At 40.3% G+C, this 144179-nt stretch overlaps 1 protein-coding gene and 1 long non-coding RNA gene across 23 annotated transcripts; one reads left to right on the top strand and one right to left on the bottom strand.

Annotated features, from left to right (window-relative positions):
• Positions 1 to 55256: 55256 nt before the first annotated feature.
• Positions 55257 to 142253, bottom strand: EYA1 (EYA transcriptional coactivator and phosphatase 1). 22 transcript variants are annotated; one of them, XM_083517270.1, is made up of 20 exons: positions 139921 to 141170; positions 139779 to 139817; positions 134571 to 134620; positions 132962 to 133089; positions 131592 to 131654; positions 113755 to 113832; positions 112013 to 112082; positions 111572 to 111714; positions 107738 to 107875; positions 101464 to 101546; positions 100891 to 101077; positions 99425 to 99564; positions 98751 to 98834; positions 92544 to 92633; positions 70392 to 70450; positions 70041 to 70201; positions 69749 to 69863; positions 68289 to 68410; positions 66168 to 66268; positions 55257 to 58435 (listed from the first exon to the last, which is right to left on the bottom strand). In XM_083517270.1, exons 4-20 carry the CDS (start codon positions 133083 to 133085, stop codon positions 58355 to 58357), a joined length of 1839 nt encoding a protein of 612 aa, XP_083373396.1. In that variant the 5' UTR covers positions 133086 to 133089; positions 134571 to 134620; positions 139779 to 139817; positions 139921 to 141170; the 3' UTR covers positions 55257 to 58354. The 22 variants fall into 22 exon arrangements, with proteins under 22 accessions (XP_083373396.1, XP_083373413.1, XP_083373394.1 ...); XM_083517287.1 differs by having other exon boundaries at positions 99425 to 99567; positions 139921 to 141168; XM_083517268.1 differs by lacking the exons at positions 139779 to 139817; positions 139921 to 141170 and adding an exon at positions 142060 to 142078 and having other exon boundaries at positions 99425 to 99567.
• Positions 140535 to 143902, top strand: LOC310713446. The gene is made up of 3 exons (XR_014529255.1): positions 140535 to 140670; positions 142678 to 142732; positions 143825 to 143902. It is a non-coding gene; the product is annotated as an uncharacterized lncRNA (long non-coding RNA).
• Positions 143903 to 144179: the final 277 nt, after the last annotated feature.

Raw genomic sequence — 144179 nt, 5'->3', positions numbered from 1 at the left:
TTCATTTTCTGAGCAAGCTTTTAGATAGAAAACATTTCCTAAGTGGCCCATTACAAGCTGCTCTCCCCCCACACATACTCCCAGACGGAAGGGCAGAGTGCACCTTCAAGGCTTGGATTTTTATGATGTGTTAACTTGGCATTTGCCAAATGTGACTTACTGTTACACTGTGTCTCTAATACGAGTCCATCCTGGAACTCAAGTACTGCTGATGTTTATCACAGCTATATAGGGCATTTTAATTCTCCTCCCCTCTATTCCATCTCAGCCCAATTAAACAAGAACAAGACGTTGTTTTCTTTCAGTCTCTCGTATGCCTTATCTGGATTTGTGCAAAGCTTAAATGGACATCTCCCCTCCACCTGGCATACCCTTATAACTCTTTTGGTTTAACTGGCTTATGACAGAAATTCTGAATCTTCTGATTTCTCAGACCCAAGCTAAAGGACAGAGGGGGTAAGGGTAGAGAATGAGTCTACCGGAAAACATACCTTGTGGCTAACTCTTTAATTCTGAACCACACGCCAGGAACATATGATGAAGCTTATTCCCAAGTGGAAAATCATATGTGATCAGCCAGCAGAATCTAGGTTGATAAGAAGACAGAAGAATGTGAAGGACCAGGGTTGCTAGGCAAGTATTTCCCAAGGAAAGGAATTTAGGCAGTATGATCCCAGCCACTGGCATTTGGAAGGAACTCCCACTGGTTTGAATAGGACTTCCTCTCAAATAAGTGCAACGGGATTGGAATCCTAAGCCTGCAGTTATTTCCTTAAAGCAAGCCAGTGCTTTAAAACTGACCAGTTTCAGCAAAATCCATGGTACCTGCTTGGAGTGAAGCTCTTATGCATAAGGAGTGAATTAGCCATACTAGGCCTTGCCTTACATGCACGGACACTACAGTGGTACCTTGGTTGATGAACTTAATCCATTCCGTGAGTCCGTTCGACTCCTGGAACCATTTGAAAACCAAGGCACAGCTTCTGATTTGCTGCAGGAGCTTCCTGTACTCAATCGGAAGCCGCGGAAGCAGCATCGGACGTTCGGCTTCTGAAAAACTCACTTCTGGGTTTGTGGTGTTCAGGAGCTGATTTGTTCAGGAGCCAAGTCATTCGACAACCAAGGTACTACTGTACTTGATTTTTTGGCATTTGAGGAATATCAAAGTGTGAACTTCACTCTACTGATGCCAAGCCATGTGCCTCATTCCAAGTCTCATCTAACACCTTGCAAAACAGGAAAATTGTAGAGGTCCCTTTGTTCATCTTGTAATGGCTGGGCACCCAGTTAACCCAATAAGTCTGTCAGGCTGATGTTGCCCAGTAATGATGCCCTGTCCAGCCTATTTGGGACTTTAGGCTACCTCCAGTGCAGCAAACCAACCCCCTCCCCACAAGCATTGCAATAGGGCTCGGGATTCAGGTGGAAAATATGGATAGTAACTTTAGTAGGGTCAAAGGACCTGTTTCCAGGCTACGGTTACATCTGCAACCTCATTCTTTTGCCACCTAAATACAACATTGTTTCCCATCTTCTGAAAAGTTATGTTCAGCAGCCCAGACATGGTGGTGAAAAACATCTTCCTGAGCATAGTTATTTCCTCAGAAAGATACAACTGCTGTTCTGGCGCACAATTTCAGACAGAGGCAAAAAGAACTTTGGATGCAAGACATGACATATAGATTTGAATTTCATTTGATGTTATTCTTAGTGAAACTTTCTGAGGGCACGCGCATTAATAATAATACATGTAAGTGCTCCAGGCTGAAGCTAATATATGACACTTGGGCAAAAGCCAGGAAGTCTGTGAATACCATATTTGAACGGCAGTGTGTGGGCGGAAGGATGGAATTGCAACATATGGAACCCCATCAGAAAAGAAAACTGTTCCAAGTCAGGAACCTAAACCCAATGTTAACATCTGAAGATTTAGTTATGTGGTTATTTGATGCATGTTAATGAATACAGGATCTGATCCTTGGTCTGTTCCATTCTTTCATACCCACCCTCACCCTCCTAATGGCAGTGGTGGAGCTGGGGAGATTGTATTTACAGAATGCCTTTTGAATGCAGCTAGAGGATTGCTTGCAATGCATACAATTTCAAGGCCAGAGGACAGTTTTCCTAGGGTGCATATATTTATCTTGTTGTGTCTTTGCACAAGCACCATCCATGACCTTTCATGCTCAGATACCTTAATACTTTCAGAAGAGCAGCACTCAACATATGGTACCCAAACCCTTTTGTATATAATAATGTGTAGCCCTGGTACAATAGTAATGCATATTTATTACTATATAATAATCTATATCATATATTCCCAGGTCCAACTATATCCTGATGACCTAGAATCTAGCCCACAAAAGCCTATGCCACAGCCAGTGTTTTCAAGATACCACATAAACTTTTTTGGGAGGCTGTAATCTTGTGGTTTTGCAACAAAAGTTGTCAACAAATGCAAACTCTATACACATTGTTGTGAGAATGTGTACACAGATCCATATATTAGTGAGTAGTTTAACAATCAATCCCTCTTTTCTGAGAATTCTGGGAATGGTAGATCTGTGAGGGGAATAGGTAAAGGTAAAGGGACCCCTGACTGCTAGGTCCAGTCGTGGACGACTCTGGGGTTGTGGAGCACATCTTGCTTTACTGGCCAAGGGAGCTGGCGTACAGCTTCCAGGTCATGTGGCCAGTGTGAGTAAGCCACTTCTAGCAAACCAGAGCAGTGCATGGAAATGCCGTTTACCTTCCCACCGGAGTGGTACCTATTTATCTACAGTTATTTCGAACTGCTAGGTTGGCAGGAGCAGGGGCCGAGCAATGGGAGCTCACCCCATCGCAGGGATTCGAACCGCCGACCTTCTGATCAGCAAGCCCTAGGCTCTGTGGTTTAACCCACAGTGCCACCCATGTATCTCTTAGCACCCTTAACAAACTACTGTTCCAAATATTCTTTTGAGGAAGCTATGACTCTTTAAAGTAGCATGATACTGCTTTAAATGTACCGTATATTGCATTTCTGACATTGACAGATTAGTCAATCTCTCCTTTTCCCCTATCAAGTCCAAAATTTTCTTTTTCTTTAAGAATTTGTCTAGGCATAAGACACTGGAGTTAAGAGCAGCACATTTTATCTGCCACCACCACAACTGAGATATTTCAGGAATTACCTTAGACACCACCAAGGCCTGTCAGATTTTGAATTATGATGGCAAGCTCAAATCAAAAGGATGAGGATTTGGCACATATGGTATATTTATTGTCTCTTGGCAGTATCAGGTTCAGTACTCTTTCAGACTGCTTTTAGTGCGCTTTAAGGTGAAAAATTGGGTGTGTGGATGTCAGCTAATTACTGTATGTAAATATGTTGCCCGAAACATCAGGATCACAAAGGTGACAACAGTAAATGCCTGGAAAAAAGCACACAGAGAGAGATCCTGTTGTTTAAAGAGGATTAAAGGACCCATTTATTGAATCGGATGGATTTCTTCCAAGCCTCTGTGTGTGCAGAAAGGCATGCAATGCGTGAATAATTCATCTAGAAATTCTATAGTGAAGTTGTATCAGTTTCCACAGTAAAACCTGGGCAGCAAAGTAGAGAAAATACATCAACATCTGTGACAGGCCCTATGAAGAGACAGTTACAAAGCCTTTCGGGCACCAGGAGCAAAGCAAAATATAATAAATTCACCAAGTGTCAAATTTGTGTCGGCTGAATAATGACGCCATATGGCTGGGTTGCTGTGTCACTGTAGGCCCCCTCTGTTCAAAAAAAGAAAATAAAGCAAAAAGCTATCTGAACTCTGTTCTCCCCCCCAATAAAGCAAACAGAAGCCCACCTTTCTAACTCCACAATCTTCTTAACCATAATTATAGCAGATACACAATGCCTTCTATGACCGGTGATGGAATGAACAGTGGACAGAAAGTAAGAGAAACTCTCCATGACATGTAGTTGTCGTTTCTGGAAACTAATTTAATACGTCTGATTCCATTTAGTGCATATCTGAAGTGCAAATGCAAACAGATCAAAAACAGGCTTGACTGTTGTGACTTCCTTTCAGGGACTCTGGGAACTGTAGTTGATTTTTTAATGAAGGTCGTCAGCCATCTTTAGTAGAGATTCCTGTTTCCTTCACAGATCTCCATTTCCCTAGGTCTCTTGATTAGAGGCCATGACAGACAAATAGGTTTGCAACGTATTCTACATGCAAACTGGAGACAGGCCTTCAGTGATGGGAGATATCAGAGTTTCACCATAGTGTAAAAACTTATGGTCAAATAAATAAATAGCTAAGTATGAGCCAGCTCCATGGCTGCTCTAGTTATCAAGGGAGGGATTGTATTGTGCTGTGATTGCCCTTTTTGGGGCTGGGGAGGAATCTCCATGGTTTCAGCTCAACTTGGATTGGCTTTGATAAGCTTTTGCCTCTGAATGTGGCATTTGGCTCTGCTTGTTCACTTGAGCTACTTGCTCTATGAATTTTATTCTTTCATTGTGGCATGCTCTGGTTTCGCCCGTATGGTTCAACCTGGGTTTGTATATATATATATTATGCACATGGATAGGCCTCCCTAGGTGGTGTTTGCCTGGGCAATCCTCTGCACATTTACCCAGAAATATATTTTAATGGGGCTTACTTGGAGGTAAGTGGGTATAGGATTGCAGCAGCAATTCCATGAGCCTCACTGAAGTTCTCAAACACATTTATTAAGTGCACTCTTGGAGACAGAGGTAGGAATGCTTGAGGAATCTGTTCTTTGCATCTTCTAAGTGACCCCATCTGCACCTCCCAGACTTTACTGTACACATTGCCATGCGGTTATAGATAGATAGATTCTCAGATGAACGTGGAAATGCAATGCAATGGACTTATGAATGGACACATGCAAAGCTTGCACAGACCAGAAATAGTCTGATCTATCCATCCCTCAATGTAAGCCACATAACGTGCAAATATTATGTGTTGACATGGTACTAAAGATATCCTTAATCCTTTCTTGAGCTGTTTTTGTATGTGTGTGCATGAATTCTGCTAATACAGCAGAAAGTATCACAGCAGTAGTAAATGAAATAGGAATTTCTACAGAACAAATGAACAGTTATTAGATTATTTTTGGTTTACGAAAAAATTGCTTTGCGTTATTATTTATTGTTTATCATAATTTTTAAAAGGAAGAGATGAATAAATAGTTAATGCATTTTTAAAATGTCCTGATTGGTGCAGAATAGAGATGGAGGTAGAATGCAGTTAAAATGGATTTATACCCAGAATTCACTGTATTGAGTTTTACCTACATGGGACTGCCTTCTACATCAAGCACCTACTTTTGTCTGAGCTGTGTACAGTGTCAGCATTTATTTTTAAAAAGAAGTCAAACTACATGCAAAATTATATGAAAAAATAAAAATAATAATTACTATTATTTATTAATTTATATACTGCTTAATTGCCCAGGTAACTTCTAAGACTTATGAAGCCCTGTTTGATACTATATTTCTGCAACTTTATTTTATTTTATTAGTATTAATATGTAAGTATATTTGTATGTATTGTTACAAAAGTTGGGTGTCACCCCACTCTCTGCCAAGCAGTAGCAATATTCCAGGGGGTTCCAGGCACTCACCCAGAGTTTGTGCTGCTTTGGAGAATTTGAGACATGGCGGAGGCTGTTGTAGCTTTGAGAAATATGATTTATTCACATATCTACACCTTCAGTCTGCATGGAGAGGGTCCAGATCTTATAGCACAGTCATCTCAAGAGGGGCTTGTTCTCCACAGCAGTGCAGCACTGACGTCAAAGGCATCTGTCCCAGCTGGTCTTCAGCCAGCCTGCCCAAGATGGATCTCTCTCTTTGTTCCCCCTTCTCCTTCCCAGCACACCTTGCTAAAGACACTCACTTCCTGTCACCAGTTATCCTGGCCACTTTCCAAATCCCCAGTATCTGTTCACACCTCGGCTGGGGGGGGGGGGAGAGTTCTTTCGCATTGTCAGTGGCCCTCAAAGGACCTGTATGGTTCTCAATGGCTTTAGCTTGGCCAGGTCATTTTGCATAGGCATAGAATTCCTCTGCAGCTTGTATTTCTCCCTTCACATCCCAAATAAATGAAATCCTACCATTTATTAATTTCTAGGGTTTAGGGCACCCCCCCAAACTTATAACAGTAAGTTTCTGTTTTGTTTATATAGTGGTTACTTTATGAAACCTGGAGTGCATACAATAATGTGTATATGACATAGTGGAACAGGATTTTTAAAAGAGCTTCTCCTTCAAGGATTGAGCTATAAATGAGGGGCATTTAAGTGCAGATAAGTTTTCAGAAAAAATACCAGCTCTAGTGCAGAAGCAATAAAAGAGTCCTCCTGCCTTTGTGGCAAAAAGCAAACAGTGAAAATAAAGAGGTGATTTTTGTGGGGTACATGGTGAAGAGATAAACAGGAAAGCAGTCATTCTGACTTTATGATCTAGGGAGACTAGCTATGGCACTGGTGAAGTTAAAAGGTACAAACAACAGAAATGGAAACATGAAATAGCACAAGTGTTCTACACCTCTTAGGTTATACTACCATAGGCATCTACTTGTCATCAGATCTTTTATGTACTAATGACAGGTCCATCCATAAAAAACCAGGAGAAAACTGAAACCGCAGCTTTGAAACCGGTCGGAAATGGAAGAGATATAAATGTTTCTGCAAGATGTCAAACTCAGACTTAAAAGGAGCTGGAAGATAGAATGTTATGGCATACGGCATGCTAAGGCAGAAGCAAGGAGGAGAGAAATCAGGGAAGGGACCTGATCTGTACCAATTTTTAAAAGTTAATGATGGGTGAAATCCAACTGCACCCAGCACTGCAGCTGTGAAGCTTCAGTCACTCATTCTTTTCAGTGGGCTGGGCCTTATGACAACATGGAATTTAAAAGCAGGGGAGAATGGTTGTTTTTAAAATGTGGGGAGAAATTTTTGGTACTAGACCTAACAGCAAATTGCCATTAGTTGAAAAGGGAAGCAGAAGTTTCCAGTCTCCTCCTGGCAGCAGCACCAGAGGAGATGAGGAGAATGGGAAGCTCGTGATCCTAAGGCTCATTCACATAATACTAAATCATAGTATTCAGTCTGGACGCAGCCATAGTTTCCAACTCATAACAGTTCCCCTTTATTTCATATTAGTCTGATGTCACCTAAGTACTGCTTCCAGTTCCAGGCACTTTGATTTAAGAAGGAGTTAGGCACACTAATGGGCTCAAGTGAGGGCAATGGAGATGGCCAGGAATATGAAAATCAAATATTACAATGAAGAGTTGAAGTTATGTTTAGGCTGCAGAAAAGGAGGGGAACATAGTGGTTTTCAACTACCTAAAGGGCTGTCACATAGAAAAGGACAAAACTTATGTTTTTTACTACCTCCAAGAGGTGGATTAGATCTAATGGGCTTAAACTACGGGAGGGTAGATTTCAGCTGAACACCACAAGAAATTTGTGATTGTAAGAGCAGTTCGGCATTGGAACCAGTTACACCTGGGAGTGAGTGGGCCCTTCCCTGCTATAAATCTTGAAGCAGAAGTTGGACAGCCATCTGTTGGGGATGCATAAGCGCTGAGCAGAGGACTGGACCCAACGGCCCAGAAGGCTCCCTCTATCTCTACAATTTTTTGGATTTGTCTTAATGTTGTTTCATGACCATGCTATAGCAGTGCTCTTCTGAGGTGCCTAAGAAGTGCCTGTATGTAGCTCTGGTTACAGATCCTTGTATACAGAAAGTAGATGTCTCTTGGTCTCCAGCCACAAACCTGCCAAATGGATGTTTGATGAGAAGTGAGGATTTTCTTTTTTTTAAGCTCACCGACGTAGGTGATGAGCATTGACCATGCCAACCATCTTTGGGGAGTGTGTGCATAGCCCCAATCCAGCCATGGTCACCATTGGTGCAGCACCAAACTGCTTCCATTCACAGATTGACCCTCTTGGGGAAGGACATGGATCACAGAACTGGAAGGAAACTCAAAGGTCCTCTAGTCTGAAATTCTACTGATACAGGAAAGCCACTTTTGCAACATCTCTGATAGGTGCCATCCTGTCCCAGCTTAAATACCATTAACAAAGGAGAATCCACCATTTTCTAAGGCAGTTTCTTCTACTGGCAAAATTTTTTTACCATCAGACTATTGTTCCTTACTGGGCTTGGTCCCCTCAGTATGAGACTATATGTCAACAACATGCTAAATTTTGGGGTTCTGCTGTAATGTTCTCTCAGCCTTCACATGGTTTATAGTTTCTTAAAGGGCATTTTCTAGAACCTGCTTAAAACAACACCATTCTACCCACTTATCAATTCATTCATTGCTTCCTTGTCCTATTGTTGCAGAAGTGAGGGAGTATAAGAAAACATCAGCCGCAAACTTCTTCCTGCTCTCTTCTCCTTGAGATTAAGGCATCAAAAGAGCAACGAGCTCCATTTCAAGGGGAAAGGTCACTTTCACAGATTTGTCTGCCCGTAAATCTCACACTATTTCTATCATTCCCTGGAGAACTAAGTATTCTCCTTTCAAGCAGACTTTCATAATCTATTTGCAGTGTTTTAGCATTTGGAATAGATGGGGTATAGGGACTAACTGCTGCTTTCGCTACAATTGCAGATTTCAGGAATTACAATTCTGGGCAATTGCTGTATCTCAGAGATCCTGTGCCTCAACACTCTACCGGTGGTGGTTTGTGCCGATTGGGGGTGGTAGTGCAAAAGGCAGGAAGACCACCAGTAGGTGGAGACTGAGCCAATGACAGACAAAGCCAACTAATGCTAGTCTCCTCCTCTCTGCTAAGTTCTCCAAGGGACAACAATGAGACTAATGAGATGGAAACGGGCAGTCTGTGCCAGCCCTTGAACTGGTTGCAGGTAAGAAGGCAGGCAGGTGAGGGCTGACTGAGCGCAGACTGTGGTTTGAGGGATGTGTGTGTCAGTGTCCCATCTGCACCAATAGACCAGACTCACTTCACTATGTACTGTTATTCCATAGGTTCTTAGGGCTTTCTAATAAGAAACTTTGCTTCCATTTCACCACTCTTAATTATATATTTTATTAAAAGTTCAAATCATGCTTTCCAATTTGGGTATTTATATCTCCTCACACAATTTAATTTAGAGCAACCCTATCTGTCACCCCCCCCCCAGATATTGTTGGACCACAACACCCATCACCTCTGACCCTTGGCCAAGCAGCCTGGGGCTGGTGAGGGTTGGAGACCAACAATGTCTGGCAGTGCCAAGCTGGGTAAGTCTTGCTCAGGGCCCTGTTTTATCAGCTGAGTAGCCCAGAGGATGGTCTAAAGGCACAGGAAGCAGTAATCTGGGTGAATCTCAGCAAGCCTGGATCTGGTCTACTGCCTGGAGGGGAAACCACCCAGGGATCTCTCATATGCTGCCTTGAGTTGTGTGATAGATGGGATATAGAATGTAATGAATAAATAATAGTTCTCTGTATCCTTAAAAAACAACAGCAGCTGTAATGAAGAAGCATAGTGGCTATTCCACCCATGTCTGGAAGCCAAACACTAGGTTTAGGTGTGTGTGTGTTGTGACATTTTGTTAATAGGACAAGGTTCTCAGTGCTTTCTTTTGCCCACCCCTATCTCTATTGCCTCTCTCTCTCTGTGTGTGTGTGTATTGTGAAAGAAAATGAGAGATTAACTGCATAAAGCAGAAATGGATGATGCAATAGTATTTAATTAATTTTGCTAATTTTCTGCATCGCTATAAATGAAATCTAATTAGGCTGCAAGCTGGTCAAAGAAAGGATCTGTCTTTTGTTTATGTTGCTTCACATAGAGACACTGCTTTTATTATTATGTTTCTATCCTAAAAGGCACTGTGAAATACAATAAATATTGGTAAAGCAACCTGTCTCTTTGTTTTATGTCTCCACACAAGCCACCTTTTCTTCCCTTCATGGCCCCTCTTATGCTTATTTAAACAAGGGGGGTAAATTTAATACAATGCTATTTTATTTTTTAAAGCAACTTTGGCTTCCATCTCAAGCACATCAATTAAAAAGCCCATGTAATCACAAGGAACTACTCATGAGAAAGTGCAGCTAGCACCACAGGCTTTAATGTTATTCGCTGTCACCTTGCCAAGGTAAATTATATATCCTCTTAGCAGCCTTTCATCTCCCATCATAAATCAATCCCACCAGCACTATGATTATTTTTTGTTGCTCTTCTCTGAACTACCTCCAGTTTATCAATACTTTTCTGGTAATGACTTGCCCAGAATTTAGCACCATATTGCAGGTGTAATCAGTTCGCAACTACATCTAAAGACTGGATAAAGTAGCGAGCGTGACTCTTGCATCCCAATGAAATATTGTACTTTCTGTGTTCTCACTGGACTTCCCAATAGCAGATAGCATGCCAAACCTTTCCCAGGGAAAGTTGAGTCCCATTAGAATAAAAATGAATTGCTGCTGCACAGGTGGGGGAGAGATGATTTGCACTGTATTCATGTATCACATCTTCATAGACTTGCAAGGTCTCAAAAGCTGTCTAGCTCAAGGCTGTCTGTGCCTGCTTTCTAAAGATAAGCCCATGCAACCCATATCACTCTGCAGAAAAGAAGAGTAGGCAATGACTGAAGCAAGAGATTCAAGCCACACCTTTTCAAGAGAGGACCAAGAACACAATAGTCAAACATCTCACCGATCAAAATCTCAAGTCATTTTAAGATAAGGTGAAAAGTCTCCATGAACTCAATTATGGCGGTCTCTCTGAGCATCAGGATTCTATCTAATGAGTCATCCCCCCCAAAATTCATGCTCTGAGTTCGAAGGAAAATGAGGCTCACTTCAGTCATGTTATTGGCTTGAACTGTGCATCCCTAAGGATATTTACATAGGAAGCGAGTCCCATGGAGATCAGTTTCTGGACTCATTCCAAGATGGACTCATTCCTGAGGATTACACCACCAACAAAATCCATGTCCGAGGGACTTAAACATGCCTAGCTAGCTTTCTCTGAATGCACCTCCGACTCTAATATTGCCCAGCTAAGGATGATTATTTATGAGGAAATGAAATGTTAGCTGATCAAAATCAATTAGTAAATTGCACAGAACTCAGTGAAAAAGAAATCTCCCCTCCCCTCCCTGCCCGATATTGTTATCCTTCTGGGTAACTCTGTCTTCAACTGTTGACTGCTGTCTCCAAGAAATCCAGGTAGCTTTAAAAGGATCTGTTTAATTACTTGTTTCTTTCTGTGCCTTTTATAGTCTAACATAAGCCTTCAGACTTTGATGAAGAGCTGCCCTCTGATTTACCCATAGCAATAACAGCAAACCTGTGCAGACCGGAAAGCTGCCCGAGGCATCAAACCTGCAGCCTCAGAAACCACTAACAAGGCTCCTTCTCCCCAATACGTCTCTTTTCACCTTGCAAAACATTTCAACTCCTGCCAGCGACACAGAAAGAAGATGAGCTACCTCAAGCTCTTGGCTACCATGGCTGGCCCCGAAGTCATGAGTCCATTGTCTCTCTGTTCTTTTGAAGCCTGGGAAAGTACATATCAAAGTATTCTAAGTGCCAGAACTTCACACCCGTAGACACTGCTGCTGTCACAGAGAATGCAGACAAGTGGAAAGATGTCTGGTGCTTAAAATCGCACCATCCCTTGAGCTCTTCTTGGGACTTGAAAGGTAGTTTGTATGAAGGTAATGATTACAACCCCCCTTCCTTAAAAAAAAAAGAAAAGGAAAAAGGATGGAAGGGGTGGGGGAAGGTGACTAACCTCTTTGACTCTTTGTCTATAGTCTCTTTCAGTTTGGGGACCAGCAACCTCAGGTAACTCACATGTGACAGTTTATTGTAAATACAGGAAGCACAGGAGACTTGTTCTGTGAATGGTTTTTATTTCCTTTCCAGTGCAGTATTGTTCCCTACACAAAACATTATGTGGCCGAAGAGTGACAGGTCTGAGAGTTTGGCCTTAAATCGCACTTCTGCTTAGAGACATATTCCTGGAACAGACTCTGGGAATATTCTAGTGTAGCTTGTTTGTTTTAGAAATGAACTCAAGGGGGCTTCATCAGCACAGACGGAATCTTATCTAAAGGCTGAAAACCAACACTTGGGAACAAACCCCATTGAAATCGTTGGGACTCACTTCTTAGCTAACACGTGCCTGTGAGCAGTGCAGCTCAAAGTGTAGGGAAGGGTCAGGGTTCAGTGGCAGAGCCCATGCTTTGTCTGCAAAAAGTCAGGGCTGGGCGAGACTCCAGTCTGAGACTCCAGAGAGCTGTTGCCAGTCAGTGAATGCAAGGTTGAATGAGATGGACCAGTGGCTGTCTTCTCAAGAGAACTGTGGGGGTCTGACGTGACGTCCTGACATTGAGCAATGTCATGAGGAGCCAGGGGCAGAGCCAAATGCCTGTTGAAATTTGAGGGGGCCCAAACCCCTAAAAATACATGGGGGGAGGGAAGTGCCTCTGCCCCCAGGAGCCGGCACTTATGGTATATGGTAGCTTCCAATGCTACTCATTGAAACTCTGATCCTAAACAGGTTAACTTGGAAGTATATAGTCAATCCTGAGCAACCCACAACCATTGGATGGGAAGGATATGATGGTAGAGCATCTGCTTTGCATGCAGAAGGTCCCATGTTTGGTCCCCACCATCTACAGGTAGGGCTGGGAATGTCCCCTACCTGGAACCCCCGAAAGCCACTGCCAGTCAGTGCAGATAACTGAGATATATGGGCCAATTGTCTGACTCAGTATAAGGCAGCATACTGTGAACCCAAAGAGCCGCTCCTGCCGTAGCCTCCATAGCCTGAGGGGGTTGCTCTGCCCTCTTCCTCAGATTTCAAGAATGCCATTTTGGAGCCCACAACAGAGCCGAAGTTCAAATAGCTCTGCTGGAGTCAATGCTTGAAATATTGGGCAGGGCTCCCTAACTATGTGCACTCCAGATTGTGTCTGCAGCATCAACTGAGCCTCTTCTGTTTGGATCCTCATCTCCAGCTAGGAACATCGTCTGGCATACTTTGGAGCTCTCCGAGGTCCTACTTGAATTCCTGCTCTGCAATTCTGGCTCCACCGATGAACTCTTTGTGAATCAGGATACTTCCTACAGAACAAATTGTGCACTGCTGGTCAAATGTAAACTCTCATTGAACCAGCCTACAAATGTGTTGTGCCAATGAATAAATTGCATACTTCTGAATCGGCTGACAAACCCCCATACCAACATCACCCACAAGCCATGATATTACAAAGATGCTGTTGGAATGGTGTTTTGGCATTAGAAAGACACTGGTTTCAAGGCCCAGGGCTGGGGGGGGGGGGCAAATTTGCATTGTATTCCTTGCATACTTGCTTTTCTTAAGTCTACATCAGCTTGCAAATATATGTACTGGATAATTTCCACTGAGAATTGTAATAGGGTATTTGTAAAAAGGCTGTCATTTTAACGCAAGTCCTCTAAGTCCCAACAGTACAAAAAAAAAAAAATTCCTCCCCACTCCTATTTTTTTTTTTAATGAGTGTGAACCAGTTTGTTTTTTTGTCTTTTAAAAACCCATCCTGCTCTTCAATCTAAATATACCCTTAGTTTCATGCTACCAACTTCTTAACTAGGCAACCTGGACAAGTAATCAGTATTTCTTGATGATGAAATACTGCACTCTTGCTTTTTCACCCAGCTGCATGCTCAGACAGTCCTATTCAGGATGAAAAAGTCATCATTAAAAGTACACAATTCATTCTCATCCTGTCATAGAGATTGGGATGATAGAGCTTTTTAGATGAAAGGCTGATATACATGGCCATCATGTTTCTGATGGCTCAGTTGTTTTCTTCTGACCTCATTGACTCACTGCTTATTTGTTTGCAACAAGGAAAACCTGCAACTCTGAAAATTCTGCATTATATTCAACAGTAACCTAGAAAGTCTTTCCCTTTTTCTTTTCACAACAGCTGTAATGGTTTTGCTATCTTGGCTAACCGCAGAATCTGTATTCTGTAGCAGGCGAACGCTGCACAAAATTGCATGTGGCTGTGAGCAGCTCAGGAGCTTGCCAATCTGATGCCATCCCCGTTTTTATTCTCCAATGGAAATTCCCTCCTCGCTGACTCCGTGCCAGAGTTCGGTCCCCCCTTTTTTCGAAAGAGCTCATATTTCTCCAGCTTCAGTTTCTAATTGGCACTCTTTGGTTTATCACAGGCCATCTGTGGAAGTAGCAGTTCATGCTGTAGAGTGGGGCAGGATAGGTTTTGGCATGCATCAAAGTTATCAGCAAGGCATAACAGAGAAACTGAAAGGAGGAAGGGAGGCAGCACAGTTTCTGGAAAAGGTAGCAGCAGCCTGACTAAGTCAAAAGCTATTAGTTTAAACTTTTGCATCACAGCTGAGCTGAAACAATAAACACTTCTCATTTGGATCTACTTTTTCCTAGCTGGGAGAAGCAGCTGAAAAGTGAAAGTGCCTAAAGTCAAACAGTGACACTCAGCAGAGTTAGTCTGTAGCACCTGATAGCACCTGTTTTACAGGGCCAAATTAAGATCTTCAGGGGCCCTGAGCACAGAAAATACTATAGTGCCCCCCATATGTATTTTTTAATAAAAAAACCCCAAACCATAAAATAAAATTGTATTTTTCAAAATGACACAAAACTTACATGTATGCTTAGATGTACTTGCAGGTATGACAGGGCCTGAATTCCTTGCATTATTTTGATCTTTGTTAGTAGGGCACCCCCTCATTTAGGTGGGAATAAGTAGTAAAAAGAGAGCAGGGGAAAATGGGGGAAGAGTGTGTAGTGCAAAAAGTCCTGATTTCCCCCATGATTACTACTAGGATGTTGTTTTTTTTTTTGAAATATCAAATGTCATTCCCCTTCAAAAAAAAAAAATCTATCTTTTTTCTGGTGCCGCTGCTTTGCCTCCCCCAAAATAAGTGCTGGATTCTCTTGTAACTATGGTTATTGTAATATTGATTAATTGAATTTAATATGTGCATTGTGTTGCAATATTTATGGAATTTTTATGATACATGCGTACTTTAATGTATCTTGGCTCATTTTGTATATGATTTGCATTTTGACACATCTACATTTCTGAACTGAATCTTCCTTGGAGATATTACACTTTCATCCTACGCTTCTTTCCAGTGCCTCAGAGTCACTTACTTGGGTTCCCTCCCTTCAGGGCAATGTCCTGGCTGAGATCTGCCTAACTTTAACAGTGTATTAACACTATGTGCCATAAACTTACTGTCTTAACCCAAGTCTGCCCATGTTGCAACAAGTCAAAGATAAGAGCACCGGCAGTTAGCTATTGTTATGATTTTGCATGTTGTCCTGCTTAAGATATTACCTCATGAAAGCAGTTTGCCATTGTGGTTTGGCTCCCTGGAGGCCATTAATTCACTTCACAACAAAGCATGTATTTCAGCAAGGCATGTCCTGAATTCCTACCATCTAGAGTTGCAGGTCCTCTTTACTCATGTCTGTTACAGAGCCCTTAACCACACTCAACTCTGTATGAATTATGAATCCATCAATTAGTCCCAAACCACTTAGTCACATTCTTGAGGTCCAGCTTTAAAGCTCATCTTTTTTAGTGTGCCTGATCTTGGAATTCCTCTTATCTTTCTTCACCAGCAGCTTAATTCCTGTTGCAGCTGGCCTACGCCTAGAATTCAATGTGTATTTCATAGGCCTCGTTACAAGCTGGTGCAGACCTATACCATCCATGTGACTAATCCAGCACATAACAAGAGAGAAACCCAGTGTGATGTAAGAACACCAACTAACAGGGCTTTTTGGCAAGAGGTGGAGAGGGTGATAGGGTCACAGCTCTCTTTTTTTGTCCCATCTTAAGGTCCATCAAAGCCTCCAAGTTCCTGCAAAGCATATCTCTGACATTGCTTGTTGACAAGTGGTTCATATTTGTCCTACTCGCTTCCTACTTCACGTAGGATACTGTGGTACCTAGGATGGTAAACCTCTGCTTGTGCCACAATGGTTAGGATTTATGGTCGGATCAGGGTGCACATTGAACAAGAAAAGTCATGCAACTTCCATGCACTCAGAATGCTGTGTTACAGGTAAGCATTCATCTACTCATTAAGAAAACTGGGCTTAATTTGTTTGGTTTTCTACCATGTAATTTTATTCCTGAAGGAAATGAACAGATAAAACCAAGAACATACAACTTTAAACACCACAGTTTTAAATAATTCCATCAGTTTGGATCACAGTCATCAAAATACGTTCCTCCTAACTATGCATTCTTGAAGGAGGGACCTTTTTGGTGGTGATGCCCCAGCTCTGTAATACTTTCCTAAAGGATTATTGGTCTGGCATAAAGACTTTTTTCTGCGGCAGTTTAAGATGGATTTGTTTGCTCAGGGTTTTAAAATTTGCTGGATTGTGTTAGTTGGTTGAATAGTTTTTGGTTTACTATTTCTCCATGTTTGATTTTTAGAAATTGTTTTAATATTGTCTTGATATTTGATTGTTTGTGTACTCTGAAACCTATGTTTTGGATGGATGTGCCATTTAGACATTTTCAACACAAAATACATAAGTATGCAGGTTCACCGTCAACTCACTGTACCCTACTTTCTGAGGTTTCATATTACTTTAGCTGACTGCAGGCCAGCACTACAGATCTAGATGATAGAAGCATCTCACAATCACTGGAGAGGGACCATACCTCAGTATTCTTTGAATATATATTTTTTGAATATATTCTTTGAATATAGAAGGCCAGAGGTTCATTCCCTGGCATCGTCAAGCGGAGCTAGAAATGTCCCCTGACACGGTCAGCCAGTGTAGAAAATACTCAGCTAGATGAACTAGTGATCTGACAGCTTCCTATGTCCCACTACTACTTCACGGGGCGGCCATGAGAATGGGCTCAAAGGCTATGAAAATATGCAGTGTGATATTTATTCTGCATATTGTCGTGTACACCTCTGATAAGCACAGTTCCTCAAGAATGGGGAGAGTCAATAGCTTGGTAGCAGGATATATGTTTGGCAAGACCTCAGGTTGCCGTCAAGATCCCAGGTTCAATCTCTGACATGCCAAAATATGGCTGGGAATTATTCCTCTCTAAAATCCCAAGAGCTGTTGCCAGTCAGTGCAGGCAATACTGAAGTATATAGTGTGGCTCTCTGTAACACACTTTCCTACATTCCTAGGTTAGAGAGCATTCTTTGGGCCAAAGAACAGCAATCTCAGGATGCAAGGCTGGGAAAGAACCTTGACCCTGAAAAGGATAAGCAGTAACAGGCTACAAAGGCCACCATATACTTCCATGCTTCATTTCCCCCCTTAAGACAATTGTTATAATGTGTTTTACACATTAGGGGACAATGACTACAAGCCTTATTTGTAATCACATCAAAATCCAATGTGGTGTTCACTAGTAAAACATGCATCGGATTGCAGGGTTGAAATACCTCCATGTATTTAAGCCTTGGCTGTATTTCTGAGCATTGAAAGCACTAAAGCAGACATGGATTTACATGACTGCATCTGTGTAAATTGTGGCTCTGGATCACATATGATCTTCCACCCACTGGAGAGGGAAACACAATCCATTCCGTTAGGCTCGTTAAAGGTGGCTGGATGCAGCAATTCAACAGTACTTGCTTGTGTAATGGTTACATGCAGGAAAAACGAGGTGTTAAGCTGGGAAAGCTAATGTGCCTTAGCCTTACCATCTGGAAATGGGTTGGAATGGACACTGGTTTTGATTCAAAGGGAAGGAAATGGTAGCCTGTCGGAATGACGTTGCTCCACAATATCATTATCCCACCTCCTCTCACCTCAGCTCAGGAGATGTCACGAATAAAATGCTGTAACCGTCTTACACATGTACAGGCCGAATCCGAAATCCAGCACAAATGCAGCTTGAAAGTACATAGCTTCCAACCACTTCAAAAGGAGAAGCAGTGAAGGGAGGGTGGAGGTGGAGAAGGGGGTGGTGGTCCAAGTTAGGGAATTGTTTGAGTTGCTTGATTTAATAGCTCTCAGTGATTGAGCTATAACAAAACCACTTTATCCCTGAGACAACTGAAATCATGAAGTAAACTCTGGAAACAAACCAAGGATTTTTGTGGGGAACTCATGTGGTCCCACAGAGCTCAAGGACTTGTAGGAAATGTCTTTGAAATCAAAGTTTATGAATCACTAGTGCCTATAAAAATTGCCTGCAGATGTTCTAAAGTGCCCCTCTGCTTATGGTTGCCAAAAAGGTAAACCAAGGGTGGAATACAGTAGATGTAAAATGAAGACCTGTAAGAGTGATCAGTTTCGTGAATGCAGTGCAGAAAAATGGTTTCATTACTTTCCCCTTTTGGGTTCTTGTTTTATATAATGAATATACAACAGTATATGCTCTGTTCAAATTACTGTGTGCTCTTCAGTGCAATGTAGGGGCCATGTTCTGGCCTAATCTACCAGAGGCTGTTCCACAGAAATGCCTCTGTTTATTCTTCTTCTTAATTTATTTATACCCTGCCTTTCTTCCTGACAGGGACTCTTGGCAGCTATTACCCTTTATCCCATAACTGGTGGCAGCACTTGGGAGACTAGAAGCTGTGATGGTTTCCCTTGCCAAGACAGATCTGCAGGTGCTGATGATTTCTTCAGTAATGTTGACCTCCAGATTTGAACTCCAGAACTCATGATCTTATTGTGCATAAGTTCAAATAATCATTTTGACGGCCATTGATTCCCAGCTAGTGGAGTTTGTTTCAACAACTGTGAAACCGACTGCAATATCACTGTGACTGAATTGTCCTCCTTCTAACAATGCGAGTTGGAGTCATCAATTTTCCTGTATTAATTTACACCTCAGGACTCACCATCCCTAGGTGCTCTGGAAACTCTCCCACAGCACCCACAAGACTCTGTGCTCCCTTTTATTCAATGCTGCTGTTTTGAGAAGTACAAAATTGTTTGTATCAAATCTTGGTATATTTACTTGTGGAAAGCCCTCCCTACGATTTCTTGCAATTCCATGGGTATCAGTCAATGATAGAATAGGACAGGAGGGAATAATGTAGGGTTAGCTACCCTGAGCCACAAGGGGCAAGCTATAAGTTGAAACTCCACACATTTTATTTATTTATTATACTAAAACTTCTAGCCTGCCTTATTTTTCGAAGAAACTCAAAGCACCTAACTGATTAAAGAACAATACATTTTTATCCTGCTCTTCAGCCTCAAGGGTTCACAGAATGCCCCCCAAATCCTAAGGTTAAATAAAGAATAAATCCATCAACATACTAAATAATTATAATTATAATATGCTAGATGCCTACAATACACAAAATAATCACAAAGCAGCAGAACAGTTAAGACAACTATTAAGAGCAGAGACAGGTAAGGTTTAAAACCATTTGTTATATAGTATCTAAAAATGGAGGGCATTTTTAGACATTTTAGTCTTCACCTGATACTGAAAGGACAGCTTTTTCAGCACCAGCCAAGGTGTCCTAGGATCCTTTGTGAGGAAAGATGGGAAAGAAATTTAAAAAATGAATAGATAAATTCCAAAGGCAGGCCACCATCACTAAAAAAAGCCCTGTATTGGCAGGGCAACCCATAGAAGCAAACCCTCCAACATTTCTCCAATGAAAATAGGGATGTCCCATTCCATAATGATAATTTTACGATTTATACCCCACACATCATACTACTGGATTGCCCCAGCCACTCTGGGCAGCTTCCAACACATATAAAAACACAATAAAACATTAAACATTTAAAAAACTTCCCAAACAGGATTGCCTTAAGACAGCTCAGGGGTCAGGTAACTCCATACCCTCCAACATTTCTCCAATGAAAATAGGGACGTCCTAAGGAAAAGCGGGACATTCTGGGATCAAATCAGAAACCCAGATGGCTTCTCTAAATAAAGGATGACCCTGGAAAATAGAGACACGTTGAGTGTATGTAGAAGGATCTGTGAGAAAGATCTAAACACTCAAGTAGTTTCATGCAGGATCAAGCAACACTTGAGGTACATGATCTTTCTTTAAATGTGAAAATCTGGTGCAATCTGAACTATGCTTGGAAGCAGATATACATATATACACAATGATACAGAAGGGGTTAAAATTAGAAAGATCTAGTAGCTTTAAAGAGAAAGAAGAAGGAGCCTCTTGAGGAACCACTGTAAATGAAAATAATTTTGTTCACAAAACTGTGTTTTATGCAGATGCCACATTTGAATAACAAGCTCTTCCACATTGGCATCACATCAGGAGTTCAGAGGACTTCACTGAATTTACTTCCAAAATAATTAACATAACAAAGAGGGTCTTAATCATTTTCTGCGTATGGCAAGAAAAATACAGATGAGAGGCAAACTTGTCCTTTGTACTAACATTGGACAAATGGCTGCATACATCTGAAAGTAAAATCTGGCTGGGAAATAATTTACTGCGTTTAAGTGAGTGATGAAACAGCATGATGTAAAGTCTTAACCAAATTGATTAGGCATGTGCACATGACGCTCGAGATATGCAGTGAGGTGCTTAGGAATCTGGATCAGTTGGTGTATTAAAAAAACATGGTGCAAGTTACTAACCACTCCCTGGAGCATCCATATCAAAGGCAAGGCTTTAACTGTCATTTTCACGTAGGCAACTGGATGTTGTGCAGCCAAGCAAGACCAGGGTGGGGATGGGAGCAGGGGAAGAGCAAATGAAACATATTCTGGGTTCCATTATTTTTAGGAGGTGCAAGCGTGGCAATCATTTGCTATTTGTAAGAAGCATTTTTATTTGAGGCAGTTGCAGTGTTGGGCAAAGGCCATGCTTTGCGTGCACAAGTTCCCAGGTCCAAACCCCAGCACCTGCAGATAGCACGGGGAATGTTCCTCGTCCCTGGAGACCCTGGAGAGATGCTGCCTGCCATTGTAGACAGTACTGAGCTGGATGGACCAATGGACTGGACACAGTGTAAGGCAGCTTCCTGTTTTCCTAGGAACAGGAGGCAGGGATAACACAGCTAATCTTGCACTGCTTTGTTTTCTGGTACAAAGGTCCCATTTGACAAAACTTGAAATCTTCCCATGGCTGCAGGTTATATTGCCCAGCTACTGACTCTACCATCAGTCTGCAACTCTGCAACTACCGTATTTTTTGCACCAGACCACAAGACGCACCTAGTTTTTGGAGGAGGAAAACAAGAAAAAAAATATTCTGAATCCCAGAAGCCAGAACAGCAAGAGGGATCACTGCACAGCGAAAGCAGAGATCCCTCTTGCTGTTCTGGTTTCTGGGATAGCTGCGCAGCCTGCATTCGCTCCATAAGAAGCACACACATTTCCCCTTACTTTTTAGGAGGGAAAAAGTGAGTCTTATAGAGCAAAAAATATGGTATCCCATCGATAATCATTTCATTCTTAGCTTAAACTTCAGAGGCTTCCTCCAAAGTATCTTGGGAATTGTAATGTGGGCGAAAGGACTGAGAATTCTCCGCGAAGAGATTAATAACTCTTCTCAAAAACTGCAATACCCAGGGTGAGCAAATGGCTGCTAACAGGTATGATTCTGTAGTGAAGATACATCATGCAAATTGATTCAGACTTTATTTTTTAAACCGGGCAGGGGGGTGAGGGGTAGAGAGAAGTGCCTAAATTCAAAATCAGTTATGAACAGCATATGCATTCTTAAATGTGTAGGTTTTCCTGCAATCAACATGGAGCTGGCAGTCAGGAAAGTGCCATGCCCTGTTTCCTTCTCTGCTGTGATAGAACCCAACCATTTAAATGTGCAGGTGCCATTCACTATTGAAGGTCTTGCTTACAACTAATCCATAAATGCGGCAGCTAGACTGGTGACTGGGAGTGGCCGCTGAGACCATATAACACCAGTCCTGAAAGACCTTCATTGGCTCCCAGTACATTTCCGAGCACAATTCAAAGTGTTGGTGCTGACCTTTAAAGCCCTAAATGGCCTCAGCCCTGTATACCTGAAGGAGTGTCTCCATCCCCATTGTTCTGCCTGGACACTGAGGTCTAGCTCTGAGGGCCTTCTGGCAGTTCCCTCATTGTGAGAAGTGAGGTTACAGGGAACCAGGCAGAGGGCCTTCTTGGTGGTGGCGCCTGCCCTGTGGAACACCCTCCCATCAGATGTCAAGAAAATAAACAACTACCTGACTTTTAGAAAACATCTGAAGGCAGCTCTGTTTAGGGAAGAGCCAGTGTGGTGTAGTGGTTAAGAGTCTCGTAATCTGGTGAACCAGGTTCGCGTCTCTGCTCCTCCACATGCAGCTGCTGGGTGACCTTGGGCTAGTCACACTTCTCTGAAGTCTCTCAGCCCCACTCACCTCACAGAGTGTTTGTTGTGGGGGAGGAAGGGAAAGGAGATTGTTAGCCGCTTTGAGACTCCTTTGGGTAGTGATAAAGCGGGATATCAAATCCAAACTCTTCTTCTTAAATGTTTGATTATTTATCATGTTTTTAATATTCTATTGGGAGCTGCCCAGAGTGGCTGGGGAAACCCAGCCAGATGGGCAGGCTATAAATAACAACAACAACAACAATAATATCGTTTAAACAGGAGCACATTGGGTGCCTGACTTTAAAAAAGTAAAGTGTGAGTTCTTCAGCTGCGATAAGCAAATATCAGAAGAGCTCATGAGATGCCACTCTGTAGTTTGGGCCATAGAATTGCCAGAACCACCAGAGCTATTTCTTTGTAGGTGGTTCAGTGGTTCAAAGTCAGAACTTTTAAAAAGTATCCTGGAACTGCTTCTTCTAGAATTTGTTGCTAGATGGAGATATCAGACCTGTTTATGTTGTAATAAAGTTCTGTTGTGTTTCAGAGGCCTACCTTGTTGCTGTGTGCTCTCCTGTATCGCAGCATAACACATGTGTTATGGACTCACAACCTCTCATGACACAAACAGCTGCAACTTCTTGTTTTGATTTCAGGATCAGCAGAAGCTGGAAAAGTGGGGGGGGGGGAATGTGCACACAATGCTTTTCTAGCTTTTTACAAATGTAGGGGTGTATATTCTTCTGTGACCCAATCCATCAGACTAACCTTCATGTCATGTTCAGAATAGCATGAGGAAGGAAGTTAGATTCTTTCTGTTTAATGACTGCATTTAAGTACCTCAACTATAATTCACATGGTGGGTGGATTCAGGGTTGTCAGTTTCCATGTTTGCAGCAACTTGGAAAAGGTCACGGGATGCAGTGCGGACTCTTCCTCTTCCTTACATGAAAAATAGTATTGAATTGCATGAACAACTTCCAGGCTGGCTGTAGCCCAGTCATTTGTCTACTGATCTTTTCCAAGGTCCACTGAGTCTACATAGAGTGACTTCCCCAGAATAACTGGTCCCATGGGTGTGGGTGGCTGGCTGTGTACACACTCTACCCCCACCACAGCAATGTTTAATTTTATGCTCTATTTGGTGTGGGATACCACATGAAGCTCTAAGAATTCTAATAGGATAAACTGCATGAGTATCTTTGCAGAATCAAGGACAAAATTGTTGGTGGCAGGAAAAAAATAGATATATGGAAAGGAGAATTCTTTGGATACCAAGATCTAGGTTGGGGGTAAGTTGGTGAGAGACCCCTGACAGAGTTTTATGCAGCTAAGTAACATGTGGAAATGCAGGCTGTTATACCTTTAAAATATACCATTGTGATTTCCAAAATGGTCCCCTCTTCCCCCATCATAGAAAAAGACCACATGTTTGGTAAGTTAAAAATTTCCATAGTCTGGTTGGTGTGCTTTTCCACACATCAGCCAGAAAACTCAGGTAGTAAAACTTGGCTTAGTTACAGTGATGAAAGTTTCTAAATCATTAGTATAGAAACTCAAGGAAGGCTTGTTGGAGCCATGCGGTCTGAGCTTGGAGCAACCAGCTCAGACCTCACATGTTGAGCTTCTTGGGTACACTGAAGGGGAGCAATAGGCTTAATTACCCTCCTCCCAAGGTGAGGTGGTGTGACCTAGCTAAGCGGTTCCCAGACATGTCTACAAATCTTCTTCTTCCAGAGTGGTTCAAATGGTGTAGTTAGGAAAGGGCCATACCTCAGTGATACAGCATACAAATTCCATGCAAAATATCCCAAGCTCAATCATGGTCATCTCCTGGGAGGGCTGAGAAGAGCTTCAATCGAAAGCCCTGCTGCCAGTCAGTGTAGACTAGGTAATCCCAGTACAGGGAATTCTTCTTTTGTGTGGGGGTTATGTTATGCATGCATCACCGGAGCCTGCGTAAAGTGTTCCGCACGGCTCCTGCCCAGCCCCCATTCTACCCTTTTATTGACATTTTTGGATCACTTCTGGGTTCGGTGCTATGCGCACATGCACGATTGCACATCATTCAGACATGTGTCAATCAGTCATTGCCTGTACCGAATAAAAGGCTCAATATCTCTTTAACATTTCGGCCTAATAGTGAGGCTTTCCTGTCAATGTTATATGGTTTCTCCCTCCAAAGTAGACCTCAAAGCTTTTGGGTGCTGCTGAGATCCATAACTGAGGGGCCACCCAGTGCCCAAGCTCATATCAAAGACATGCCTGTGTGGTTCAGTGCAGCTGGCAGCAGACAGAGGCAAACATTTCCCTTGTCTTAATTCCCCCGTCAACTACTGGGCGTCCATTTTGAAAGGTTTTTAATTTGAACACTCTCTATGGGTGTTCATTATAAACCCATGCATATAATACAGACCCAGCCTTAACCTCCCACCTCAAATCTATGTCAAATGTTTCACTTAATTTAAGTGCCACTCAGACAGCATTTGTATGATAGGAACTCAAAAGAAATGGCTACAGACTAATTGATGAGTAATCCCCCTTCTGGAGTGCATACAGAGCCTCGGAAATGAAGGTGGAAATAGCTTTTGCTCCTTCTAATCCACTCCTTGTCTTTTCTTAAGACAGCCTATGTTCTGTGCCTCAAAGCATTTACTTGTTTGCACCTTTTCTTGTTTGCACCTTTTGTCAGATGAGTCCCATTTCCTAATTACCTTTTCATTTAAAAAATAAAAATAAATCTACTAATATCCCACCTTAACCTTTGACTCCTCATTTCCCCCTCATTCACTTCCCATTTCCCATCAGATCTGAACCATAAGATTTGAATCTTATAGGTCAGAAGATTGATCTACAGAATGTGTTTTAATTTACTATGCCAAGATGGGCCACCTGGAAGGTAAACCTTGTGATATATTGGAAATGGGACCCCTCTGATAAAAGATGAAACTGCAAGCAAGAAGATGGTTCAAGTCAGCGAGTAGAGATCTGTTTGGCAATTTAATTCACTGAAATGGTAAATGCTTGTATGCACTCCTATTTGTTTAAATTAAATTGGTTGGTAACTGAATTCTAGAGCATTCTCTAATAGTTGTCATGGGATTGGCTAACATTGGTCACATGGGAGGTATCTAGTGAAAGAGACACTCCATTTTATGTGAGGCAAGATGATTGTGTTATGGAATCCACTGTGAGCACTGCTAAGTTGAATAGAGTGTTGGAGTGCTTCTTCTCTGCTTGAAAGAAAGAAAGCAAAGCTTTAGGAGAAGGTAAAAGCAGAAATATCTCATAGGAGCTGCAAGCATGGCCTAAATGAGCTCCAAAAGGCTGAGTGCTGAGCTTGTGAAGGAGAGAAAAATACAGTTGTTTGGAAGTTAGAGGAAGAGACTGTGGGCCCATGCTTGGAGAAGCAGGTGACTGTAAATCACACCTCAATGTTCTTAAGATATTTACTTTGATGCATGGCCAAAAGTTTTGAAATGTAGAGGTGTAGTACAAACATCAGCTGGTCTGCAAGGCCACTGGCCATGAGTCCTAGTGTCAGGTATCATCTTGTTCAAATGCTAGCATACAGGACCCCCATGACATTTCTGGATGGTTGTTGGATAATTTTTGGATGGCAGCCAACATAATGTAGTGGTTTTGTATGACAACCAGTGCCAGATTTACGTATAAGCTAAACAAGCTATAGCTTAGGGCCCCACTCTCTTGGGGCCCCTCAAAAATTTAAAGGAAAAAAAAACTTTGATAAAATACATATTTTGTTATGTGCAAATGGCTTTAGATACCTATTAGGCCCATAAATTACCATATAGCATATATTCAACGTAAAAAACAGCGACAATTTGTTGTTGACAAAGGACAGCTGGACATATAAAGGGCCCCATTACCTCCAGTAGCTGAGGGCCTCATCAAACCTAAATCCAGCCCTGATGACAACTCCATCGGTCCCAGCCAATGGTCAGGGATGATGGAAGTTGAGGACCAACAACTTCTGGACAGCATCCCATTGGTTACCCCTAGTCTACTGTATCTTGGACCTGTTCAGAGCATTCAGTAAGGTGGGGATGGAGAGGTTACAGCCTTCCAGAAACAGAAGAATATAGCCTCGGAATACAAAGTGTCCTTGTAAGTGACAAAGCACTGCTGCAGGCAACATAGATGGCTGCTCAGTTTTAACCTAGCATGAGCACCACAGGAAGCAAGTCACCGCCTATTATGGATTATCGTATGAGCCAAACAAAAATCAATGTGACTATTTCTGTTGAGAATTACATACAGATTTTTATGCATTTTCAAAAATCGATATCTTATGGGTGTTTTTACTTTCACTAGATGTATATTATCCGAAGACATTGACATAAAGTTTCTGCAGGCTTTCATTTTGAACCTTTCTATTATAGTCTCTTCTTAACAAAACGTCTCTTCATTAAGTGATTCCCAGAAGTACCCAAGCTGTGTGTAATGATCTGAAAAGCCTGCATTATACATTGACTTGGAGCTTCCATTATTAATAGGCCCTTCTCATGCCCTTCTTAGCTGATTGACATCTATTTGAGACAATTAGATGCCTATAAGCTGCCTTAACTTGGCATTGTTATCTGAAGGTCTAGGAACATAATTATGGGGCTACAAGTAACAACCCACTGGAGCATGTGAACGGAAGATAGGAGAGCCCCATTAATGTCAATGGAACTGGGGCTGCAACCCTAGGCTCCACCTGCACTATACATTTAAATCACTGATACCACTTTAAACAGTCATGCTCCCTTCCACAAGAATCCTGGTTTTGGTAGTTTGCTAAGTGTGATGAATTGTTAGGGGACCCCCTATTGGTCCCATACAAAACAGCTTACGTCTGAGCACCTGAGCTTAGACTGCAAACCTATGCCTAATACTTGAGGGTTAAGTCTCAGTGAACTCATTGGGGCTTACTATTGAGTAGACATCTATAGGATTGTGCTGTTGATGCATTGGTCAGTCTTACTCTGTTCTTCTGCATAAAGATGCGTGTGAAAACTGCACATAAAATTTTATATTTGTAATGCTTGATGCAAAGAAAAGGAAAACAGTGGATTGTAGTGCACAATATGTCACAAGTGACATATGTCATGCAAGTGCTTGCATGTTATGTAATAATATTTTTTTTAAGGGTGAGGAAGTTGAAGAGAAAGTTGCATTATTATCACAATTTTCTAACACTTATTCCTGAGAGCGCCTTGTTTTTGAAAGAGAAACAGCATTATTTGTAGAGAATGTCATTTCAAGGGACAAAAAGTTTGCTCTACAATATTCTCACCTCTATTCTGTGATATGGAATCAGGCTCCAACACACACACCTGTACAACTTTGTCACTACCGAAGTTGCCTTCACAATATATAGTATGTCAGTCAACACAGCTGAAATCTGAGATTGGGTGGGAGAATGCATGTGTCCAAGAGTGTGGTGACAAAAGCTCTCTGTTGAAGTCTTCCTTGCATTTCACTGTTTTCTATTCACGGTGCTGCTTTGACCTTCCTGTTAAACCAGAGACAAGCCCCTTAGTCCAGAGGTTCATGAGAGCAGTAGCACTTGTGGATAATCTCCCTCCCCTTTCCACCAATGAACATAAGATCAATGGGAGAAAGGAAAGGGGGCTTTCACCTCCCTTACCAAGGTGGGGTCTCTACAAGTGGAGCCTTTCATCACTATATGAACAGAAATAGGTGGGATGCTGGCTGCATACAGCAGCTTCTTGCACTAGCAAAGGAAGCCATCCACATGCACACCTATGCTGAGTTAGGCTCTGTGTGTGAATTAATGGTGCTCATTTACTTTATAACTCAAAGTAGATGGGGACAGACCTTTCTTCAATGGGCCTTGCCTTTTGCACTCATTATGTGTTGATGATGAAGGATGATGAAGGTAGGGATAGGAAAGAAATTAAGTTCTGTTTACGTTTCAAGTTGAATGTGCTTAATTCACATTTTGCAAAACATTAGGTAAATTGAAATGCCACTATCTTTCCAAATTTGCACATCTCTGAATTTTGCATTGCAGTTCGCCAGCCAGGTAATGTGTACAAAAAATGCGTATAATAGGGTAAAGTGTGTATAAAAATGCAAATGTGACTTGGGAAAAACATGCAAAAATTGCATTATATTAGGAAAAGGACCTTTAAGAAAGGTAATACTATATGAAAAAATTGAATTTTGAAATGTGCATATTAGGAGAAATTTGCACTAAAATGCTGGTGGATTTTCATGTGAAACATGGAGAACTGAACTTAAGACTAGAAAACTAAGGAAGCAAGAGAAACTGAAACGGATAGATTTATCCATCTCAAGTCTGAAAATACTTCAGTGTTAGCACAACTGCTCTAATGAAAGTGCTTCCGAATGGGGGCTTGCTAAAATGCTGGCAAGAGCACACGTTTCCCAATCATATAGCCATTTGAACTATTTGCACCCTCGGCTTCAAGGTCAGTTGTTACAAGGCTTGGTTGGGCATGCTCAGTAGACACTGCTGTGTGTTTCACCTTCTGCTACACCTTCTGAGCCAAGAGAGATGATAAGAAAGGGAATTGCTTCTCTATAGCAAATGCTGCAGGGAACCTCAGTTTTAGTTCCAACTAATTGTGAAAATGAAATAACTACGGGAGTGTTAAATAGTTCTAGATATCTATGCTAGAAAACAGTGCATATTATTTGCAGCATAAGCATAAACCCCACTCTGGATATAGGAACAGCTATGATTTAGTATAATGCTGTACTGTGAAACTTACAGGACAGTCATACCTTGGATCCCGGAACTTGGACATTTTGGCTCCCGAACGCTCCATTTTGGCTCCAGTTTGCGAACATCTTTTGGAACCCGAACGGGGCGTCCGCGGCTTCTGATTGGAGCTTCCTGCAGCCAGTCAGAAGCCACAATTTGGTTTTTGAACGTTTTGGAAGTCAAATGGACTTTTGGAACGGATTCTGTTCAACTTCCAAAGTACGTCTGTATTGTGTTGTAGTATCACCTAAATGCACAGGTCTTCCTTGCAGAGATTCTGCTTGGGTAACCCCCTTTCTCTGATGGAAAGAAGAGCACACATGGAAGCCAGTTGTTGGGTATATCTTGGACTACAACTCTCATCCGCCCAGGTGTGTAGCAGATAACTGTTTCCAAATGCAGAATGCTGTTGCTGAGTTGGGACACTTATGAGGAATTAAGCTCCAGTGATATAGATAGGGAATGGCTACAATGAAATGGGATGTGGCTCATCATGCGAAAGAAGCAAATGTTGTTGATAGTTGGTGAATTGTGCTAATTTGTATTGAAAATGTTTTCATTATTCCCAATGCAATGGTTTGCAGAAATAATGTTATGCTTTGACAAAACAGCATTGAACCATAAATTTTAGCCATTCGAGCGAATACAGGTTTTTCATAAGAGGCATGTCGGCTTATGTCCTGGTTTGTATGCAGACTATAAGGATTTGCATAGGAAAATATATAAGGTGGCTCTGAAGTTAACCAATTACTTTAGCTCACCTCCAAAAGGATACTGTAGAGTTGAAAAGGGCGCAGGAAAGGACAACCAAAGAGCAACATTTTTATGAGAAAAGGTTGCAGCATTTGGGACTTCCACAACCTGGCAGTCCTTCACATGTTCTGGGTTCATTAGCTCCAGCCATCTGAGCTGTAGTCTGAAACATACAGAGGGCCTCAGATTGGGAGGGTCCATCCCTCAGGCTCACCATCCAAAAAGACCAAGGCAAAAGGAGTGGGAGGGAGGAGGGAAAGCAAGCTCAAGCACAAATTCTGAAAAGTTGCTGTTCTTAAAGGTAACAGGAGAGTGTCAGTGGCAGTTCTGCCTGCCTTGCCCTTGATAACTCTGGAAGCAGATCCAGGAAGTGAGCTGGCAATGACATACAGGCCAGGAGGAGAAGGCAGCCCTGCTCTACAGTCCGTCCCTTAGACAGCATAGGATGCCTTTGAAGACCACTTAAAACCAGAGGAACACACTGGTTTGAGAGTCTCTCACACACATACGGCCACCAAGCACACACCACAAACTGTTATACTGGCTACAATAGAGAGCTGCTTTCAAGCCTAGTTTCAGCAGGGGGAGGAGAGACAGGAACCCACAGGCATCAGAGAAAGCCTTTGCGGGCACACACATTGGTAACCCCTGCCCTAAAGCAATATTAAAAAGAATAAAAATGTAACAAGTATACAAAATGATGTGTTCATAGAAGGAGAAGGAGTTGTGCCACATATCACTAGTGACCATGCCCAGAGCCTAGGACCTGCCAATCAGAAGGTCGGCGGTTTGAACCCCCGCAATGGGGTGAGCTCCCGTTGTTCGGTCCTTGCTCCTGTCAACCTAGCAGTTCAAAAGTATGTCAAAGTGCAAGTAGATAAATAGGTACCGCTCCAGCAGGAAGATAAATGGTGTTTCCATGTGCTGCTCTGGTTTGCCAGAAGCATCTTAGTCATGCTGGCCACATGACCCGGAAGCTGTACACCGGCTACCTCAGCCAGTAAAGCGAGATGAGCGCCGCAACCCCAGAGTCATTCGTGACTGGACGTAACGGTCAGGGGTCCCTTTACCTTTACTAACCCATTTTACTCCCAGTCAGGGCAGATGTGCTAGCTGGCGGGGTTGGCATTAGTGGGCAGCAGGGTAGACACACAGAAAATGAAATGGAAGTATAACCCTGTGAAATACAGCCCCTCCCCCTTGCCACCGCAAAACTTGGCCTGTTGAATTTTTGCCTGCCTTGCAGCTATTAAAAGCACACAACCCCTGTTTTTTATTTTAAGCAACCCTTTTGGAGGCTATAAAATAAAGGGAAATGAATGAACTAAAATAGGTGTGAGGTCAACCTCTTGGCTCCACGGCATAGCCTTGTAATGTGGGTTTTGTGCCAGGGATTGCTAGAGGGATGGGGGAGGGAATGGAACGGAATCCTCCCCCTTCATTCTCAGCTATTTTGCAGCTGCCGCTGCTTCCTCAGAGCTGTCACAGCCCTGCTGCTCCTGCATATGTCCTCTGCAAGCCAGAACGACAGGTGAAGCCACATAGCTGAGGGCCCACCCGGCCCGTCGCACGCCACTGACAAAAATGGCCACACAGGCTGGGCTGCCTGACGGCAGCCTATCCCAACTACAGCTCCTCTTCACACAGTGCACAGAATGGCTGGCACCAAGGTCCACCAACTGGTTCCTCTGTGGCCTAAACTGCCACAGAAACCTAAAGTGGGAGGGAAGCCTCTGTGAGAAGGAGCAGAGATTGGTCCAAGGGCAAGCTATTTGCCTCAGAGCTACCATTCTCAGCCTGCAGGGCTTTTGGCTGAAGCCTTCCCTTCCTTGGACAGCTATACAAATAACCCTTCTATATACTACCCTAGCTCATTTTCCGCTTCCAGCTGGCCTACCCATCACCCCGCCTCCCCAACCAGCTGGCAAGCCATCTATTAATCCAGCTGCCAGGCCGCAGCCAGCAAGTCTCCTGTAGAGCTCTCCATTCCGTGTTCTGAGAAAGGGGTTCTTCACCTGAGTGAGACATTGCATACCCTCCAACATTACTTTGACAAAAATCAGGACACACGTCTTTTCTTGCGGCACTCTCGTGGGAGCCAGGAGTGGAGGAAGGGGGTGCAATGGAGGCGGGCCACCCCAGGTGTCACCACTGAGGGGGGTAACAAAATGCCTGGTGGCACTCACCACAGGGCCTGCAGCGTGCCTGAGCTATGGGTCTCTCCTGGGAGTGACGTGGTGGCTTGGGAGCCTGAAGGCTCCGCACTGCCTCAAACGGTCTGCCCGCTGCCTCTCCCTCAGCTGTAGGGCAGCTGAGTGGGAGGAGGTAGGCAGACTCCTCAGAGGCCCCATGGAGCGTCCTGCCCTGGCTCGCCCTGCCCCACAGGAAGCTGGCCCTGCCCCCGGGCGCAGGGCATGTGCGCCGCCTCAGGTGCACACGTCTTTTGGTGCTGCTGATTCATGGGACATCACAGCAAGCACCGGCTCATGCTCCTCCCCGAATTTGATGATGGTGCTAGAGACGGGAAACGGGATCAAATCAGAAGCCGGGATGGCTTCTGTAATTCCAGGATGTCCCAGGAAAATCAGGACACTTGAAGGGTTTGGCATTATGGGCAAAGTGGTCAATCGGAACAACTGCGTTCTTGCCACATAGACAGTTACTTCCATTACCTCCCACTGGCCTGGATTGCCTGGTCCTAGGCTTGCATGCTCAGGCTTAATGCAGGCCTAGCTTGTGTTGCCTCAGCAGTCCTAATGTGTCGTCCCCAAAGACCAGACTTTTTGTGATGAGGAAAGAGATGGGGAGATGCACTGGGAAGGGGGGGGGGGATAATGCTTGCTCTGATACAACATCACTTGAACTCCCAGGAAACAATGCAATAGCCAATGTTGTCTAATCTCTCTGTGAATAAATCAGGGTGAATGTTCAATAAACAGGTCATATGGAAGTACTCAGGGAGAAAGAGAAAGAGATTCTTCTTGACATTTGTCTGCTGTCTTCACAGAGCATATTTTAAGCTCCCTATTTCAGAGGTTGTTGATCCAAACTAGTTATTTATCAGGATTGGAGTTTTGCCCATTATTCCTCTTATTCTTTATTTTCTACAGCACAGAGTTTCACGATCTAAAAAAATCAGACTTGGTGTTATTGAATCCTGGCATGAAATTAGGTAAAATGAATTCATGCAGTTCAGTGAAAAGTGATATGCTGCAGTAGTGTATAAAATTACTAGTGATAATCATTTTCATATTATCTGTACTTTAGCTTTGCTGTGATACATTTGCTGTCTGTTCTGGCACAGATACAACAATGTTCTGTGGGCAAGCACATGCCTGACATTCCAGCATTTGTAATTATGGTTACATGCACATTCCATAGCGGGTAAGTGCCTGGATACATGGGACAAGTGCTGGTGCATCTCTATCATCTGTGGGTCCTGAGTACTCAAAACGCTTCGGATATTAATGAAACACTTGCAAGGCAGAGAAAGAAAGGAAAACTCAGAACCAGCGTAAGAAAATGATGTAGCAAACAGATATCACTATATGCACAGTTTCTCATTCATGTGGGTGGGTGTGCATTTTTTAATTTTATTTTTTGCATTTCCTTCTTTACTCCATGCCCTATTTCTAAAAATATTTATAACAAACAATCCCCAAGTCAAATGTTATGCTTGTAAATCAATTCTAAACAATTTACATCAGGTAGGTGTCCTCTACTCTCTGTCTTAACAGATTGCTCCTCCCTAACAGGAGTTCTTATAAGTTCTTCAGCATACATCTGAAAAGCATTTAAATCAATGGAAATGAAGTGTAGGTGAACATGTGTCCATCAGTAAAACAATTCACACTTTCTGGGTCGGATTCAATGAAACAGTTGTGCTAGTGGAAGGTGATGCGATAAGTCTTGCTAGTGCAATGGGACTTTCTCCCTCTCTTCCCCTGAACCCCGCAGTCAGCTTGGGGGTGTCAGGAGAACCCCCAGAACTGCCCCACTGGGTGCCGTGGGGGCAAGAGGGGAGATCTTGCCATCAGGCAAGTAAGAAATGCATACGCTGATAGAGGACTCTCCTGAGCATCACTTTGGATTCCACTCTCTAATATCATGCTCCCATCTTTGCATGTTCTACATTCATAAACACACACTTAAATTTAGTATACCTACCATTGGTTGATGAATGGAGAACATGCAGCAGAGACTGACATCACTCCATGCAGCTGGCTGAGGCTGTTCTAAATTACATGTTGCTCCTTTTGTCCATATGGGGTCTATCCTGGCAGAGTACAGCAGTAGCATTTTTGCTAGCCGTGGATCCTACACATAGAAATGGTGCATGAGTGTGTTCCTACACACAGCGGTCTTTGTGGTTTTTCGCTGTTTGCGGCTTCAGCTTTTCATCCCTCCTGGCCATTTGACTGAAACAAAGCAGCTGTTTCATTTGCAAAACTTCACTTTCCTTCACCATTATACTGTTGTAAGAACTCCTACGGGAACCACCTGACATGCATAACTCCAGGAAGACCTTGCTCCTCTAGCTGTGGAATAATCAAGGGGCCATTCAGATTTCAATGTGTATGAGATGGACAGAGGGATTTTGGGGGGTAGGAGAGGACGAGATTTAACAAGATAATATATTAAATATTTTCATAGGAGCATAAGCTACTACCTTATCATCAGTCACTTGGTATTGCCCACACTGTCTGGCAGGGGAGTCTTTCCTAGTCCTATGTCAGGAGCAAGTGTCAGGAACAGGTCAACAATAACTCTCATGGCATCAGTGAAGTTAACTCTTCCTTCAAAGGAACCGAAACGGTGTAGGCCTAGGGAGCACAGCACCTCTTCCTGGTAGATCTTGCCCCAGCAAGGCAGTTGTGAGGACTGATTGTCCCCACCTTCCCTAAGTCTCCTCTTTCCCTGGGTCCTTCCCAAGCAATCTGAGACTCTGTTGCCTTGTCTGTATTTTCTCCAACCACTTCATACCTCTTCTGGTTTTGGAGACATGCTGGGGGCTGGGGGTGGGGACACAACTGTTCTCAGCAGCCTGTCTCATCTCTGCCTCCTGCCCCCCACTCTTCAGCCTCCACTTCTCTCTCTGATCTCTGCCCTAGGCTCTTCTTGATCAAGAAACCCTGTTACCTCTTCTGCTTCCGTCACCTCCTTCTCTCAGTCTGCTCCCTCTTCTCCCTCTAACCATTCATCATCGTCCCACCACCAATCACCTGGCTCTGGGCCTTCTTTCCCTGGGGATCCCCAGCTGGTGTGTCCCACCATTCCTCTAGTTGGAGACACCAGGGATTGATTCTGGGACCTTCTGCAAGCAAGGCAGATGTTCTACTAACACCTTCTCTCAAGCTTAAATTGTGAGGAGTGGATTTTGAGAAAGTTAGTTGTTGTTGGTTGTTGTTGTTGTTGTTTTTGCTTTGTATGCCTCATAATAACTAGCACAGGACAAGCAAGCAGTGGCAGGTTCCTCCACCCCTTTTTAAGAAAATGTATTTATATCCTGTATCACATACCATTCTGGCTTGGCTATGATTTATAGCAAATGCCATTACGCACGTAAAACCTGTGAGCTGCTAACTTAAGTAGGCTTTTCCTGTAACGACTATTATTTGATTTCTTACATTTATATCTTACCTTTCTTCTACCATGGAACACAAGGCAGCATTATGTGTAGTCCTCAGAGGGTCTTCCATCCAGACACTGACAAGATCCAGACTCACTTGGTTTCAGCAAGTGCCATCAACCTATTCCTTGGGAATAAATTATTAAATCTGAAACAAGGAGGCTTACAACTACTCAGGTTAAATAGAATGCATTTTTAACAGCAACAGCAACTAAAAGTAAAAAATAATAATCAAAGCACAGAAAACAAAACAAAACTACAGGAAAACAAAGTATGTCTGGTCAAATGTGCCCTATCGTTTAAAGAGCTGGTCTTAACTTGGTGCCTAAAAGTCAAAGCATTGGATCCTAGCAAGCCTCCAAAGGGAGGATATTCCATAGAACTGGCACCACAACTGAATAGGCCCTGTTGTTTGTGGATACCCACCAAGCTTCATTAAATAGGAGCACATGGAGCAAAGTCTCAGATGTTGAACATCGCACAGAAGGAGAACCTTGAATAAGTTTTGGAAACTTCAGTTGAAGTTTTGGAAACTTCAGGTGTTTCCTGCTTGGCAGGGGGTTGGACTCGATGGCCCTTGTGGTCTCTTCCAATTCTATGATTCTATGATTCTATGAAAATGCAACAGCCAAATAACTAGCTAGGGTTCCATTTCCAACTCTCATAACCTCTGTTTTAAAACAGCTGCACTGGTTGCCATTTTGTTTCTGGGTTCAATTCAAGGCGCTCACATGAGTGTTTATAGTCCAAAATGGCATAGGTTCCAAGTATATGAAAGATGCCCTTCATTCCTACAGACCCTGGTGGGTGTTTTAATCTGGGTAGTTCCACCACCCTCAGAAGTTAATGGGATCACAGCCTCTAAGAGGTGTAATTCCCTCCCCATAGAGATCTGTTTGGCACCTTCACTGTATAGCTTTCATCATATACTGCAGACACACTTCTTTGACACTTGAAAGATATAATTTTAGGGCCCACTCTATGTTCCTGATTGCAAATTGCTTTCAAAGATTTTAATATTGAATTTGTACGTTGTTGCAGCCTGCCTGTATGGTGACGAGGGCCGGATTTAGGTTTGATGAGGCCCTAAGCTACTGAAGGTAATGTCAGCATCAAATTGTCACTGTTTTTTCTGTTGAGTATATGCTATATGGTAATTTATGGACCTAATAGGTATCTAAAGCCATTTGCACATGCAGAATGTAGGCACCCTATATATAGAAATGAGCAAACCAGTGATATTTTAGGGAGCAGGTGGGGCCCATTACTTACATCATAGGAGCCTACACAACACAAAACACTGTTGCTGTATGTCGGTTTTATTTTATTTGTTTTTTATTTTATCTTTTGGAAATGTACATCCAGGTTTTTTTTCCTTTAAATTTTTTTGGGGCCCCCAAGAGAGTGGGGCCCTAAGCTATAGCTCGTTTAGCTTATACGTAAATCCACCACTGATGGTGACTGTGAGATTTTGACCAGCTTCGGCGCATCTGAAGCTGATACAGGCTCGTCTTATCTTGAGCTCAAGCAGAGTAGTCCACACAGCAGAAGGATAAGCAGTATGTGCCACATTCTTAACTTTATTTCCACTCTATGCTGAGAGAATACAAACATGCATCTTGCCTCTGTGAGAGCAGAGAAGCAACTGTCTCTCTAACAAAGAAACCGAGAGAACAGTGAAAAACAGGAAACCAGTGTACGTCACATCCAGTCTCCCATTCCCGTGGGAATCCAACAGTAACTTGGACTGTGGAATGCAAAACAATGTCTTGTGACTGCAGTTGCTGCTCAGTGAGGGAAATAGAAACCAACAGTGACATATGGGCAAGAAATCAAAATAATGATGATGATGATGATGATGACATGTATGTGTCTCTCTCTGTGTGTTCCTGCAGGACAATTAATATGGTCTGAAATATTAGGGGAAGGAGAAAGCTTCCCTGCCTTACCTAAATGGTATATATTCATATTTATGTGAAAGGTTGCAAGGCTCAGTATTAATACAATAATCTAAGATAGTATTTATTTAGCACTTTCTCAAAGTCCTTCACTTACATTATCTCTTAAGCTGGAATACTCATTCTAAGCCAGCTTGGTCCCATGAATGATGTGGGCACACAGATCCTCCACTTATCTCAACTTTGCATTTGGACTTGCTTTGCTTTCCCTTTTTTCCCTTCAGTCATCTGTAATCATTAGACCACAGGCACATTCATGTAATGCACCTGTTCTGCTATCTATTTTTGACACAGTGCCGTCTCTTGTATAGACTGAGCTGTGGATTAGCAGACAGTGAGGCAGTCATATGATTTTGAGGCTGAACTGAACAGCGATCAAGTGGGAGAAAGAATCAGGTGGCTCTTAGAGAGTGTCACGAGGTGACAACAGAGGCCTGGGAGCTGCTAATTCAGCGTTTGGGACTTTTTAGTTTGGAGGAAAGACAAGTAAGAGTTGGCTTGATAGAAGTTTATAAAATGACTCATGTCACAGAGAAAGTGGCGAGAGAAAGGTCTTTCTTCCTCTCTTGAACTTGTGGACACCCAAGGAAGCTGAAGATAAAAGAAAGCACCAATCCACAAAGCACATGGAACTCATTCCCACACTCCCAACTTGGGTGGCTTTAAAAAGAGGGCAGGAATTTATCCTAGAGGATAAAGTTACCCATGGCTACTAGCCATGAAGGCTAAGCTCTGCCTCCGCAGTCAGAAGGAATATCCTTCTGAATACCAGTGGCTGGAAACCACAGAGATGGAGAGTTCTGTTGTGCTCAGGTCCTCCTCATGGGTTTCCCATGGGTTTATGGGTAGTGTGGGAATGTTAAGGATAGTAGGAGAGGATATATTGATTAAATATTATCCTTCCTCACTCACGCTAGTGGCGCGTGGGTGGCGCTGTGGGTTAAACCACAGAGCCTAGGACTTGCCGATCAGAAGGTTGGCGGTTCGAATCCCCGCAACGGAGTGAGCTCCCATTGCTCGGTCCCTGCTCCTGCCAACCTAGCAGTTCAAAAGCATGTCAGAATGCAAGTAGATAAATAGGTACCGCTCAGGCGGGAAGGTAAACGGCATTTCTGTGCATTGCTCTGGTTCGCCAGAAGCAGCTTAGTCATGTACGCTGGCTCCCTCGGCCAATAAAGCGAGATGAGCGCCGCAACCCGAGTTGGCCACGACTGGACCTAATGGTCAGGGGTCCCTTTACCTTTACCTATATATAGCAGAGCTAATTCTCCTTTACACAGTAAGAAGCTAGTTGCAGATTTGTTTGAATCTCTTTAGTTAAGTAATCCAATCTGGCATGCCCAGATTGGAGTATATTCCTAGTAAGACCCCTTCGATTCCCTCTTAAAATAATAAAGACACAAGAGTCTTCCTTATAAGTAATGAAAAGTTTACTCACAATCCGTTCACAGTATCATCCCTGAAGGCAGGCTTTAGCTTGTAGTTATAGATACAGTGTGGCTTACATCCTTGTAAGGATGGGTCCATGTGCCACTGGCAGAGAGCCAGCATTGCAGTCCAAGAGAAGAAAAGGCATCAGAAGAGGAAGGTGGCTGCATGTCTGGACCTTTTGTGGGGTCTGCAAGGGTCACGCCCACCTACCTGGTCACATGCAAGGGGAGGATGCTCCAGACCAGGTGCAATGGGAAGTTCAACTAGCTGGATCAACATCCCCCTGTTTGTGTCCACTCTAGGCAAACAGGAAGTGTTGTACTTGACTGTGAGAACAGGATGCTGGACTAGATGGACCATCGGCCTGATTCAGCAGGCTCTTTTTACGTTATGTTCTTACTGCCTTGGCGCATGGCTGCTATATAACCAGCAGCACCCAGCACTAGGGGGCAACAGTTTGCATATTTTTAAAAACTCAGTTTGGTTCACATTTGCTTGACTTATGACTACTGGTGCAGAGAAATACTCAATGGCTGGGAAGTGGGAACACACTTGAGCTTAGAAAGAAGGACTTGTTAGGGTTCAAATATTGCTCAATATTGGGTACGTCCTTTTCACAAAGGCATGATTGGTGGACTGAGGACTAAGGAGCCTTAAATCAATGCTGCCTGTCTGTGGGCACAGAGTTAGAGCAGTGCTGTGGAGAATCTGGTTTCAGATAACCTGATATGGTCAAACCAAACAGCTGCTTAGCTTACCGTAGTGCATATTTTAGTGCACCAAAATTTGAAGGTTGGGACTTCCATATTAAACTGAAGGCCTGCAGCCAAAGACTGAGCTCAGATTAATATGTAAACTTCAGTCTTTTCCACCTCTGCTTTTTCTGCCCCTCATAAGAGCATAAGAAGATCCTCTGTTGAAACAGGCAAAAAACTCGTCTCCTGCAGCATTCTGGTCTCACAGTGGCCAACCAGAGTTCTTTTGGGAAGCCAGCAGGCAGAACCTGAGCAGAAGAGCACGCTCTCCACTTGCGATTCACATCACTGGGTATTCAGCCATTATGACTAGTAGCCACTGGTAGCCTTATCCTTCATGAATTTGTCTAATCCTCTTTTTAAGCCATCCGTGTTGGTGACCATGACCGTCTCCTGTGGGAGAAAAATCCATAGTTTATTTATGCACTGTGCCTTTTCTCCATCCTGAGTTTTCTAACGTTCAGCATTCATTGGATGGCCTTGGATTCTAGTGTTATGATAAAAAGAGAACACTTCTCTCTATCCACTTTCTTCACACCATGCACACCTCTGTCATGTTCCCTCACCTTTTCTCTAAGCAAAAAATCTTCAACTGTTGTGAACTTCCCTTCTAGAGGAGTTGCGCCAACCTCTTCGTCATGGCGATTGCGCTTTCCTACACTTCCCCCAAGCTCTTGCGGGAGAAACTTTCCCACAGACCACAGTGACTTACTGGGTGTATAAGGTACCCCAACTCTGGTATAAAGTGACTATAATGGCATTTTTCCACCACAAAAATGTAATGTCCTGTAAAGGATTTGGACTTCTCCGGTACTTGGAAAACAAGAAAGTCTGGGTTTTCTTTTGAAAAGACCAGTTTAGAAAAATATTCTCTCTCTCAAATCTCCCATAGTCTAAACAAATGATATTCACCAAAAAGTACCAACTCTGACAATGAGCGTATCTGATAGTATAAACAAAATGCAAACATCTGCCAGTCATTTGTAAAAATGGTTTTGATTTGACTATATCAAAATAAGAAGGCTTTATTTATGTTTTTATTTTCCAGCCCAACTCATGTGGTTTTTACATATGTAGCTTTAGAAATCAAGCACCATTAGTAAAATGCAAAAGGCATGTTGACAAGGTTGCTATAATGGAAGAATAGCAACAGAGCATGTGGATTTTTAAAAAAGAAAACCGAATGCATTGTGTTATCATGATTCACGACGAGAGCAAAATCTGGGCTCTTTGAAAGCCAATGGGGATTCTGCTCAGTAATATGGAATGAGGCATGGCACTAACTCTGTATGCATCTATTACTAGTCAACAATGCTTTTCCTATATGAGAAATAAATGTAATCCTAAAATGTTATGGCAACAATGAAACTCAATTTCATAGTGCGGTCATGCTTGGATTAGAGGAAACTCAGAGAGAAACTCACCACAGAGACACAATTCCCAGCACCCTTAACAAACTACACTTCCCAGGGTTCTTTGGGGGAAGTCCTGTGCTTTAAATGTTTGTTGGATGCACTTTAAATGCATTGTGTTGATCTGCTGTGTAATCCGCTATGTTGCAATTTCCCCCCATTAGTTCAAGCAACAGAAAGCAAGTCTGCTTCATTCTCTGCCGGACAGCCCTTCATGTATATTGTGAATGAGTCTGAGGTAGTTCTAATATTTATGGGGCAACCTTTTTAATGAAATTGTCAACAAACGAAACCCACTCTTGCTTCAGGCACCTCAGGGACTAGTTAATCCACAGTTGTGTTTGCCTGTAGTAAATCTTCACCTGCTTCAACACCTCAAAGTGATTTGCTGTCTCTAGGTGTACTAACAACATTCTTTATGTGAGAACTTTATGGCTTAGGAACTGAAAAGGGGCAGCTGGCTCACCAGAGTGATCAATCGGTACTCCAAACTCTTGGTCAGAATTTAAATATGCAGAAAAACCAACTGCACTTCTCTTTTGGTCATTTGATATAAAGTAGATGGTTCTCTCCATGTTCCCTGATTACTTAGGAGATTTGTCTTATACCATCAGTTGCTTTGCAAATCCCCTTTTAATAATACAACATGCTGAATTGGGACCATGTGGAGCACACTGGAATGTTGAGAATGTTTTGTTTTGTTTTGATTTGATTTGATCCAGCTATAAATCTGAAGGATGTGACTCTGGCCTGCATCCTGCTTTTGAAAGTGCCAGCACCAAAGAAAATTAAAACGTGCTGAGCCAGCTGAGATGTTAGCATTGGCAACTTGAGGTTCCAGGCCACCAGGCATGGCAAGATGCAAGTCCTGTGCAGATATTCAAATCATGTGCAGTGATCATCTACATATAGTTGTTTGGGCCACATGCCTCCCACATGCAACCTCTGCTTTGTCACAATCAATTCATGTAGTGTATAGCAAATCATCAGCTCAATTTCTCATGCCATGACTGTGAAAATGAATTAGAACCTGTTCGCAAATTGTATCTCAAAATGCAGTTACCCCAAGGTAGATTATTTTACAAGGTAGAATCATAGAATCATTAAGTTGGAAGGAACAATAAGGATCATTTAGTCCACCCCCTGGAATCTTTCACCCAACGTAGATTATGTTACTTCAGCTTGTTTTTGACACTTTCCTTTACATATCTGTCATTCATTCTTCCGTTCACCTTTCTTCTTCCCCATTCTTCTTCCTATTATTGTTGAATATTCCAGGAGGTATAGTTCCACTAGTTACATTCCCACTACTTATCGATAGACAGGCTAGTTAATAATAATAATAATAATAATAATAATAATAATAATAATAATTTATACCACACCCATCTGGCTGGGTTTCCCCAGCCACTCTGGGTGGCTCCCAACAGAACACCAATAACAACAACAATAATAAAAAGCATCAACATCAAACATTAAAAACTTCCCTAAACAGGGCTGCCTTCAGATGTCTTCTGAAAGTCAGATAGTTGTTTATTTCCTTGACATCTGACAATTCTCATCATACTGTGTGGATGAAGTGTTAGGCTGGCTTATTCAAACTTGAGGGAAAGCTGGGTTTACTCCATCCTTCTAGAAATGTTTGGTAGCATTTGCATAATATCATATTTACTGTTGAATAAAACTGCTAAATAAGAAAACTGTCCATTAACTGCCCTACTAATATGTGTTAATTGCCCCACTTATGTGAACAAACATGTGATACCTAATCCATTGTCAATGACAATGCTCCGTTAAATAACAAAATGTGTTTAAGGCATAAAAATGACAATCAGCATTGCAGAGTATCTGGGACCGGGCCCTTTCGGTTGATGAAACACAAGTTTTGCTACTAGAAAATTTGACTAAAGGAGTCTATTAGTGGCGATGCAAAACACAGTCCCTTCTCCTGATACGTTGTTTGTTTTGAACAGCACCCATAAAATTGCTGTTCGCAGGGTGGTGTGATGCCTTCTCTGTGATTTACTGTTCTTGAAACCAAGAGACTACCTTGTGATTTACACAAAGAATGGGGCATCTGACATTAGAGGGACTAATTGCTTTCATTTATCATGATTCCCAGAACTCTTTCAGGAACATTGCCTCAAGTCGTGTTCCTTCACAAACCAACAAAGCCCAGGCTAAAAGGATCAGCGTGTGTTTGTGTGTGTGCGCTCACAGCACAGTAAACTTATAGTCTAACCAGAAGAGGAAAAAGCTCAAATGCAGGCCTAGGAGGTACAAATGAGACCTGCAACAAATGCTGTTATCTAACATATTTGCCTATAACAGGAATGCTCCTGTTCACGGTTCCAGGCAGCCACTAACACCTATCATCTTCTAGTAAAAAGCCATTCAGTAAGCAAATCAGCTAGCTCTGGAAAGAGAAGACGAACATCATTTCATATTAGCAAGCAATCAGGTTATAAATTTCTTTTCTTGATACACAAATGTCCATTAAAATATTCTTGAAAGTAAGGAAAAGAGTGGAAGAGCTTGGAAAAAAGAAGAAGAAGAGTTTGGACTTGATATCCCACCTTTCATTCCCCTTAAGGAGTCTCAAAGTGGCCAACAATCTCCTTTCTCTTCCTCCCCAACAACAAACACTCTGTGAGGTGAGTGAGGCTGAGAGACTTCAGATAAGTGTGACTGGCCCAAGGTCACCCAACAGCTGCATGTGGAGGAGCGTGGAAGCAAACCCGGTTCCCCAGATTATGAACCCACCACTCTTAACCACTACACCACGTTGGCTCCCAGAAGAGGGGTGTGGCAATTTCAAAGTAAAAAAATAAATGGAAGGGGCAGAGTGTGGACATGGAGGACTATCGATGGTTGGCAGCAGTGCTTCTGACCATGAGCTGCAGGAAACCACGTAAGGAGAGAGTGCCCTTGTTCTCAAATCCCACTTGGAAGTTTCCCATGGGCATCTGGTCAGCCACTGTGAGGACAGGGTATTGGACTAAATGGACCATCCATCAAGTGCTTCTTATGTTCTTATAACAGAAGTGGGGAGAATACCAAGGCTCTGGGAATAGGAAGCAAGTCTGAATAAAGATAAGCATCACTGTTCATTTGGGTACCTTTACCAAAGAGATGTGTACAGATGATGTGGATTTTTCTCCCAGAATTCCTGTCCATAGACCATGCTGGCTGAGGTTTTAACATCTAGAGGGCCTTCTCGGTAGTGGTGCCCGCCCTGTGGAACGCCCTCCCACGAGATGTCAAAGCGATAAACAACTACCTGACATTCAGAAGACATCTTAAGGCAGCCCTGTTCAGGGAAGTTTTTAACGTGTGATATTTTAGTGTATTTTTGGTTTCTATGGAAGCCTCCCAGAGTGGCTGGAGAGGCCCAGCCAGATGGGCGGGGTATAAATAATAAATTATTATTATTATTATTATTATTATTATTATTATTATAGAATTGGCTACCACTGTGTGTGTGTGTGTGTGTGTGTGTGTGTGTGTGTGTGTGTATAAAAGTGAGACAGGAACCGGGGATGGAAACATTTCAAGCAGTCTTCACATCTGTCATGGAACACGGCCTCTCCCAGTCTGTGTGAAATGGTGAATGGGACCAAATAGTATTCTGATCAGGCAGAATTTTAAAATGCTCATTCTCCTATGATCCAACTAGACATGATGTTAAATACAGCTTTGCATTTATTGAGCACCTTTAAAAAATGCAGCTAGCAGTTGTAGGTGGGGCTGATAAGGACTTTCCTCTCATTGCAGATATAGGCGCTGATATAGCGTCAAAGGCGCTGTTTTCATCAGAATTGAAGCAGAGGAGGAAAGGGTCTTTGCCTACTGTGGTGCTGATCATCCTCAGTGCTTCCCCCAAAGAATCAAGGGAATTGTAGTTTGTGCTGGAAATTGTAGCTCTGTGAGGTGGTAAACTTCAGTTCTTAGTATTCTTTGGGGAAAGCCACGTGCTTTAAATGTATGGTGTGGATGCGAACTTTATCTACACGCCATGAAAAGCTTCACCAATGCAATTTCCACCAGTCATGCTGCTTTTTATTTTAGTTAATACTGTGGAGGGAGGAAAGCAGCAATCATACACTCCGCAGTGCCCGATTTCCAGAGCAAAAGAATTTAAGATTGTCTGGAAGTTATACAATCTGACCTGACAGGCTTTGCTGTAACCCCAGATGGGATTTAGTTACACATGTAGGAGGAAAGACGCCCTGGCGCATGCTCAGAGAGCCTCTCTGCTTTGCAGATTTCAGAGCTGAGCATTTGCGTGGAATGTGGGTGGACAGGAGTAAGCTCTGGTGGATCCTGGCTCCAATCAAGACCCACTATTCCATGCAGATGTGGGTGGTGACAAGAGGCCAAGCCTGTGCTGGGAAAAAACTGATTTAAATTATTAGGTTGCTTAATCCTTAAACAAATTTTGGCAATGAAGCAAGAGAAGATTACCCCCTCCACCTCTGTACAAAGCCACTTAATCATGCTGGAAATTAAAAAGGAATAATGAGTCAGACTATTGGGCTGAGGTCAAGTTTCAAAAGAGCATTATGTGCTAGTAGCAATTAATGTGCCACCTCCATTCACAAGAAACACAAAGCTCTGCTGGATCAGACCAAAGGCCCATCTAGCACAACCTCCTGTTCCCGCAGTGGCCTACCAGATGCCTGTGGAAACCCGCAAACTGGTTATATAATTCACTCACCCCATTTGTGACTCCTAGCAACAGCTATTCGGAGACAGCCCTATCCTCAGTAAATCTGTCTAATCCTAAAGCTGTCACCACTAGAATAACTAGGGCCATTTTGTTTGCCTATTTATGCGCATGGGGTTTGGAGATCTTCACAAAAGGGTAGAGATGAACAAGTCCCTTCACTGCATGGATGGGGAACCCAGAAGGTGTTGGACTCCACCTCCATTAGCCCTAGCCAGGACAGCCAACGCTCAGGGGCGACAGGAACTGTAGGCTGACAACATCTACAAGGTCCCAGGTTCCCCAACCCTGGTATGATCGCTTCCAGTCATAGTTACAAAAAAGAAAAAAACCAGCCAGAACTATGGAAGAGATTCATCTCAAATTACCAGCTTAGGCTGTGCCACCTTCTTCCCATGCATGGTGCCACAACAAGTTAAATTCATTTCAGCTGGTGTGGTACTGTCTTCGTTCATTCGATTCTGTGGTTTTATGTCGATAACGTTTTGTACACCAGTGGGTTACAATAGTGCAAGATACGCCTTGATCCTGTGTTCCCTGTCCAATATATAAGGAAAGATGGAGCCCAAGTCCCTGAAATGTCATCTCCCTCCCCTTCTCTAGTTCTTTGTTTGCTTCATTTATAAACAACTCACTGTTATTTACCGTAACTTTTGGCACAGATCTGTGTCACATAGCTCCTCCTATGTGTGAGTTCTGTTGCTTCTGGCACAAAAGAAGATAGTTGCACACTTGCAGAAACACAGCCCTGCCTAAAAACTGCTTTTCAGCTTGTCTTTTGAAGGAAAACTGTTAGCCAAGGAAAGTGCAGGAGATATTTGCAGGTACTGAAGAAGGTACCAAGTCATGAGTTAATGATGTTCTCATTTGGGTTAAATAATAGAGGGACATAGCTGGGACAGGGTCAGAGCGTCAGGCCTAAAAGTGAATGTGCACAAAGTAATTTCAAGGGGTGGGTGGGTGAAAGAGATGTACAGCTATATAAACTGAAGTATTTATTTAATTAATAGAACAGGGCACAGGTTTCCAGCCTGTGCAGACAAGCCTTTTGTAGTACTGGCATACAAATGGATAAACTTCTGTTGTACCATGAACCCTTTGGGCTCAGAAGATTATGAAGAACGATTCTATGTTTAAATCTGTTTAAACTTTTATTGGATATATTAAAAATTCATCTCCTGGACACTTACTAAACCTGTTGCTTCGGGCATTCAGCTGAAACTCGGCTATTATAGTACAGGCCTGGGGAGCGTCTTGTAAAAGTTTTAATTATCACATTAAATAAAACATCAGCTGTCTCTTTATGGGATACATCAGTTCATGCAGCCTTTCTCTTGGGTTTTAATAGCTTCATAAAAGTAGCCATTAATAGAGCGCTAGATTCTTTGTATGATTGTTTAGAGTGGGTTGGAGATGCGCCGCTGCCTTTACTAAGTAGGGGAAAGATCTATGCTTGGTAGGGAGTATCTGAGCATCACCAGTTGTTTCACTGCTCCTGCCTGAGTAGACAGAACTCACAGGGTGATGTTGCTGGTACAGGGTTTCAGTGGCAAATTCCACCCCAACCTACACCTGTATGTATACACTTTGAATACATATGCGTTTGTCAGTGTGGTGGAGAATGCCGTTTTCAGCTAATAGATTACACCAGGGGTGGGGAACCTGTGGCCCTCCAGTTGTTGCCGGACTACAATTCCCATCATCCCTGGCCATAAGCATTGTTAGCTGGGACTGATGGGAATCATAGTCCACTCTTAAGCTCAAATTGGAATGGGCCTGAGTCTATGAAACTCTGGAACAAAGGTCATCCTGTTTACCTCTTAGGCAGGACACAGTTTCCCTACCAAAGTTACCAAACACTGTTATACAGATCACATTTATTTTACTTGAGATATGAAGACCCTAGAAAACTTGGTGCCCAATGCTGAGTGAGTTTATGGTTGCTGGGGAAGACATCTTTAAAGCAACAAAACATGCTACTATGTCACTACTTAGGTGTCATGTTCTTCACTTCCTTAGCTACAATACATTTGCAGAATCCCACTCATCCCTTCCAAGTTCATGTGTATAACATAATGCATGTATATAGCACTCAAAAGAAAGCAGTGCTCTCTTTTTCTGACAGGTTTTTTCTTAATTAGGCTATAACAGATAACAATTGCAGTAAGAGGAAAAAAAGACCCATTGAAGCTAATGGTATTCGTTCTGAGTAAACCTCCATAGGATTTTGCTCATTAGAATGTTAATTACAACTAGGATGGAGGGAAATTTGTGGTTTGTTTTGCATTTTACTGCGAACCTGCCTAATTTGTACTTAAAAAACAACAACACCAAAATGCACCTATCTTTGAATTTTTCACTTCTCTGAATTTTGTAATGCAGGTTTCCAACCAAAATGTGTGTACAAAATGATTATATTAGGGGAAAGTAGGATTTAAATGCACACAATAGTGAAAAATTACCAACAATATCATGGAAATTTGCTTGCAAATGTGTGTATTGGGAGAAATATGCCATGAAATACTGACAGATATTTGTGAATTTCTGCAAAATTGATGAAGAAACGTGGGAAACTGAACTTTAGATTGGAAAAATGAGGCAGCAGCTACATTTCATCATGCTTTCAGATTGGAACACCAGAAGCAGCATTAGGTACCGAACATTAATTGTATTATATTTTAATTGCTGTGAGCTTTGTTGTGTGGATGGATTCAGAGTTGAACAGAAAAGGGGGCACTCTCAGATCTCAGCTTCCCCTTGCCATTGAAGCTCCCTTGCATTTGGCAAATGCTCTGCTGGATCCAAGTCTCTTCCACTGTGCACCTTGGGATCAAATCCTCAGTAACTCAATAACAGAAATATATATAAACCAGCTTATATAACAATGCCGAACCAGATAGCATATTTTCTGTATACCATCATGTAAAATGCAAAACATCAACTAACACCAACATTTTCTGCTGCCCATGTCATACAAGAGAGCTTTCCATTTATGCTCTCAATATGAGATTTCTCAGCTTGCTGCAAAAAACAAGAAGGGTCAGTGCTGAAGGAAATAATTTGTTGAGGTGAGTGGGTGTACCTGCATTGCAAAAAGCTAGGGATGCTTTTTGCATCTTGGAGGGCCTCAAAAGAAGGTATATGTCAGTAATGTGGCACACGGACACATGGTATTTGAGTGCAACCCTCCGTAAATAAACAATAGATCTAGATATCAACCAATCTATATGACAGTATCAAATTATACATGTGTGTGGTGTGTGGTTTACATATGTATATTCATATGCACCTTTTATTCTTGCCAACAAAGAGTAGAAACAGTGTGATCTGGTTGTTGTATCAGAGCATGGTTTTCCTGTGTTAAAACGTATCTTTACCTCTGCTACTGGCTTAGAAATGCCTAAGAAATATACATGTTTTTAAAGGGCACTGTGCCCTAGGGAGTACCGCTAGTTTAGGTAACACATGAAAAGTATTTATGAGTCTTTTTTATGAGGTGGTCAAAGCAAAGACCATCTAGTATGTAACATAAGACTGGCTAAAGAAGAAAGGTTTTTCAAAACCACATTGGAGAGTTAAGCATGAATGGAATTTTATTTCAATCTCTATTTAAATTAATGATGTTTTCAGATGGGGACTTGAATGATAACACAGATCAAGGTAATCATTCTAAAGGCACAATGCACAGGTCTACTATTGAAACAGGAGTCCCTAAAACAGGAGAGAAATACATAATGTTTTTAAGTGAGGAAGGTAGTTTTTCCAACAGCGAGAGAGTAAGGTTTTTTAGCTACTCTATGTGTTCAAGCTTGACACAAAGACTTCAATCTTTCCGACAAAGCTATAATTTTTCCAGGTAATTTATATACAGAAAAATTAAAAGCTTTATTGTTTGCTGTCTCAGCACCCCTCTAAAGTAGGGTGCCATTATTCCCATTTTACAGATGGTGACTGAATGATCGCAGTGGGTTGTCTCCAACATTAGTCAGAGTAGACCAATTGAAATTAAGGGATATGACTAACATAGGACCATTAATTTTAATGGGCCTCCTTTATTAGTTTGGATGCAACCCAGAAAATCACCCTGGGCTACACAATAAGTCTGCTGAGAGATGAATTCATATAAATCAATCTGCTCTCTTCCAAATTACTCTTGCTTGAAGGGAATCAAGTATATAGTTAATGCTGCTAAAACCTGGTTCCTGTGAACATGAGGGTAGGGTGAAACAACAGCGGAGGGAAAGAAAGATGAAGGCAGTTATACACAGCAGTGACAGCTCTCCTAGAGCCTTTGGTGGAAGAGCACAGTTTTTATAGGCTCTTTTGGCAGGTGTGGCTACTTATCCTGTAGTTACTTCCTCTGGTCAGAGTCAGGTTGTGATGCCTAACCAAATGCTTCTCTGACACCCCTCATCAGTTCAACACCCACTACAGGCACATGTACCAGGATGATAGTTGTTCAATATCCTTAGTCATTTGAGGGTCTTTGTACTCACTGAAGAACTGTGTATCATATCTACAGGAGTCCCGGAGAAAGCAGGCTGTCATATAATGAGCATGTTTAACATAAAGGTCCATGTTTAAGCCTGAGTTCAAATATATTCATTAGATGCTACAACATGATTAGACTAAACCATCAAATCAATTGTTGCTTTATTCAGTTTCAGATGTTTTGCAAACTGTTTTACTGGAGAATTGTATTTCATTTTGTCTTTTCTCCTGTGCAACAGCACAAGTGCTTACCTGAACAAGAGGGATCTTGACTGTAAAATGGCTTCACACTGTAAAATTCGTCTTTGGTGTTTCAAACACATACGCTCCTACATTTCCCCGATGAAAATAGGGACGTCCCATTCCATAATGATAATTTTACTATTTATACCCCACATATCTCACTGGGTTGCCCTGGCCACTCTGGGCAGCTTCCAACAAATATAAAAACATAATAAAACATTAAACAAAACTTCCCTATACAGGGTTGCCTTAAGACAGCCTGGGGATCAGATAACTCCATACCCTCCAACATTTCTCTAATGAAAATAGGGACATGCTAAGGAAAAGCTGGACATTCTGGGATCAAATCAGAAACCGAGACGGCTTCTCTAAATCAGGGATGTCCCTGGAAAATAGGAACGCTTGGAGGGTCTGCAAACATAGCCTGTCACTTTAAGCTCCTAATGAATTCAAATGTTCCAATGTCACAGCACTTGTATTTGATACAATAGGAATTTAATACTTCAATCACACAATAATATCTTTTGTTCCATTCTAGATGCAGTTGAATGAAGTACCTGAAACGTATAGGAAAATCTTTAACTCTGGATATTTTCCAAAGCTGCTTAAACACTCTTTCATCTGTCTCAGTATGGAGTCTAAGCTTTAAAACTTGTGTATCTGGCAAGATTTTGAGCTCTAAAATTGTCTCTGGTCAGGCTTTTCTTTAACTATACGAGTAATGCTCAAAACATGCTGGCAAAAAAGAGACTATTCAACATGACACACAGCCTTAATTCTTAGACTGTGGCTTTCCATTGCATGCTTGTGGTATTCTTTCTAAAGAGTACAAGGACATGGAATTTGTAAGCCTCCAGCTTCCTGGTGATAATCCTCCTGAGCGCATGGTTTTTAAATCCAGATGACAAACTGATTAGTGATACCTTTATAGAAATGTAAGTTTTATTTGAAATAATGCCTTAACATTGTGTTAACAAGACTTCTTTTTTAAAAGCTCATTGTGTAGCCTAGTAGTCTACTGTGAATGACTGTGCTAGGATGGGACCCAACTTACCAAAGCAGTGACACAAATGTGGCACCATGAGTTGACCCAAAGCACTCTAGCCGTCCAGTGCTGTGAGTCGGTGCTGCTTTGTAGCTATTGAAAACACACGTAAACGTAATAGGCCGTATATGTTGCCTTAGTCAGTGGTCCCCTCTTATATAATACTCAGACTTACCGGTTCACCACGACTGAGAATTCACTACAAATAAGCTTCATGTAGCTGTTACATATAGTACTGGCATGTACATTCTTGTTGTTACATTGTTACATACATCCTTGTATGTTACATTGGAATTTATATACCTATCATACTACAAAGTGTCTATGTTTATATGATTTAGAACTATGCACAGCTGATGAAGCCCCTTCAGGCGAAACAGGGGAATATCCAGGAATCTTGGCTGCCTGTGCCAGCATCCATCAGTGCCAGTTTCATTTGTCTGCCAACCCAATCATCTTTATTGGACACTTAGAAGATTATTTCATGCCACTCTTCTAAGGAATACCTCAGACAGAAAAATACAAGAGAGTTGAAGAAATTAGAAAAGAATGTACTACGGCACTGACTATATAGGACTTGTATTTTGTACATACTGGACTTGGTGGTCAACCGAAAAGTTACATTTTTATTATATTATGTCACAAGGTTGATTGTGACATTATGAGAAGTGGTATCTCATTTTTGAGAAGTAGTTCTAGTAAATAACTTTGCAGTTTATGTTCATGTGTGTTTTCAATTGGATTTGCGTAATATAGGCATTCTGGTGGGTTATGGCTTTGTAGCTATTGCCAACTGCAGCATAGCACCATGGTGCAATACTAAGTGAAAGGAAAACAGCTATGGGGGACCATAAGTGCTCCAGAGTGGAGGTGGCACATCTTGGCATTCATTGTAAAGGCATTTTGTTCAACATGGAAATAAAAACTATTATTATTAATATTATTATTTCTTAATCCCCCTTCATCTAACCTTTGTTGAGTTGCACTCACTATTGGGTTTGCGCCACATGTGCCTCTAACCTGTTTCATAGTTTGAACTCCTCAGTGTACCAAGAACTTGCACCAGATCAGAGACCGGGGGTAGATGAGCCCTCCTTATCTTGACATACCACAACAAGACTAAGGCATCAACAGGCGTGCCAACCAAATCATTTGAAGCTCACCAAGAGCAATTAGGAATACCTCCTGGGCTGGACCATATTAATAGGCCCCCCATCCCACTGGCAGGGGGGAGAGAGGGATCAGCCACAGCCAATCCAAGCCTTACCAGGGAATTGTCCATGCCAATGGCATAATCATCCTCCCCAAAACTGGATGCTTCCCAACCCAATACGTTGTGAAGACCAGTTCAATGACAGTGAAATTCATCCACAATTCCAGGAGGTTGGTACCAGTGCGGGTTGATCCACTGGGGTTAATGGGGCACAGGCCTCATCCTGAAAACTTCAAGCAATTTAGTAATAATAGTAATAATAATTTTATTATTTATGCCCCTCCCATCTTGCCGGGTTGTCAGATTTAAAAAATCCCCTCCTCAAAAAATCCCCTCCTCAAAATCTCAAAGCCACACACTCTTTCCTGTCCCCTACATATTTTATATTGGACCTCATGGAGGTATTTCTTCCATTTTCCTGTCCTCTACATCACTCAGCAACAAGGCCTCTCCCATGAGTTGCTATGGAGAAAAGCCATATGACTTATTGGACTGGTTGAAATTCAGCCCTACTAGAAAGGCTCCCAGTCCATCTGTTGTTAGGAGGCCTATCCCATAGAGCCACTGTAGCATATATGGGAGGACTACTTCAAGAACAGGTCCATGTGGTAGCCTTGGACTATGAGAATCCTACATGGCAATTTATTACCCTTTACTATTTTGGTCACAACCATTACCTATTACACCTAAACCAGAAGAGATGGAGGATATAAGCATATCTGTCTCCTGTCGAATTTCCAAAAACTTTCATAAATGACCAATCCCTGGTTGTATGAATAAACAATTAATTTGATGTATGCATGCTTCTTATGAGAATGCTGCATTTGCTTCTTTGAATTTCATGGTGCTGTGTACTGAAAATATTTTATGGGCTAAAATAAAATATTTATCTCATTTTGAGACACCTGAGCCAAATCACATCACTTTTAATTTCCTGTTCTGTACACACATACCTCTATCCTGGTCAAACTGCCCTGACATGAGCAAAGTATTTGCTCTGAATCAGTGTGACATTTATACTTAATGCTTGCAGCTAACAAAAATATACAGATGGTTGGAATATGCAGATCATGCCTGGACTGGATGCTAAAAAGTTGGGACCAGAGCCATGCAGAGCTGGCAGGATTTGGAATGTAACAAAGAGGTAGTACTGTGTATACAAGGGAAGGGTCAAGAAAACAATGAGGGGATATTCAAGCTCAATGGTGAGGGGCATTAGAAAAATAGGTTAAAGATCATGTCCTTGGATCTTAAGGGAACTTCTTACACCTAGACACTTTGTGTAAGCACAGATACGTTTTGTGTGGGTATATCTCACTGTATAGGCATCAGCTAAAAAAAACCCCTGCAAGCGTCCTGTGAGGTCATCGGTCAATTTTTGCAAGGACAGGGAATGGAAAATTCTAGCATAAGGGGAGGAGGGTGGTAAAAAGGGGGGGGGGTGAGAAGGTAAGCGAATGTGAACACCTGACACAATTAGGTCCAGTTGTGTCAACTGAAGGTGCAGCTTCAAAGAAGAACTCTCTGGACAACAGAGAGCAGGATGATCTGCCTGTTCCACTGATGATTATCTTGCCTTGGGCTGATGTCATGCTATCTCCTGTTGTGGTTGAAACTTTGTGGGCATTTGTTTTGAATTGGTGTATGTAGTCTTGTAGGCATTTGCATTGCTTTCTGATTTGTGGTCTGGGGGGTTCCGTTTCTGATTACTTGGTACGTATAACATCGGCTAAACTCTCAAACCAACCTGCCAGTCCTTACATTGTCATTTTGTTTCATATATTCCCAATACGGATCCAGCAATTATCTTTGTTCTTTTTAAACAAACAGAAGTGAAGCTAGCTTTTTAAAATGAGCAAAAAAACACGTGTGTGTGGCCTTTCAAAATGAACTACTACCAGCCCTCCTCCCCACAATTTGGGTTATATACTCTGCTATCACTACAGAAAGCTACTACCTGCTTTGAGCATCTGCACTGACTGTTTTCAGGATCAGTTCAAAATGCCGTCTTTTTCATTTAAAGTCCTAAATGACTTGGGTCCTGATTATCTCAGGGAACACCTTCTCTCATGAGTCCTGCCGCCCACCACTTAAGTTCTTTTGCTGAGGCCCTGATGAAATCTCCTATTCTAAGGAGACTAGCTTACCCCTCGACAGGCCCTTTTCTATATGGATATTGTGCAACTCTGCCAAGAGACTCACAGCAAATGCTTGGGTTGGCCTTTGTAACTCCAAGGGAAGTTGAAATAAAATAATTTTGAAGCACACAATTCTTTTGGGGACTGAATGATGAGAACGTATTTTTTCTTTGTTAATATTGTAACCTAAATTTCAGCCAGGGAACTCAAGAGCAGAATATTTTTCCTTACAAGAACCCGTGAGGTAGGTTATGCCGATAGTGTGTAGCTTAACTTCAAAAATAAGTGGATGTTTGAACTTGAATTTTCTTTCCTACACCCAGGTGCAAATCTCTGGCAACTGTAAGCAGTAGTCTGAGCAAATATGTATTAAGGGATGGGAGAAATCAAATATATCCAAGACAAAACTCTTTAATATGTCACAAATCAATTTTATTAATTTAAACACAAAATGAAGGAAGGAAAATTTCTGTACACAGTTGTGGACACAACACACTTTTTGTACAATAAGGCCCAGACAAACTTTTTTTTAGTCAGCATGTTGACTACAAAAAATTGAAACAAAGGGGGGAAAGTTCATCTCTATTTTGCTTAAAGCAAAAAAAAAAAAAAAAAAAAAAAGGGGGGGGGGACTAATTACAGCCCCTGTCATTAAAAGATTTGTGTATATGTGCTAAACTTAACAGACTGTGAGTAGTCCCTGAATTGGATTGTTCTTGGTACATAAAGTTATTGAAGGCTGGGGGCGGGCATATTTAAAATCAAACAATTTGAAACAATCCATAACATAATTATAAAGTGTAGCAGCAGTATGCATCTTCCACAAAAATAGGGTGTTTACCTCACAGTTACTATGTTTGCTTGTAGCTGGCTTAAAAGCTGGTTTATGTTGCAAAAAACAACAAGAACTTTAAGAAAGGACTAAAATAACTGCTGCTGAAGTCTAACAAAGACACCAATGAAAAAAAAGTACCAAGGTTTAGGGGGGGAAGGGGGGGAGCCATATAAACCACATGCAGCTGTATCAAAGGCCTTCCCTCAACCACATTTACAAGATTAGGGGCAGGTTGCAGGATCAGGTACTCCCTTCTCCCAACCCTCTGATCTGCAAATCTGACATTTCCACCTTAATAGAATCCTGTGCATGTACTCAGAAATAAATCCCACTGGGTTCAATTGGGCTTACTCTCTGGTAAGAGTGTAGGATTGCAGCCCAGTAAACCCAACTGAGGAAACTGGTTACCCCTAACCATAATGACATTGATGCTAATGTATTCCTTTACCCCAGTTACCAGCAGGAGGGAGGAATTCTCTCTGGGGAGGGAAGAGGTTGTTAACCATGGTTAAGAGAATCACATTGATAATATTTAAAGAAACTGACTAGATTGTTCATGATCTTCATATGTTACAGAAGATGGGAACAGTTCAAATGTAATAGAAGCTAGTTACAAACAGTCTTAACAAAATTGGCAATGACTATTTTTACTATGCCCATTGCCGGCAATGGACCAATAGAAAAATCTGGTTCCTGGTTAAAATTAAGGATGCACCAGACATTTGCCAGTTTCTAATTTCATACTGTGGGGCTAAAGGTAAAAGAATTGTGTGCCAAAATTCTCACACTCAAAGTTTGAAGGTTTTACAAAATCAGTGTTTGTTTATTTTTGAGCTGCATAATAATTTCAATACTTACTGTAAGCCACATTTTTTTTTGAGGGGGGGTACTCTCACAATAAAGGTAGGGGAGGCTGGGGGCATGAACTGTTTCAACAGCTAATGCAAACCAACACTCACAGCCATGCTTTGCCCCATCCACCTGATATTTTACTAGGTTATCACAGTGTTACATCAGTTTGCTTGACAGCTGCTCATTGTGAAACTAGAACTGTCATTACATTCTGCCCGTTTTTCAACAGATCTGTATGAGGTTTAAAGCATTTTAAATATTCAAGCAAAAAAATTATTACTTTTTTGAGAAGAAAGGGACTGAGACGGCAATAAGTTTCTGATGAGCCATAGTTAATTTAGTATGTACTCACTAGATAAAGTGGTTGCATTCAGTTTTAGTTTTTCAGTGCATGAACACTTTGTTCCGATTTTTCTATAAGTCAAGATATGACATACGTTTAAAAACCCCAGTCCTCTACCTTTTTTTGGGGGGGGGGGAATCAACAGATAAAATATTTACTTCTTCCACATTCAGTGTTTAGCAGTAAAGCCAATTAAACGAAAGAGATCACTTCAAGACTATAGCATTTGTACTCAGGTATAATCTGAGCAAAAAATGACATCAGTTGAAAGTACACATGTGTATTTAAATTGCTGCTTCTTTTGGCAAAACACACTGAAACAGAGCCAGATCAAGCCTCCATCAAACATAGGTATTTTGTCAAGAAAACTGACAATTTAAACACGTAAACCATTCTAACCTGATGTGAGGCCCATATATTTTGCACTTATAGGCAAGTACAAAATGTAAACAAGAAGCCCATGGTGGGCATGGTGCAAGTATGGGAGGTATGTTTAGATATTATAGATTTGCCAATGAAAAAACCAGAAGAAAGAACAGAAAGAATAAAAAGTGATTCCTTATTGACACTTGACATCCATGCTTTTGGTCTTGACAAATTGATCTAAAAAAAAAAATCAATTATCTACATATTTATACACAATACTTTCATAAGGCACAGCACAATAGTTTGTGCATACACTGCCTCATATTTCACCAAAAAGCCATTACTACCTTTCAATAGTATTTGCCTAAACAATATGTAAAACGTCATCCATTCATTACAAATTTACACCAAAACATTCTTCCTGTACACGATTGTCTCAGTGATGTACCTATTTGCTTAAATTAGACATACTTTAAACTACTTTGCAATGTGCTAAAATTCAAAATCAATTTGTTATCAGAAGGCAAATACTCATTACAGCCTTTCATTTATCATACATTTCCACATTTAGGTGATGGTGCCAAAACAGAGTCTGTTCATAAATAAGTAAAGATTTACAGAGTACCCTGGGTCTGAGAAACTAAAAGAGGGAGAGAGAAAGAGAGGGGTGGGGGTGGGGGAAAGTAAACCTTTTCAAGAAATGTATGCATGGGGTTCTTAAAAAGAAAAGAAAAAGCTCAGTCTTTGTTGTGCAATCAAGTTTGTTGTATTTAAGAAGGTGTATGTGCGCCACAATGAAGATTCTAGAAACCACAAAGCACTTCCCAGTCTCTTCACAGGTACGAACGTTTCAATGTGGTGAATGTGATAAGGACACACTGTTAAACATTCTCATCATGGCTTGTTTTCATTAGATTCACAGTACTAGAATCAACAGCTGTTTCTGAAGACGAGAGACATGCTCCTCCATTTACTGCTAGGGCAAAGGTTGAGACCAGTTGCAGCTGTACATCAACATGATGAAATCACAAATTTCTGTAGCCCAGCAATGACACAAGTTGCAGGCACACTGTCCATGGGCGCAAGGGAAGTTCTGGGGTTACAAAGTGCTACTATAAGTACTCCAGTTCCAAGGCATGATGAAGGGCCATAAGATCAGAGTGACTTGTGATCCTCCAGAATGGCATGGCATGCTGTGAAAAATAAAAACACAATGTAAGGATGCAAAGCTATATGTTATTTCGCGAGTACAGGTGTGCTTGGCCCATTTCGCATTGGAAAGCAGGCAGATGAAAATGCGAGAATGGCTGCAAAAATGTATCGATTCAACATTAAAAATACTTCATAAGATTCAGAAGCAAAACATTAGGATGTTTACAGAGGCAGGACATATTGAAACCGGCCATATAAAGCGAATGCAAAAAACCACAGTGCTTAGCTGCCCTTTCTTTTTTGCTACACAGTGTTTACTACAAATGCAGATCCAAATTCTCTATTAAGAATTCTAGGTGTTGAGCTAGAAGTCTACAGCTGGAGCCAGGTGCCCCCGTGGCCAGAAGGTAAAAGCTGTAGTACAAGACAAGTCATAGGTCCAAAGTCTGCAGCATCAGCACCTCCACACAGGTAGCCTCCTTCTGCCAATATCCAAGGAAAGAATGGGATGACTTAACAGTGTGGTGAGAAATGTACTTATGAGGTCATATTGGGAAGAAGTGTGATAAAATATTCCTCAGTTTCAAAGACACACTAAGCTGCATTATGTATTCCTGCTCCATACTAATGTTCTCTGAGACTAATTTGATAGCTGGCAGTGGCTTTGTGGTCAGACATCATAGTTTTTTCTCTGAAAGAATGCAACAAACATTGGGTAGATTAAATCAGGGCTGTTGATGGTTACTTGGCAAAGGAAACTAAGTTTACTGGGTTGTATCCAATGGTGTCCCTCCACGAATGGAAGATTCTTTAATTCAGTAGAATGAGGAGGAAGCTATTTTCGCTGATTCACCCTCTCACTGCAGTCATGTGCATCACCTGCCAAATTGTTCATAACATCCTCCAAGGGAACCGATGGTGACCATGATGGGGCTACATGGGAGGGGGGAATCAATATGCAAAAGTCACCTTCCTTCCCTCCCTGTTCCACTCAGAAATTCTACACTGGATTAAAGAGGTTTTTGTCAACAGAGACATACAACCTAGTTTGTTTTGGTGCACCTACATATGATATGGTGTTTAAAGACCTACAGAAGGGGAGCTTCACAAAACACAACATATTAATAGCCAACATAGTGTCGTCCAGATGTTTTCAGACTCCAACTCCCATCATCACTGACCATTGGCTTTGCTGGCTGGAGATGCTGGGATTTGGACCCCAGCAACTTCTGGTGGCCCCCATGTTGGCTACCCAACATAAAAAAGTAATAGCAGGAATCCAAACAGCACTGCAAAAGCATGAAGTGCTGTGACTCAAGGGTGTGGTGCGTTAGTGGCACAATGCCAGTTTTCATTTCAAATTGCACTCCTTTGCATCATGCTGGAATTCTATTTCAGAGGGTTCTCCTAACCACCAAGAACAGATTTTCAGAGGTTAAGATAGGTATGCAGTAGAAAGGTGGACTGGAAAGACCCCACTGTTCATATGGAAATCCATAAGCTGTCATTGAAACCCATTCCTGCATTCCTAACCATGTCTACTTAGAAGTAAGTCCTATGAAATTCAATATTGCTTACTCCCTGTTACGTGTGGTTATGACTTCAGAGGTTTCCTAAGTATGTAATTCTTCCTGTTTCATAATTAATATTTCTTTAGCACAGCAATCCTTTAAAATCTGTACTAAAATACATAGCTGAACAGCCTCATTAAAGAAGCAAATCTGAACTGCTTTTTCTTAGAAGGAAAGAAAGAAAGCTAGTTTCTTAAACTGGAAACCTACGGAGATAGAGAAAATATTTTCTTTGTCCACAAGACACATATCCCAAAATGATGCAGCATTTGGTGACAACACATTTAATAGTGTATTGTTTGCTGCCAAAACATGCTTGTTTAAAACTTTCTGGCAGGTGAATTAAACAGGTTATTAAAGCAAAGAATCAAAATGTATCACTGTGTTGCCCAAATCATTTCCTGGCTAACCTTCTCCCAGTGATTCATATTATACTAGCATTGTTCATGTTGACATTGTAACAAATTTCCCAAATGAAATATCTTAAAGATGAATGTTTACGTTTCGTTCTACTAGCTAAATAAAAGGAAAATTTGAATCTGGACTTACAAGTGTTCTTGCAAGACACCTGAATAAACCAAAGATATGAACAACTGGGGTAGAGGAAGGGAAATACACAAATATCATTCACAAGGGGTGAAAATGTGATTGTAAAACCATACTACCCTAAAGCTATAAAAGCAGGACTTTTGAAGTCAGTGAAATATTTTATACAAATAATAAGAAAAGATAGCCATAACCTTTCAGAGAGAAAACATTCAAGCTATTCCATGGGAAAATATTTGACATTTAAAATGTAAAGGAAGTGAAGTATGTTTTGGATTCTATTATTTTAGATGTGCACAGTTCATTTTAGAGTATGCAACAAATAGCTGAATCCTTTTTTAAAATCTTAAGCTGCTATAATGTGAGAGCCTGGTTTGCATGCCACATTGCGGCAAACCATGACTTCAGTGCAAACGCGTGTGCTCCTGGAGAGAAAGCTGTGGCAACTTTGCTTCTCCATGGTCATTTTGCTGCTGTGTTGCACCAAGCAAAACCCTGGCTTGGCTTAGTGTGTCATCCACACCTAAGTTTATGGGTTAGCTTTCTCCAGACTAGCCACAATCTGTAAACCAAGAATGAATCTTTATTACAGCATGTAGTTAGAGCTAAATCACAAGCCTGTGTTTGGATGACACACTAAGCAAGGTTATGGCATGCCTCAGCAGGGTTTAGCAGCAAAGCAATTGGGGAGGGGTGAAGCAGGCTTAATCTCATTGCATGTTCATGCTAAGGCATGGTTTGGCTTATGAGCAAGACCAGAGAAAGAGGCAATCTATATGGCACAAATGGGGCAAAGCTGTACCCTGATTTTATCTACTAGGCATTCCTGCAGCTCTTGTATCAATAGTAGGAAGTTGGAGTATGTCTAAGAGAGATATGGAGATTTCTGGCAAAGAAGGGAATGGACTGGTTAGGGCTGTGTTTTCCTCCTCCCAACGCCTTTTTGCTGTCCTTTGGCTCACCCAGGGCTTGGGCTCAAGCTACTCTACTTAGGAACCTAGGTTGTGGTCAGAAAGGGAAAGATGAAGCAGCCCAGCATAAGCCCTGAGTGACAGCAAGAGGGGGAAAATTGCCCAAGTTAATCCACTTCATTCTCCAGCCATATTTGTCAGTACTCCAAGGCTGGCTCCTGTTTAAGAGTCTAAGGACAAAACAAGGCTTTGCTGGGTACATCTAGTCAACAACTGCGGCTAGCCAGATGCCTCTGGGAAGTTTGCAATCAGGGCATGAAGGTAACAGCTGTTGCAGTATCTTCTATCCCACCTACCTGGTTATGAGAGACACAGCATTCTTGGACAGCATCCATTTAGCTATCATGGCTGATAGTAGATATGTAAATCCACAGCTATGAATTTTGTCTAGCTGATTTAGAAGTTGCCTTATGGTCTAGCTACACATTTAACAAAACTGAAACACATGTAACAAAACTGTGGTATCAAGAAGGGGTGATTTATCAGCAGAGAAGCAGCAGTGGGGTGCATTTGAGTTTGGGTGCTTTACCCCTGTCTCTTATCTGCCACTTTGTTAATGCAACCTCTCTTGTAGAAAGCACAGTCTGTGCTGATTTCAAACCAGTGCATGTCGGTACCTTGTGTAGCAACATTAGCTGAATTCACTACAGTGAACAAATGTAAAATCAACATATTCTAGTGTGGACAAAGCACAAAAGTGGCCCCAGCTGTGCCCCAACACATCTCTGTTTCAAGTCCTAAGCAAAAACTCAGAGCTAACCAACAGACAACAATGTAACAACAGCCACAGAACGTGGCATAACCTTACTGATTCACTGATTGTTAGTAGTTTACACAGTGATCCTTTTTCCTTACAGTTCTACATAGAACAAAACTTAATACTTTTTGCATACTTTGCTATTTGAAAAGTAAACATGCTCCAAGTTGTCCCATATCCCCCCTGTGGCGATTACTAATTTTATATTACTGCAAACTCATAAAAAGAACCTGAGCCCAAATGTATTTGAATCTGTTTGCAAATGAAGAAGCTGAAGACTGCAATTTGGGAATGGTTAGGTTAATAACCAAATATTCCAGTAAACATCTACTGCTAGGTTCTATATGTAATTTTAATAGCATTTATGTATAGGGATTTCCTAGCACAACAATCTCTCTCCTAGGAGGCAAATAGAAAGACAGTGAACTCTATGCATCGTATCCCAAACTCCTCATAATTCCACCTGCATCAGCTGTTCTATGAACTAGTCCAGATACGTTTCCCCCATTTTATATTACTACTTAGTCTGAATATTTTAATTGTCTTATAAAATGAGTCTGCAGGAAATAACAGCTTATGGAAAGGTGACAATGCCATGACTTATTCACTACAAGTGAAATATAAGAGTGTGTTGCATCCTGAGTGAAACATATTTCTTTTAATCAATCAAAAGGGATACCTTTAAAATGGTGCATTTGAAAGGATGCACATTCTCTTTTTCTGACAAGTTTGGTTTAAGACTGCAAAAAATTGGGCTCTCTATTATGCACATCTAGTTTTTTCAACACACTACAACATGTATAATAATTTTTGTTATACATGGTAATATATGAAAAAACATCAGTTCCTCAAGGAACTGATTTTATAGTTTTGTCCACCTAAGAGTTCCCTGGTCCAGCCCATATTTTACCAGCTTCCTTGCAAAAATACTTTGTCAAAAGCCTTACTGAAATCAAGAAACACTACGCCCACAGCATTCCTCCGATAGATGTACACATCCTTTACATATAATGCTCCTCCTCCACCCTTCCCATTTGTTCTATTCCTATGAACAGGTTACACCTCTCAATTTCTACATTCCAGTCATGAGCCTTATCTCACCCTGTTTCAGTAACACATATCAGTAATGCCTATTATTTAGGTAAAGGTAAAGGTACCCCTGCCCGTACGGGCCAGTCGTGTCCGACTCTAGGGTTGTGCGCCCATCTCACTTAAGAGGCTGGGGGCCAGCGCTGTCCGGAGACACTTCCAGGTCACGTGGCCATCGTGACGAAGCTGCTCTGGCGAGCCAGCACCAGCGCAGCACACGGAAACGCTGTTTACCTTCCCGCTATAAAGCGGTACCTATTTATCTACTTGCACTTAGGGGTGCTTTCGAACTGCTAGGTGGGCAGGAGCTGGGACCGAAAGATGGGAGCTCACCCCGCCGCGGGGATTCGAACCACCGACCATACGATCGGCAAGTCCTAGGTGCTGAGGTTTTACCCACAGCACCACCCGCGTCTCTGCCTATTATTTACCATCCCGTATTACCTCAAATTTGTATTGCTTGTTTCCCATGCTCTGTGCATTAGTACAGAGACAACTGAAACCACAAGTCATTCCCTCTAGCAGCTTCCTTCTGGTAGTTTTCTGCCCTTTAGCTTGTTTCTGTAGAACCACATCAGTTTCCAGTCCATCAGTGCTGCTATTATCCCTAGTGCAAGTTTTTAGATGGTTAACTGTTTTCTGACACCATCATAATAAACTGCACAGACAGGATTGGTTGGCCAGGCAGCAACTCACACAGGGAAAATGTGTTTTCTGGTGTTACACATTAAACTCTCTAAATAATTATTTTTTAAAAAATGTACAATGCCATTTGTCAGTCTTATACACTGACAATTTTGAATGCTTGAGAATAACTGTGTGTCATACCATCACCACTTTTGAATGTTTGAGAATAACTATGTGTCATACCATCACCACTTTTCCAGTTCACTTACTCCCTCACGAAGGAATATCTAAAGGTGCACTGAGTGTTTTCAGCATCAAATCTGAGCTGGCATTAGGCAATGGATGAGACATAGCCAGCGAAGGAACTAGACATAGCAAGTGGAGGAGGAGCTGGCTTTTGGGAGATAGCTGCTTCGTTTACTTGACTGACAGCTGGTGGTTGGGATGGGAAACTGGTTTGACCACTTGAACCAAGGAACAACTGGGACTGTGTGAAATTAATTTGCATAGTATGGAAAAGCAGCTCACTTCAAAAGTCAATTTCTCTTTTTTATTTTAGTTTCGGCTATTTAACTATTCAGACTGAAAGCTCGGTCTACGTGAGAAAGAAAGCATGAAGTTCTTTGGTTATATAACTGCAGTGGTGTGCCATAGATGTGTTAAAAAGGGTGCAGCACTGGCTCCAGCTCGCCTCTCCCTGCAACTCTGTGCCAGCTTAGGTCAACAAAACAGAGAAAGTGCATTTGCTGTGGTGGGCAGAGAGCCAGCACAGTTTGTTCTCTCCCCAAAAGAACAGGAAAAATTGGAGGAAAATCTCCCTGCTGGCAGATATGGGAGCAACAGAACCACAGGGTGTCCTTTATTATTCTGGGCTTGGGGCAAAGCCACAATTGAGACCTTTAAGTTAAAGGCATATAAATATAGCCACAGGGAGCTTGAAAAGTAGTATTTTTGAGGTGAGATAAGAATCTGAATGGTTGTAGACACAGGAAGATGTTTTTCTTAGGCACAAATGCATATAATTACAAAATTCCTTGTTAATATAATCCCATTGAATTCACTGTTGCTTTGCCAGGAGAAAATCTAGATGCTTCCTTCTGTCCTAAACTGGAAATTCCTTCCGGCAACAAAGAACACATGAAAGGAATGCCTCCGGAGGATGTTTTGTACTATCTGTCCATTTCACAAATGTAAAAGTTTTGTGAAGGAAACTTCCAGAAACTGCTTATTTAGCTTAGGCACTGATATAAGTGCACAATTCTTTTGGCAAAGGACTTTTTAATCACCAGCACATGGAATTCAGCGCTATTCATAAAAAATAAGGGGGGGGGGCTTTGGCCCTCTGGATGCTACTGAACTACAACTCCCATCATCCCTAACAATTGGCCGTGCTGGCTTGCACTGGTGTGAGTCAGAGTCTACCAACATTTGGAAAACCAAAGCTTCCCCACCCCTGATACAGGATATAAAAATGAATCAAAATGTAGATATTTCTCTTACTTTTAGATATTAGTTTTAAAATGTAATTCATTTAGGCAAGAAGGCTTAATAAATGTAAGTAATTTATATGGCCCAAATGCACATGGTGTTCAGATAACACTCCCCTCCTTTCCCTGACATGTTCTTATCTGTTAATCTTCAGGATTTATTTGATCTTTCACACAATGTAAAAGGCACTACTGGAAATCCAGAGGAATCTAAGTGCTCATTTCCATGTTAATTGCTTCCAGGAAAAAACCAGATTGCAATCCTGCTAACCCAGAAAATCATGAGAGTTTTGTACAGTAATTTCCCCATGATTTTCATGGATCACACCACCACTGCTCATGTGATGAAATTTAGGGCGGTATTCCAGAATACAGTTCTTACCCAGTTTTCATGGGTGAACTGGAGCTCACATGCTAAAAAAAGGGTGGCAAAATGTCTATAACATCAGCTGTTGTGTCACATCATGCCCATTGGTATGAATGAAATTTGGGGTGACATGGCGGTATATCAACCTAAAAACCACAGTTCCGTATAACACAGGAAAACTAATGCAATAATCCTTAGTCCAGCTCTAGGCTCAAGGCATGAAATCCAGAGCTACAGCCACCCCAACAGATGGCTGCCCAGTCTCTACATGATTACCTCCAGCAGCAAAGATCATGTATTAATGGAACCTGCAATTCCAAGGAACATTGCTGTAGAAATGCAAACCTTGACTTATTACCTTCTTTGATCCTTGTTCTTCTTCCACACCATCTCCTATAACAACATATACTACTTTTCTTCCAAATCTTTGAATTATGCGCTCAAAACAGCTTTCTTTTCCTAAAAACGAAAAAGAATAAACCACCAGAGGTGGTGTAACCGAAACCATGTTGCATTTTACTTTAAGAAACCAACTAGTGCAGCTAAAAACATTTTATATTATACCAATAACCCTATCCTGGCATTAGCTTATTTTTTTGCATGAATGGTCACTGAAAATACCACAAGGCTCTGATGTAGCCGACACTTCAACTTATTTCCCTTCCCTGGCTTCTTACTTTTCTGGTATTCTAAGCCAATGCTGGTCAAATCCACCAATTCACCATGGATATTCACTAAGGTCCCTATTTCTCACGTTGCCAATTTCTTCCAGGGAAGGGACTCAGCGGCATGGCAAGGCTACTATCTCTGCATACACTATCAAAGTTACTGGTGTGACCCCATGTAAATATTCGGAATTATTGAATAAAAAAAACCCAGAGCTCATGGTTTTGAGAAGAGAACTTGTGTTTGTATGCGAATATCAGATAGCTAGTATAGGTGCAACAGGGGCAAAATGAAGTGAAATGAAAGAGTCAGGAGAGCATGAGAATCTTATTCCTGAGGGTCATGGGTTCGAGCCCCACCTTGGGCAAAAAGATCCTTACATTGCAGGGCGTTGAGCTAGATGACTCTCATGGTCCCTTCCAACTCTTCAATTCTATGACTCTATGAATGGAATAAGGAAGGGTAATTGCACACATAGCTTTGAAGATAATTAGTTGGAACCAGAGTGCTCCTTCATCAGACAGAAAGGCTCCTTCTATTCACAGAAAGGACTGAGATCTAGTGAAGGCTATCTCTGAAGGAAGGGATGTGAAGGCAGTTTTTGCCAATTCCCACTGGACCCTCTGTGCCACCTCTCATACTGATCTAGAGGAACTCACAACCTTACAAAACAGTTTTTCAGGAGACACATGACACTACAGGGGAAGGAGAACTTGGTGATAAATCACCTCACCCTCTTCCTTCAGCAGGAGCATCCTGTGAGCAGAACTCATTCATAGGAACTCTGGATCCAAGCTTATGTTTCTAGGTAGAAACTGAGCAGTGACTGGATATAAGTGCATCTCTGTCAACCTAACTTTCTTCACAAGATTGTTGTAGAGATAGTTCAGTGGCAGAGCATCTGTTTTGCATGCAGAAGGTTCCAGGTACAATCCCTGGCACCTCCAAGAAGGGCTCATAGTATCCCCTGTCTGAGACCCCTGCCAGTGCCTGCTAGTGAGTGTAAACAATATTGAGCTCTTAGATAGACCAATAGACTCAGCATAAGGTGGCTTCTGGCGTTCCTAAAATCAGAATGGTGAAGAACTTTGTACACAAAAAACACAGTATAAAAATGAATAATATTTTAAGGACATCACCCAGAATGATGATATCTCTGTTTATACACAATGATTAGTATCAAAAGAACTACATGATATTTCAGAATTATGTTCCTTTAATAGTAGCTCCCAAAGCCACAGGGGAAAGTTCCATTTTTTAAAAAGAGGATTCACAGGGCAGTTTCTGGTATGGCAAATCAGCTTTCAAAGGAAACAAAAAATCAACAATCTCAGTGGGTGTAAACAAATTATTGGGCACACCTAAGGTAGCTCTTTGGATCCTGGCCTATATATAAAAATAGCTCATGGGAAGCAGTTCTGGAGTCTACTTTTGACTTAGTATTTTAGTGGAGTAATGTACAGTTAAATAAACAAGTAGAATGTGGAATTGTTTATAAGGATCTCCTTAAGCATTGAACTATGAGCAGAGATAGATTAGAAGCACGCATCACAAAATGAGTGGCAAATGGAATAATAGGACAGACTAAATGAGATTTTCAGAATTAACTTAATCAATGTTTCTTGTTATTAAGACTTAGTTTAATAATTACAGCCCCAGGAAATTCTGAAAGATGCACAAGTCTGTTGCATGTGTAAACAAAGCATGTGTTTCTGTATTAGTAAATAGACACTTCTATCTCAATCACTGTGCCATCTCATTTGAAATTATAGCTTCAAGCAAATAGGCTTTGTTTGTTGTAAAAATAACTCACCTATTTTAGTTGCACTGTAAATATTTTCTATTGGAAATACTACACCTAAGCCATATAGCAAGACTTTTGCAAGAGCTGGAATAAGCTGAGTAGTCGTCACTAGAATATTCACACAATTTGTCCTAGAAGAAAGGGAAAGTATCTTTCATAAACCAAACAAAGACTGCCATTTTACAAGCATATTACTATCCTCGTTTAAAACCAGGAAAGGGAAAGGTAGGAGAGACAGACTGAACCATAGTTAGAAAACGTCTACAGACAGAGGAACAGCATTTATATAGTACACCTGTTGTTGTTGAAGCTGTTGCTCTTCTGATGAAGCATGTCAGCGCTGGGACGCTGCACTGGCAGAGCAGCATAGACAGGTGCTGCTATATTAACAAGACTAAGGGCACAATCCTACACTGAAAATCTGCTGGCTAAAGGATTCAGTGGAAGCTGTGCTATGCCAGCAGAAATCCAGATCCTCCTCCACCATATGTACCACCTCCACCTGCAGGACATTTCCACTGGCAAAGATATGATAAGGAATGGTTTGTGAAATCATACTTATATAGAGTCAGAGGTGCAATTTTGTTGTCTTCTTGCCTGGGGAAGCAGTAATTGTTCCCAATTTAGCAGCCAAATAACAAACTGCTCTGCTCTCTCCCTTGCTGCAGACACTCCTGCTATGCCTCGAGTGGGGAATCTTTGGCCTAAATGTTGCTGAACTATGTCTTGCATCAGCTTCAACCTACACGGCCAATAGCAGGGGTCAGCAACCTTTTTCAGCCGTGGGCCAGTCCACCATCCCTCAGACCATGTGGTGGGCCGGACTATATTTGGGGGGGGGGAATGAACAAATTCCTATGCCCCACAAATAACCCAGAGATGCATTTTAAATAAAAGCACACATTCTACTCATGTAAAAACACCAGACAGGCCCCACAAATAACCCAGAAATGCATCTTAAATAAAAGGGAACATTCTACTCATGTAAAAATACGCCGATTCCCAGATCATCCAGGGGCTGGATTGAGAAGGCGACTGGGTCACATCCAGCCCACGGGCCTTAGGTTGCCTACCCCTGGCCAATAGTCAAGAGTGATGGGAGCTGTATTCTAAACACTTCCAGAAAGCCAAAGGTTCCCCATCCCTCTGTTGCACTACATTCATCTCCCTATTGCAGAACAAATACTATGTTGTTGGAAGGCAAAAGTGAAACTCTGAATATGCACTTTTAGGACAACATCACTATACAAAGATAGAAACCCACCAGATCATTCCAATTTAATTTCCATATTCCAGGGAGCTACAATTGGGATTAAAACAGCAGCTTCCTGCTAATTACAAGCACAAGCTTTATGGGGGGTGGGGAAGAATGTATATTAGTGGTAAAGATACATGGTGTCATTAGCGGAAATGCCCTAATTTATATTTCATGTTACTATGTGTTGCTGCCCCAGCTTGAACCCACTTACCTAGAGTGAATTAGTGTGAGTGCTTTTAGTGCAAGTGTTAACCAAGAATCTGTAAGAGCTTCAATTTCTGCTCTAAGTTGCAACCATGCTTCTCTCTTTGCTGGACCCAGAAGACCTGCAGGGAGGAAAGGAGCAAGCACTGTAGTGTTTGCATTTCAGCTAAGATCACTTACCACATCTTACAGATCTATAAAGTGTGCAGCTCTAAGTAGCTGAGTAAACACAGCCATGTTGAAAAAGGTTCAGAAAGCAATGAGACTATTAAGCAGCATGCAGTATGACGGGCACTTGCCTCCAACATTATTTTTGTAGGTGTTGTAGATTTCTTTTACTCGTCTGTATCGAAAGGCTAGTTTTCTCATCCAGTCCACTCCTCCACGCACACCCGTTGCTAAGCATAAATTAGCGCTGGTAGCTGCTGCAGGGAAGCCATCTGTTCCGAAGTTATAGGTGCTGATTTAGTTGCAAGAAATTAAAAAAAAACAAAACAATAATCAGACTATTCCAAGAACAACTGAACATTACATGGGCAATTTAGCTGAGTTGCAAAAAGATCCAAAGGAACAACTGTACTAAAATTATTATTATTTATTTCAGTATTTCCTTTTCAGTCGCCTTCTTATATAAATCAGTATGGATTTACCTTAAGTCCTGGCCATTGTCATCTGATGAAACATCATCGATATGAACTTGGTCACATTCCTACAATGAAAGAAGGTTGCCACTATGTTTACTTTTATTTGACAATTACAATACAAAAAAAATTTGTGCCAGAGCATTTTTTAAAAAAACAAGCAAACCTGCAAAACCAACAAATTAATTTATTTTTTATGTTGCTGTAAAGTAACAAGCATGCTCTATTTTTAGATGTTATTCTTCAGTGGAATTGGTGGAAAATATTTGCATATTTAAAAAGGAGGGTAGTTGAAACAATTACCATGTTTAGTTCTGTACATGTTCTTATAGCCTTTCAGGTACCTTCAGACTTCAATCTACTCAAAGCTGTTTCAGGCAATGTATGTGCATAACTAAAACCAGACATTTTGGTAAATGTAACATATTAGAAAAATTAAACCTGATGCTAACCACCAATGAAATTATGACCTCTGATTGCTGTTGAGCCACACACCAACACAGCCTGAGGCCAATGTTTCAGAATACTGCAGACCAAAAAAAAATCTGTTACTTGTTTTCCATTCACTTGAGAATTGTGAGCTTCTTTCTCCTGGCTACCCAATCTCTTCTTAAAACATGGAATTAGCAAATCCAGAGTGCTGCAGGAACACTTTTAAAATCTACAAAGTAACTCTTTCCTTCCTTGAAACCTCTGCACAAATTAAGCCCCACACCTTTATATGTAGGTTTATCCGCCTGAAAATTGCCACATGAGTGCATTCCATTTGCTTCAACATTGGGCAGGAAAACATCAATTGCTACGTAACATTTGGCACTTGATGAGTAAATAAAACACCTTCCAAAATAGCACTTTCATCTGAATCTAAGCTCTGTTTCTCAGATATTTAAACAATTGTCTGTGACCTCTCTTAAAGAAGTGAAGGCCAATAGCAAAGATGGTCCATTTTTTAAAAGAACGAATACATTGGAGCCACATATTTTTGTGTTGCTGGTTCCCTCTGAACAAATTTCTCTCTCTCTCTCTCTCTGGACTTGGGAGGGAGGGAGGGAGGGGAGATAGAAGTGGAAAGAAATTCAAAACAGCTGTTCCCTAACAGAATTAAAATCATGACCCTTAACCCCTGTTCTAAAACATCTATTTTCCAGCCAACCCTCTCCCAGCAAGCAGTGAGCTCCAAGGAGGAAAAGACTTTGACCTCATAACCTTCTTCTCCTCTCCTGAGGTCAACAACCTCAGATAAGAAAAAAAGGGGGGGGAGTCTATGTGGCCTCACATGATGGCTATGAGTCTGAGTATTTGAACACAGATTGCCTTTTGAGAATATAGCACAGAACAGTGGAACACAGCACTGGCACCAATGTGTGTGTGTGTTAGGGGGAGCATGCAGAAAAGCTGGAAGCATTAAATATTACTGTTCAATGCAAGTTTGCTGGAAGTTTAAAATGCATACTGCCAGCAGCACAGAGTTAGGTTTACACTGCAGTAAAATAATGGTTGAAAAAAGATTAATTGAATGGCAAACATTTTTCATATATAAGTTGCTTTTACAAGTCTCTGAATTTATCCTTAACATTAAAATTGTCTTAGCAAATTTATTCTAAATATGAAAATCAGGAGCAATGCATAAAGGGAAGCACAGAAAATCCATTGCTAATGGCAAATTATACAGATACATGCCATCAACACTGTGCTGAACCAAGATTTTATTTGAGGCAGGCATTTGCAGCAGCAATAAAATTAATGTGCACCAGTCTGAGGAGAACCAATTAACATATGTTGAATAACTTTACCTGTGTGCACACCTACATATATATGTGCATGCATGTACACACATACATGCATGGAGTTTGGTTACTCATTATTTTTACATACATGTTTGCAAGCAGAATAGTTCTTCATGGCATCAAAGCAAATAACGACAGGGAAACAGAAAGGACAATAATGCAATATGATTTCTTTAAACTCTGGGAAAGCTAGAGGAAAGGCAAGAGTTAACAAGAGCAGAGTTGCTCCCATCTGTTTCATAGTTTTTAGCTGCCTGGTGAAAAGGAATAATAGTATACCTACAAAGGGGTTAAGAGAATCTGGAACATAAGCAAAATATTGGGTTAGAGCCAAAGTTGCTTCCCTTTACTTGGAACCCGCAGCTCTTCCAAGACCCAAAATTGGATGGAGCAGATTTTTGGGAGTGATGGGGTCTCCAGGGGGAGTCAGGATCTGAGTGTGACATGTTCTGTTAGTTGCCATTCTCTTCTCTACTCCACTAACCAACCGTCACAGCTAGCTAAGAGGATTAAAAAATATATGACTACCTAGGGATAATAGGATTATTATTATTACAATTTTACCTTGGTAGTCAAACGGAATGTGTTCTGGAAGTCTGTTACTTCCAAAGTGTTCAGAAACCAAAGCACGACTTCTGATTGGCTGCAGGAAGCTCCTGCAGCCAATCGGAAGCTGCGGAAGCCCCGTCGGATGTTCGGGTTCCAAAGAACATTCGCAAACTGGAACACTGACTTCCGGGTTCGTGGTGTTTGGGAGCCAAAATGTCCAAGTACCAAGGCATTCAGAATCCAAGGCATTCAGAATCCAATTATTCACTATTACTATTACAATCTACACTATTACTAGTACAATCAGAATCCTTAAATTACAGTGGTACCCCACAAGACGAATGCCTCGCAAGACGGAAAACCCGCAAGACGAAAGGGTTTTCTGTTTTGGAGGCGCTTCACAAGACGAATTTCCCTATGGGCTTGCATCGCAAGACGAAAGCCCATAGGGAAATGCTGGCGGTCGGGAGCAAAGACTTTCGCCCACAGCCGGCCTTCAGAAGAGGATCTCTTCTGAAGGCCGGCGGGGGGCAAAGGTCTTTGCTCCCCCCCCCGCCTGCCTTCCCCCCCGCCTGCCCCGGGCGATCTTAAAATGCTGGCGGGTGGGAGTGAAGCGTTCGCTGCCGACCCCCAGCATTTTAAAATCTCCAAGGGACAGCAGAGAAGTCTCTGTCCCGGGGAGGTTTTAAAATGCTGGGGGTTGGGAGCGAAGCGCTGCCGACCCCCAGCATTTTAAAATCTCCCCGTGTCCCGGGAAGGTTTTAAAATGCTGGGGGTCGGCAGCGCTTCGCTCCCGACCCCCAGCATTTTAAAATCTTCCCGGGACACCGAGAGATTTTAAAATGCTGGGGGTCGGCAGCGCTTCGCTCCCGATCCCCAGCATTTTAAAACGCTGTTCCGAAGGGGGGGGGTCGGGAACACCTGCCCCAGCCGCCCCGCTTCGGAACGCTGTTCCAAAGCGGGGCAGGGGGGCGGGGACACCTGCCCCAGCCGCCCCGCTTCGGAACGCTGTTCCAAAGCGGGGAGGGGGGCGGGAAGACCTGCCCCAGCCGCCCCACTTCGGAACGCTGTTCCGAAGCGGGGAGGGGGCGGGGACACCTGCCCCAGCCGCCCCACTTCGGAACGCTGTTCCGAAGCGGGGAGGGGGGGCGGGGACACCTGCCCCAGCCGCCCCGCTTCGGAACGCTGTTCCAAAGCGGGGAGGGGGGCGGGAAGACCTGCCCCAGCCGCCCCACTTCGGAACGCTGTTCCGAAGCGGGGAGGGGGGCGGGGACACCTGCCCCAGCCGCCCCACTTCGGAACGCTGTTCCGAAGCGGGGAGGGGGGGCGGGGACACCTGCCCCAGCCGCCCCACTTCGGAACGCTGTTCCGAAGCGGGGAGGGGGGCGGGAAGACCTGCCCCAGCCGCCCCACTTCGGAACGCTGTTCCGAAGCGGGGAGGGGGGGCGGGGACACCTGCCCCAGCCGTCCCACTTCGGAACGCTGTTCCGAAGCGGGGAGGGGGGGCGGGAACACCTTCTGAAGGCGGGCAGGGGGCGAAAGACTTTGTCCCCCCTGCCTGCCTTCCCAGGGGCTTTTAAATCGCCCCGGACAGCAGAGAAGTCCTCCGCTGTCCGGGGCGATTTTAAAATGCCGCCCGCCAGCATTTTAAGATCGCCCCGGACAGCAGAGAAGTCCTCCGCTGTCCCAGGGTTTTTTAAAATGCTGGGGGTGGGAAGAAAAGCCCTCCCCCCCCAGCCTTCAGAAGAGGTCCGGGGACAGACTGGAATGAATTACTATTGGCTTGCTTATGACAGTCTATGATTTTAATTTTTTTTGCTGGGACTGATCTTCTAGGTCCTCTTGCAGCACTATAGCCTCTGAACAATCGCATAAAGATAAAATGCATTTTCTAAAGTGTGGCAATAATCCACACAACTAGGCAGTAACATCTCCCAACATTTGCTACTTTTGGAAAGTGAGATTTTTAAAATTAATAAATATATATTTGATACTTTTTCAGGTGTTGAGTAGGAAAAAGACAAGTGGGACAGATTAGAAATGGAATGTTCTTGATAGGAGAGCGGGAAGAATATCGATGGTGAAAAAGGAACTGTAGGAAAAGCAATTCAGAACAAAAACAGTCAGAAAAGATGGAGAGAGGTAACACCAAGAAAGGAATGAAAGAGAAGTGGAGAAAATGAAAAGAGGCACCATGACCAGCTCAGTGGATGAAGGGGGAGAAAGGTAAACAAAAGATAAAAGGCCGGCGGGTTCTATTTTAAATGGCACTGCAAAGATATAAAATCTATAGGTAAATCCTAGGTTTTTGAAAGAGAAAAATTCTTTAACGGCTGGGAGAGATGGGGAAAAAAATTAAACAGCAAATTCAGCTGAAAGAAGCCAATTACCCTCTAATTCTTAATGAATCTATTGTGTCTATTCTCTAAACATCCTGTGTTTGTTTTTGCCTTTTGGAGATTTTTGATCTAAGGAGGAAGCATTCAAAGCATTGTTCAGTGTAGGTTAGGTATAATTAAGTGTCAACAGGTTTACAAGACTTAACTTCTGAAAGCTTTAATTTGCTGAATTGGGACAATTGGGATTTGAGTCAAATGAACTTCAGTGGAATGACTGACAGCCTGTCAATCTCTTCATTGCTACACTTCTGAAAATTCTGATGTACTGACAACTTCAAAGGCTCACAGAAAATAAACAAGGAAGAACTGCAATGGATAACAAATGAGGTTTTAAGATATGCATCCTGCATAGATATATACAAATAATAAATGTGCTTTATTTATAATTGTAACAGGTCACAACACTGTAATAATGTAAAAAAAAAAGCATTTAGTTCTAAATACAAACATTTAAATCTCTATGAAATTTCCACAAGAACTACAATTGTCTCTGATTTGTATGTGCAACTTACATGTCTTCCAATCCATGCAATTTTTTTTGAAGATTCTTTATCTCTGAACTAATTAAGTAGAATAGTTGAACAATGCTTACAGTAGTTCTTAATTTCTTATTAACTATGCTGTTTTAAATGTACAGTTTATATTGAGTTCCCTTAGTAATGTTCTCTTTTGAAATGTTGAAGATTTTTTTGTTAACTTTGCTGCGTTAAATGTGCATTCTGTTGTTGACTTCCTTTGTAATGTTATATTTTGAAATTTTTAAGGTAATTAACAGGAAGCTAAAATACTATGTTGCTTTGAATGTATACTTTATATATTACTTCCTTCTGTGGTGTTTTATTCTGAATTGCTTTATTTGATGTTTTACTGTAAGTTGTAAATTACTTTGAGATTTTTTTTCTTAAAAATATAAAGTGGTATTGAAATGAAATGAACAGTAACAACAACAACGAAAACAATATATGCCACAAATGATTTAGCTTTTTAACTAGAACAAGAAACAGAAGTTGTATTTTAAATCCATCAATTGTATCTATTTATGGATGTTGCCTTGAACACGCTTTAGTTGAAATGGTAAATTATGTTTTACACACATCTATCTATCTATCTATCTATCTATCTATCTATCTATCTATCTATGGACTCAGACCAGGACCTTAGGATGTAATAATGAAAAGAACAGTTGCCTCTGGTAATATGCAAAATATCTTTCCTCCATTACAGACTAAGCACAAAGCCCTACCACATTAATAAACCACTTTTTCACATGCTCACATGATTCACACAACTCATTGAATAACATTTCATTGGACAGATCAGACAATTACATTTCCCAACTCTTGCTTTCAACCAATTAAAATAAACACTTTCAGGCAGGTGGCAAGTTGGTAGCTGGACATGAGTCTGTACGCAAACATTAAACTGAGGCCATTTTTGCCTATAATTACATTATTTTGGTTCTTTTTGTCATTTTTTCAAGGTGCACAAGTGACATGATAACATAAAATACATTTTATCATTCAGTATACTGCAGTAAAATCAAAGGGAAAAAACCTGTAACAATGGCTCTTAACTTTGCCAAAAGCATGTCAGCTGCAATGATGTAATGGCTCCACTTTTATACTTCAAAAATTAAAAAAGTAAAATCAAGTCATTCGTAGCCTCAACGAGCAGTGTGTGTAAAGGCTTTGGACAAGTTTGCACATAATGAAAAGGGACAATATGAATAACTTTATAAATATATCCTCTGAGAATGTGAAAGCATTACAGGCCAGAGTTCCAAACCTGCTGATTACAGCTAAAATACACTTCCATGTTTGCTTAATCTTCCTAATTTACCGTGAGAAAACTAACACCATGCTGTCAACTAATTGTTTCAGTGATTTGCTTTACAAAGTAAAATGAGCTGAGAAAAAAAACAAAACAAAACTCCTTCAGAGCTAGCTCTTTTCCTTTTGCCTTTACATCAGGGTGTCCTTTGAGACTGGCTGGATGTTGGCCAACTCACAGGAAATGATCAGTGGATTCTCTGTTCCCCTTGTATCTGTCATTATGCAATTATCCCCACTGCTTCACTTTTTCCCCTACTGAACGAACAGTAGAGAAAATTGGTCCAAATATGTGTGAGAACAAGCCGTTGAAGGTTCAAACCTATATTTGTATGTGCGTGCATTTATTTTGTTGAAAAGAAAAATACAGCATGTTTGTTCCAACAATATTCTTCCCTTTACTTGCCTCTTCATATGCTGCAATTTATTAGACCAAAGAAAGTTCAAACTTCAAGAAACTTGTTCACCTTGACATTCCTAACTGAAACAACACTTAAGCATGTGCTTAAATATTTATCCCTTCTCCTCCTCTTCCTCTCCGGCCCTCTCTGTTTTTTATTTCCCTACTGTCAACCTTTAGATGGTGAACCCCTCAGGGCATTTATAGATATACAAATATGGCCCCATAAATAATCATAATCACAAAACGTAAACAACTTTATTTTGGAACTGTTTGAACTGTCTACATGTTTCAGTGTAGCATTTGTCTTTGATGAAGCACTTAATTTTAAAGCCCATTCATGGAATATCCAAATATCAAAGCCCTGCACCTGCAGGGAATTCCTACACAAAACTATGAAGGAAAGAATCCCATTTGCACATGGAGAATTTCAAAGCATGTGAAGAATATTCCCTGCTTGCCCAAGGAAAACAAGGGACTTATTGCACATGTTTCAGAGCCCTATCAGAGTTGTTGGAGTGGGGCTTTCACTATGATCCATGAATGAATGTGCACTAATTACCTATGTAGTGGACCCAATCCTGATACCTTCACTGTGTTTGCGCTTCCAAGCATGGAGATGTGAGGGGGTTGCTCCTCCTCCATTTCTTGTATCTGGCAATATAATATCTTTTCCTTAGGGCTATCCATTGCTATTTTGTTCAGTGCCTACTTATCACTGGCTCACAATCTCCTTCTCTTCTTCCTCCTCTCATGTAATGAGTGAAACCACCACCTCCATGCCCAAGGTAATTTGTTAATATATAGGTATTAATTTACATAAAGAAATGAATATCCTTGGAGGATGTGCCAATGAAGAGCCTTAAGGGTATTGCCTCCTTTTCCCATTCTGTCTGCCATAAAAAGTAACTGTTTGTAAAACCTGCTGGTTAATTTCCCTTCTGGTTCTGCACTCTCCTCCCCAGAGAAGCCAGTGCTGGAAGGTTCATGAGAACCTTTTTAAATGCTGTAGACAGCAACATGCTTAGGACCTTGGAGCAACTCCTAATCAGTGCTCACTTGCCATCTGGCATGTGGGATAGGGCATTACATTTGATTCTAGACTATCATAGTACATATAAAATGAAGTTGTTTTATGAGAGGGAACTATATTGAACTACAGTGGTACCTCGGGTTACATACGCTTCAGGTTACAGAGTCTGCTAACCCAGAAATAGTACCTCAGGTTAAGTACTTTGCTTCAGGATGAGAACAGAAATCGTGCTCCGGCAGCACGGCAGCAGCAGGAGGCCCCATTAGCTAAAGTGGTGCTTCAGGTTAAGAACAGTTTCAGGTTAAAAACAGACCTCCAGAATGAATTAAGTACTTAACCCGAGGTACCACTGTAATTACTAACCTGTCATGTGTCCATTAATTTCAGTTGGTCTACTTTGAGTATGAGTTAGTTGGAAAGTGTGGAGTACATTTAGTTGTGTTGGATGTAGTGCTGTAGTGATGTATTTATTTGGAAGGATGGAAGAAGTGAACCAACTGAAGACTTATTTATCAGGCAGTCGCTGCATTTTGTAAATGGTTATTTGATGGTGTATGTGTGATCACACCTGTTTTGTTATTGATAGCTGGAATGTATGATTTTATTGAGTTTCACAGGTACTGTACTCTTCCTTGGGATTATTTTAATTTATAACCAGATAGCAAATTTCATTAATAAACAAACCTTTTTTGACATCTGTTTAGCAAAACCAATTAGAAAAAGGTAAAATAAGGTAGCTAAAATTGACTTATTTTGCATTTAAATCTCTAGTTCTTATTAGTGCTTATGCAGCATCTATTTGCAGAAATAGGCCTTTTTATGTGCAAAAGCCATTCCAAAATAACTGGGAAATAATTTTTAATTGTACCTCCTTCGTCTCTATTCGGGACCACTGCTGACTTCCTGTTAGTTACTGACAATAAAAGCTTAAGTGCTTCTGCCTAACCCATCATCACAAAATTCCTGTTAACATACAACATAAATCCATGTGAAAAAGGAGAGACTACAGTTCGCAGGTTCTCAATACTAGCCCTCAATTGGCAGAACCTGTCATCCCTGTCTGGTCTGCACTTTGTGACCTGGACATTTCCTCAACTTTCCCACAATAATTATTCTGTGCAAAGGGTAGGAAGAAAGGTGCAGATTACCTGTGGGACAGGCACAAGATATAGAGAACAAAGAGAGCTCTTGAAATCCATTTCATTCCGTCTGACAATTTGTGGATTAACAGTCAAGGAATTAAAACTGACCTTGAAGAGTTTCAAAATACTTCCAGTTAAATTCAGTGTAATGAACCTACACAATTTACATTCATACTACAATGACTGTTAATGAAAGGCTAAGACAAAAATTAAATTACATGAAAGGGCCTGACTTTTTATGTAGTAAAAGGCAGGATTTTCCTTTGCAAACTGAATACACGCAGAATTCAATTTAAATTTAGGTGAGGATGGGAGAGAGTGAATGAATAAAATTTAATATAAGCAACAGTAGAAAGCAGCTATTCCCCCTGTTTTACTCTCATTTCTTCCACGAGAGGAAGCACTCCTCGCATAATAATGACCAAAAGATCTGCTACTTTTCATTGTCTGAACTAACAGTATTCTTCATTGGACAACAAACACCATATCAACATTCCTTTTTCTGAACAAACTGGTATGGCCATGGGCATTTTCCTGACAGATTTACAGATTACACTGTACAAAATATTTTCTTGTGTACTCTTTCGCAGCAGCAAGAACAATCAATAATTTCCCATTGGAAGAATTCAGCAAATTTATCAGTCAAAAAAAGAGAAGATTATAGAGAAATGTTTTTCTCCCTCTCTCACAATACTAGAATCTGGGGATATCCAATGAAGCTGTATGTTGGAAGAATCAGGACAGCATCTAGGTAAACTACAAAATTATCTCCCACAAAATATAGTTAAGGCCACCAACTTGGATGGCTTTAATAGAGGATCAGACAAATTTGTGCAGGTTATCAGTGACACAGTGGCTATGTTATACTGCTGGAGGCAGATTGCCTTTGAATGCCAGTTTCTGGGAACAACATATGGGGAGAGCCTTGTTGTGCTCAGGTTATGCTTGTGGAGTCTTCTGGGCATCTGGTTACCCATAAACAACCAGTGACCAACTGGTTGTTCTCATCAAGGCTTGTTTTCAGGACAATTTATTAATGGACAAGCTCATCTACCTACCCCTCTAGAAACTGTCACATAAAAGTTGTTAGGGGTCATGCAAAACTTGAAATATTATATTCAGTATGGAACCCATTTTATAGTATCATTTTGCTGAACTAGTAAGAGAAAGTAATTACAGCTTAAAGAATATATTTGAATATGCTTATATTGCATAATGTTATGTTATATATAGGGACGCGGGTGGCGCTGTGGGTTAAACCACAGAGCCGAGGACTTGCCAATCAGAAGGTCGATGGTTCGAATCCCTGTGACGGGGTGAGCTCCCATTGCTCGGTCCCTGCTCCTGCCAACCTAGCAGTTCGAAAGCACGCCAAAGTGCAAGTAGATAAATAGGTACTGCTCCGGCGGGAAGGTAAACGGCGTTTCCGTTTGCCAGAAGCAGCTTAGTCATGCTGGCCACATGACCCAGAAGCTGTACGCCGGCTCCCTTGGCCAGTAAAGTGAGATGAGCGCCGCAACCCCAGTAACGACTGGACCTAATGATCAGGGGTCCCTTTACCTTTATATGTTGAGAACTTCTGAGTTATACTGTGACTAATTAACCCAGAAGCCTGTCTCTGCTACTTTAATTTGGGCATAAGACAGTTGTGGATACCTTAGTAACAGTTGAAAACGTAAATGATATTTCAAGGTAACAGTCTGAAAACAACTAGCGTGAGAAGCCACTAGTTCATGTATGTACCACGTGGGTGATAAAAAGCAAGTGTATTGGCTGAAGGGGTCAATAACTTTGATTGGTGTAAAAAGGTTTATACAAAAGCAGTGATTGGTCACTAAAAGACCAATAGGTGAGAGCCCTGTCGGGGCAAAAATATGATTGCTCAGAGAAGGTTCTGATGGGATGGGAGGGGGACCAGGAGAACAAAAGGCAATACAGAGTCAGTCAGTTGTTGACTGGGAGAGTATAGAACTTGGATTTGAGAAAAACCTAAGGCTGGCAATCTGAGACCAGAGCTGGTGGCTAGAGAGAGCAAGAACCTGTGGTGTGAAGTTGGGGTGAAGCTTCAGGTTGGCAGCAGAGTCCATCACCAGATGGCTTCAAGCAGAGGTCTGACCAAAGGGTGAATTTCAGCAAGCAGTCCATGAAACTTCTGGACTATCGTAGAAGTAAAAAGCAGCAGGAAGAACTTGAGGTAGAAGAGATCTATTGTATAGCATCTGTTCCTAGTTGTAAGCAATTGACTGGAGTGAAAGTCAGAGAAATCTGGCCAGAGGGATAGGCTACTGAGAGTTTATTTGGCTTGAGAAGACTTTTAAATACCAGGCACTGTAACTAAATGTATTGAACCCTGATTAATTCAGAACTGTACACTTAAGCGATCTTATTCTGCCATCTGAAAAGCAACACATCATTTCTTTATGTAAATAATTCCCTTAACATACCAGTGTGTGTGTGTGTGTGTGTGTGTGTGTGTGTGTGTGTGTGTGTAAAACTTGTCTTTGGGAACCAAACCACTGGGTTTCTCTTACAGAAGGAGGGGTTGTTTGGTGGCAAAAGTTAAAGGTTTTCTAGATGATGCAAAAACAACAAAGAGTTGCGACATCTTAAAGACTAACAAATGTATTATGGCATAAACTTTTGTGGAAGCTTATGCCATATTAAATGACTTACTCTTTAAGGTGCTGCAAGACTGCTGTTTTTCCTTTTTTTGCGGGGGGGGGGGCACTGCTACTTCTCTGGAAATAGTTAATGCAGCATTCCTTAACAGTGACATCTATCTGAGAACTTCATTATACACTATGGTAGGAAGTTCCATAGAGTCAGGTCTCAAAGGCATTTCAAAGGGAAAATGGGAAATCTATGATTTTCATCACATTTTGTGATTGTGCACTCTACATAATCTAATTAAATTGGCTGTACTTGTTTGTTTTATTATTTTTTTTCCAGACTATGTTTAGAAGTAGTCACTTTACTGAAAAATTCCATATAAACATAAGGAAAGAATGATAAACCAAATATTTTAGGATTTCAATGAGTTTCTAACTCATTTTACATCTCACCTACTGATTATATTTATTAATTTAAAAAATCTTAACACCACTTTTACGTTAAAAAAAATGCTCTAGGTAATTGACAATATAATAAAACAACTACAATAGCAAGATTACCTGATTTTAAAAAGAGAAAGGAAAACAGAAGTGATTAGAGCAAGTCAAATGCCTGCCAAAAAGAGGGGGGAGGAACCAGTTTGCACAGAAGTGGAAGCTGATCAAAGAGTGGGTGATATGGGTATTCCTTGGTAGGAAATGCCAGAATTTAGGACAAGTCACAGAAAGGCCCTCTTCAACATTCCAATGAAACACAGTTCAGATGCTGGTTGGAGGTGAAAGAAAACCTCTGCAGAAGGTCTTAATAGCCAAGCAGTCTTGTATAGGGGAGGGTGATCCTTCAGTTATCTCAGTTCCAAAGCTGTTAAAAGGTTGAAAGGTCACACTCAGCCTTGTGAATTGAGCTTAAAAATGAATTAAAACCAAGTAAAGCTGTTATAAAAAGTAAGTCATATGTTCTTGATAACCAGTTCCAATCAGTAGGCTGGGTGCAGCACTTCATACCTAAAGAGGTTTTTAGACACCTTTCAAAGGCAGTTCCATGTACAACACTTTGTGGTAGTCTAATTGTGATGTGACGAAATCATCTGACACCATGCCAGATTTGCTTCCTCTAGTGTGCATACTAACCTAAGCTCAACAAAGGTCATCTAGGTTCAGAGTTGGATCCAGAGGCACTACCAGACAGCAAGCATGTGCACTGAGAAGAAGTGTACTCATATCACTAGATCAGCAGTTCAATTAACCACCTTTGTCTTGTCTGCATTAAGCTTTAATTTATTTGCTCCCATCCCATCTATTACCAGCATCCAACACCAGTTCAGCACCTCTTCCCTGAAATGACAATAGAAAGGATAGCGTGGGATGCCACATTACAAATTCTTGGATTATTTCCTCCAGCAGTTTCATGTATATGTTAATCATCATAGAGAAACAAGATAAAACTCTCTGGGTGTCAATGGGTGACAACACGCTTATCTCACCTCATGACCTTCTGAAATTATCCTTCCAGGAATTAACAGAACCAGCACTAAAATATGTATGTATTAGAACAACAGATTTTGGTTAGTAACCCTTTTCTTAATTAAAAAAACCCCAAGCGGTATTCAGCTAACACATTCTGTCAAGGCCATAGCATACATAGACTTGCTGTCTTAATTGGGTTTAAATTCTTTTAGCCCATACTTATAGACTACAGCAAGTAAGCCTGATTGAGAAGACATGGGATGAATTCTCTTTCTTGTCATTCTCTTTCTAGGTTTTCTGACTGAACAAAATAATCACTGAACTAAATGAAACTCACATAGAGGTTTTATTGTAGTACTCCTGAAACAGAAGACGACTCTGGGGGGCCCTGGATCTAAAGCTCATTCTGGAAGCCTGAATTATACCACTCCTCTTTATTGTTTTCAGACAACTTTGCAAATAACTCTCTCCCACTTAAATACCTAATAGCCCAACATTTCCCATTCTTTCATAACATATATAGAAATGGAAGGTTGCCCAGAGAGTCCAATATGGTCATATTAAATTTCAAAGAGTACACTTGTCAAAAATGAGAGGTAAAGTTAAAAAGGAGAGTGAGGGGAGACACATTTATTTAACAAACTTGGGGCATTATGTCAAACTGAATCTGAACTAAGAAGTGGTATAAACCTTTATTTTTTCCTGAAGACTGAACCAGCTAGTTCCTGCAGGCCTGCCAGTTACTGAATCACAACTAAACCAGAATAGTGTTAGTTACAGATGAAACTAGAATTGAACAACAACAACAGCACAAAGTAATGATCCGACTCCCTGTTTAAAATTCAGTTAGAATGTATACCACAGTTTAGAAAAGTGCAAATAAGTTTAAGATGATTTGTTTAATAAGCAAGGTTACAGGATAGAAACAGGCCCAATCCAGAACAGTTTTCAGTCTAAGCATGGAATGTTGCAGTAGATAGCCACACTCCAGGGCTTACTACTCTACTTCTCTAGTAGTAGGTCCTAACTACTCTGTAATGCAGAACACTTCAGCTTCCAGAACCTCTTCCTCTTACAGTCACTGCAAAACACATGTAATTACTGTCCCACCCCCTCACTTGCTTCCTTCCCACAAACACACACCTATCTCATGTTTGCTTTTAATCCTCTTGAATTCTTGCTGCTCCTCATTTAGCTTCCAATTCCAAGCATGAAGACTATAAAATTCAGCAGCTGTAGCTGCTGAACAGTTCATCTGCTTGAACTGTGCACTTTTCACTCTGTTTTTGTTTTAATAACAGCTCTTCTCTCTTGTTGGGTTCTAGACTTAAGTCAGGATATGTCTGTGGACACAGTTTTGTTTTCTCTCCACCCCCTGCTCAATGCACTGCAGGTAGTGATACTTGCAGTGCAATCCCAACCTCTTATCTGAGCTGCTACAAAGGACTAGGATTAAGGTAGGAGCAACCCTCTTTCAGGCTCCATTAGCCTCTGCCACTGCAGAAGTCCCCACTGCATCCATGGGATCAGGAAGCTACTGCCAATGGTTCTCCCACCAGTGACAGCCTGTGGAAAATCTACAAATCAGGACCTTTCAGAGCAGGATGATGGTACAGCAAAAGAGAAAAAATTATCTCCTCCTTTCTTGGAATTCAGCGATTGCTCCATGGTTCTAGGGCCAGGGTTTAGAATTTTTCTGTGGGCAAGAATGGGGAATAAAGTTTTCATGCTTCTTTCTGCAACCACAATGACTGAAAATACACTATCAAATGAACTCTGGTATTTTAGTCATTTAAGCTAATACAGTGGTACCTTGGGTTACATACGCTTCAGGTTACATACACTTCAGGTTACAGACTCCACTAACCCAGAAATAGAACCTCGGGTTAAGAACTTTGCTTCAGGATGAGAACAGAAATCATGCTCTGGCGGCGCGGAGGCAGCAGGAGGCCCCATTAGCTAAAGTGGTGCTTCAGGTTAAGAACAGTTTCAGGTTAAGAACAGACCTCCGGAACGAATTAAGTACTTAACCCGAGGTATCACTGTAAAGCTCTTCATTGCTAGTACCATTTGGCAACTTGGGCTGCCTGTTTGGTAGCAAAAAATAAAATAAAAACAAATCTCAAAAACAAGTCATGCCAGATGAATCTCTCTCTCTCTCTTTTTTGGATAGAGCTAGAAGATTTGTGGATGAGGGGAATGCTGTGGACATAGTGTATCTTGATTTCAGTAAGACCTTTGACAAAGTACTCTATGATATTCTTGCAGAGTAGCTGGTAAAATGTGGGCTGAATGAGGTAACTGTTAGATGGATTTGTTGCTGGTTGACTGGTCGAACCCAAAGAGTGCTCACAATTGGTTCCTTATCATCCTAGAAAAAAGTGGCAAGTGGGGTGCCACAGGGTTCTGTTCTGGGCCTGCTGTTGTTCAATGTCTTTCTAAATGACTTGGATGAAAGAATTGAAGGGATGTTTGTGCAGTTTGCAGATGCCACAGAAGACAGAATTGGGATTCAAAATGACCCAAATACCTGGCTTGAAGAAAGAAAGAAGCTAATGCTAGTCTAGGCTGCATCAACAGAAGTACAGTATACTGATCAAATGAAGTAAGAGTTCTGCTCTGTTCTGCCTTGGCCAGACTATAGCTGGAGATTCCAACTAACAATCAGTAAGAACTTTCTAATGGTAAGAGTTGTTCGACTGTGGAACAGACTTATTTCGAAGATGGTGGACTCTCTTTCCTTGGAGGTTTTTAAAACAGAGGTTGGATGGTCATTTGTCATGGATGCATTAGCAGGGATTTCTGCATTGCAGGTGGTTGGACTAGATGACCCTCGTTGTCCTATCCGACTGTCCTTTCCTACAATTCTTTGATACATAGAACAACAACAAGCACAGTCTCCATTGATTCTAGAATAAAATGTCATGTGTAAGCCTTGAAATCTGTACTTTTTTGGTTCCTTTCAGCGTCTGTTTTCACATTTTTTTAAAAAGCAACTGAGGTACAGAGCTAAAAAAAAATTATTTATTTTCAAATTAAATGATCAAAACATATCTGTAAATAAAAAGCCTAAATTTCTAGCATTCGTTATGTGGACATCATGTGGAGCTCCAAGCAACTATTTTACACAGACTGACAAACTACTTTGAAAATATTTTGTTAAAAAGCAGTATATCAGTTGCATGCATGCATGCATGCATGCATGCATAAATAAATAAATAAATAAATATCTAGTATGTATCCTACAGACTAAGCCTAGCTGTTTCATAAGTTTTAATGATTTAAATAGGATTTACTTCCAATAAGGTTTGCTTGGAATAAGAAACTTATAGTGTCATGTTATGCATGTTTTTTTCTGAAGCAAGCTTGACTTTGTCTAATGGGGCTTACTTTCTAATAAGTGAATTTAGGATTGCAGCTTTTTTCTTTTTTCTTTTGCTTTGTATATCTCTGCCGCATCTAAATCAACTATCTCAATTACCCCATCAAAAATGTGAACAGTATAGGTATGTTAGCAGGTATGAGTAAGTATAAATTCAGTGTGGATGTATGTGTTTATGTGTGTAGAAATGAACAAAATACAGTTACATTGGTATGTATATATCATTTATTTATTTATTTGATTAATTTCATAAAATTTGTACAATGAAATAGTAAATTTTATTCCTTTATATAAAAAAACAAACTCCTCAAACTTATCTACTGGTTATAGCATTACCAAGACAAAAATGTTTACTAAGTAGCAGTGTAAACCACTACTGAGCAATTAGATTTGCCAAATGGCTGGAGACTGCTGTTCTAAGAAAACTTAAAGGTTCATGTCATGTGGCCAGCATGACTAAGCAGCTTCTGGCAAACCAGAGCAGCACACGGAAATGCTGTTTACCTTCCCGCTGGAGTGGTACCTATTTATCTACTTGCACTTCGTGCTTTTGAACGGCTAGGTTGGCAGGAGCAGGGACCGAGCAACGGGAGCTCACCCCGTTGTGGGGATTCGAACCGCAACCTTCTGATCGGCAAGTCCTAGGCTCTGTGGTTTAACCCTCAGCGCCACTTGGAAGAAAATCCCACTGAAAACACTGGGGCTTACTTTCAAGTACATTGGTGTTAAATGGTTTGTAAATGACACCTTATCTGGATAATTAGAAACTCAGCTAAACAGGAACATGGAATAGCACTGGTGTTTACAACAGAATGCTCAGCGTGTTGGGAAATGAGTATCATGGAAAATGTATAATATGGGTATGGGTGGGTTAGTAAGTTGTTTTGAGAGGTAGAGTCATATTATGCAAAAGGAAAACTATACACATGAGAAAGTATTTGAATTTGGTGGACGTGATCTGTGCTTCTCAGCAGCTGCACTAGAAAATGCCTGGCTGCTGCCAAGAGACTGTACAGATTTGTCTGCTCCATCATACTCCAAAATGCAAAGCTCAGTACTCAGTGTTATTTTTTCTGATGGAGGAAAGTCTAAGATATAGCAAACACACCATATAGATGAAGAGAGTGAAAATTGTATTCCTGCTAATGCACCATGATCACACTGTTTAGGATATTATTCCAGAGGTGTAGACATCCCGAGAGAGAAAATTAAGGAATTAAGAAAACATCTATTCATATAAATTCATTGTCACTGACTGAGAGTGTTGGTGTTTATGCCCAAGAGGTTTGCTTTTATCCTAAATGCTATCTCTGCAAACCCCCAGGCCACATAACAAGCCATCTGTGAAGCTCCCTCAAGTTAAAAACAGAGTTTACAACATACCAGGTGAGAGGGAAGGCAGGCAGGAATGGTGGGTTGGAGGAAAACGAAAAACATTGCAGGGTGGGAAGAATTAGTTGCAAGGAAGCATTTCAGGTCATGCCAGACCAGTGAGAAATGACCAGTGCAGGCAACAAATTCTCCTAGCTGAAGCCAACTTGTATGTATATGGATGCTGCTCTTACACAATACAGTTGACAAACCAAAAGGTCAGATATATTGTATTGCTAGCCCATACATAATTCAGTGCTTTCAGGCAGCCTAATAAGCTGATGCTGAAAACACCCCAGCAGCCAGGGTGTTTATTCATTGTTGCTCAGTGTCTACTTTGATCTATAAAGAAAGAAACTTATATGACCTTACAACTGGTCTGTCTCCAGAGTAGAACAGTGGGTGGCAGGGGGCAGGGAGGACACACAGTTAAATCCATCACTAAACTGAACTAAAGGAAGGTTCATCCAGTGGTGATTAAATCAAAAGTGACGCAAAGCTTTCCCTAGAACTCAATGCAGAGTGGAAACAAACCTGTTTAAGGGGTTTGAAAGGCTCAGATAACTTCCCTGCCATTGTTTTTCATGCCTCTACACTTCCTGGTTCTGCCTGAGACCAGATGTGCCAAAATACTCTAATAAAGAGTGTTGTCATAACCCAGCAAGAAGCCGGAAACACAAGTAATCTTGTAGGCAGAAAAAATGTTTTCATGTTCAAAACATCTGCACATACTTTTCATAAGGACCAAATACTTCTCAAACACTGTCACATTGTCTATTCAACTATTTATAATGATCACATGAGGTGTAACTATTAGTATTCCTTTTCTAGAAACTCCCCCCTCCTGAAACCTATTGTGAGGTTTTGCAGTGCAGTGCACATTAAAATCTTCCACATTTTCTGAAAGAATGTTGTTTTCTGTCCTTTAGAGTGTTAAAAGAAAATGTATAGTTCAGAGAATTACTGTGCAGTTGGTCTTTTTAAAGTTTCTATTCCAAAACTATTATCTGGAATATAAATGTCCACTCTACCACAATACTGCAGGGCCACAACTAACATAAAAGGATTACAGTATTAGTGGAATAATTTACTAAAGGCACAGCCACATATTATGAAAACAAGGGGTTGCCACTGAAAACAGCAGCATCACCACCACTGCCATAATCATTCTTAATCACCACCATTGACTCTTAATCAGCTTCTAAACTACTGTCTCAAGGAGATTTACACATAAGAAATTAAATACAGTTAAAAACACATAAAGAGCAAATGCATGTAAAACAAGACTAAAATCTTAACAAGTCGAAACTGGTACTAAAGACCCATTTATGCAGCCAGAAAAGCCTGTCAGAACAAAAGTTCCCACTTGTTTCTGGAAAGTGCAGATAATGGAAACCTGTTGTATCTCAACAGGAATGCTATTCCACAGAACAAGGGAAGCCACACTAAAAGTCCTGCTCTGAACAGCATGTGTGATCCTTGGAACTTGCAGGAGAAACTTTCCTGCACTCCACATCAATATACTGGGTTCAACATCCTTTTTGAGGTGCGGTAATAGAACTGCACATAATATTTTTAGGAATGTACAATGTGATCACAAATTCACATGCTGAAATGGACTGACTGAAACTGCTTTTGAAATGTCACCATGTTTCAAAAGCAGCTTACAGTGTGAATTGAGAAGATGCTGCTCAGGAAACTCAGCTCATAAGCCCTGTGTGGCATACGAAGTAAATTCCAAAATACTCCGTTAACGTTGCCAGCGTTTTGTCATAACCACTAAACTTATAGTTAATTTCTATTGACATCAATTGTAGTTGCAAGAAGTTACAAGGCCTTACATATGTATACATGTAGATTTATGGTTGGGTAAAACAAAAGAAAACACTATAAACTATTGGATGTAGGCTTAGGATATGATACTATTTTTTAATAGCTTGCATAAAATTGAATGCAACCAAAAATACATATACAGCCTTGGAAAGTAAGGACCCTTGTTATTTTCATTTTTGGAAGAATAACAATCCAATACATGTCATTCAATACCAAAACAATAAATGTCTTTAACATTAAATTGCATTATTGAAAACACTTGCAAATGCATGAATTCTTGCATTTTAAATGTGAAGAAATAAATACTTCACTAAGGAATGAAAGAAAAAATAAAGCACATTTAAATAATTTTATTACATTCTTAAGTTGCCAATTCATCTGTGAGTAGTTTCTTTGCAGATGAAAAGAAATCAAAATATAGGACAGATGTTTGAGAAACCACATTTAAGGTTCCTCACACACTAGCATTTTTCAAATGATATTGGCTCATCTATTAAATAAGGTGTATTTTGCTTGATTTTTTAGAAAAGGAAACATCAGGAAATATTTAAAGGCCAATTGCTGCCAATTAACTTTGATCAGCAAAAGTTGTATTTGAATCTTTTGGATTCTTTTGCCTGTCTGGAATAACATACATTTATAAATTCTAACAAAACAACAACGTGATGATTAATGCCTGTTGGCAGCCCTGCCACAAGCTTGTTTAATGGTTGGATTTTAAATAAACAGCTGTCTTTATTATGATGGGAGCAAAACTTGACTGTTTTAATATATTCTTTTCTTTTTATGATAATAACAACAGAAATTGCCTTTCCCATTGTAAGATTAAACAGACAAGCACTTTACTGGAAGTCTATGCAGAAAGTTCCAAAAAGATGAATACAAAAGTAACAGCATCGACGACTGAAATGGCTTCCCATTTTTCTTTTTCTTTTTCCAGTTCATGTAATAGTTCTACTGCTGAGATCCTTCTGATCACAGAGGTCCCTGCTGCTGTATTCAGCTAGTTCTCTGGTCACATTTCATTACTCACAGGGAAAGGTCTACTGACAAGCTGAAAACAACCACCACAATCAACTACAAATGTCTATGAATTGGTCTTCACACAAGACTTGCATGATTAATGAAAAGAAGTGGAACAAGCTCTATGTACTATGTACTATGTAGGCCTGGGCAATATATCAATATATCGCCCAGGACTGGTACATGGGGGCAGACCGCAATGACAGCTTCATTCAGCAGTATATCACTGGTGAAACCGTCACTGCTTTTGAGTTCCTCTGCCTCCAGTGCCCAGCAAGACAGAGGGAGAAACAAACTAGCTGGGAGATGGAGGCAGAGGGACACAAGCGGCGGCAGTTTCACCAGCAATATACGGCAATGTTGAAGACCCAACATCGCCCAGCCCTAGTCCTATACAGAAACACTGTTTTAATAAGCAGCTGAGTCTACCAATCATTCAACATTAATGATTTTCCTTGGGTTAAAAGACAGACTTCCTCCTAGTGGGTTGCAATTGAGAAAGAGACATACACCGAGTGATCATTAAGAAGGCAGCAAGGTTTAATATTCAATTGTCTGCATTTATGCAATTATGTTCTGATGTTTGAACTTGCATACTTTGATCAAAATTATAATAACTGAATAAGATATAGCCATCAACACTCCAAACAACGTTTTCAGCTACTAAATGTGGAAGTGCAACACATTACAACTGATATTTTGTGTGAGCAAATATATTCATGCAGCTCTTGTGCAGCATAATTCCAGATTACCCAACATACTGTTTTCAAGATGTTGCAGGCCTACAGCTCCTATCATCCCTGACCACTGGCTACGCTGGTTCGAGTTGATGTGAAGTGGAGTACCCCTGCCATATTCAAGCAAATAAGCATTTCTGATAGGTCAAAACAACCCTCACTCCAATGTTGATGGCTGGTGTGTGTAGGACTAGGATGGCACATAGGTGTCACCAAGGGTAGGGCTTTGCTGCATTGGGTAGGCTCCAGCTGCATCCAGCTGAGTGGAAAGCTACTGCCAATAATTCTACTGCCATCACTAGCAAGTGGAAAGCCCAGAAATTGGACTTTTCATGGGTAGCAAACCACCAGGTCAGGAACAGACCCCAAACCGTCCAGATCCCCTGTAGGGTCTGATCTTTGGGCCTGGCAGCTACACCTGCTTGGAGTGAAAAGTGAGGAGGAACCCTCCTCATTTTCTGCCAAGGCTGGTATGAACCAGAAGTGACATTGCGGATCCAATGTTATTTTCCTCCCTTGCGCCAGCTATGATTGCCCTCTACAAGCCTATAAAAAGAAACTAATAGTAAATTTTGTCTTGATAGAACTATAATTACTTACTTCTAAATCATTAAAGAATAGATGTGTGTCTGCCAAGTTGAAAATCATCTCCTCCATCCTCAGTCCCAAGGAAACAGAAGTAGGGGGGTCCTCAAAGAAAAAAATAACAATTATAGTCGGTAATGTATAGAAAGGAAGCCTAGAATTCTACAGTTCTCTGCCACCCAAACCAGTCTGTTATGAGCCCAAATTTTGCATTTATTTATTTAGGTTATTTATACATTGAAGCCAGATGTGTTCAGAGGGAGGGAAAGGCTTCTTTGAACCAGCTTCCTACTCCCATTCTCCTCCTCCTGTTCCTCCAGAGTCTGCCATCCTAGGTCTGAGCCCAAAGGTGCTCCAATGAAGTACTGTTGTTGCTGCTGCAGTAGTTAGGATGTGGGATATTGTGGACTAGAGCAGTTTGGGCTACATGGTGTGGAGGGGTATGAAGTGATTTGCTAAAAAGGTGGGCAAGGAAATATCCTATGCATGAGGTTTTTTTGGGGGGGTGGGGTGGAGGTCACTGTAGTCTAATTGAATAGAAATATGAAGCTTCCTTATACTTTGGCAAACCTTTGTTTCATAGGTCCTCAGGAGAGTTTCCTCAGCTCTGCTACATGAGCTCAATTCTGGAAAAATACTAGGAACTGAACCAGAACCTTCCACATATATTCTGAAATAGATCTATGGACTCCTCCCGAAATACTACACAATAGATTTAAGGACGCTAATAAAATACTAATCATTCAGCTATAGCCCACCCATATGGAGAAGAAATCTATGGGGGGGAGTTATTCATGTACAACACACTTTAATTGCTCTACAGACATTACCATAACAAGTTACTTCTTACTGATCTAATAAAATCAGAATGTGCTCAGCATTGTGGTTTACAAATACAATACAGATGTGTGTGTTTAATATACATTATTAATCTATGAATTGCAACAGGGCCCTAGTATATACATAGGGCATGCAATTTAAAAAAATTATTTTTCAAGGTCATGAACATGAAAACATAATTTTGAAAGAATGGGTTATAAATTTTTAAAAGCTAATAAATAAACTAGATTGGGATAGATATCTCCCACATTAATCAATCATTCGTCTGGCAATAACTTCCCAGAGTGTTTCAACATAAATGCTTTAAATTTATTAAAACAACAAAATACAATTATTTTGTACTTAATGTTCTGATGTGTATAGGTAATTTTGCTACTCTGAATATATTCATAAAGAAAAATGAGGTTTGAAATCTCTAAACCTAACATGGCTGCCCATCCAAGTGGGGGCAAAGAACAATGCTAAGAACAGGACAAAATTTATAAACATAATTTATTTAAAATATATGTATATGTGTATCTATATCTATATCATCTATATCTCAAAGGGAAGGGTAATAGATCAGAGCTAGAGCATATGCTTTGAATGAAAAAGCTTCAGGGTCTGAAAAGACTTGAGTATGAATTCCTGGAGACCCACTGCTAGCCAGTGTAGACAATATGGAGGAAGATGTTTCTATATCATATAATATACATTCCAGTCTGGTTTTTCGTTCCAATTCTAACTACTATTTCCAGGACTACATTTCTTTGATTAGCTTATTCCCTTTTCTCCTGCATCACAGAGCAGAATCCTATTATTATGAATAACCTCACTTTCCTACCTAGAGTCTCTGGAACAGCAATATTGCAAAAAAAATAAATAAAAAATAAATAAATTGACGCTACCAAGAATCTATAGCGATAAATTTCTCACTGCTCTCCTAGATTCTCTCTGTTCCCAAACCAAACTGCACTGACTCAAGCAATCTACAGGATAAAGATTTTTTTTTAAACAAAAAAAAGTATTGTGCTTGAAATCCCTGTGTACACTTAACACAAGTACAATGGTGTATAGGGTTGGTGTAATCAAATACTACAACCCAAGTCCTCTTTTGCTATTCGGAACCATTAATTTCCAAATAATTACTGAGAACCGAAAGTTAAGGAAAACTACCATCCATTGTAAGTTTATTAGGATTTGTAGTTCAATGTGAATGTCTAATAAGGTATAAAGGTGCAAATCTCAGGTGAATGTTCAGTTTAAAGGGGAAATACCAGTGTGATAGACCACATATTCTTTTCTTGAACATGGAAGTCAGGGTACAAAAACTATCAGTATGTGATTTTAAAATGTTCATTCCCTTTGTTCTGTGGGTAAGAAGTAGTTGAAAAACAGGAAAGTTCACTTATTGTACGTGTCTTGGCTTATTTTCCAGTTAAGCTGGAAAGCCACAACTGAAGACTTCTGTGAAAGAGGGTTTTTGTTTTCCCTCCCCTCTTCACAGAACATTAAAGCACACATAAGGATCTCTTAGAATTAAATCAGGTAGGCTTCCCCGCCCCTAGAGAAAATAACTTTTCTGATCAGGATTGCAAAAATTCAAATACCATTAAGGTGGTTCAGACATAATGTTAAACCATTATTTGGAGGTACATGAATGAGTTGTTAAGGAGCCTTGGGTTAGCACTCTTCCTCCTTTTCTACCCTTGCACATGGCAATTCCCTACCTCCTTTCATCTGAACTAGCTAACTATGGTTTTTGTTGTCCTGCAAATCAGGATTTAACACTAGGATCTGGCAGTGAAATGGGAAACGTGGAGAGTGGACAAACCAAAATTGCTCATTCATATAGTACCAAACCATGGATTGATGCATTTAATGCTGTAACTTTTCTTAGTGTCTTTCATGTTATGCAGCAATTGATTTTTAAAATAGTTTCAAATAATCATTCATTAAGCACTTGGCATTGACCACTTTGTGGTGCATGCCAGCTGTTAACGCTGTAAGATGTGATTTGATTAGAGACACAAATCTGCAGAAGGCATCTCTCTTTGTAAACATTTGAAGAATATATCCAGCACTTCCACACTTTCTTTTTTAGCACAGTTGCTGGTCATTTTTTTGAATGAAATCTAAACATCTTTATTTAAGATAGTACTTATATTGCAGAGAAATTGCTTTTGCCCTGCGCTCAAATGACAGCATTTTGTTAATGAGAAAATGCACACACATCCCCTCCAGCCATATCTATTGCCATTATGATTGGTGTGAGAAATGTGAAATGTGAATCTCATGATCACCCCATGGCTAGCATCCACAACATCAGTAAGTGTTGTTGTTGTTTTTTTGTTTTTTTGTTTGTCAGTTTGTCAGATATATTTGTTATAACACTATCTTTTTTTCAAAAAGTGAGCTATTTAGATCCATCTTAAAAGGTCTAAAAATATAATGCATCAAACCTGGACTTCTTCACTTCCACCCGCTACTATGGCAGAATTACTGAAGAAGATAAAATGGTAATTTTGATCAGTGCCAAAATTACTATCTCTCCCCCCCTTGACTTGTCACTGTAACTTCGTTGCTTTGCTTCTTTTCTTCCTCTCATTGAAACAGAGCTCTAACAGCAATAAAGGGACCCCTGACCATTAGGTCCAGTCGTGACTGACTCTGGGGTTGCGGTGCTCATCTCACTTTATTGGCCGAGGGAGCCGGTGTACAGCTTCTGGGTCATGTGGCCAGCATGACTAAACTGCTTCTGGCGAACCAGAGCAGCGCACAGAAACGCCGTTTACCTTCCCGCCAGAGCGGTACCTATTTATCTACTTGCACTTTGACATGTTTTCGAACTGCTAGGTTGGCAGGAGCAGGGACCGAGCAACGGGAGCTCACCCCGTTGCAGGGATCGCACCTGATTTAAATGTGATGCTGGGTATATTAATGCAAACCACTCATGCAAGGTTACATGTGGCCAGCCTCTTATTTAAATAAATTGCCACTTTGTACATGTGCAGTATTAATACACTTGCACAGTGTACACCTGGGGAGCCCTGTTCACTAATGCTGCATTCACTGGTGTCTGTAACCCTAGCATTACTTTTTCAAATAAACACCAGATTTTGGGCAAACTGTACAATGCACATTCATGACACTTCTCAGCAAAATGTTGTCCTGAATTGGCCAATTCCTTTTTGCTCTGAGCTGCATTCTAATGAGCACATGAGGTTTTGTTTGCTGTTGCTTCTTTCATTCAGGGATGAATCAAATTTCACTCTAACTCACTAAAGTTGCTTAAAGTATGAGAAACTCATGCAGCACAGCAATCTTAACCCTGGCCAGGGAGCAACAAGGTGGAGTAGAGGACTGACTGCTAAAACCCAAAACTTGCTGCATCAAACCAGCCAGGAAATTGAAGTGCCCCCTGGCTCCTGCTCCCAGTTTTTCACTATATAACTGGAATAGCAGAGAAGATCTAGAATCAAGCCCTTTAGGGGATCCCAAGCTGTCAGCATCCCACCTTATTTTGGAGAGTTCCACTGATAGGAAAACCACCAAACATGGCATCTACAGTAGAGCCTCTCCAACTGGTGGCAAATGGAGGCCACCAAAAAGAAGACTGCACAATGTCCTAATCACCAGCACCCCAGACATCAACATCAAGGGAGATCAGGATTGCACTGTCGGCAATACAATATACAAAAAACATACACCACCCTTTTGATGAGAAATAAAAAAAAATCCTCCAGCAAACACTGAAAAGCTTGATTGTGCTCCTAAACATTTATCTAGCCTTTGTAAAAACAGCACTTCATACTAAGAACAAGAGAAACAGAGATTACGTTGACTAATATTTTAAGGGTAGCGTGCAGTGCTTTATCACATCATCATTCTGAAGCATGTCAGAGATATACACACGAGCCCATTTATTTAATAGCAGGATAGCTTTGACATACACACATCAAAAGTTATTTATTCAGTTCTCTATAGATTAAAGTGCTTGATCTATCTTAAAGTATTGGAGGCAATTTCAGTGCCTTTTTTCAATTAAATTTTTTTTTACACTGAGTCATACAATGCAAGCACTCCTTTTTTTGGACATCTGCCATAGCAAACTCAGTTTCATAATCTTATACATATTTCTTTGCTTTCACTCAACGTAAGTAATAGGGAAAACACATTCATTTCTTTACTAGTATATTATCAATTTAATTGGGGTGGGAAAGACTTCCTCACATCCCAAAGTCCAGTAGGGGAATTATGGGGCTGTAATGCTATTCAAGGGAAGAAGTTTTAGAATATTAGGAGAGGGTGATAGTTGGGCCTAGCACTGTGGGAGCAGCTGCAGCACTACTCATTGGGATACTGTGAAAAGTCCTAGACTTTGTGGGAGGAAACCATGCTGCAGCTGTTCCCATACCAGCATCAATCCTTGGAGAACAGGGGAAGCACTATAGCTCAGTGATAGAGGCTTTGTTTGCATGCAGAAGGTCTCAGGTTCAGTCCATGGCATCTCCATGTAGGAATGAGACCTGCCTGAAACCCCAGAGAGCCACATCCAGTCAGTTTGGATGATACTGAGCTAGACAGACCACTGGTTTGACTCAGTATAAGGCAGCTTCATAGGTTGAAAACTGGACGAATGTAATGGGAAGAGCAACAGAACATGATCTTCCTGCATGGTATGAGACTTCTTATGTCATAGGGCTCTTGCAGTCAGGTTGTTTATGTGGTTAATCCACACTTTCTAGTGAAAATAGCCCATCATTTTTCCAACTGCAGAAAGCCAATTAAAAAGGTGATGGGAAATTAAACTGGAAATTGCAGGCTAGCAACCAAATGCTGATGATGTCTTATAACCTCTGTGTGAACGTAATAGAATGAATGCTCAGCTGGGAAGCTCCCAGAGACAGTAATAAGAATCTTAAGGGTAACTGCAAATTAAGGCCAAACGCCTAACTAGTCCAGCATGGTGTTTCTGACAGTGACCAAACAGATACTTATGGGAAACAATCAAGAAGGATATGAGTGCAATAGCCATCTTCTGCTGTTGTTTCCCAGTGGCTGATATTCAAATCATGCAAATATTGGTTGGTTGGTTTGTTAATAGAATATAATTATCTAATTCCTCACTTCTAATTTATAAACAAGGTCAAATAACTCTGTAGGATAAAACCTTAACCACACTGACTGGGAAATAAGTAGTGGGACTTACTCCTGAGGAAACAAGCATGGGATTACACTGATAATTAGATCAAACAATTTATGATCTGACAATCTTGTATACTACTAATTTTGTTTTTGTGCCACCAGCACTGAAAACCTGGATGGGAACCATTAGACCACACCATACTATAGATTCTTTATGCACAAACACATATAGACATTGACTGTCATGGTACTTACTCTCCCATATCTGTTAGCATAGGATCCTGTAAGCAAGGAATGGAAAATGATGATTGTCTCATCCAAATCCCAAATGAATACTCTCTGTAAAAAGATAACCAAATCAATGGGTCCTTCTGTAAAGTTGATAATTAAAATAGGAAAAAAGCTTTGATCAATGGATGTACATCTGAACAAACTATTCTGAATGTTGTACCATAACACAGCTACCCTTACTATGTTAGAGAAACCCATACATTTCAGAACAACGTCAATAAGTAATGTAACATCTCCACTTTAATGGCATACTTTTCTACTAAGAATTAACATTTGGAGGGTGACTGGTTTCCTATCCCTGCAGTAGATTTAGGGAGGTGCCCTTCCAGCAGGAAGCAGCAGAAGTGTTGCAGTGATGCCCTGGTAGCTATTACCTCTCAGCATGCAGAGGACACAATCTAGGGGTGAGTAATTTTGAAGGGGAAGGAAACTCCCTTGTGAGAAAGGTCAAAATATAAGACTAAGTAGGAGTGGAATGGTTTTTAGCTGGAGTTTATAATTTTGCTTTGCTTTTGAGGATTTTCATGTGCTGGAATTTGGTTTTATGCATGTCTTAGCCTAGTATGCTGTAACTCATCCCAATGCTTCTGAAGAGTATGAGAAATAAAGAAATAAAATAGCTACTTCATATACAATACCTCTAGGTCTGAGTCAGGTGGTGGTGACGGATTATTATTCCTTCTGCCTCGACCACGTGATTTGCCATCTGAGCTGCGACGCAACCTTTCTGCATCAGAATCTTTGATGGGTGTTGCTGGGCTGTGGATTGTACTGTACTCTGCTTCAGAAGAAAAAAATGCTTATATTTTAGTTTAGTTGTAGTTCTTTGATTTTGTTTCTCTTTAAGTATGATGCACTGAAATGGCCACACAAAGTTTTGGTGTACTTTTGTAATAGATTACCATATGTATTTATGTTACCAGTGGTACACTAATTCCTGGAAGTCAGAATTCTTCCTAACCCAAATATATACAACAATGAAGTCAACTGAAAATTCTCCTTTCCGATACTTGGAGGGGTTATTTCTTAAAAAACAAAACATCCTCCAGCTTCCAAGAATTCATAGAACATAAGCCGGCCAAAGTTAACTTTAAAGCTCACTGATTCCTGTAAACTTTGTTCTTTGCTCTCTCACATTCTTTGCTCTTGAAATCAGTTTAAAGCTAGTTTAGAATTAGTTTAAAAGTACGTCTTCTGTGGAGAACTTTCAGCTTAAATTTTGGAGTGTGGAGGAAGTAGGCCATCAACATCTCTGATAAATATTATGGGACAAAGAGGGTCAAATGGGGTGGGATAAAACTCACTGCTGCAGCTTCTCCCAGTGACTATCATCCAATGGCCACCATCCTCCCTAAGCCCTCTGGATTGATACTTAGTGATGACTGGAACATCTGGGGATTATTATAGCTAAATATGGACTTGCAACTTGCAGTCAAGCTTTTCAGTGCAATCCAACTCAGAAGTCCCACTGCGTTCAGTGGCGTCTACTCCAAGTAAATGTACGCAGGGTTGCAGCTGGACTAAGCAAGCCTAGTGAAGTCCTTACACATCTTTTTTTTTTTGGCTGTGCCTGTTGCAGGCTGGTCCAATTAAGATGCCCTAAAACTGGAAGTTCTTTGGGGGGTCTGCAGAGCTGTGGATACCCCTGAAACGTCCCATTTCAGGACTTCCCACCAGCTACCATGGATGGTAGTTTCAGACCCACCTGGGCAACACTTCGGATTCTTGCTGCAGTGGAGCCACCACTAGCAGCAGTGCCACCAGAGAAGCCATGGTGTGTCATGCTTACACCACCTACCAGTCATGAACACTGGGATAGTCATGATGGCAAATATTAACTAAAGTTTGAGTAATGAGCTCAACATCTGAAAAGACTATAACACATCTTGTAATCTGTGTTTTTACTTTTTAATGCTGGTGTTTATAAATTATTTGAGGTAGTAACTATAGGAAAACCTGTATTTAAAAACTCACTGCTGTCCACTTTCCCCTTGCTGAGCCAGTCCTTTCTTAATAAGTGCCACCATACATTCAGAATTCTTCTAAAAATACATTTCAAGTACCAAATTGTGGCCTATAGGTACAATCAAATCTATGCATTTACCTGCTGTAGGATCTGCAACTGCTTGACTTGTGATGCCAGATGGTGGTTCTTGAAGCTGGTATGTCGCATTGGAAGAAGGGGTTGTTGGACTGGTGTTGCTACTTGTCATATAATGCGAAGGATATGGAGAACTGTTATAATACTGTGAGTATTGACCTTGGCCAAAGCTGGGGTAAGAAGGATACTCCTACCAGAGTTGAGAAAAAAGCTGTATTAGAGACTTTCCCATCAACATGCTGCTTACTTTTTGGTGTGCGTTCCAAAGTGGAAGTGGAAACAGATGCCTCAATTTCTCTGCCATCTTGGATTTTGCAGAGTAGGAAATCACAAACATTATTTATTTTGCATAAATAGGAAATTGAATTTTAGAAAAACTATATCAGAATTGGGTCTAAATATCATCCTGATATTTTTTAAAGGCAATAAAGAGGGGCTATTACAAGTAACACTAAGGTAATTCTCAAAATTCTAAAGAACTTCAAGGTTTTGTGTAGAATTACAGATATGAGTTATATTATCCTTCTCAAAACACACTTTTGGCACCCTGTCATTTAATAATTTTCATATATTTACCTGTTGTGAACTGTTAAATCCCGTAGAATTTGTAAGTGAATTGTTTCCAGCATATATTCCAGATGATGTAGTGAAACTGCTTCCTGAAACGGAACAAAAAAAGGAAGAAAGTTTAGCGCCAATACAATGTCTCTAAAAAGAACAACACAACAAATCAACAGTGATAAAACAGAATTTTTCATATGCTGGTACAATAAGTAATCTACAGTAAGACTATACTGTGAATGAAGTGATAAATTACTTCCAGGGCTCTAGATTATGTGAAAGCTAAAAAGTTATTCAAATGAAATGTATTAAGAGTAGAATCAGAAGTCAAAATCACTTTGCTTCATTTTATTATGTTAGGTACCCATAAGAGCAAAGCTTGATCAGTAGAGCCAATGGCACAGTTTTCACTGTGTGCCACTTTCAGTGAAGTGCCACTTCAAACTACAGGTGGAAGGTTCCTGTGTTAAGAATGCTTCTTCATATAAAAGACATCCTCCACTATTGAAAACAAACATGCTGATTTTCTATGTGAAGAGAAAAGGCAACAAGAGTGTCTGGTGGCACCTTGAAACTAACATTTATTATGGCATAAGCTTTCATAGACTAGAGTCTACTTCACAAGAAGGCTAAAGTGTTACAGATACATGTACACATGTGTGTGTGTGTGTAATTAATTTCACATTGTGGTCTCTTTTTGAAGTTATTTTGTTCAATGGAGGTGACCATCTATTTTAACCGGCTTATCAATTGCCAGGCTGTCAGTTTTCATGTTTTGTGACTGGCCCTTATTAATAACATAATTATCACCTTCTGTACACACTATATTTTATTCCCCCACTACCTGTTTACTACACCCCTCCCAAACTATGTTTGATAACACATCAAGCGCTGATGAAGTCAACTCTAGTCCATGTCATAATAAATAGGTTAATCTTATCTGATTTTACTGCAACAGACAAACACAGCTACTGCTTGGAAATATGTGGAGGAAGCTTTTGATTTGCATAAGAATTCAAATATGAGATCTCCCCCTACTGTCTTAAATAGTAATCCAGAGCAATATCTGCATGCAGTTATTCTGCTTATGTAGCCTTGTAAGTTTCAAATCAGTGCAAAACTACATAGAGATTGTGGTCCTAAAACATTTACTTGGAAAAACCCCACTGATTTATTTGTTTATAAATAAATATTATGAAAATATGTCTCATTGTCACATTTTGGGGTTTTTTTTTGGGGGGGGGAGGAAATGACACATATCCTGGATGATGCTGAGAACCCCAAACTTCCATTGCTGTTAACAAGACTTATACTTTGTAGTCCTTAAAAATGAAACCCTTTATTATTGCTATAATGTTTTCTTCCATGCTACAGAAACACAAAGGAAGTTTTCACCACCAACTATGAACCTTATGGGCTTCTCAATAATGGCATAGATAATTATAGTTCATTAAATGTTCTTGAGTATACAGCCTTGGGCAGCAGTTTTCTCTTTCCTTGAGAAGTTATGGTTGCCCCTGACACTACGAGAATTATTATATGACATTTCAAGTAGAAAGGCCATAGCCTAAATGTGCCTAGACACTGCAATACTCTCTCAACCTTAGCTGTCCAAAATGGACAGATGGGCACTCTTGTTTTAATGCCTTTATCTACAAAGCTGAATTTCTAAAAGGGCAGCAACCTCCTTTTAGGCCCAAAAGCAAATGTGAACATATGGACACTTAATAGTGAAAGTGTATGGAGGAGGGGAGAGGGAATACAAAAAGCTGCAATTTCCAGGAGGCACTGAAGTAGCAAAGCATCCTCATAATCTGCCTTTTTCATTTATCATGATTACAGAATAGCTAAGAACTAAGGTACCAAAAGGAGAACCAATGAGAGGAACAATGGTCCAAAGATATCTGAGAGAATGACATTAGGATATGCTTGGAACTGTGTGTAAGACACACACACACAAGCTAGAGAGTGGTAGAGGGATCCTTCAGATCCCAGCCACTTCCTAGGATAGCAATCTCTTTGGTAGGGCTTTTTTGCACCCGGCATCTCTCAGGTGGGCAACATCACCGTTATAATAGAACAGGGGAGGCGTTCATGGTGAGTTTCAGCACCTCTTTTTCTAGAAAAATAGCACTGCCTTTTGGCCCTTCCATACGATTGTAATTGTAAAAAGATCCTCACTCTGAAAAGTCTAAAAAGGAAATCTAAACTACATAGTATATTAGAAATGTTCCTTAATTTTGTAAACACCATATAATGGGCTCCATATTGCTGGAGGTGCCTTAGATGAAGTATGAGATTTACCGCATAAACAACTTACATGGTAATCCTTTAGATAAACTAGTCTACATTAACTAGTGTTCTCTCTAAATGCCTTAGAGAAAAAAATAAAAAGTTATTTATACTCATGTTCATGAGCCATCCAGTTATGCAGACACTTACTATGGATACCTCAAGACATCAGGTTGGATCCTGACAACCATAAGCAGAAACAAGCTTGCAGAAGGGGGCTTTACAAACTTCCTCCCAGTGGCCCTCTCCACCCCGCCCGAAAAAGCTGGTCCTTGTGGTTGGGGACCCCACAGAACAGAACAGGATGAGCAAATGAAAATTAACAGAAAGAGAGAATTAATGAATAGTGGGCTCACAGAAGGTGTCAATTCACCCCTTCTACAGCAGTCCTCTCATGTTCAATCTCACCCTGTTCTGTATGATCCTGCAACCCTCAGGACAGATTGCTTTTGAGCGGGGAGTGCAGAAGACTGCAGTGGGGAAAATCCCCTTCTGTGAGCTTTCTTCTGCTTGCAGTTCTCAGGATCCAACCCACTGCCTTTGGAGAAATCAGGACTAGTTGTATATGAAAAAACAGACACACATTAACATTTTAGTAGAACAAAGAGATATTTCAGTAGCAGGAATAAGGGGTTTCAACTCCCAATTTTTCAAATACTTGCTTTTAGTAAAAGCATTCACCTTTATATTAATACGGAAAATAAAAATAAATATCAGTGCCTAAGCATTTAGGAGATTATTTCGGGACAGTGATTAAAATAATTGTCGAATGTTGCTCAGCAAAGATTCTTGTTGGCTACTGTTTCTTCTGGAACTATGAAGAGGTCTAATAGATATCCATATCCCTACTCCGAAGTAAACATGAGTGGGATCATGCTGACCAAGTAACCACTTTATGCAACATTTCTTAAGAATAAACATTTTATTGTTTGTGATTAATTGGATATGTACATAGAAGTACTCCTATATAGAATCAATTAATGTATAAATTTCACAGAAATGCAAGAAAAATATCTAACATCTAAAATAACACTTAAGCGGCAATCCTGTGTCTACTTACTTGGGGGTAAGCCCAACTGAACTTATTGGGACTTATGGCTGAGTAAACATGCTTAGGATTGTAAACTTGCCTTTCTTGCATATTGGCAGAAAGTTCACAAGAGCCAATGAAAACTGTTATTGCACCTAGGCCAGCATATTACAGCAAACATCTCTTTCATCTTATGCCATTACTGACTCCTATGGAGAGCAAGTAGGGTCTCACAGACCATAACAAATGTGAAACAGGTTTCTGAAAACTGCTACGTAGACCACCCAAGGACATGAGCTTAGGAGTACTTAAAACATTCTTTAAAGTTTGCCATATTTTAATAAGGTATGTCATGCCACAAAAGCACAGTGCTATTGTATCAGATGATATGCAGATCAACAAAAAAGAGTGAGTGCCACCAACTAACCCAATGAACTATAAAATTATACAAAAATCATTTTTGCACCTTTACAAATTAAAAGTACATTTTATAAATAGGTAATCATGCTGAAACAATTGGCTCATGAGTAATGCTAGGACCACAACACTGGGTATGTAAGAATTTCAGAACACTTTTGACAAAATACCCCACCAAAGACTCCTGAGTAAGTTTAGCAGTCATGGGATAAGAACAGAAGTCTTTTTGTTTGTTAAAAACAGCAACTGGTTAAAAACAGGAAGCAGAGAGTAAGAATAAATGGGAAGTTCTTTCAGTGTTTTTGTTGGCATCCGTCTGTCTTGAGATAAAATGGAGGGCACCTCTGGGGGTGAAGCCAAACTGCTGTGTTAGAAGCACCAAAGTGACCTCCCCAGGATGCAAACCTGAGCAGTGTGTATGGATATCCTGACAAAACCTCTCTCTCGGCCTCGCTGATGAGGTCCAAAGGAAAGCAGAGCAATACATTTGGCACAAGCGTGGCTCCAGGAGCTGCCAGAAAGAGGTGTCCAAGGCGCCATCCAACCGTCTCAGGGACTCCTGTTAGGGTTTACTCCTTGGCCTTTTCTTCTCCCGAAGGTATCCCGCAAGGCAGCGGAGGTTTTGGTACAGAGTTCTCCTTCTCCTAGATGGGCTACGTTCCCAGGTTGGTGAGCCCCATCTGCCCCTCACTTTCCTCTACAGCACATGCAGAAACCACCTTCATAACCTTTGGACTCACTATTGGTCTTTTCTGCTCAACCCATTGGAGTCACATGCAGGGGAAGTCCCTAACTTACTGAGGGTCTGACACCCATTATTTTTTTTAGGACAACAAAACTGTAACATTAAAAAACAAAAACAGAATATACATTACAGGGTCCAGAGCTAGCTTTCCAAACTTAAGGCCATGTTAATTATGCTTTATATCGGGGAGCAACCTTTATTCTGCTGAACTCCACATTCTTTCGGGGTAATCTGTTGAAGGATGCATGCCAGCAGCAGGCGGAGCTAAAACTAAAGATGGGCAAAGCCAGAGCAAAAGTGTTTTGCATTAACTTATCCACAATAAAGAAAGCTATTTCAGTTTTCACCATCACAACCTCAGATTAGAATTATCATTCCTATGAAGAAGTGAGACCCACTGTACCATTTCAGATTGTACAAATCAGTATTCATGGATAAGAAAGAAGCAAATGCCATTTTCAAACTATTTTACTACAGCTACCAACATATGCAACTTCCCTATAGTCCTCAACTCATACTAATTAAGAGAAGATAAGGCACATTTTTGAACCCTTTGAACCTCTGTGAAAATCACTCTTTGGTGATTTGTGAAAACTCAGCAGGATGCAAAAGTGCTTGTGCATTTAGAGTACGAAAAATGTAGGATGCAGGAATCACGGTCCTGACTCTGCTGCTTTTGCTCTCAGCAATGTTGCTGCTAACCATATTTGAATTATTATATGATAAGGCCACTATTCAAAACAAAAAGAAAAAAGACGACGAAATTAAACAATATTTAAAAATTAGGCTGAAGCAGCTGCCAGATCCTACAAAAGAAGATGTGACTCAGACATAATTCCAATTTAAAAAAAAAATCAGTTGAAAGAAATCTTATTCTTTCTGTTGAAAACTTGGTGGTAATGTGTCTTAATCCAGACCTTATGTCAGATCATCACCTCTGCCATTCTACGTTTGCTGTCAGTTCAAAAGGTAAATGTTTCCTTTGCTTACTGGCTAAGGACTAGATCAATACATCCTAAAAGCTATTCTGCATCAACGAAGTCTGATACAGTTAAGACATTAAGGCTTCTCTGCTTCATAACATCTGTTCTAAGGTTTCCAAGGGATTCAACATGCATAGCTCCCACTGACCCAGTCTAAAATTAGAGATCATGTTTCTGGTTAGTTTTGAATCCTTTTCTCTATTCCTAAGAAGAACTGGATTCCATAAGTACCAACACAAAGAAATATACAATACATTAGGCATTACGTATAATATCAAGTAAACATTTAAATTACTATGGGGAAGAAAGCACAACTGATAGCATCTAATACTTATAGAACTTCCAAATTATACTGCCAACATTACCTAAATAATTTTGACAAGTTAACTTGTAGGGAATGTCATCTTAAATTTACAGACAAAGAAAACACACCTAAGGGATGAAATTATGTCAGTTTATATTTGTATTCTTGACACAATTTTTCACACTGCTCTGTTTTCTATCACAGCAGAGAACTATGCTGCAAGAAATGGAATTTTACAATAAAGGTCATTGTAATGTTGGAATCACATAATAAAATAGCCATGTTTAAAATGCTTATGTTGACGAGACCTTTAAAACTTAGGTTTGAATTAAAAACGCTAATTTATCATCAACAATGCAAAATTGCATTTAAAATCTATCTAGTTTTGCACATAATATACACTGCTATCATCTTCATTTGGCTACCTGCATTTTCAATTATTATTATTTTTTTTAAAAAAACCACAAAACCAAAACAACATGTGAAAAGCAAATGAATTCTAATTACTTTATACAGACCTTGCATCTGGTAACTGTATGGAGCCTGTCCTGGCTGGGGAGTGCTAAAACTTGCACCATAGCTCAGAAAGCCTGTCTGTCCAGGTGACTGTGTTTGTGATAATCCGCCTTCTGTCTTGATGCCTGCCCACAATGCACCTAAATCAGTTAGTGATAGCAAAGCTAGTTGTTCATATTTTAACAGAGGGCATTAAATAAAATCACACAAGTATTCATGTAAGTATGCAAAAGGACACCAACCCATAATCTAGTTAAGCTGCACTATCTGAACTGACGCAACCTTTCTACTTTAAATTCTTGTTTAATTTAAATCTTGCATGAACATACTGTAGATTCACCTATTTAGCAATCGTTACATTATCAGTATGAAGGAACAGTGACAGTTTTAGCTTAAAATTGTGAAATTATAGATGTTTAAAGCACATTTGATACTATTATACATTTTTTGTTTTCTGCTCATTCAGAAAGACATTAGACAACTCGTTTTATTAATATAAGTATTTCTTCTATAACTTTTCACATGCAAGAGCTTAATAATTAAAGAGGGTCAGAATATCAATAGGGAATTTCATATTTACAAAGTCCAGCATGTGAGTTAAAACTTTCTTAGCTACCAAAGTTGCCAGGTTTTACAGTGCAATCCTGTACATGAATACAAGGGAACTGAGCAACTACATATAGGATTTCCTCTACCTGGGTCCCAATGCTTTAGTTGGTTTAGTTACTAGGGGCCAACATTAACACATACAGTAAGCACCTTTTACATCTCAATAGTTTTAAGATTTTTCCTAGACATTTTCAAACAGGGGTGAGAGTGGGAAAATTATCTCTTTTTAAATTATTGCTTGGGCCTATAGGCACATATCCATTATTAACTGCAAAAGGTATACAGCCTTTTTGCCATGTAAACAATACAGATCCCACACCTTTGAGATGTCTCTTCAGACTGGAGGAACATTATATAGTCTTTTTTATTTCTTTTCTTATTGAATTTCATCAAAATTCAAATATCTACAACCCTAAAAATGATTTAATTAAATAAATGCAATCCAGAAAATTAAAATGTATTTAGCCTGATAAACAGACAAAAATAACATTTTGCAGCCTGCCATATGCATTGGCACCTCACTGTCTGGTTTGCATCCACACCATAATAGGCCATTATTTTATGTTGTGTTGGAAAAGGGTATTGCCTGCAGCCCAGTTGTACAGGTAAGTTTTAACTGCTGCAGAGAATCAGTGACATTCGGCAATGCAACTGAAGCTCAGCCCCGGGATTCTGAAGTGAGGCAAGATGCATGCAGGTGGTGACAGGAAGACCAACAAATCCGTTGGAGCTAATCTGGTGATTTGGCATACAAAATAAAATCACCATGTGGATTATGCACTTGCGATTTTAGATATGACAAAGCTGCATGTAGACCATGTATTGGTGTGTAAGCTGCTTCTCCTTTATAAATACCCTCAATTATTTTTCCACTGCAAATCATCCACTCTCAAGGGTGCATTGAAAAGGAGAAGCAAGTGTCATGATAACATTGCAAGCAGCTGGGGAGTAAAATTTCATTCCCCACGTGGCAGCTATATTGTGAAAAAGCAATCCTAACTCTTTTAAACCTCTTCTCTGCATTAAGAGGGAAAACTCATGAATGGTATGATGGTAGTGATGGGAATTATGCTGATGCATGAATATATGTATGTTAATATGTGTATTTAACCTAATTCAAATAAATAATAAACTTCCAACAGCATGTCTGATAAAGAAGCAGTAACTGAAAACCATCCTGCAATGGGGGAAATCTGCATTTTAAAGTCTTTTTAACAGTTTTGCTGAAGCATTAGAGCCAAGAAAGTCTTAGCAACCAGCTGTCGGTGGCAATCATCTCCACCAACCAAGCTCACTCTGTTACAAACATTATTTCTCCATTCTCTCATTGTACAATATAATAAAAAGCCTTTGCCAGAGTGTTCCATAAAATGTTTAGTTACTACAGAGTAAATTAATCAGTGTTCAATTATAAATTGAGTTCTGATTTGTTATTACAGCTATCTTTGTGATATATCACACCATATTGAATCGTTATCAAGTATATATAAATATATCAAAAGGAGTTTTTAAAATTTTGCTGTTCAGAAAAAGGGGGGGAAAGAAACACAAAAACAGACCAACTGGCAATATTACAAAAAAAGGATATAAACCCTAAAACAAGAATGTAAACTGTATTAACATAACAAAGTAGCAACAAATAACCAAACTGCATTGTGATCAATTTTCCTATTCTAACAGTTTAAGAATAAATTTCAATTATTTTTTAAAAAATGTATTTTAAAAAATCAGTTCTAACACTACAGGAATAAACCACAAGTGGCCAAAGTTTTAATTTTTACTTTCATTTAAAAATAAACTTGAAAGTATAATCCTGATAGTCACTCTACTAAGATGAAGTTTAAAACAGGTCGCAAGATTATTTTTGCTAGATTTAAGCAAATACAAAAGAAACGGATTTGTAAATGCCAGTTAAAGAAAACATAACCCATTATTTCCCGAGTTTCAGTCGATTTAATTTGTTGGTTAAGATGGAAATCCTGGTCACACTTTATTAGAGAATAAACCCCAGTGGACTTATTTTCCATTGTATAGGGAGATAGTATAGTTCAGAAGTCCTCAATATTGAGCCCAACAGTGGGGATCACCAAAATTTTTAGGACAACGTCCTTCCAGTTGAGATGAGCCAGTGCCCTTCTCAGTCAACATCTAGGGAGAGAAAGTGTAAAGCCTTTTTATATGAGGCAGTACTTTTGGATATATTATTATGTAGTTCTTTGGCTCCTGTTTCAATTGTGGAGTACTTCTTGGTTTATTAACGGTTGTTTTAAATAAAATTGTGGGTTGCTTTTATTGGGTATGTTTAATAGCTGCCTTGGAAATCTAGTAGTAGTAGTAGTAGTAGTATACCGTCCTTCACCTGTAGATCCCAGGGCGGTTCACAACACAAAAATACAAGATAAAAAACACAAAATATATAATAAAACCGGAACAAAAACAAACCAATACCACCCCGCATCCCACAAAACATTTAAAAGGGCACCTGATGTTAATGGGACTTAAGTTTGGTTGAATTATTCTTTCTATATTTCATAAGAAATACTTTAATAAGTCAAATGCAGCAAGGGCATCTACATGCACCATGCATGCTAGGAGCGTCTTTAACATTCTTAATGCTCCATAAAGAAAATGTGCACTGATCTTTCTGTTTATTACACAAACCATAGATATAGCTTGGTTCTTGTCATAGGACATTCAAGTACCTAATACAGCAACATATACCCACAGACTAGGAACCAAATGACCCTCCTTGCTCTGTTACTCCATTGGAAGCATCTGACAACAGAGGGGGAGGGGGAAATTTTCAGGAGCATTCTGAAAATCCGTTCTACTGGGTTTGCATATCCTCCAGAACAGATTTTTGTGGGACACTGGGGACTGCTGATGGGACAAGGAATTTTTAAAAAACAACCTCCCCTCTTCTACCAGCAGATACTTCCCTCTGGATCAAAAACGCTTGTGTTTCTGCAAGGACATTAGTTGGAAATAGCCCATAGCAAGAAAGTGGGAGACATGAAAGTTAAGATGCTGCTAAATACTGAGGAGTGCGATTCCAAAATCATGGAACAATGCTCTACTTCTTTTCAGGCCTCAGTGGTTTTGCAACATATGCTTAAGCTACTAAAATGTGGTATTCTGTCACTAAGTAATGCTGCATTCATCAGCAAAGTGACTTCACAGCCCAATGCACAACTGTTTGTCACCATCTCCCCCAAAACTTTACTCACCATATGATGGGATTCCATAGGGCTGACCAGGCTGTGGGTACGTTGAATAACCTGTGGCTTGTTGCATCCCTGTGGTAAACTGTGTCTGCCCATATGCAGCCATCGTTTGTGAAGGAGTAGGAAGAATATGCGGGTATGGTCTGCTGTTCGTTGCAAAATGACAGAAAACAGGAAAGCCTTTGTATTAGATAGAAACATGCAAACGTTTTGGTTAAGCTGCATGACAGAATGTAAATTCTTTGGCCACTGTGCAAAACAAATTAATTAATTAAACAATTTTCTACGTCTAAAGATACATTTGTAGTTATTCTAAAGTACAACCTCTCTCAAGGGTAAACTGATTTCAATTATGATTTAGCAGATGGATTCAATTATAATTATAAATGAGGTTTAACTCCACTTTTTTCTTTTTCTTTTTTTTAAACGTAACAGACATCTTACTTGGACGGGTATATCTGTGGTGGGGAAAACTGGTGAGTTTGTCTTGGGCTGAAGCCACTGCTTCCAATTGCTGTACGGAGGAGAAAAGAAAGCACATGGAAGTGTAAACACACACATCTAACCTAAATATTATTTCTGTTAAAGGAACTTTAGAAATTTAATGAAGTTTAATAAAATTAAAACAGCGCCAAGTAATACTTTACTAGATCCAGGCTAGCACAACAATTCTCAACATCTTTATTGCAAATTAGGCTTTTGCAATTGCTCTTAAGGGACCGTTTTAAAAATATGTCACACTTTAAGGCCTTTTTAACACACCCTGTCATATTTCTAGCCATTTAATTAACTCTCCACTTTTCTCACAATTTTGCACTTGAATTAAATTAATTACTCCATGCATGGTTCTTAAATTTAAATGCTGTAAAATGTCAGCATTTTTATACAAGGGTGACATTTTAGTGAGTCAGATATTCTTCAAACCCACAATCATACTTCCATTTTTCCTTCCCAAGAACTATAGCCACTACTGAAAACAGCTATTTAGCACATGGTAGTGAGGAATGAAACAAATGCCAATAAGGGAGCAATTCCTCTTCAGCGTTTTATTATTTATTCCTTCCAATGACTGTGTGTGACTTAGGAAGCTGCTTTACACAGAGTCAGACCACTAGTCCATCCAACTTAGTATTATCTGCACTGACTAGCTGTAGCTTTACAGACAAGGGACTTCCCCATTCAACCTAGATATGCCACCGATTGGACTCAAAACCTTTTCATCGCAAAGAGTGTTTTCAAGCACAGTGATGGCTGAAGACATTCACGCTGCTATGGAACCAAAAAGGAAGCATTCCTTGTTGGATTTTCTCAGCTAGAATCTTAAAAAAAATGACAGTGTACCAATACTGAGATTGTAAAACTGACATATCAAATTTGAAACCTTGCATAATATTTTGTGACATTTTGGTTGGCCTTTAAAAAGTATTGCAGGCAGGCATAGTGGGCAGGATCTAGCTAAGTGCTCCTCAGAAAAGACTCACTAAAATTAAAGGCCTAATTTACTCATGTCCATTAATTTAATAGATCTACTCTGAGTAGGACTAACACGGAACGCAACCCATTTTTTTCAGCAGTAAAACTGCTGAAGCATCTTCATTGTTCAAATATACATTTCTTTTTCTTTGTCAAGATTGGGGGCGGTGTTAAGTTTGCAGCAGTAGCTGGCTATGAACAGTGCAGATTGGCTGTTACCTCCTGCTGCAATAACCGGGACAGCTTTGCACTTAAAAAAATAGGTTCTCACCACAGCTGATAAACTTTTGTCTTCACACAAACTTAGATTTTTTGAGGTAAAGCTATCTGCTTTATATATGCCAAATAAAATGTGGGCTTGGACTACTCTGAGACTAAAGGGTGCCCAGTAAATGTCACCAGTAACAGCTCTGTATTTCAGAAGAGCGCACAGAAGAAAATATTGGTAGACCAAACTGAGGCTACTAGACTCACCTGGAGCTGGAGCCCCATTGGACTCAGCAGAACTTACTTCTGAGTAGACATATATAGAATTTCACTATTAATTTCAAAATAGACTTGGCAGCTAATAAGTGGCAACCGCTGCCAATAAGGGGAATACACACATGAAAATCCACAGAATGTATGGTTGTCTTTACTCAGAAACAGTTTCCTAATTAAATATCTGAAACATATATGGGTATCATATTTATACATGGCAAATGCTTCCTTACCTGATCCTGAAAAACTGTCTAAAGACCCGTCTGCTGTTGTAGTAGCAATCTCACTGCTGCTCATTGGCTCTGTTTTAACTAAAATATAAATAAAGTGTGTTTTATGTTCACTATGACTGCAATCCAGACAAATTTCCCTGACAGTCAGTAAAACTGAACTCAGTGGGGCTTACTTCTGAGTAGACATGCACAGAATTTCATACTTGTGCACAAACACTCATGCATACGTGCAACACACTCGTACACTAATTGCTTATGTTCTTATATACTAATGCAGCACTAATTCTAAGAAACACAAAGCTTATTTTGTACATTTATTTTTCTATAAACATATTACACACAAAATTATGTACATCTGTCCGAAATGAGTAAAAACCATTACAACAGAATTGTTTATTGCCTTTCTAACAAGTCTCTCAGGTGATCTACATAACTGCCAAAAAGTTACTGTCAGGTCAGTACAATATTAGGCTGCAATCCTACAGCATTTACTTGGGAGCAAGTCCAATTGAACTTGGGTAGACGGAAACAGAATTCTGCTGTTACTAAACCAATTATATAAGTTAGTGTACAAGCAGCGACCATTTTGCACAGGGGTTCTGTTCCTGGTGTAGGAGGAGCATGCATAACCCCAATTCACCCCCATTCTGCCCCGCCCCGCATTCTGTCCTCTTCTGGTTCCAAAAGGACCTGCATGTAGGAAGTGCAAAATGGTCGCCGCCTGTACTTTATTCTAACTTTTTACATCTAATCTTTATAACTTTCAGGACATTTAATGATACAGTAACAAACACAGGGTCACTGCAGTACTCTTAGTTATTTTACATTCTGCTACACTATACATTCACAGGTATCTTTAACATTCAAAGTTTTGTACATTTCAAAGGAAGCTGCCTTGCACTGAGCAAGACTATTGTACACATTAGCAGGAGCTCTTCTAGTTTCAGACAGGAGTTTTTCCCAGTCCTACCTGGATATCACAGGTATTAAATCTGTATCATTTTACATGCAAAACATGTGATCTACCACAGTGCCCCCTTGCAACTGTAGTCTACCTTATGTTTCTTAACTAGGATAGTGGCGGATGCATAGTTGGTCTTGCAACAGGAGTGGAAGATTGGGTTTAATTAGCTGTTGCAGGGATTCTCCAGAACTCTCTGGAGCAAATCTGGGAAGGGTGTGGGGCATGAGCAATGCCCTGTAACTAGAGAGGATTCCCAGAATTTGACTAGCATAAGCTAAGTGTGGGTTAGTACGGCTCATGAGTAAACTAAAGCCCTTATAATAAAGTAAAACATGAATTTATTTATGGAATCAGAAATTTACAGGCACTTGATAAATTAGAATGATCATTATTAATACTGATTCTAGATATTATAAAACCATTTATACTTGAGATAATTAAAAAACACAAAAACAGCAAATGCATTTAAAACAAGACTAAAATACAACGAAACAGACACTTGTATTAAAATTTATCCAGCTGTAAAAGCCTATAGGAACAAACATGTCTTCAATTGTTTTGGAAAGTGCAGATAGTGGGTGGTGCCTGCCATATTTTGTAAGGAATGCTATTCCACAGAACAAGGGCAGTGACACTGAAAGCTTTGCTTTCAGTTACTGTGGAACAGGCTTCTTTGGAACTTGCAGGAGGAAATCTCCCACAAACTGCAGCGACATACAGGGTTTATAAGCAATAAGGAAGTTTCTCAAGTAACCTGGTCCTGAGCTGTATTGAGCCTTATGTTAGCAATCAACACCTTGAAGTTGGCCAAGTAGTAGATCGGCTGCCAGTGCAAATCCTGAAAGCAACTTCCAGACTAACCCCAAAGGTTGCACCAGCAGAGCACATTGCAGTAATCGAACTGTAAGGTTCCCAATGCATGCACAACCATGGTCAAGCCAATCTTGATCCAAGAATGTCCATAGCTGTCTTACCAATTAAAGTTGGTAAAAGGCATTCCTAGCCATTGAGGACACCTGCACCCCCAGTGACAGAGCTGGATCCAGGAACATCCCCAAACTATATAGGCACCTACTTCTTCAGTGAGAGCACAACCTCATCTAGGACAGGCAATGTATCAACTTCTCTGACCTGGGAGTCACTCACCCACCAAGGCTCCATCTTCCCAGGATTCATGACAGTCCAGGAGGAACAGCAACAACATCACACTCCTCCTGTCCCTTTCCTGAGAGAGGTCATCCAGTAGGGTGACCAAGGAATGCCCAGTTCTGAACCTGGGTCTGAAGACAGATTGTAATGGGTCAACCCTCTCAAGTTTCTTGTCCAAACAGGGTATTAACAACTGGGTAGTAGTTGTAAAATACCACTGGGTACCGGGTGGTTCCCCCCCCATTAATGGCCACACAATCACTTCCACAGTGGCTAGCACCACCCTATCATGAAGTTGCATACATCACACTGAACCCACCCAGCCATGTTTCCCTAGCTAGCTTCAATCAGGCTGCAAAAACTGAAACTGCTCCCACTAAACATGGCTTGATGGAGTATTGGCATCTCACATTCTATGGAGACAAATGGCATTGTCCTCAGATTTAGATAGATAGATAGATAAATTTTATTGTCATTGTCCGTATATACACAGTATACACAACAACGAAAATCAAACACCCACCCAAAGACCGGGTTCACATATACATTTGCACGTATCTCCAAACTCTCATCCTATTTAGACGTAATCTATAAAACATAACATAATCCAGAATATAGCATGACCTATTAAAAACATAACATAACCTAAAACCTATCTCATTCCTTCCACTCCCTACTTACTAAACCTTGCAACTGGCCCTGAGATCATTATTTAGTGCAATCAGAGCTCTTGGATAGAAACTATTCAGAAGGCGTGTGGTTCGTGTTTTCATTGTCCTATATCTTCTGCCCGAAGGCAATAGTTCAAAGAAGTTGTGAGCAGGGTGGGTGGGATCTCTCAGAATATTATGTGACTTCTTCAAGATGCGAGACGTGAAGATCTCATCCAGGGTTGGTAGTCGGAGCCCAATAACGTTCTGGGCAATTTTAATTGTTCACTGTAAAGCTTTTTTATCCGTTTCAGAGCTGCTCCCATACCACGATAATATACTATAGGTTAGGACACTCTCGATGGTACTATGATAATAGGACAGGAGTAGGTGCTGGGATAGATTCAGTCCCCTGAGCATTCTCAGGAAATACAACCTCCCCTGCACCTTCCTCACAACCATATTAACATTTGCAGTCCATGAGAGGTCCTCCGAGATATAAATGCCCAGGTATTTAAAACTACCAACCCTCTCCACTTCCTCGCCATTTATGTGCAATGGTAACAATACACTTTTCTTTCTCCTAAAGTCAATTATGAGTTCTTTGGTTTTTTTGATGTTAAGCATAAGATTATTTTCTTTACACCATTGAATTAACCCCTGTACTTCTTTCCTATAAGCAGTCTCATCGTTCTCACTGATGAGCCCCACCACTGTTGTATCATCCGCAAATTTGATGATTGTGTTGGACTTATACAGTGGGGTGCAATCAAATGTGTACAGAGAATAGAGAAAGGGACTTAGCACGCATCCCTGAGGGGCTCCTGTGCTTAATACTAGAGTAGAAGAATAGTAAGGTCCCATTCTCACTGTCTGCGGCCTATCAGTCAGGAAATTCCTTACCCACAGACAGATCTTCTGATGTATACCCAAGTTGGTCATTTTAAGAAATAACCTGTCTGGCAGAATTGTATTGAAGGCAGAACTGTAGTCCACAAACAACAGCCTTGCGTAGGTTCCCTGTCGTTCTAGATGACTCAATACAGTATGGACGGCGATGGAATTAGCATCATCAGGTCACAAAGGGTCTCTGAGGTACCCTGGACTCCATCCACCAATATGGGTGTCAATAGCCTATGAACCACATATTCACTAGTTCCGCTTGCTGACTTTTAGAGAACCCAGTGGAATCAATGATGTAGGTCTTCTTCGTTGTTTTCACCCCCATGCAGTAAGCACAATAGGGTGCTCTCACATGTTTGGTCATCTTTGCAGTGGGACTCCACCACCTGCACTCTAGCCATCGACTGGTCTTTTTCATCACATGCAGCTCCCCAGTATACCAGGGAGCTGAATATGCTCCACAGTGTTGGAGAGAATGCTCAAGATCTATCATATCTACAACCTTCTGCATCTTGTCAATCCAGGTCTTCTGCAGGATTGCCAGTTCTATTCACCAGAAAATTTCACAGGAATCCTTTGTGGTCCACAAGTCTCCGGGGACAGACCATAATAATGGGTCCCACACCCCTACAGGGGAAGTTGGTACTATTAGCCCAAACTGCACCAGGTTGGAAGGACGAGCAGTTCAAAAAGCAACCATGACAAAGTTCATACCTAGCCAGGTATTATAGCTGGCAGACTATTTTATTTCATTTGGTTACAAATAGTACAAAAATCCCAAAGCCAACTTGAAAACACTTTTAATTATCACTATACCACACTAGCACCTCTCTTCAACCAATATCCAAAGAGGTTTTCCTAATTTAAAGCTTCCCTTGTGGGTAAAAGTTTGTGTTTCTATTGGCTGAGTGTGTTATGCAATGCTAGTGAGAACTGAGAAAACCAGGCCAATGAGGATAATAATTTAAACCTTCAACTTTATGCCACACATTATATGATCTCAGCCCTTTAGACCTGAAGCACCTGTGAAACATTAACCCATTCACATCACCTGTTAACTGGCTATTTCTGGCACAGTGGAGTGGGAAAGGTGTGAGACTTCAAATCATGCATTCTCAGTGTTTCCCAAACTTGGATCTCCAGCTGTTTTTGGACTTCAGTTCCCATCATCCTTGATCCCTGGTCCTGATAGTTCGGGATGATAGGAGTTGTAGTCCAAAAACAGCTGGAGACCCACATTTGGGAAACACTGCACGACTACTGGGAATGACACTAGAAGTTTGCACACTAGAGTCTGCAAAGATGAAACTGGGTTTTCATACAGTCAGTTCGCCCTAATTTTTTCGTAAGGCCTGATGCGCAAAAGACCACCAAGGCCATCAGGAAGAAAACAGCACTCAGCAGGGCATACACAGCAGCTATGCTGTAAGGGCTTCACCTTCTCAGATTGCTCCATACCCACACATTATATTAAAACATTGCCAAAGTGCAAATAAGCAATTCTGTACTGTAACCTATTGCAGGACAGGTGTAAGAGTTTTGGAGGATCCCCAAAATCTGGCAGTAAAATACACTCCCAAAGGAGCTCCAAGCTTAAAAACAAATAGATATTTTAAATGTGGAAAAGAAGAGTTTTGACATACACCCTCTTTTCTGAAACAAATGCCTCAGAATGCAGTGAATGTGCTTAAAACCACTTCTACCACATTTTAGAAACCACACTATCCAAGTAAGCTGAAACTCTACTCAAGCAATGCTGGAATTCGGTCCAGCCTTGAATACATTTTTCCTGTACTGCCAATTGTTTCTTCTTCCAAAACCATATTTATATTCTGATACTTCTCTAAAGAATTTCCCCCTGCTCTTGGCCCTATGAGTTCCATCAAATCCTTCCTACAGCAGTAAGTATATCACTCATATTTTGTGTGCTGTTGACACACTACTATAGGTCAAAGCTTTGGGAAGAAATAGGTCATGGGCTTTTGGAAGAAAAGTACAAATTCAAACTTCAAAATGCATTAGCCATTTAGCCAATCTTTACAATAAACCCCAAAATTGATTACTGAAAAATTGACCTAATTTTAAATGATAGGTAAATAACATTTAACATATGTTTCTTTTCTAGGTAACATATAGAAGAATTATTTCTCCTATTATATTCCTATAATCTTAATCACCCATTAGATTCACTCATAAAATGCAGAACTATTACAGCTTCTGATAACAAAGTGTGCCCTCTATTTTCCACTGGAATACATTTTGCAGAACCGCAGGAAAAGCATGGCCATGATGAGACTGAGATGTGCAGATGTCCTTAGCGTTCCAATGCTCAGGTAATTTACTATACTGAGCATCTATTTATTTATTTATTTATTTATTTATTTTTATTTAGCTATACTGCTTAATTACAGTTGTCACAAAGGTTGAAAATTCCCTACCCTGATCCATGGAAAATGCAGGTAGGAGAGATATCGGGCGGGATGAGGAGGTTCCTCCTCTATATTTATGGAGCAGGAAAAGAAGCTGGGCAGGTGGAGATCATCTATTTTACTTTCACGTATGAGTGTAGATGTACCCATTTAAAGCATATTCTGCCTGCCTGGCACTCAACTCCTAATTCCTGAAAGAAGGCAAAGCTGGGATGCGTTGTTAGGCTACAGCTACCGTCATCCTTGACCATTAACTTTGCTGGGTGGGCTTACGGAAGTGGAATTCATCTTGTGAAAGGTCAGAGATTCTACATCCCTGACATGAAGAATCACAGGATACTATTACTTAAGTAATACTGTTATCTAAGAGAATAATTCCCCATAATCTTTAAGTGAACATTACTTTCTTAATAATAATTAAATATTCATACTACAGAAGGCTGGAAAATATAAAGTTAAAGTCACAGTGGCGTAGCGTGGGGGGTGCAGGGGGGGCCGGCCACACCGGGCGCAACATCTGGGGGTTAGGGTTAGGGGGCGCTGATCCACGGGTTAGGGGGCGCAAATTACTTGCCTTGCTCCGGGTGCTGACAACCCACGCTACGCCACTGCACATTACATTTGTTTCTTCAGTAGGGATGGCACTGAAATGCTCAATACAGTGGTACCTCGGGTTAAGTACTTAATTCATTCCGGAGGTCCATTCTTAACCTGAAACTGTTCTTAACCTGAAGCACCACTTTAGCTAATGGGGCCTCTTGCTGCCGCTGCGCCGCTGGAGCTTGATTTCTGTTCTTATCCTAAGCAAAGTTCTTAACCTGAAGCACTATTTCTGGGTTAGCGGAGTGTGTAACCTGAAGCGTATGAAACCTGAAGCATATGAAACCCGAGGTACCACAGTACCTGGTTTCATAAACTGACTTGTCCAGATTGTAATGCTTGACTGTGTTACAAATTGTATATCATATCCCTGAAAAGTTAACTTAGAATGTTAAACTATATTGTGCATGCTCAGTTAGCATTCAATAGACCAGGTACCCCAACCCAGCTGTGCTTTGTGGGTGAATTTGTATAGGTTATTTTTAGAGCTAACCTCTCTTGCTGTTCATTGCTGTGAAATTACATGACTGCGTACTCTGCTACTTGGTAACTGCATCTGCAGAAGTCCCCCCCCCCTTCAGTTAGCCATTGACATCTGATGAATCTCACAGGTTGCTGTGAAACACATGGTCAGATTAACCCTTTGATACACATCTTCTCTACCAATTCAACCAATTATCCTGATTGTTTAATGGAAATATTTTATGCTTGTTTGTTGTGCCCCATCCAGATTCAAAACGCTTTTTGGTCTCAAATGTGTTTGCTTACAGGAGGATCTCTCTGCCATAGATGGTGCTGTGGGGTTGAGTCACACCAGGTTTAACCAAACTATAGTTCTCAGGGGTTGATACAATATTGCACATGTATGAGGTCCTAGTGTTCACGCCCATCAGCAAGAAAAAGGAGTTGTCCAGCCACCGTATGCTCTGAAGTTACGGTAAGCATTTACGAACACTGAAGACAACAAGGCGCTTCAGTTTCAAAAGATTGACATGCAAGTTCTGCTACATAAATGATTCTTCAAGGAAAACACATTGGAACACTCCAAATCATTTGCCCATATATATGCACAGAAAATAGTAGATTCAGCTGAAAGGCATAACATGGAGCACATCAGCATTGATTGTTGCAATGCTGAGCAATGCATCTGAGCAAGCAGACTTGTTTTAAATGGAAAATAGCTTGCCAATTCTTTTTAGTGATCTAGCTGCAGTAAAAACCTTCAAAGCAGCTCAAGCTGTGCACATGCTTTCTCTCCATTCATGAGTATGGCCCATGTGCATACATCCATAATTAGGTTTTCAGAAATAACATCTGAACTTGGTTCTTAGCAGATATTAGGACCAAATTAGATGACTAATGGCTATACACATCATTAGCACGCCCCCTTAAGGAAAGAAAAAAAAAAACCTTAAACAGCAGGTGTGTATATTATTTTCATCACAGCAGCTGTGCATGGGGAGATAAGGGTTAACCCTTTCTTCCTGCTGTGAAACCAATGAAAATTTCCCCTTGACAATGGGAACTTTCCTTCCTAAGAGCAGCTTAGATAGCATTTTTGGCCAAATTGCACTCCACCACACACTGTGGTCCCAATGAAAACTGGGCCCACATGTACCTATTAACTTAAACACACAAGCACACACATAATTGCTAATGACACATCTAGTACCATGTCTCATTTGGCCCTCGGTTATCCAAAAGCACTACCAATTAAAATAGATTCTCATGGTTCATGTTGACAAAGAAGCCTGATTATACTTCCTTTTGAAAGAAGGGTAGAGGTTAGTGAGTGGAGCTGGGGCAGTGGGGAAGAGAGAACTGGAAATATGGGAATATAGGAGGAGAAATACACACTTCCTTCTTCCTGCTGTGTACCACTGCATCTGAGGAAAGTGAGCAGAAAAGGAGACCAAGGCTATGGTGCACCAGCCATGAGAAAGGGTTGCAAGTGTGTCAAATTCTAGATATCTCTTCCTATCCACCTTCCATGAGAAAAACAACCACCCAGGGCCCCTCCAGATGTCCTTTTTATCACACATCATGATAAGCCATGTTCATGATGCTATTGGGGCAGTTACACCCAACCCTGATTTCAGTACTAACTTCCAACTGGAATCCTTTAACTTTATGTACCACAAATGTTTTTCGTTATTTCTGCCCCACTTTTTTGTGCTATAGCCACTCCGAACAGTAATAATATGATAGCATTGTGAAAGCACCTCAGAAGAAACTAAAGTGGAATAAATTCACCACTATTATTGTGCCAAGAACACATTGAAGAATGCTGTACACCCACAATAAAATAGGAACACCCATGAGATAGCCATTTCAAATGATATTGAGACCAATACCTTCAGTTGACTTATACAGCATATAAGTTGCTGCTTTTTACAAAGTCAGGCCATTGACTTTGTATGGTCTGCAATGACTGGCATAACCTCTCTGGGGGCTTTGACAAGAGTCTTTTCCAGCCCTATCTGGAGATGCCAGTCCTACCATGGTTCTGCATACAAAGTCTGTGCTGTATCACATAATTATCTTTCCATCCCCCCAAACCTCTAAAAAATAAACCTTCCCCACCAGCTCAGCAGATAGGTCCCCTTGTAAGAATAGTTTCATTGTTTCTATTCTATCAATTTTTCTATTTTGTATATCTACAAAGTGTAAATAAACATGATGCAAATGTTCATGGAGAAAGGAGGAAGAGAACATCTGAAAAGGAAAGCTATTTGGCAGAAATAATATTTCCCCCCATCATTTCAGAGAGCATTGTACAACAATAGTTATAACATGTACTTGTGAAATGTGTATTGCAGTATTGTTGTATTGCCCTTAACAGCCTACACTTTTTTTTTGCTGTTCAATGATAAATTAAATTATATGCAATTTCTTTTCACCAGACAATCACCATGACTGATAAGTGCGGTTGAAGAGAGGGAGAGAATGAATTTGTGGGATCAGAGGATGGGAGGGAGAAAGAATCCATGAGAGAGAGGAGAGTTTCAGGGAGGGAGGCTGGCTTATTTCTGAAATCAGATTAGATCAGACATAAGCTATTTCCTGATTTTTCACCTATTTTTGAGCCAACCTGACATGATCTGGTGGTGGTGGAAGAAGTCATTCATCTCTATTCAGACACAGCCTTCTAAATGCTGTAAGTCGCTTGCAGATATCCAGGTAACAAGCAACGAACAACAAAAATAATAACGTGTTCTTGCTCAGTATCCTTGTATTTTACTGCAAATGGAAGTGTCATGACTAGCGGTTTTAGATGTTCCTAGTAAAATGGGAGAAATGGGAGTGCCTGATCACCTCATCTGTCTCCTGAGAAATTGTCTATGTGGGACAGGAAGCTACAGATAGAACTGGATAAAGAACAACTGTTTGGTTCAAAATTGGGAAAGGAGTATGACAAGGCTGTATATTGTCTCCCTGCTTATTTAACTTATATGCAGAATTCATCATCCGAAAGGCTGGAATAGATGAATCCCAAGCCAGAATTAAAACTGCAGGAAGAAATATCAACAACCTCAGACATGCAGATGGCACAACTTTGATGGCAAAAAGTGAGGAGGAATTAAAAAACCTTTTAATGAGGGTGAAAGAGGAGAGCACAAAATATGGCCTGAAGCTCAACATCAAAAAAACTAAGATTATGGCTACTGGTCCCATCACCTCCTGGCAAATAGAAGGGGAAGAAATGGAGGCAGTGAGATATTTTACTTTCTTCAGCTCCATGATCACTGCAGATGGTAACAGCAGTCACGAAATTAAAAGACGCCTGCTTCTTGGGAGAAAAGCAATGACAAACTTAGACAGCATCTTAAAAAGCAGAGACATCACCTTGCCGACAAAGGTCCATAAAGTTAAAGCTATGGTTTTCCCAGTAGTGATGTATGGAAGTGAGAGCTGGACTATAAAGGAGGCTGGATCGCTGAAGAATTGATGCTTTTGAATTATGGTATTGGAGGAGGCTCTTGAGAGTCCCATGGACTACAAGAAAATCAAATTATTATTATTTGTTTGATGCTATATTGTTTTTAATATTCGGTTGGAAGCTGCCCAGAGTGACTGGGGAAACCCAGCCAGATGGGTGGTGTATAAATAATAAATTATTATTATTATTTTATCCATTCTGAAGGAAATCAGCCCTGAGTGCTCACTGGAAGGACAGATCACGAAGCTGAGGCTCCAATACTTTGGCCACCTCATGAGAAGAGAAGACTCCCTGGAAAAGACCCTGATGTTGGGAAAGATTGAGGGCACAAGGAGAAGGGGACTACAGAGGACGAGATGGTTGGACAGTGTTCTCGAAGCTACCAACATGAGTTTGACCAAACTGCGGGAGGCCGTGGAAGACAGGTGTGCCTGGCGTACTCTGGTCCATGGGGTCACGAAGAGTTGGACATGACTAAACGACTAAACAACAACAACAACAACAGTAGTAAGATGAAACACACAGTAACCCATAGGCTGCAAGCAGCTCTTGGCTGTTTTCTGTACAGCCTGCCAAGTTCCCAGGGAGCCCCATTAACTCCCTCCAGCTCATCAAGCAGCAACTGGATGGCAAAGAAAAACAATCACTCTCCATACTGCTAATAAGCATTAGGATGGTGATTTAAGCTGCTTCATTGTAATAAAACCTCGAAGCAGTTTACAAAACAAAACATTTAAAATATCAACAAAAAGACAGTTAAAAACAGGTATTAAAAAATTCAAACACTGATTATAATCAACAATCAGCTAAAAACAGATTAAAACATAAGTACCTTCTGCGTGTCTAGATTAGCTTGCCTAAACAAAAAGGTTTTAAGCAGGCACCTGCCATATGTCTACAGGCGGGGAGTTCCTCTATATAGGCAGGAAACCACACTAAAAGATTGATTTCTTACAATTGAAGAACAAGCATTATATGGCACCTGTAACAGTGCTAGTCCCACAGACTGGAGTGGGTGAGTGGGAATATATAAAGGAGATCCCAGTGATCAAAATATTACTGACCCCATGCTACTAATGCAAAATTGCAGGGTAGTGTACCTCCTTCCAGAAATCCCAGAACTATCCATGCCACTGTTTTCATTTTGCTTTTGCCATTGCAGACAGTGATCTTGGCTGCATCAGGATCATTAGAAGGCTTTAAAGCCTCTACTCTCCAGTGATCCAACTAAATATGCCAACTAAATATGTTTTGTTTCATCAGCCATTTACTATAAGTTCTTGTTCAGAAAATATATGAGTAACTTACTGAACAACTTGATTTAAGTAAATTGTTAAATAATTCATTTTGTTTATTTAAAGATGTCATTCTATACCTGCTTACCCGGGAGTAATCCATATTGGATTCAATAGGACTTACTTCTGAGTGGCATGTATAGGATTTCATAGTAATCCCTCTTGTTTTAAATCAGTGCAACTTGAAGGCTAGTGAGTACTGATGAGATGTTCCTAATGCTAGCTCTCAGTTGGAGATAATTTAAGATAAAGCAAGACCCCTGCCTTCACTATACATAACAGCTCCACATGGATTGCTGGTGAAAATGCTTATGTGTCTGATGGAGGCTGCATGCATCATCCATTAGTATGACATGACAAGGTTACTCAAAATAAATGAGTTAAGATTTCTAAATGCATATCAACCCAAACACTTATTATGTAGTACTATGTCTAACCACAACGGGACCACTCAGCATGAAAGGCTTGTGGATTACAAACATAGACTATGATGATCCCATTCTTCCTACAGCTTTATACAGGCACAAGTGGGGTTTTTTGCTGCTTCAGAATACATTGCTGCATTACTCCCTTATTATTCTCATTACAGTAATGCTGAACTAACAGTGGCTGACGCAGCAGTAAATTGGCCCACAGACCACTGAAGTACTACAATATCTGACAGCACAAATGCATTGTAGTCCTATGCACAATGAACAGTTTATGCAGATAGATCTTTGCATTCATGGAGATTACTACTAAAAGAAATACAATTGCAGACCTAAATCTCATATTTATTGTCTTTATTCAATTTTCCAAATAGATTTACTATTGATGATATTCACTGAAAATAAACTTCATGAACAGCTACGTTAGTTGGCTGTATCAAAAATAGCAAGAAATTTTGTGGTACTATTAAGCCTAATGAATTCAGATACAATGAAAAGGATTCTGACCCGCAAACATTTAGCCACAATAAAATTGTTGGGCTGGTATCCAACATTAGTCATACTCAGTGGGCCAGTCATTGATTTACTGAGTCTACTCTGAGTATGACTAACACTGGACACCACCCTTAGTCTTTTGCTGTTGTTTTACTAAAAATAAATACATTAATTGTTAAATTTGTTTGACTTACTGAAGTTTAAGCAAAAATATATTGAAAAAATGGAAGACGTTTTTGTCACCCATCACAATTAAGCATCTTCCTTTTGCATGCCCTGTTGCATTCTCCCTGTTGCATGCAGTGACAGTACGTCAGAGCAGGCTCAGCCTCCGAACAGCACAAAGTATCCCTAAATTTCATCTGAAATTTCTTCCTGTCCATGAATACTCCATAATTTTCCATTCCTTCTTATACTGTAAGGTTTGATAATGGACAACTTCGCACCAGCATGTATTAAAATAATAATAATACTGAGTCAGAATGTGTGTGTATGTGATATTCAGTGAACATATTATTTTTCTTGGACATTCATAGCACTCTTAATTTATTTATTAGAATTTTCAATTACCTCATTCAAATGCCCCATGTTAGATAACACTTTAAAGGTCCACATAAAACCATTGCAATAAGCATCTATTAAAGTATGTGGGTGAAATTCAACAGAGCAATGAAGAAATTGTTCTGTCATTTCTGCTTGCTTGATGAAATGACTTCCCCTCTGTCCCTTGTACCTTGATCGAGGTGGGGAAGTCTTCTGACCTCTCAGAGTGGATTTTTTTGGGGGGGTGAGAGTCGTAGGGGGGAAGGACAGAAAGCCCCTTTACACTAGCAGGGGTCCTCAAGCTGGCTTCTACTAGTGGAACACGGTAGCTGAATCCAGCCTTATATTTTATTATTATTCTATTTTCAATATTTATAGCCCATTCAGATGTGAGAATGGACCAAGTTATAGGGACAGATAGGACCTTTAGTAGGCGCTGCCTTTCTTCCTCTCTAGGACCTGGCAAGGACCCTTATTGATCAACACTGGATTTGTGAGGTGACAGCACCTTCCTCACCATCCCATTGTGATTTGAAAATGAGGGTTCTGATATTTGAACATACAGCATCTCCTGTTAAATTGCTGCACATGTTACTAGGAGTAGAGCAAGAGATACAAAATCTTGTTCTAGCCTTTCCATAATGACAGTGCTGTGATTGCATGCAAAGGTGTCTGTATGCTCATCTGCGTAAAATATTATTTATGTAGACTGTGGGCTCCAAAAGAAGAGTAAGTTTTGAAGTCAGAGCCCAAGCTGAAAATGCTTGAGTAACTATGCCATAAAGGTTTGTATGCTCGTTGTTTATATCTGCACACACTCTGAGAATGCAGAAATTAATTCTGCAAATTAAGAATTTAAGGGTTCTTAAACTATTTGTCTGACCAAATTAAACTATTTGTCTGACCAATACAAAAATGTATCTCTTCCTTAAATGCCTTAGGTTTTAAAGAAGGTAACAATTCTGCTCCCCCCATTTATATCTCTGTATCTTTTCCAGATATTATATAGCAACAGGTATTCTTTTTTATGAATTCCTGTATAAAATGTCACGACAGTGTAAAAATACAATAGAATAGATGCACCTTCACAAGTAATGCTTTCAAAGAACAAGATATTGCTATATGATTTAACTGTGGACAGTTTGTGCAAACACTGGACTGTATTGCTCTTTCAATTCGAAAAAGGGGGAAAGAAAGATGTATCATACACATGTTTAATAAGCTGTTTTATTGTTTTTAAAACAATATTACAAAAAGCCTAATTCCTGCAATAAAAACAAATGCTATCCTTCTTCTTTCCTTAAGATACACAGTAGAATCTAACACCTTGCACCTTCAGTCCAATAAATGAAACATAAAACTTGAGATATGTCTTGCCTATAAAATGACTCATTCAGAAAATGCAAACCATATTCCTTTCAGATCTAAAGAACAACTTTCCCACATGTATTGCCAGAGTTTGCTGCAAAAATGGCTTTTGGGTCAGCTGTCCCAATGTGGGATGTGAAAAGATATAAAGATCAAATGTACTTGTTCCAAGCACATATTGCATCAGAGGCCACCCCAAAAAGTCCCTGACTTCCATAAAAAGTGTTTTGGGTATCAAACTGATTCAATAGGCAGGTAAACTCAGAAGCTGCAACTTAGAATGCATAGAAACTGCCCCCATAGCTCTTGGATTTCACCCACTGCATTTATTGCCAAGGTGTTAGTATTCTACCACCTAAAATACATTAATTCTTATAAAGCACCCACCTACACACAGCCACTCCCCAAAAGATCTGCTGGCATCAGAATAATACATTGTGTGTGTTACGTTCTAAAGTTTAATGGGTTATCAAGTCCAAACTGCCTGCCCTACAGCAGGATCCCTTTCACAAAATGGATTCATCTTGCGAGCTGTACCTATTGCTCAAGGGGATATTGGGCTAAGGAGTACAGTGTACCTTTCCTGTAAAAGGTATCTATTTCCAATACAACATTGCACAATATTTCTCACAATAACACTACATAAGCGGGCATACAATAAAAGAAGTAATTGCAATGAAGCAGTACACACATAAATCTAAATCACATACGTAACACATTCCATAACAGCACATACAACAGCCACATACAGTTATCCATTTTCTATTAAAACAAGCCGAACAGAACTTTTAATATGAGCTAGTCTACCACAGTATGAAAACCAACTGACAACTTTAGCACAGTATATATATATGCAGATAAAGAGATATATATTCTGTAGCAGGTGTAGTAGGTATAGCAGACTAGGTGCACTGCATACATTATGGACTACAATACCCATCATTCAGTGAGGTTGTTCTTCCTAATTGTGTTTCATAGAATCGCAGAGTTGGAAGGGACCACAAAGGTCATCTAGTGCAACCCCCTGCAATGACAGAATCTCAACTAAAGCATCCATAACAGATGGCCATCCAACCTCTGCTTAAACATCACATTTGCTTAAGTCACATTTCAAATTTCAAGTCAACCAATGTGCATTACCTGTTTTGTTTCCATGCATCTGCACCCTCCTAACACCTATTCATGAAACTCTCGTCTATGCATATGCAACTCCTGTCTCAAATGTACACACAGCTTACGGTAACTGCGAAGTAAGTGTAGCATACATTTTTTTGATCAGATAGAAGCTGGTAAGGGCTGATGGGTATTGTAGTCCAACATGTATTGAGTGTACTATGTTTGCTAGCCGTGGTCTAGAAAGCAATTGAGGAAATGGTTCTCCTTTCTTATTCTGAGAATCATGGCTACTTACATCCTAAAATGACACTTCATGCCATTAGCAGTTTGATTTAAACTCAAATTTGCTTATTCCCTTCACTATTCAAATCTTGCACTAGGTAGTCCTATATTGATAGACTGTTGCCAGAATGCCCACTATCCGGTTGAACAATCAAGGCTTTTTGTGCCAATCATGACATCCATCTTGTGTTGGTAAATTCTGGTCACATTCATTATCCACAAAAGTTATTTCTTGGGAAGCACTTATGCAGTTCCACCAACTACCAATTATCATTTCCCCCCGTATCAGGTATAAGCCACTGTTTTCCAACTTGGCTCAGAGCAAGGCTTGAGAGAGATGAAAACTAAAATTTCGTATATTCCTAACATGAATTTATGGTCCATTAGCTGTGGCATACAACTATTTCTATAACTGATTTATTGCAAGAATGGCTAAGTCTCTGTTAAACAACTAAATGAATAAACTTCAGTTGCAACTATACTTAATGCTGAAGTAAATACTTTTACATCCTGATGCCCTTCTGCAGAAATATGTTGAGGATCATGTTAAGAAAGTAACATTTTCCACATACTGCAACAAGGAGTTTCTATAATTTAGTTCATTCTTGAACTAATGCTGCAGGAATCAGCACTAAACTTTGATTATACCAGACCACTGGCACCCATCTACATCCCAATTTCTTGCCGTAAAAGGTTAACCACTAAGTGTGAAGTGAAAAATATTAGCTACTAACAGATAGATATCTATCAACCACATCCTCCTGCAGCACATTTGAAAGGAATTAAAGAATATGGGGTTTGGACAGAGCTGTTTTATTTAGTACATTTAAAAAAATAATCAGTGAAAGCAGCTTGACCTGTCTATAATGACATAAAACTTAACTTTACTTCAGAATTAATTTAAAACACATACTGTAACAGGATTAAGACTGCCATAGGAGTGGCATCAGAGTTCACATTAGAATCTGATCCATTCTACCATCAGATGTTGACCACCTGACTATTCAGTGACATCTTTCTATCTTACATGCAGCAAACAAGCAGATTACACATTATGTACACTGCAATTTCAAGGGAAGCACGTGGAAACCAAACACTAACAGCATCTCCATCAATCCTATGATTTTTCAAAATACTTTTATTTAAAGTAAGATTTCCTTTTAATAGTTTATACTCTCTTGCCTGCCTCCAAGTTACTATTACTATCCAACTGTCTGTCCAAGACCATCATTATCCTCTACCCCCCAACAGATAAACAAAAGGAAAACAAGTAGGGACAAGGGTAAGTAATACATCCCAACACACAAAACATCAAATTCATTTTAAGGAGATAAAACAGCTCTCGGTGTATTCCTTAGTTACTATATAAGTAATTGTGAAGCAAAGTCCTATCCCGCCTCACAGCAACCAATTTAAAAATTGGCTTTTCTGCTAACATTTTGCTTGAAAACTATATTTATACCCTAACCCTATGCATGCCAAATTGGAAGCTGTAGTGTTCAAGGGAGTTTACCTATGGAAATCATATAAAGGGTTATGACTTTGCTTATTTATCAATGAGGGCAAACCACAGCATTTCCAGTTTTGATTAGATACAATCAGTCAGAACCTTTAAATATTTTGCAAACCTTAAAATGCATGCTAATAACTGTGCATTCACCGTTACTACACAAACCTGCAGTGGTCTGTGTATTAGTATTTAACAACCAGTCTGCAGTGCTGAGCAGAGTCATGTCACCTAAAGGAAAATTGCAAAGAAAATGAAAAAGCTAGTACCTTTTCCACACATGTCCCAAAAGAATACGTACAAAAATGTACAGAAGTTTTCCATTTCTTTTTAAAATTGTTAACTAATTAATTAAAGGGCAGTGCTTCAGGCAGTGTTCCTGCAGTCTACAATCTCTAAAATATAACCTTGATTCAACATCCAGACTAATTTTTGTACTCCTTTTTATTTTTCCTCATTTCCTCATGCACCCACTATCCCCTGCTTTGGGGGATACCTTGCCTGATAAAGACTTCTGGGGAAATCACAATTTCATAACATATTGGTTGGTCCTATTAAAGGAGTTCTTTTTCTCCTTACCAGTACACCACTTTTCTCTTTACTTGGAGCCATCACATTAAAACTTAACTTCGATGTAAGTGTGTTTATCAACAGGAAAAGTTTTCTGGATTTTGTTAAGATAAAACAGTATGCTTACATTCCAATTTTAAAATCAGAAGTCAGTGGTGTATGCGCACACAAAAAAAGATAAACAGCACAGTCCTCTGCATGTCTGGAATCAAGTCTCTGTGTTTAAAGATCTTTATTCACAGGTAAGTATGCTATGACTACATCCTCAATCAGATGTCTTTATCCAAAAGGCAGTGGTCAGTCATTAATATTGACTAAGGGTGCCATCCTAAAGATACAAATTTGCATTATTTTAATTTAGAGAAAGGGGACAAAAATGGTCTATCTGACAAAATACAATGCAGCTCCATTAGATTTAGAGGGAATGGAGGCTAAAAGTATAATCTGATAACCCTAATAGTCTTCATTTAGAACTCAGACCAAAAAAAATGTTTTGGGTAAAGGGCATGGGAATGGTGGGTAAATGGATAACTCATTTGATAGATGTTTCTCATCACTGTCATTGCTATAGTCAAACTTCAGTAAGTGTCCATGAATAACTATTGGAATGTTATCTAGTTATACAGTATTTCATATCTAATAGAAAGGTAAGGCCTGGCAATCTGAGGTGGTAAACTAGTGTGTAAAGGCTCTACCATTTCAGTTTCAAGATGGGAGCTCCTCCATCCAAAATAATAGCAAAATCCATCAGATAGAAAGCTAGCTGACAGGACGCTGAAGGATACTTTCCCTGACATGCTGCTTTGTCTATGTGCAGAAGACTGTTGTTGTATGAAGGAGTGTTCTGTCATGAAAGCCCCCACCTTTAGTCCGAAGTGGCATAGTCCAGACACACATTTACCATCTCAGTGAAAACTGAGGTCTAAAGTAAACCCATCATATCACAAAAAACCCCACCAACAACTCACCTTCTGTGCCATTGGGTGTCATGGAATTATTATTTATGTGAGAATTATCAAGTTTTGGACCATTGGGAGATTCACTACTACCACTTAGTCGACTATGAGGGCTGGCTAGATCCTGCATTTCCATAGACCTAAAAAAAAAGTGAGTAGAAAAATTGACTACTGCTTTCAGATCTGACTGTAGAAGTACAACCCATGCCCTACCATTGATTTTACTATTTCATATACATTATTACTTCCTTAGTTCGCCTTACATTTTTGAGTCATTTCATACACTCATTTCATAATGGCTCTGTATAATACACAATCCTTAACAGATTTAAAATACATTTATACCTGCCTGTCTACACATTTTTATAAAGCGCAAAATTAGAGACAAAAATTAAAATGCATTGAAAAGTACATCCCAAGTGCAATACAGTCACACTGTTCGCTTGCATATAATTTACCACCCAATTACGATTTAATGGGCCTCCAAACCAAATAAAACACTTGAAGCAATAGTTGAACCTACGCTCAACTGACAAGGAATGAGATATTCCTGATGTATGTGTTTACTCTGGCAAACTACTTAATTGTTCTTCTGTTTCCGTTGAAACAAATGCAGCATTAAAACATTATTATGTCTGCTCTCTTGTTTGCTTTGTGGATTACATAAAGCGTGCCCAATTGAAAAGGGATAAGGCCAATATACAGTGAATCCATACAGGCATTAGTATGCCTTAGCACTTTGCAGTACTTGAAGTGTCACTTAAAGTGAAACAAGAACAGAATCAGTGCAAATTGTCAATATTTTATAGAATATATTGCCTCTCTTGTATCTTAACTATGCTTATGATTCCTGATCATAATAGCTTTTATAATACTCAACTTCCATTAGATTTATACTGAATAGAAGATCTGCATACTATAGTTAAGGGGCAATGTTCAAATCATGTACTCTAGAATAAGGGCCCTTCGGCATGAGGAAAGTTTTGGAACACTTGATTCATTTCTATGTAATGAAGTATCAGTTTGCATTAAGCCCAAAGTTTACAATATGCTAACAAATTTTGCTTTCATAATATTTTTGGATTAAATATTATCAGGAAAAGTTTGCACAGTATACCTGAAGTCCACCAAATCAGTTTAACTTTGGTTGCAAAGCTGTGCACCTCCTTAAGAGTAAACCCCACTCAACTCAGTGGAATTTACTACCAAGGAAGCGTGCACAGAATTCCATTGCACATTTTCTAACATAAATATGTATTTTACTTTCCACATTTATGTTGCTTTCACACTACAAATTTTCTCACTAATAATGCTCCATTTAAAAATTACCAGTTGGAGTCCTTTTAAATGCTAGACTGCTGGTGTTACTTTCATGACCAAATCCAAACAATTTTAAAATACACAGAAGTGTATACATGAATTATAAAACATTTTAGTGCTGAGCAGAACCTTTATTTAAAAGTGCATATTTAAATTACTTCTCAAAGCAGTGAAACAATATTCTCCAGTTTAAAATTAACAACAATCAAATATCATTCATATGTCTTTCACATGGAGTAAAATAACTTCATTCTAAGTAGTTTTTCCCCCTACAGAAAGGCCACTTTGATCTTATCCTTACCTGCAAATGGATGAAACAGCAACATCTGAACTGGTTTGGGATTTTTGCACCTGCAAACCAGGGACACAAATAGAAGCCTCTGTTATTCTATGTTCATGTCAGGTCTTAATCTAACTAAACAAAGAAATCTTCCTGAGGATGGTAATGCTGTCTTTTAACCAAAAGAGAAGGAGGGGGTTACTGCTGCAGTGAAAGACATATTGTCTTTAAATTGAAGCCTCAACTGTTGTTTCCTCCAGCAGGTCTATCCCCCCCTCCCTTGCCCATGTCATGGGGAAGGCAGCCAAATGACGGGATAGTGATTCATCACTGGCCTATGACAGCTGCACACTGGATTTCCCCTCCCCCAATCAACATGCAAAGCAGTCTTGCTAAGGTAGTTTAGGAAGAGGTGCCTGGGTAAGGTAGCTATTAACAGAGAAAATATATCTAGCAAAGGGAAGAAGCTCCCTAATGCTTCCCCCCAGCATCCTCTGAAGATCTTTCAGTTTTTGTTATCACTGGCTGAAACACATCACCCTCCCACTCCTTTAACTCTTGACAGTCTCTTATCCTTATCATGTTAGTTTTCATCCCTCCCTCTTCCTTCCACTCTGTCAGTTAAGTTTGCAAGTCCAGTTTCCAGCCAACTCTGAAGACTGCAAACCGACGCTGAAGGATTTAAAGTCAAATGAAATGCTATGCTCCTATAATTTGACTGAAAGTTCCCGAATGTTTATGTTTATCTAGGCCAGAAATTCCCCTTCCCCTTATCTGCACCTCTCCCTACAATCAAGTTAAACTAAAAAAGAAGAGCATACACTTCAGAATGAATGAATACGAGCAGTACGCAAAAATATATTTCTAAAATGAACTCCGTGGTCATGAATTGCTTTTTTGCATTCTCTGTGAATGTACACTCTTTGAACTAGGGTGGGTGAGAGATTCAATAATGTTTGAAATCTAGACCCTCACTGGTTTAGTGCAGTGCTGTTGCATGTTATTAAAAATGTGTAAGGTTGTGTTTAGATGAATAGCCTTTGATACCAGTTTCCACACACATACACACACACGCCAAAAAAGCCACTAACAACTGCCAGCAGGTGATAAAGCCCAGGTGAAGACTGGCTGCTGGCTTGAAAGCACAAACAAAACTTCCCCAGCAAGGATATAGTCTAAATGTCTGAATTCAGAATTCCACCCAACCTGAACTGACATCTCTTACATGATCACAGAACAAAGACAAGCAAGATGAGGCATTTTAAGTGCCATAAAAGTCATCCAGGAAAATCTCACTTGTGTGCCTCTAGTTTTTGTTATTTTTAATCACAGACAGAATTACTACTTTAGCAGGAGTACACCACTCGTATAAGCAGCCAGACAACATATAATGTTACACACAATAGCAAAAAGCATGTACTAACACAGATAGGAAAACTGTAACTCTCCCCCCACCAAAGGTATTTAAAATGCTGCATAGTGTGCTTTTTAATAGACCATAGCAAACCAAATCAAACTGGAGTATGAAATGTGTATTTGCAACAGCTAAGACATTTTTTAAAAAGGAAAATACAAAGGACCCAAGTGTAAGATGGAAACTTTTTACTCTTAACCCTAGACACTGTGGTGGAATGGCTTCAGGATATGTTCTCTCCTTGTACTTCTGTACACCTTTAATAAATTATAGGAGGGAACGATGCATACTTTACAGTTATCTCTTATTAACTATATGGAGGGCCATTTAAATACAATAATTTTAATTGAACTTCTAGTAATATGTATTAATGTTTTGTATATTATTTTGCTGATGTTGTAGAATATAATTTGTCAATTACAGACAACAAAAATTGTTCTGAAAATATTCTATTACCTCTGTCTTTAAATAACTACTAGTGTGTATATATATATCTCTATCTATCTCATATGCTGCAGATATTAGCATATCTTTTTAAGATTCTATAAGCTGTGAGAGTTCATATCCAAGACCTTCATTTTCATTCGTCATACTTCAGTTACAGTCCTTTTCCTATTAAGGATTATTTAAACCATGTGTTGTGTGTTATGGTATTTAAAAATGATTCTTTAATCAAAATAACTTTAAAACTACTAATCCTTACTTAGATTGGTCAAGTGAATCCACATAGTGGTACAGGAAAAATAAATCTACTCTCAAGAATGCAAATGCAGACAACAATTAGACACAGATGTTGGTGAAATTAGTTACAATTTACAAAATGCTACACTTTACATGCTTTCAGTTTTTTATGCAGGACGTGAAATTACAGTGCAGTGAGTAACTGCACTTAGGATGCCCAGTTTTTGGAAAGCAACATATGTATGAATAGCATTTCACCGTTACTGCTACTTTAATATGTCTGCATCTACTGTCATCTAATACAGCCTTACCAACAAAGTATATGGTCTTCTATGGCTCATTAATTATTACACAAGCAGGAAGATTACAGCAATAATTAAAATCTACTCAAGAAAGAATACTTTAAAAATGGGAGGGAGAATTGCTACAATGAGCAAATGCCATGCACAGGGAAATCAGGCCAACAATATTTTAAATAAAACTTTCTGCTCCTTACGAAAAATCACATGATTACTACTTAGGAAGTGGCTTTAAAAGGCTAAAAAATGTTTGACTAACATTGCCTCTTAGTATTTCTAAAATGAAAAAGAAAGGATTGTGATGGCAAAGCTACTAGCATCTTAAATAACACCAAAATGACACTTAAGTATCTTAAAGCAGTAACGTCTAATTCTGATTAGTTAATGAGATCTTTTAATTTTGGGTTTTTTCTAATTAAATTTATAATTCTTCACAGATGTAGGTTTTGTTGATGTTCAATTTGTCGCTCTCATTTTGTTAAACCTCACATAGTACTCCACCAATCCACTGAATAGCCACATTAAATCTGTTAATACCATGCTCTTCAACCCCAGAAATTATTTCCAGAAGGCAAACTTGCTTTGAGAGATCATCAAACAAGACTTAAGGTACACATTTTATCACATTTTCCCTACCACAGAGCTCAAGATGCAGGAGAAAATTCATGACTTTTGCACTGTTTATTATACTTTGGTAAATTACAAATCAAAAGCATCTGACAGAAAATCATGTATGAAGCCAAAAAGTTAATAATGTTCTGTGAAAAGTAAACTGTAAATGGGAAGGGATTCTAAATCCCAGCACCATAGAACAAATAAAATGTAGGTACTTGTCTAAATTATTGGTTTTCCAGACTTTTTTTTACTTGCTAGAAGCAATTCTTATAAAATGACTATAATTTAGAACATTTCTTCCAGCTGAAAGAAAAAAATCAAAGTAAAAAATGCTATGCTTATTCAAACAAATATAGCTCACATGTGAGTTAGTAACTTACTTTCAACCACAGTTGTGATCTAAACCAGAAATCGTAAAGACAATGGGAACTTTCTAATCATATTTTTTAATATCTGAAACTGCATTTCCCCCCGCAAAGTTAACATCTTCAACATAAAACATTGACAGAAATGGAAATAAAAAAATGAAGAAAACCACAATTCTTAACTTCAGTATTTTACAAAACCCTGCCAATCTTCAATAAGGGCTACCTCCAAATGCTACAGTATTTAAATGCACTTTTTAAAACCATGTGCTTTAAAAATATAACCATATTATTAAAACTAGATTAAATTAGTGCATCAATCCCCCAAACAGATTATAATGATAATCTCCCTAAATACATCTGAAATTTTGACATATCACTGAAATTTAAAAACAGAAGACATATGTCACTGTGACAATGCTTCTGAAACAACATAAATGTAACTTTGAAGTTGCAATCTTAAAGTCTCTTATTTTGTACACAATGGTACTTACTTCCAAGTAAACATGCCCAGCATTGCATTGTATGTTGCACTTTGTGTAACAACTTTTTAGTTACTATTAAACATTCAACAAAACCCCACTCATTTGGATCTGTGTTAACCCCTGCTGCGACCACCACAACTAAAACAATGGCTTGCTTTTTTAAAAAAAATCTGTCACTGTGCTGGGTTTTCAGCTTCCTAAAGCTAAAGATAGGTCATTAAGCAACAAAGCTGAACCTCAGGTAATGCCAAAATTCCATTAATATGTATTTCATACACACGCAGCGTCATGCATTTATGAAATCCATAATTCTCTTGAGGCTAGTAGAAAGAAACCTCCAAGAAACCTTAAAATGCAGATTCCAGAAAGTATGCATGAAGGGGAGGGGGAAGAGAGACAAAAAAACAAAACAAAACAGTCACACACACACACACACACACACACACAACCCCATTCTGATGATCTAAAAAAAATTATCCTAAAGCTGACCATCTGGACTTTCCTTTCATTAAAAGATAAACTTACATTTATTATCGGCTTTAAAAGTGACTTCTGCACTCACCCTCCCCATTAAAGTGCACCTAAAATTTGGGCTTGAGGGTAATTTTATATAATTTGATGTCTGGTTGTTGCTTTGGGGTTTTTTTTAAGAATATTTTGACGTTCATAAAACAGCTTCAAGAAAAACATTCTTATAAATTTCGTGAGTAAGGAGATTCATAAACATGATGTAAAGTATGCTTGGGCTTTAAAGAGGTCGTTTCCTAATTCGAAGTGTTGAGTTTCCAGCAGTACCTAACGTCATATATAATATTGTCAGGGAGCTGTTTATTTTGCCATTTTGATAAAGCCCTCCTTTAAGGTTCAGCAGAGCTTTGCCAGCATTTAAACATATTAAGCAGGATTTCCTGCTTCGGCAAGAGCTGTCAGTCTCTGCCATATGTCCCCCTTTCTCTGTTCTTCTGAATTCTTGTGCCTTTTAGCCAGGTCTATAAAAATTCATGGAATATATATATGATCACTCAGCATTGTGTTCTTTATTTTCAGTGACCCTCGAACACTTTAGAAAACCCAAATACAAGGCACAAAACGCAAGTTGAACACAAATAAAGAGCCGAGAGCCACGTAGCATCTGATTTGTGGGGAGGCTACGAAGCGAACCGGGAAACACAATTAACTGCAAAAGGTGACGTATATTAGATATTAATTGGAGGTGGGAGTTGGGGGGGAGATAGAGAGAAAAAGAAAGAAAGAAAGAAAGAAAGAAAGAAAGAAAGAAAGAAAGAAAGAAAGAAAGAAAGAAAGAAAGAAAGAAACGTGCAGGAGATCCAGGCGTGGAAGATTACTGAGATTCTTGGAAAAGTACAAACTTGTTTTGCAAACAGGCCACGGACGAAGGTGCTTTTCGTCTGAAAGCAAAAACAAAAAGAGTGTCCTCTCTCCCTGTTTTGCAAGATGGGGCAGCTGTTGTCAAATCCATGCAGTTTTTGAAACAGCCGGGTTCGTACTTACAGTGAACGGCTTTGCTGCATCCACCAAGTATTATGGGCTGCCTTCACGCTGGCGCTTAACTTAAAGCCCAACCAACCGTTGCTCACATAGTTTTGTTTTGGTTGGGTTTTTTAAATTCCTGGGTGAAAAGCGCTCTCTCTCTCTCTCTCACCTGCCCTGGTTTGGGCTTTAAAAAAAAAAAAGTTTTTACTTTTTATTTTATTTTTTAAGTTCCCCCTCGACCAGAAGCGCAGCTCAGTCTGGAGGGAAAAAATCCGAGCTGAGAGCAGAGGGTGGCTGACGAGCGAGCGAGAGACTGACTGGACTGACTGACTTCTGTTGCTGTTGCTGCTGCTGCTGCCGCCGCCGCGGGCTGTGCCTGCCAAGCGAGTGTGTGTGTGTGTGTGTGTGGGAGAGAGAGAGAGAGAGAGAGAGGTGGGGTGGCTGTGGGGAGCGGAGCTGAGGGAGGGCGCTGTGTCTTCGGCGAAGAAATTGAAAACAGCCACCGAGGGCTTTCCCAGGAAGGCTTAAAGTCGGAAGTGGCACCGAGGGGCCCGTCTCCGGCAGCGGCAGCACCCAGCTCTGAGGAGGACGCCGCCGCCGCTCCGAAATTCCCGCTCAAACGCCGCTTCGGGAAGAAGCCGCGGCGCGCGCGCTCTCTCTCTCCCGCTCGGCTCCTCAGCGAAGGCGGCCGGAGATATTATCTGTGGGGAGGCTGAGCAGACAAAAGAGCAGCAGCCCAATCTTCATCTCTTCCCCCTCTCCATATAGGTGGTTTTATATTTTATTTTTTTGCCCAGTCTTGTAGGTCTGCCTCGAGGCTTCTCTCTCTCTCTCTCTCTCTCTCTCTCTCTCCCCTTCTCCCCCTTTTGTTTATTTGTAATGCAAACCACAGCTATTCTCTTGTCCTTAAAAAATAAATAAATGCTAACACAATCGAACCGAGAGAGCCCTGGGCTGGCTTGCCTCAGAGGCAAACCTTTGCTGGCGAGCAGTTTGGGTATGCAAATGAAGGATCCCGCGGTATGTGAATAAACAGCTGTGGGGGAAGAATGCGGCCCGAGCGCGCCCTGTCAAGAAGCGCGCGGGATTTCTCTCTCTCTCTCTCTCTCTCTCTCTCCTGCTGCTGCTGCTGCTGCTGCTTCTGAGGCACCATCACCACCAAACCATTTATAGCTTCGGAGAGGAGGCACGGGAAAAGCCAGATCTGCACCTTCCGAGCGAGAGAGAGCATAATTAGCTTTCCTCAGCCGAGAGCCTTGGGGGATATTGGAGGGGGGCGGGCGGATTTAAGCCCCTCTGAACGGGGCACTTTCTTTTAAGTGAGGTTTCTTACGAGAAGCCCGAAGCGGACGACAAAACGCGGGATCCAGCCGGGAGAAGCTTCATAAGGAAGGGGACGATCCAGTCCACTCTTTACAATAATAATAATAATAATATCACGCAACATTCACGTCTGAACTCGACTTGGGCGCGCGTAGCAGATTCGTCCTCTGCTGCGTAAGGAAAGGGGCAAAAATATCCACATAAAAAGTCAGTTCAGAAATATTTAACCTACACTAAACCCTGCCCTGTGCCAACATCAAGCAATCTGACACGATAACCACAAACCTTTCAACAGTTCATAATGTGCAGATACAAATGATGGTGGGCAAAATGAATCATTTAAACACACTTCGACTTGGATTTCATTTTTAGAGCAATTGCACCTCATCCTTATTCATACTTGGTGGTGCACAGTGTCTTTTTACATTAATTGTGTTTTTATCTGTCCTTTGTGTACATAAAAACTCAGGCTAGGAAAGAATCTAGTGGGAATATTTTTGGTAACTGATGTCTTTTTAAAAGAATGATATTTTAATACAATTACCGTTCTTCGAAAAATCGAACTACACATCACCAGAGAAGCAGTGCCTCCCACCCACAATAACAGAGTTATTCTGAGCTATTTAAACCAATCTCACCATAAGATATACATTTATAAATAAGCACAGCCTCCTCCACAATACTGTACAAATAATTTTCTCACAAGGAGATAAACACTGAATTGTATACATAGCTTACTTATACAAGTTCAAATGCCCTAACTAAAACTGGTTTCTGACTCACATTCATAATTTTGTCTCAGAGTCTGTTATCATATATTGAGTATAGCCTTACCTTCCATTAACAAACTTTGTGATTGAAAACAACTCTCATAAATAGAAAATACCTTCTGGCTGCAATGTCCAGCTGATACACATTCTGAAGAAAATCTATCAATAAAACTTTCCACCAAGCAAAAAAGTTGTGCCTAACAGTCTTAAGCTGATACACCAAGGGTCTCTATTTGCTTAGCGCTGGCAAAAAAATAAAAAAATCATGGGATAGACCCCTACCATATATGGAAGGTTAAGGTCAAAATCCACATATTTCTATTGGATCTGTTCATGGAGCCAGTATAAACAGAGATGCTTGCCTTCTTTATATTGCTTAAACGTCATGCTCAAAGTGTTCTTTATAATGGTTCATTAAACTGCACTAGAAATAAATTTATTTGCAATATTTTAATTTTATTAGGCAAGATTTTACTAAAATGAAATCCTTATATTTACTATGACACAAGGAATAGCCATTGCTCTGGGCTTTATTTTCATTCTAAGCAATCTGTTAAAAGAATATGTTATTGAGGTTTATCAGCATAAATTTGTTTCTCCAGCACACTGTTAAAATGAGAACATTAGAAAAGTTGGTACACATTGTATGTAGATAACTATTAAACCTTGCTTTCTTCCCCAGAAACACACAACTGCTGGAAATAATTTTGCAAATATGCAAAGAATAAAAAAGTGAGGTAATGTACCAAGCCTGATATATTTCTACTATACAAATACAATACTAACCCAGTCTCTCCCCCCCCCCAAAATACAGTTTTATTAACTACATTAAGGCTGCAAGCCTACATACACTTACATGGGAGTAAGTTTTACTGAACTCAGTGGGGCTTACTTCTGAGTAGTCATGTATCAAATTGCTCTTTCAGAAGTTTTACAATAGATACTAAAGCAATTGCTTTCCATGGTTAAAAATTTGTACGGAAATCATTTGAAGGTTACACGATGAATTCAGTCTGAATGTATCCAATGTCAAAATCATTTATACTCAAATATGTATTTACAATGGTTGACAGACAAGTAGCTAATTTTATGTACAAGATAGATATATTCAAGTCTGGAAAGACTAATCTACCTTGGATTTGCAAGAGATTCATTGGTGAACATTTTAATAATCCTTTAGTAAAGCATTCATTCATACTTCATACAGTGAGTGGAGATATAAAGGATCATAGCTTTGTAGGTCTGTGTTAAACTCCTGATCTGACTATTTGTATATAATTATTTGACAAAATGCCAGTAGAATCTGAAAAAAATACCTGTTTCAGCATAAGCATTCCTTTTTAAATGTAATTTACAAACCACAGATTTGCTATTGGAGGCCAATTTTTCAGCAAGGGTAAAATAAGCTCTGTTTGATTTCACTATGAGCCTTATTTATATTATCTGAAGCGCCCTTCTTGACTTTATATGAGCAGATTCCTGGGTTCTGCATAGGGAAATGTGTTAATTTTCATACATTGTTTCTGCTCTTAATTTCACCAAGGTCCAATCAACCCTCTCCAATTCACAGTTCTTGCACGCAACTTATCTGGCACTAAATTATATTACTATCAGTAGGACTTAATCCAACACATGCATTTAAGATCAAGGTGTTGGACAATGATCCTGAAACTTTATAGCCTGTGATCCCAAGCAAGGACATGCTCTTCTACTAAAATCAATGGAAATTATTTCTTTATATGCCTTTTTAAGCTTGAGAAGTCTGAAAAAAGCATTCTAAAATCCCACTGACATGCTACATATTATTTATTTGTCTAATAATTTTTCAGACATGTTACTGGAGAAGACTCCTCCTGAGGAGACATAGCTGGGGTTTTGTTTTGCTTTGTTAAAAAAATACAAAATACAATAAAGCAATAAAAAAGTCAAATGGTGTCAATTTTTTTTAACCACCCTCCAATTCAGAAATTTCCAAGCAGTTCACAATAACTCATAAGACATAGTAAAATAACATTAATCAATAAATATAGCAGAGAAAAAGTTTTTTTTTAAATTAAAATCACATGCCAACTGCTGGTTTGAACTAGAAGTTTTCACCTGACTCTTAAAAATCTACAGGGAAGAACTCTAGCAGGCTCCTCTAGGAAAGGAAAGCATAGAACAGGCCCCACAACCAAGAAGGCC

Source organism: Podarcis liolepis (genome assembly GCF_965112155.1).
Source record: "Podarcis liolepis genome assembly, chromosome: 8".
NCBI classification, from domain to species: domain Eukaryota; kingdom Metazoa; phylum Chordata; class Lepidosauria; order Squamata; family Lacertidae; genus Podarcis; species Podarcis liolepis.
This window is presented reverse-complemented; position numbering and strand designations above follow the sequence as displayed.

Bases quoted from the DNA above. Each gene is read 5' to 3' on its own strand.
- EYA1 (XM_083517267.1), bottom strand. From the start codon at position 141,349: ATGTTGCGTGATATTATTATTATTATTATTGTAAAGAGTGGACTGGAT. The intron at 113,833-131,591 runs GTTTGTGTAGTA...TTTATATTTTAG, and splicing joins TAATACACAGACCACTGCAG to TTAAAACAGAGCCAATGAGC. The intron at 70,451-92,543 runs GTAAGTAATTAT...CTTTCATTGTAG, and splicing joins TATTCTTTAATGATTTAGAA to GAATGTGACCAAGTTCATAT.